Raw genomic sequence first — 134107 nt, 5'->3', positions numbered from 1 at the left:
CTCTGCTTGACTGAAACCTGGCTAAAACCAAATGATTATTTTGGTCTAAATGAGTCTACTCCACCAAACTACTGTTATAAGCATGAGCCCCGTCAGAATGGTCAACAATATATAGTGATATTCTCAATGTTACCCAGAAAACAGGATACAGGTTTAACTCTTTTGAAATACTTCTGCTAAATGTTACTCTGTCAGACATGCAAAAGAAATCTAATGTATCTCTTGCTCTGGCTACTGTGTATAGACCACCAGGGCCGTATACAGAATTCCTAAAAGAATTTGCAGATTTCCTCTCAGACCTTCTAGTTACAGTTGATAAGGCGCTAATCATGGGAGATTTTAATATTCACCTTGATAATTCAAGTGATGCATTAGGACTTGCGTTTACTGACCTAATAAACTCTTTTGGAGTCAAGCAAAATATCACCAGGCCCACTCATCGTTTTAATCATACACTAGATTTAATTATATCGCATGGAATAGATCTTACTGCTATAGATATCGTACCTCAAATAATGTAATGATGTTACAGACCATTTCCTTGTATCGTGCATGCTGCGTATAACTGATATTAACTATATGTCGCAGCGTTACCGTCCGGGCAGAACTATTGTTCCAGCCACCAAAGAAAGATTCGCAAATAACCTGCCTGATCTATCTCAACTGCTAATTGTACCCAAAAATACACATGAACTAGACGAAATGACTGACAACACGGGCACTATTTTCTCTAATACATTAGAAGCTGTTGCCCCAATCAAATTGAAAAAGGTTAGAGAAAAACGTACTGTGCCATGGTATAACAGTAATACTCACTCTCTCAAGAAAGTAACTCCTAGTCTTGAACGCAAATGGAGAAAAACTAACTTGGAAGTTTTTAGAATTGCATGGAAAAACAGTATGTCCAGATTGTAAATTAAATGGCACATTTTGAATACTTATTTTGACATTTAACTGTTTTTGTTATTTTGATGTGTATTGACATGCATTTAATATATATATATATATATATATATATATATATATATATATATATATATATATATATATTCTTATTCTGTATGGGGAAAAAAATACAAGACAGAATATTTTTAATGATAAGCATCATCAACTTTTTTGCAGACATCAGTGTAGTACAACACATTTCTGCCATGAAATAACAATAATAATAATAATAATAATAGTAATAATAATAAATTATATATAATAATATAATATATTTGTTATTGTTGCAAAAAAAAATAAAAAAATAAATGAAAGTCACAATGACCTAATTTGTTTATTCATTTATTTATTTTTTATCCTGTGGTGGAAAAAAAGCTGCTGTAAAACAGCAATTTATAAAATTATTTACTATTTGTAACTCGTAACTCATAACGTTTTAAAATTCCATCACTTATGTTGTGTGATTCTGAAAAACAAACAAACAAAAACGATGCAATGGTAATGATAATGACATAAAAAAAAAAATAAATAATAATAAATAAAAAAAAAAAAACAAGAGAGCTGGCTTCATTATCGTTCAAGAAGTTGATGTGAAAATGAACAAATGCACATCTCTAGTCCTGTGCTGTGAGAGAACATGGTGTTCACGGTTGAAAGGAAACTGAGTTTTGGGGGGAATGAAAGACCCTTCACTCATTCTCAGCCATCCTGAGCTCTTTATTCTCAAGGTGTGAGATGCTCTGAGGAAGCTGTTTGTGATTTTTCTGACTTTAGTAAGGAGGAAAACAACATGTCCGCAGGTTGTGTCCAAACATTGCCTGCTGTTATTGTGGTTTGCTCTGGAGTTTCTCTGTGCACCTCGATTTCAGCAGCTTGCCCGGACGGATTAAAGATTTTTAATCAAAGTGTGGTGATCCCTGCAAGACAAATTACTGCTGCAGGGGAGAAAGCGCCAAACCTCCAGACAGCAGCCAATCAGAGGCGCGAGCGAGAAGTCCCGAATCCTGGACCTAAAGGCCTGTGGTCTGGCCTGCACACTGTCCGCAGCCAAGCGAGACTTCATCCTAACCTTAAATAGGAGAGAACATCTGCCTCCAAGATGCAGGAGAGAAAACCCACGCAGGATGACAGTGTGTGTGAGTTAGAGCCTACATCAAACACTTCATATACTTCACAATAAAAGAATATTCATGAAAAATACACAGAAATGAGTCTGAATTATGGAACAATTACAACAATATTAACAATAATGATAATAGAAGTCACTTTTTTTCTTTATTACAAACTTTACAAATACCCCATTAATTCATATTAATGAAAAATGTGAAAATACGTCAGTGCTGCTTATAATGTTTAATGTATGTATGACACACACACACACACACACACACACCCACATGCATAGTTATGGCAAGAAACTCTAGATGGTGCAGTACGATAGGTCTAACCCAATGTGACCTAATGACATCATCATCACATGGCACAGCTGATTGGTTCTCTCCTGTATCAGTAGCCAATGAGCTCGCTGCGCAACATTCAAATATATGACTAGTGCTTGCTGTAGCAGTCACAGATTGCTTCAGAAACCCTCCACCTTCCCCAGCTCCACCTGTACAGATCTGCTATGTGGTGATTCATGTATGCTATATTAAGGTTATTAGAAAATAAATATTACAAATATCAGATAAATAATCTCTGTGGTTTTATATATCACTGTTAAAAGAGGAGGAACGTCGTCTTCATCTGCGCTGGTCATCTTGAGCTTTCAGGATCACACTTAAATAATTAAGAAATGAAGATTGAGAGTGATGTGAGCGTTTGCTTAAACACTGTGTATTTACGCAGCAAGGGACACTGGGAGAAAACGCCTGTTATTTAGGACTCAGATTCATCCAATCAGAATTAGCATTCAAATATTAATGAGCGCGTGTCGCTGTAGAATTAGTCGCTTTGTTTGTTTAAAGAAATCTGGCAACCAAATGTTTTCAGACAAACAATTTTATGACAATAACTGTGGCCCAGATAAGGTTACGCACTTGATTTGTCTGGTTTATTGTTGTACATTAATAATCATTTCTGTCCTTTTCTTTTTGCAGAGCAGTGAAAGGCCTGCCGTTTCCTAAAATGGTCAAATAATTAACAGAGCACTGATGAAGATCATTTGGAAAATTAAAAATCATCAACAACATTTTTTTTTTTTTTTTTTTTTTTGGAGCACACGTCTTTTGTGCATATTAATTAAGCATTATTGTGAATAATTAGGTGGCCTCCAGTAACGAATCTTCAGCAAACAGGAGAATAGAGTTGACACATTCAGACTGCGGTGATTACCTCTGCGTATTAAACGTTAATCATTTATTTACCGTAAATATTCTGCTTTGTTGTTAAGACAGAGAGCTTGTTTTGATTGACCTGACGAGCAGATGTGACCAAACCTGTCATGACACATTAACCCCAATAAACTATTATAACTTTTATAATTGAAAATATATTGTATGAACCAATATATTGTATTTTGCATATTATATATGTTTTTATAGAAAATTCATATTTATGTAATGTGAATAGTACTAGATGTATTGTTTAATTTATGCCACAAAAATTAGTGCATGAATAGATACAGAGATAAAAAAAGAAACTTACAGGAAAGAGAATCTAGAGAGATTATAAATGGATAAAAAAAAATGAAATGAAAAATAAATGTTTACTAAATGGTAAAATATTTACTATATACTGTATATATATATATATATATATATATATATATATATATATATATATATATATATATATATATATATATATATATATATATATATTATAATTATAACCATACTATGTAATTACATTTATTTTATTACAACAAATATTATTATATTGTATTTAAAAAAATCTATATGAATATAAATGTTTATTTAATGCTTATTTAAGCATAAAATAAATGACTGTATGATTTTATAGTGAGTAAAAAAAAAAAAAAAACAATAACAGGAAGGAGAATCTAAAGAGATTCTGAATAAATGAGAATTTATTTGAGTTCACAAAATAAAATGTACTGAAAAAACAAAACAAAATTTAAAGTAAAAAAAATAATACACTATGCCGAGGTAATCATTTTCCTTGGAAAATAATGGAGCAATTTAAAAAAAAAAAAAGTCCAATAAACTGATACTGAAACATATAATGCTTTCCATTTCTAATAATAATAAAAATATCTATATATACAATGAATAGAATAATACAAAATCAGATTTCACAATTTAAAAATTTGTTTTATTCTGCGGTGCATTTTCACGTAATTTCTCTCTCACAGTAAACACAGCTCTCTTTCTAAAAGCGTCTTTCTCTCTTTCTAAACGTCACGTACGACTGTAATGAGAAGACACAGCTTTCATTAAATATGTATCAATGTATGACATGTAGAAGAATATGCTGGACAAATGTTTGGTGATTAAGAGAGAGAGATATGGCTAAATAGTGCTGCTCAGCGCTCATAAATCTGAGGTAATTACAGCCGTGACAGCAGACGGCCCTCGATACACAAAACCTGCACGCGCCACAGGAGCCTCTTCGGGTCGAGAGGGAAAGGTCAAAGGTCAAACTGTTCAGTTAGAATGAGGAGGGAGCAGAGCAGGGCTGAGGTGACCTACATCAGAAGATGAGGAGTCACTGGAGAGAGAGAGAGAGAGAGACCAGGCTTCAGATGGAGGTGTTTTGATCTGTTGAAGGAGTCCACTCAGAAGTGTGCAGCCCTTTTGAACACAGACAGACAAAAAAAAAAAAAACACGGAAACCGAGCAAAAAAGGAGAAAAAGTCTGGTTTAGAAACAGCAGTGAAGGACACACCACTGACCCCAAGATAACAATTTACAAGAAAACTGCATTTGTTTACAAAAGTTAACTATATTTGCTATCACAAACTAACAATGAAAAATAATTTTCGTATTTTGTATTTGTTAATCTCAGTTAATTTTAATTTCAACATTTACTAATAATAATAACTAACAACAAACAGTTGTGTTTTTATTAATTAACTAACATCAAATAATACATAACGTAGAAAATATATGGCTTTTTATAAGTTGATGTTAGTTAATGCGTTAACTAATGAGAACTTATTGTAAAGTGCTATCATATTTAGTTATATATCACAAGGTCTATGTAGTGCATTGTATCGCTTCATAAATAATTTAATCTAAAGTTGGTTACAGTGTAATTATACATTTAAGTACTGGGTATTAATTAACTACATGTACTTACTACATGGTTAGGATTAGGGTTTAGGGTTAATTGCATGTAATTATGTAACTGATTGTTATTACTATAGTAAGTAAGTGTAGCAAAGACTTCGTAAAATTAAATGCTACCCCAAAGTTAAAATGCATTATAATGTTCGCAGATTCCTTGTTATATCTGAAATGGGCTGTTTATTGTGTTTTAATGCATACTACTTTTTAGAGGAGTAAAAGTGAGCAGGTAAATGTTATAACTGTGGTTACTCATGAGATCATTGTAGGGTGTAATTAATGCATTAAATCACTTTTATAATGCATGATACAGTAGATAAAGGCTTCCAAAAATATTAATTCCTCTAATATTGTCACAAACACATGTGCTGCTGGTCAGTTTTACGTGGTGTTGCATTTATGCGTTTGACATGCATGCATATACACTTTTTTATTATTTATTTTTTAATGTTAAAATAAATATCAGCATACAGGTTTGGAACAACATGAGATGGAGCAAATTATGGCAGAAGTTTGATTCGGAGTGAAATGCTGCTTTAATCAACCCTGTGTGGCTTGTCACAGGAAACAGTGGTGTTGTTTTCAGAAAGGCCTTAGCCGCAGTCGTGTGTGTGTGTGTGTGTGTGTGTGCAGATAAGAGCCGGGCCCTCAGATCGTCTCATTTGCGCGCCGGCGCTGGGGACCCTGCGTTTGTCTTTGGAAGTAAGAGAGTTTGTTGTTTCGGCGCCTTTGACTGAGGTCATATCAAATTAACAGTCGATCTGCAGCGTAAAAATAGCATACCATTAATTTCTTCTGCTCATAAATCTTAAAGGTTGACCTGATTTTTAATGTTAAACTCTGAAGGAATTAAAGAGAGCGGCGGAACATGTTCAATACGCAGACTGAACTAATTTTAGCTCAATCTCTGTCTGTACGGGACAATGACACGCCGTCTGCGTGAGTTTTAAAGTCACCCGTGACAGAGACCTCAACGAAACCAAACAAAACACTTCACGTGTTGTAAAAATAAAGCAATAAGTCACCCTGGTAAAATCAGTGTAATGCACGGCCTTGAGTAGCTTACTGCTTTTATGAAACTAATATGATAAAATACACCAACATCTAATACATTACATATGTAATTAACAATGCTTTCACCAGTTGATATACTTCATTAGTGTAACTAGATGTTGAGCATCAATATCACATGTTTGTGTTTTTCACAGCAGCTTCAAACGGCCAATCAGAATTTAGAGTGATAATCTATTTCATAATTAGATTTTTTAAATGTGTGCCATTATGCAAAGAACTTGCGTAACACTTCATAATAACTTTCATTAATACGCCATTAACAAATATTATGCAGCCTAATGCTTAACAGATCACTAGTCCATGCTGTTATGAATACATGTGAAATATATGAATCAAACTTTCTTGACATTTCTATCTATTTTTGATGTACATCGACTAACGATCTGTTAAACATTATATAACGCAGACGCATTTGTTAATGTCACTACTGGAAGTCGTCGGGAAGAGCTTGATGGAAACTTTTAGTTGATTTTCTTTCTCTCTATATTTTAATACCATACTATATTTTTGATTTATTGCCTTTTCTCTTTATTAATAGCGTTTTATTTCCCTTAAATGATATGTATGTCTGCACTATGGCTGTATCTTCTGTACTGGAAGCTTAGACGAAGTCCTTGTGTGTGTAAACAATAAGAATAAAGCTCTTTCTGATTTCTGAACTAGTGCAATCCCACAAATGATAATCAGTTTTCAGGTAATAACATTCCTGGTTAAGTTTAGCAGGCTTAAAGCCTTTAATTGCATCCGCGGTGGTTAACAAGCTTAGCCGCGTCTTAAGAATATGGTCAGCGTCGCATAGTTTAAAAAGATCCTAATTATTTCTTGTTAAAGGTTTTAGATTTGTTGGCTCTTGTGCAACACAATGATAAAGCTTCCAGTTTTCAAACACGACCATCACAAGTGCATTAGCTGAGCATTAGCGCTTGCTACTTTATTAGCACGTTCTCCCGCTTGCTCACAGACTGCCACCAGCAAAAGCAGATTATGCCTCCAAATCAAGCCCCAACTAATGATAAAGTCCCACAACAGAGTCAATTATAGCATTTTCATTAGGGTGTCTTTGTGTTGTGTGTTTGCTGTTTGTTATTCCAATATTACGGAAGGCTGGATTTACTGAGGGAGAGAAGAGTCATTCAGGACCTGATTGCTGGAAGTCACTCAAAAAGATGCTTTTAATAAAAATCATTATAGTTATATCCGGACCATTTCCGAAGAAGAGAGCAGAGGAGGTTTGAGTGTGTTTCGTGTTCACACACACAGGCTTCGCTCAGCATTTCAAGGCACTGTAGACACTTCTAAAGCAAAAGGTATGACTGGCTACATTTTTGCAAAATCATGCATTGTGTTGCATTCAACGCTATCTCACAACCAATTTGTACGTATTTTACGAGGTGGCTTATTCGTACGAATTTGTACGACCTTACTTATACTATTTTATAAGATTTGTCTAACAGTTAGGTTTAGGGGAGGGGTTAGGTGTAGGTCATTCGTACAAATTCATACGAATTGTGCAACTCGTAAAATACGTACGATTTGGCTATTTAAAATACAATACGATTTGAGTGTGGTCGTACGAATTCGTACGAATAAGCCACCTTGTAAATTATGTACGAATTGCCGTGAGATTGGGTTGGTTGCATTACATCATTGCATTAAGGGGGAACGGAATCCAAGAATGCACTACTAAAAGCTTAATATTTGATATATATATATAATTTTTTTTTTTTTTTTTTTTTTCTCAGGTGTAATGAGATGATATATTGTATTGTATAGTATTGATATAATGTTAGTATAACAATGTATGCTGATTATTTATTTATTTACTTATTTAGTTTTTTATTTGTATGCCATTGCAGTAAAGGCAACATTAGCTAATTATACGATTTAAAATAAATATATAATGGTATTTCAAAAGAACTGTTTACCATAATATAAATACAATATTATTTTAAATAAACCAAAAAATAAAAAAATAAATAATTATATATCATAATATACAAACGTTCAAATTAATATTTGATATTTAAAAATATATATAATACTTGTTTTTTGTTATGTCTATTAATTTTACATTCAAGGAAGACTCAAAAAAATCACAAAGACCATTATTCTCCTTATCTTTCAGTAAATATGCATGGGTAAGTCTCTACTTGAACTGCCAAAATCTGCTTTGTAATTTAAAACATACTGGTAACCATCATAATATTTATACAGATTGCAAAATTGAAAGCCACATCATGAATTAAAGTTCATGACCTGTCCATAAAACATGGCTAATACGCATATAGACAGGGTACAAGGTCATATAAACAAAGAAAAATCACTTGACACTAAATAATGCAATACATATTAAGAGAAAATACATAACTGGAAACAAAACTGCTGAAAATATTCCTCCACGCTGAGGAATAACCTCTGAAAATAAATCTGATGGTGGTTTAACCCAATTTAACTCTATACAAGGTTAAGGTCCACAAATATGCATCTCGCGGTGATAACTTCACAAACAGTGAGCAATGAGACCCAACTTTTCTGTGCTAGTAAAGTAATAAGTGTCTGTATTTAGCATTTAAATAGTTTCCCAATAACAAATAAATAAATAAATAAAAAATCTTGAGTTGGGATGATGTTGAGATAATGTTTAAGGGGCTTTCTCATCAAAAACTGATGTAGCTGAAGACAGACAATTTAAGAACAAACATTAGAGAATAAAACCGGGCCTGAATGCAACGATGAGTGCCGTTAAGATCACATCTTGTGGCTGAACATGAAGACTGAACCCATGAGCTCCAGAAGCGGGTGCGTCTCTTTAACGGCCCCCAGATCTCCCTCATCTCCAGAGCTTTCATGTGGTTCAGTCGTTGAGTCTGCACCAGCGATCCAATCACGTCAGCACACATCGTCCCATCCAGGAGTATCTGTGTTTCCTGCACTCTGAGTTTCAATCAAAACTCCAGAACAAAAGATCCTCCCGAACCAGTGCAGATGCCTGAGTTAAACCAGATGAACCCCCGCCTTCTTCAGCCCAGCGCTGCCAAGAATAGTTCCGGGGACATCCTGTATCCAGAGACGCTCGGAGAACCCCACATTTCACTCAGAAACAAAGACATTCCTTTCTTCTGGAGCCTTTGAAAATTATCCTGATTAGAGTTCTGTCTTTGGAAACTCCTGCGTTCAGGATAGAAACCCAGCACACATTTATCACAGACAACATACAAGAACGACTATCTAGTTAGCTAGCTAGCTATTTTGTGTAAATCAACAAATGGTTACTGTACAAACAAAACTGGCTTGAAATCAGAACCAGAATTTACAATTGTAACATCCGTTCATCCTACCACTGTAAACTGTAGATGAAGCACTGCAGATACTTTAGACACTGTTAAAGCATCATGAGAACACGAGAACTAATGTCAAATTTCAATCAAGTCTTTGTCAAACCAACATTAAAAATTTCTCTGCACGCTTTTGAGATTTGTGGTCAGGTTGATAGTAGGTACACACACAAACACACACACACGCACACACACACACACAGACGCACACACACACCTGGCACCGCTCAGCTCCAGTACACACTTTCAGATTGTTTTAATACGGTTAACACCTAAATCACACACAGATGTATTCAACACGCCACACTGAGATTATAATCAATACTTTGTGCATGCTTGACCTGATGCACAACACAACAATGAAGAAAATATCACAAAGAGCTGCTGACACATAAACACTGGTTATTAAACTCCAAAACAAACATCTGGACTAAAATCGTAAAAAAAAAAAAAGAGAGAGAATGCTTTATGTCTTGCCATGCCCTAGAAAAAAATTAAAAATAAAACAAAGCGTTACATGGCCTCTGGAGCAACTAGGGGTTAAGTGTCATGCTCAGGGACACATTGGTGTCTCACAGTGGATTCGAACCCGGGTCTCTCACACCAAAGGCATGTGTCTTATCCACTCTGTAGAGTTTTACTGGGAGTCAATGTTTCTGAAGCTGCTATAATCAGGATTTTAACTGCAGACATCAGAAATGATGGATGTGTGGTGTTTAATTCTAACCTCCATGAAGTCACTACTGCAGTGGGTCATTTCTAATTTAAAAGCAGAGCTTTACTAGTAGCTCTTTCATCCTTATTAAAGACATTTCAGGGCATACTGTAGCCAGAAGGTATGCTTTAAATAAATGCCATTTACTGGCTTTCAGAAGGGAAATCTGGGTTTGATTGAGGAAAGTTACAGTTATCGTGAGCACTACAATTCCAGCTAATTATAACATGTCTGGTGATTAATACACAGGTGTTTGACAAATAAAACATCAAAGTGTGTTTCAAATAAACACACTGTCCTATGAATTGCATTCTGACACATTTTAGAATCCAATGATGTACAAAATCAAGCTTGCATTGCCATACGCGTTAACATTCGATATGGCTTAACTTTGATGATTCTTCATGCAAACTCCATCTTGAATTGTCCGTTGATGTTCCTAAGTGTCTGGCTCACAGTAGCACTGTCAGTTTATCTGGTCTGCTGTAGGTTTGGGAACATGAAAACCAGCTGGAGACGCTGAGAAAAGCTTTTCCTGGTGCTCCTGTTCCCATCTTGAGAGCAGAGAACACACGGTTACTCAACTCAACATCGGCACACAGACACAGCAAATCAAACTTCACCAAAGATAAACAAAACAACTCATTTGCACACAAAAGCAGAGCACACGTCTACTGTAGAGCGGCTACTGTAAACAGACGTCACGTTGAGACGACACAGATGATTTCCACCAAAGCCAGATTGCAAATTTCATAAAAAAATTTTTTTAAAAGCTACAAGAGATTTTAAACATCCAAACTAGTGAACTAAAATTAGTCTAATGGACTTCTGCAACAGGTCTAGTGTACTGTATATTCAATTCTTCCCATGAAGAAACCTTACAGGGAAAGAGTGTCTCGCTCTCCAATCTTTTTCAGAGAAGCCATGAACCCTGTTCAGCTTTGACAGGTCTACTTAGTTTTTAACTTAATTGTTTACAAACCTGTTCAGCTGAGGTCTTCAGGAGAGTTTTCATTTAGATTAATGATATGGAGCTGCTTTCTAATGAGGGTGTTTGACAGTCGACACTTCCATTCGCTGTGCCTCTGGGAAGAGCCTTTGTACTTCAGGTAATTACACACAAACCCTTCACATACTCTAACCTTTCGAGCTTGAAACACACACACACACACACACACACACACACACACACACACACACACACACACACACACACACACACACACACAAACACACTGGTGTTAGTTAATGCTAAATGCACTCAAGCATTGGACAAAAAGGCTCTAGACAGACACGTGCAATTAGCTTTTGCTCTTTTTGTGTGTTGTAGGCAGCGAGGACATTGTTCCGTCTTTGGTTCTTTTGTGGGTTTAAACCCACAGGAAAGCAAAATCAGAAATGATATCTTATTAATTTTGCAGTTGTTTTTCCTAGACTGCAATGAAATGAAACGATGAATCGCTGAGATCTCAATATCAAATGTTTTTCCAAGAAATCAATTCCAATAATGTCACGTGTCTCAGAGTCTCAGAAAAGATCACTATGTTGTTTCAAAATATACTCTTATATGATGATATCAAATCTCAATATGAACTTAAACATTTCAAAATCTTGCTCTTGGCTGCATTTTCCTAAAAGCAACTATGGTTGCCAGTTTCGTCATTACCGATAGAGTCCAACTGAACTTGCGACCATATACAATAGTTAACGATGCTTTCGGGAAATTAACTCATGAGCTGCTTTTCACAAAACAATTCTGATATTTGGATGAAACTAAGATCTCTTGAGCCTTGGGCACTCTTTGAAATTATAATCTTTACATTACTCTTATCCAAAGCGACTTGCATTGCATTCAAGGTACACATTTTATTGTGTAATGCATTCCCTGGGAATCGAACCCATGACCTTGTGTTGCTAGTGCCACGCTACAGGACGACTCTGTTTCTTCTCTCGAATCACTGTATCTGGCTAATTTAAAGTAAAATACGGATGCACACACAGGACAAACGATCCAAGCATATCCCAGCTTTGTGTACACACAATATCTCCGTCTCAGTCCCGCAAGACTGTTCACTTTCTTCATTTCACTCGAATTCAGCTTGACACGTATTCTGCAGAGGAAGAGCTCGAGGGAAAATCTACGTTTAGTCCCAGTTGTTTGGTAAGGTTTTGTGCTGGAAAAGGCACGAGACAATAGAACGGGCCAGAGACGGGCCGCCGCAGCGCCTGCTATTGAGAGCAGAGAAAGTGCAGAACAAAGTGATCCGTGTGAAAGGCGAGTGGGAAGAAATAGACAGATTATCTTAATTATCATTCAGAGGCAGCTCGCAGCAGCACCTGTGCATGAATAATAACATTTATCAGCGCTCGGAGATGTGCGAACATTCTTTAAATCACCCTCATTACCGCAGCGCCGAGAGATCAGCCCTGAATTATCCGTGTCTACACACAGATGAACATACGGCACCTCCCTTTCTCTGAGGATGGGGCGTGCATCTGTAAAAGCCCTTACAGGACCCATACGGTGCCATGGTGGGCACAGGACACAAAGAACTCAGGGGGGAGATGGCATGGCTTCACCCTGCATTAGCTCACAGACCTCAGCGAGCTCCCAGCACTCGGCTCCAATATTGTCTTGATGTGAAAAGCATTTGATGGGATAAGGGCCATGTGAATGACTGAGACTCCTTCCTGTCACACATGATCACTTCTGTTTAGCTGAGAACCTCGTCACCAGACACACGTTCATATTTACGAATTACCACACGTTAATGGAATGCTATGCAGCCAGACACGGGAAAATTAAAACGGAGCCACAAAAACATTTTATAAATGACTCGGATAAACGGAAAAGAAAAGCTGTAATAAACGATTGCAAAACTTGCAACACGGCCAAAAGCGTTGAAGCGAGGAGTTTTGCAACATACGACACCAGCTGAAATTTGGCTTCGTGTTTTCTTGCTCTCTTTGAAACAGCTGTTATATTTTTATATGGAACGAATTAGTAGAATTTTTGAAGCATCTTCGTACAGTCAGGCTGCAGAAAAGCACCATCATTAGTCCATACATCATAGATGTTACACAAGTCTCTCAAAGTTATATAATTGCTGACAAACAGACCCAAATGTAATTACTTTTCACTCATTATTTTCCTGTCGTAAGTAGTCACGCTTTTAAAAGTGTTGCAGTGAGATACTGCAATGCTTTTTTGTTCTTTTTGTAGCTGGAGAGTAAACCGTTTCATGCAAAGGAGTTGCATGAAGATCTCTATAAATAACAATAAATAACTCCGGGAGAGTAATTGGGGACAGATTTTCATTTTTTTTTTTTTTTTTTTTTGAGCAAATTATTTCTTGAATAATGCTGAGAAGAGAGGCAATTTTTAATAAACATCCAAGGAGCTTGAAAGTGAGTGGGGTGCACCATTGAAAATCAGCTCAAAAACATCTCTGCTGTCTTTCCTAAAATATCCTACACTTGGATAATTTGATAGTCACTCGGAATTAAAATGCCTCTTCCGGAAAAAAGAAGAAGAACTAATTATGCGAGTGTTAATGTTCTTCATTTTCTAATAGTGTTTCAGTCCAGAGACCACAGATATTTAAATAAGAAACCATTTCCAAGTCCAGTGAGATTATCCACATCTACACAATTTGGAGTTGGTCAGTTTCTGGTGGCCAAAGACTTCTCGAATCACATCATGGTGAATTGCAATGATTCCCTGTATGCCCACGTCAGCAAACACGCTCTGTATGTTTGCAAACGATCCTGATTTCACTCAGGACTCCATCAGAGTTCAACACGGTGGTCACCTACATAAGTAGCCAGTCCAGAATGACACATGTCCCAAGCATCTAGATGATGCATAATGACACGACCCATCCCTGCTTTCCAAACCACACTGTGGGTGAAGAGGAGACCCTCATCCATCAAAAGCGCAAAGATGCTTCATTCATGAGGGGGACGGAGGTGAATAGTTTTAGAAGCATTGTAGGGCAAGGGTCTGGGGTTGAGGAGGGCACTCCATGGGAGGGCTTGAACAAAGACACAATTACAGAGGAACATCAGTCCAGCAAACACGCAGAAATGCAAGGAATTCACCCACTGCAATGCAGACACGTAAGCATCTGGAGAAGCGAAACAGAGCTGTCAAAAGTTCAGCACTATAAGAGTCGCCTTTGTCCAAGCCATCACTCCTGGAGAAGAATGGACTCCTTTATCTGAAACAGACACTTCTGGTGGACAATTTAGACATGTAATTTCCTCCTGACATCAGCCTAATTCTCTGAAGTTCAGATATCTGCATGGTGACTCAATCCACAATTAAAGGGTTGCTTGCAAACCAAAGTATCAGAAGTGATTCCCATGAGCACTAAACACAGGGGCTGAAACGTGAAGAAAAAACACAAATAGTGAAGATCCAAACTCTACATGCAAGCGAAGATGCCAAAAGGAAACTTCATATTTGATTCAACGGTGCAAATGGGTAAAGTGGTTGACTGGTAACCTTAAAGTAGACCCAAATCCCAGAAATAATTACCACAGCACTAAACCTCAGATTACGGTGTCTGACCCTGCAGTAAATTACATAATAATAAAAAGGACAAAAAATAAATCAATTATAAGTATGGAAATCTAAACTCTACATTCTGTTAATTCTGCGATAACATAAGCTCAGCTTCAACAATGCAAATGATTAAAGTGCATGGCTTGTAACTCAAAGGGTGTAGGTTCAAATCCCAGAGGTGCTTCTCATAAGCACTATTCCAAACTCTAAAAAATGTAAAAAAATAAAACCTACATGATATAGTGGTAAATTTCAGTTCGGCTTCAACAATGGAAATGAGTAACGGCTGGTAAACTAAAGGTTGCAGGTTCAAATCCATGATGTGATTCCCATGAGCACTAATCCACAGGATACAGGGTGTGAACCTGTTTTCAATTAATAAAATGTGTAGAGAAAACAGAAATAAAAAAAATGCATACTCTACATGCCATAGATGATACAAAAGTAAACTTCAGCTATGATTCAACAGTGTATGACTGGTAACCTAATGGTTGTTGTATCAAATCCCATAAGTGATTCCCATGAGCACTAAACATCATCTTACAGAGTATGATGCCTGTAGTAAATCATATAAGAATAAAAAGTAAAGACACACACACACACACACATAAGGTAATAACAATCCAAACTCTACATGATGTTAATAATGTGATAAACTTAATCAAGGCTTCAACAATGCAAATTAATAAAGTGTTTGTCTTTTAACTTAAAGGGTGTAGGTTCAAATCCCAGAATTTACTCCCATGAGCAGTAAACCGCAGGATACAGGGACTCAACCTGTATTTAATTATTTTGAAAATAAAATGTGAAGAGAAAACGTCAGCTTTGATTCAACTATGAAAATGGGTGGTTGACTGGTAACCTAAAGTTTGCAGGTTTAAATCTCAGATGCGATGGCCATGAGCACTAAATCTGCCTGCTGCACCACGATACTAATCTGTAGTGACTAACACGATTTTAACAGGTAGAATAAACAGGTTTTAATAATCCTGGAACAACATTTCTGTCATCCAATCAGATATTATGTTAGTTAATGCTTGGAATAAAATGATTGTTTTTTGTTTTTGTTGTTTTTGAAGGATGTTGATCCATTAACACACCCGACCTGACAATTTATTTTTGAATAAAAAGCAAAGAATAACCAAATAATCATGTGTTTAGCCTCAGCTAAAGTGCATTCAAACTCTACAGTACATTATACCAGTTTATCCATTCCTTAAGGATTAAACCTATGACCTTGGCATTGCCTAAACCATAATCTACTCCAGAAACACTCAAACGCCCAGAAAGTCTTCATGCCATAAATTATGAAACAGCCAAATTAACTCCAGATCTCGTATATAAAGTGGCTCTGATAACAACGAGACCTGAATAAAGATTATTTTATCATTCTCCACATCTTGTCAAATCACGTTTGATAAAACGAATCATTTTCTCCACAACGTACTGATGTGATTTTATCGCTCTGGTCTTTAAATATGTAGATGACTAAATCAGTCTATCCTCACCTCTATCAATGTGTGTGTGTCGGTATAATATAAGCACTCAAAGACCTTTATAAAGGTAAATGAGACAATTTTATTCAGCGGTGTGCTTGAATCATTTATGGATCTCTAATAGCTCTTGAAAGTTCGCCGTGTGTCAACCGCTGAATGTAGTTCATTGACCTTCAGACAGCAGATTAAAGAGCGGCAGCTCGGCACCCAGATCATTTCTTATGAATATTCGTAGGTCCTGCTAATATGTGAAATATTTGCTTTCACTCTCTCTCCTGTTTGATTTATATAAAATATTGCATCACGATAAATTATTCATATCAATTAGCTTTTCATCTACCCAGATACAAACTCATGTGATCCTTTTTAACAACTGTTTATTTCGGCGTATAACTGTGTTTCCGCAGCAGTGGGGCTGCCGTGAGCCTTGGGGCAGATTTCTTTAATAAAAGCATCAGATCTTTGCATACCTTTCATTTACATATTAAAGGCGTGAGTGGCTCTTTAAGTGGATTCGGGCACCACAGTTTGAACGCTCTGTACTCTGACTGGAATTCTGAAGTCCCCAGCGTCTTCCCATCGGAGACAAGAGAGAATTTACAAATTAACAACATCTTTTTAAAGTACGTTATTCTCAGGGCTATTGGAATGACTTACTCTCCTCTGATACTTCACCATACATCTCCATCACCCAAAAACACTGAACCAAACAGTCAAAGTTCTGTATTTCCGAGAGATCATGATGGTTGTAGTACTGAACTCATTATGAGAATTATATTCTACAGTGATTATCATGAACATTTTTTTTTTTTCAGAATGTTTTTGAATTCTGATTTGTCTTTCTTCTTCCATTGTATCTTTTTGCATAGCAACAATAACAGTAATAAATAAATTCAATGCACACAGACTGAAGTAGTTTAAGTCTTTGGTTCTTTTAGTTGTGATGATTTTGGCTCACATTTAACAAAATGAATTCATCTACTGAATAAATTCAGTGACCTCTGATAGAGAATATGGCTTATGGAATATGTTAACTTTTGTTCTTATTAGATTATACAATAGATTAATATGCATATCGTCACAGATGGGAAACAACCGAAGAACTCTCAGAAGTAATATTCCAAACAGTTTAAGATGGATCAAAGAAAATAAAAATGAAATGACATCTTAATCTGCTCTAAACACGTTCTGTATCCATATTCACGTCGCAGGACATTACATTTCCTCATCATCCTCAGCTGGCACGTGTCACGGGTCAGGCTTCACTTCGACAAGACAGGATGATCTTACACTGGCAGTTTGTGGGTTTACAAGGGTCTTACAGATGTCAGACAGGTCATGGACTGTAATCATGAGACATGTAACACGGATCAGACATGTCCATTGGTCAGGTGCAGCGAAACATCATGTCCGGTCATGTCAGGTTTGCTCTAGCAGCACATGAGCAGATGAACTTCATAAAGACCCATATGGATTCAAGACTAGATCTGCCCTCTGGCCACAAGTGACCTGCCACCCATAAAAACACTGTGACTTTGACTGGTTGTCCCTCTGGGCATGAACATTTGAGTCACCAATGACCATCTCAAGGAGAAAGACTGAATAATGTTGAGGTCAACAACAAATCATATTCGTTGTCATCAAATGTCCAGTCCGATCACATTTGACCTAACCCATTAAATCAGGTACAGAACATTCCACAAGAAAGTAGATATTGTTTGTGTGTCATTTACAGGTTCAGTGTTAATGCAACAAAATAAATAAATAAGGAAATAAAGGACATGTCAAGAACTTCAGCACTAGAATTGGTTAGCTGGGAACAAAAAAGTTCAGTCACTATAATTTACACTCACATGGTCATATAATCCATATACATGAATCACATTAGTCAAATGTAAAAAAAAATAAAAAAATAATGATAATAATAATAATAGTAAAAATCCATACAAATCAATGCTGCTTATATGGAACACTGGAAAACACAATTTAGTGTGCTTTCAACAAGACTACGAAATTAACACACTTTATGCATGAGTTTTAGAGAAATACCTGCATGTGTTTATGTCATCTGATCATTTGTCCTCATTCTCTGGATCATTTGTTGCAGATTGACATCTTCATCCTTTCTGTTTCCTAGTTGTTGTTCTTTGCTGCCAATCCATCAGCATAACAAGCAGATTTTCCCTGACAGAGACTTTATTTAAAATTGAATAATAGCTTATATACTGAATACTGTATACTACTTTCAATAAAATAAAATAAAATAAAATAAAATGGAGAAACAGCGGGCCAGCTTGTTTTAGAGAGCCGCAGGCTACAAACACAGTCACATGACCTCACTACATTTGTCACATGATCTCAAGTTGCATGCTTAATTCAGTGAGTATCATCAGTTATCATCTTGGAACTAAATCAGTTTTATAATTTTATAATCCACTTTGGATAAAATTATGTAAAAAAAAAAAAAAAAAAAAAATATATATATATATCAGTCTGATCAAATAAAGAGTGAGCAAGAGACTATAAAAAAATATGAGTTATTAATTAAATTTGTTGGTCAATTGAATTCGTCCATTTTGAATTCAAAGTAGTTTACAATACTTTACAATTTATACATATTTAAAACAAATGGGGTTAAATGTGTGAATTCTCCAACGCTATCCCATGGCCAATTTGTACGTATTTTACGAGGTGGCTTATTCGTACGAATTTGTACGACCTCACTCGTACGATTTTATACGATTTGTCTAAACCCCAGTGACAGTTAGGTTTAGGGGGTCGAGGTTAGGTCTAGGTCATTCGTACAAATTCATACGAATTGTGCAACTCGTAAAATTCATACGATTTGGCAACAATCGTATGAATTTGTACGAGTGTGTCGTCCGAATTCGTACGAATAAGCCACTTTGTCAAAAATGTATGAATTGCCGTGAGAGCGGGTTGGAATTCTCTCACCCACATCTCACATGATTCTCTCTACTAGTCTTGAGACGATTATAAAGGTGAAACACAAAGCTCTGAACCACCAATCGGAGTTTGTTCTCCAAGCTGAATAACCAATCAGCATCCTCACTGGGCAGCGATTCCTCACAGGATTCAGGTTTTGTCAGCTTGTAAAAGAACTCCAGGACGTGGTTGTATTTTTCCCGGTTGTTTTTCTTGTGGTAAGGGTTCGTTTCTGCAGCGTGAGAGTTCTCGTGGGCTCTAGACTCAGCTTTTAATGAAGTAAAAACAACTCCCACACAAGTTCGCAAGTGTTTCTGAGCAAATTCTGAGATGATTACAAGTGAGCGAGCCGAGGGTGGTCTCTGGCTCCAAAAGAAAAGCTGCTGTTTTTTTTCCTCCTCACTTTTGTCTTGTTTATCTTTATTTTTATTTTTATTTTTTTCACGCTGTTTTAATCACCCTGCCTTCTTTCATGATCGATATGCAGCTTCTCGCCAAATCGGCGTTTGCACTAAAATGAAATAATTAAACGAGTCGATGCCACACGAGAGCAAAAAACATTTCCAAAAGAAAACTGCCTGAAATGCGAAGGAAGTGAAACGACAGTCCTGGACTTAGTCCAGATCTGAAACATCACATTTCACAGGTCTTCAAAGACGGATGCCGTACAGGAGACGGTGAGTGAGGTCTGAAAGCGAGGCATTTGAAGTTGAGCTCACCAGGAGGCGAACGCAGAATCCGTCAGAGTCTTTTTAACATATCACAAATCTTTCAAAAGATTGCAGCAATTCCACAAAGAAAAAACAACATCAAAAAGATCATGGCATCCTGACCGCTTCCCCCCATGACACGACCGGTGGAGGCCGCATATTGACTGATGCGTGGCTCTTGGGGTCGTTAATGTATTTGCAGGGTAATTACCAGGGCGAAATTTCAGCCTCGCCCTCAAAAATGAAATGCAAATGAAGTACGCATAAAATTAGGCCGGTGAATAAGTGAGTAATTGAGCCTCCAAACCTTTTCTTTTGTGTGAGGACGTTTCACACTTTCTCAAAGCCTTTCTGCTGTTTCCTCTATAATGGACGGGTTTGAATCGGGTTCACTCTCGGCTCTTTGATCTGGTATTAAAGGATAAAGGAAAGTTGAATTTTTCTAGATTAAGGTTTCAAAGCAACAAAATGGCCAGGACCTTTTTCTCCCTCTTTTATTTCAATTGAGCGAGTCAAGAGTCTCTTTGCCTCTCAAGAGCCGAACTTCATAACCGATCTGTAAAAAAAAAAAAAAAAAAAAGGAAATCTCTCCAAAGAGCCTGGAGGATAATTATGAGAAGGCTAATGAACTCGAATAGACTTGTAGTTTCTGTTTCACACGAAAGACAGAGATGTGGAGGTTTGCTTGCATATGAGTCAAAGAGCAAACGCTGGGCGGATATCATTCATATCATATTTGTGTTTTACGTTAAGCAGACAAGACATGCATTTTACAGAAAGTCGTGTGGCATCTGCACGTTTCTTTGATCAAACACTGACTCTGATGTCATTCAATTATTCAGATATTTGAATATGAACATTCATGTTTACTTCAGCTATTGCGACGCTTTCCAAGTGAAACAATATTCCGTTGTGATTGTTCTGAAAAGACAAAAAGTGGTTACAAAATAAGAGGGATTGATGACGTCAGCTGAAAAAGAAAGTAATTTCAGAGGTTAGGCAGAAATAATATGCACTAACGAATCATTTACAAGAGTGGGAACGTGCAAAAAGATCCCACTCCCCTCTCCAACTACTTCTCCTCAAACTGTCCAATCCAAATTTAGGCCAAAATTATGATTAAAAAAAGAAAGCAACATTGTGTGTTTTTGGATATTTGAACAGATCGTCTTTGATGCTTTGAATGTCTGCTGAATCGAATTAAGAAACTTCATATCTAATTGTGGTTATGATATTATCCAACTCATTTTTTTCTTAAAATATACTCATGAACATAATTTTACATAAAAAATTACTGTGAATTGATTGTCTTTTCATGTTTAGAACTGTATCATTTTATTAATATTCAGTTGCACAGTGAAAGCTCAGTAAAGTATCTGTCTAAAAACTGTATAAACACTCTATTCAACAATTTTAAACAGAGTGATAAATGAAATTAATGTACTCACAAATTGTTTTCTCTCCCTATTTTCCTTTTATTTTTTTTCTTGGATCCTTTATTTTGTATGCAATATTAAGACATGTAATTAACATGCAGAGCATTAAAGGGGCTCTTAACTATAATTTGCAGTTCATGAACTGTTTTTAAAAATTACACTTTATTTAATTAACTTCTGTCATTAGGCATAATCCCCAACGGCTGTGTGTGAATGCTTGCCTTAAAAAAATTACATATAGAAGGAAAAATGAAAAAAGGCATAGGTTTCCATGTCTCTAAAACAGGTCTGATTGCGTTCAGCTTTGCATTTTGGGACTGGAACGTGCAATTATCCACCTGCGAGGGGCAACGGTGGTGAGTATTATAAACAGCCTGCTCATAACACACACTTGTTTATGCCAACCCTTCGAGTAAACTGGCAGCAGTCGGCCTATAAATGCTGAACAAGTTAAAGAATAAGTATGAGGATTTTATGTCTAAATTACTGACTGTTAAACTGCTGTATATTTATGCTGACAGACAGCTATGGACTCACATGACTGTATCAGCTATATTACCACACAGTGGTGCGGTGTCCATCAGGGTTCTGTCCTGGGCCCAAGTGAGTTTCACTGCTTTGACTGTTTGTCAGTGTATGTGAACACGTTATGAAGGGGGGATCTATGTCAGGATAACTGACCGCTAATCTAAACAGATATGATTATAACCCCTGCGACAGGCCACCACGCAAGCACAATTCCACTCCCCTGGAAATGCATAATGAAGGATGTTCCTGGTCCCCAGCTGAGACCCTGCAGTCAGAGCCCTGATCAGGCATCTAATCAGCACTCCGCTACACACACACACACACACACACACACACACACATACACAACCTGCTGCCAGCCGATCAAATCTGTGTTTCTGCATATCAAAGGCTCCATAAAATGTGCTGGCAAAACCTATAATTACCTTTCTCCTCTTTTAAATGAATAGTCCAGATAGGCTGTTATTGTAGGTATGTGTGTGTGTGTTCACGGCAAATGTAAATGTGTGCATGTGCACATTAGTGTGTTCGGCAATGAATAAAGGTTAAAAGGTAACTACTGATGTGGTCAAAGTTCATGGAAACATCTCAGTATCTTCTGAAATACAAATTATTAATCAAAAAATATAAAAAAAATATAAAATAATCCAATAAATAAATAATACAAATATTACATTGATTGACCTATATATATATATATATATATATATATATATATATATATATATATATATATATATATATATATATATATATATATATTTATGGATTAACCCACTGCTAGTCTTGAGTTTCTATGATTTGTGTTCTGTGCGTTTCTCTCTGAACAGAGCAGCTGTTGGCCTCTCTCTGCTCATCTGTCCGACTGACTGACTGTACGACATTGAACCGTCTCTCTGTGTGAGTGCCAGGCCCTACACACACACACACACACACACACAGGATTGTACAGGCAGCATATGGGAGACATGAATAATTAAGTTAGGTCAAAAGTCTGAGTCAAGCAAAACTTGAGGATAAATCAGAAATAATGTGTGTTAGAATTATTTTTTTTAGAACATTTTGTCTATGAATCTTGTTGAATTTGGTGTAGAATATATTTATTATTTAATAATTTTGCATAATGGTATACAATATTATATATAATAAAATATTTTATAATATAAAATTTGTAAAATATACAATATTTGTTTAATATAAGTCATGAAAACTATGAAAATAAACTATATAAAAGTGTATGTATTGTATATTTTATTTTCAGTTTAAATGTACTGTATATGATTCAAATATTATTCAATATAAAAGTTATTCTCTAAAATATTTGTGATTTTAGAACTCATGACCTAATTTGTTTATTAATAATTGAATTGGGTTAAATTCAGTATAGCTTCATTAACTGTAATAGGTTTTAATATATTGGCTTTTATGAGAATAATTATGAACTTATTCTTTACAGCAGTTATCAATCAAGATTAACAATTATACTTGTAAATACTTATACACATTTACTAATACTGTATAAAAAGTGTAAAAATCTACTTTGAACAAATGTTAACATTACCATTGAAATGAACATTAGCCTAGATTAATAAATGCTGTAAAAATGGTCTTTCATTGTTAGTTCATGATACCTAATGCATTCTGTTAACACATTTAACCTTGTCTTTAAAGCGCTTCCATACATGTTTTTTTAAGAAATCATTCATATTGACCGATAAGATGACAAGGTTATGCTGTCTAAATGTGTGTACAGTAAGGCTGTGCTGCGTCCAGTGTTCTCTCTCTCTCTCTCTCTCTGTGTGTGTTTGTGTGTGTGTGTGTGTGTGTGTTTGTGTGTGCTGTTATATCATCTGCGAGAATGACATTTGCTTTTGCATTGGAAGATTTAAGCTGTGCAGGAGAAAGATGTTTCAGAGCCAACAGCAATATGAGCTCATGAGAGAGAGAGAGAGAGAGAGAGAGAGAGAGAGAGAGAGAGAGAGAGAGAGAGAGAGAGAGAGAGAGAGAGAGAGCTGTCTGCCTCTCAGTGCTCCGTACAGTGTTGAAAGAGCAGCAGTGAATCATCATAGAGCAGAAACATACCAACACACTCGCCAAAACACACACACACGTACTGTAAGAACAGCAGAGCGGCCGTGTGTCTGCTCAGAGTCGTTTAAATGATTCACAGAATTACTAAGGCCTTTCATTTGATATATTTATTAACCCTGTAATCACCTTCTCATCAGACATTTTGAACTCATCTTGTCATTAGTGAGTAACAAAATACGTAAAGTCACATAAAAATATAGGTGAGGGTTGTCAGAGCTGCAAAAATGCCCAAATAAATGGTGGGTTAGTGTCAAAAGTCATCTGTCATGGTGGGTTGGATGTAACTTCACTCCCTGAATGATTATTAATTAACTTCTAATTAAGTTAAAGCCACTGAAGTGGACGTCATTGACACTGCTGCTCCGTCATCATCGATTCATTCTCCAAGAGACAATAAACACGTGAAAAATAACAGCAAAAACTGAAAACAACAGAAACACACATCCTTCCAAAAATAAATAAATAAAATACAAATAATAATAATAAAAATGTTAAGATTGGAAAGCTGGAAAGGAACTGGCTGACAGCACTGACTGCTGGGATAGGACTCTTTTTCTTTCTTTCTTTCTTTCTTTCTTAATTATAATGAACAAATGACAATTATATCTGAAACACACTATAGCTGCCAAACATGTCACAGTGAACTATAACCTAAGGCTCAACACTCTTTTTTATCCTAATTATGTTTGCTAGTACAAATATACTGTTAGGGGAAGACCAGGACTAACTGTCAATCTCTTTCACAACTTTGTACAGTTTGTATTATTATTATTTTAATCTTCTTTGTTTGGATGTTTTTTAGACATTTCAAACTCATCTCCAGTATTTTTTTATTTTTTGGGGTAGAACAGTGCAGTTTTTCCCCCATAAATGTCATACTTTCTTCAGGCAAATTGGTGCATATGTTGTAATTGTACACTTTTATTATTATATTTTTTTCCTCATTGCTGTTTCAATGAGAAACAATTCTGCAGCAGATTTATAAAGTTCTAAGTATTTTTATTATTTTTAACCACAGTTTAAATTCTGCTATAACTGTTCTCTCGAAGTTGAAACTGAAAAACTGAATAGATGAAAGCCGTTGTAATGTGGCATCTTCAGTAGACATTTTATTCCTCTATTTTTTTTTTTTTTTTTTTGGCATTTGCAAACTCAGTTGATCAGGTGAGCAGCGAGATGGTTGGGCATCTTCAGTGTGTGTGTGTGTGTGTGTGTGTGTGTGTGTGAGAGAGAGAGAGCGTTTGATCTGTGCTTTCATATGCATACGCTGTAGAAACTCAAGACACTTTAAGCTGTCTCTCTTTCTGTCTGTCTGTCTCGCTCTGGCTTTGTTCGACAGGTTCTCTGCTCTTTATTTGAAGAGTTCATTGAAAAACTGCTCGGCCTTCAATGGCTGTGAAGTGGCAGGAATATCTAATGACGGAGGCTGAGAATCACCTTTGAAAGGTGAGATTTCCAACGAGTCAAAGCCAGAACTGAAGCGGCGAGTGTCCTCTAAAACAAAAACACATGAATATACGGACGACGCATGATAATTCACTCCACATTCACACGCCTTCTGGAAGAGTTCTTTCATTTGGCTACTTTTATTTGAGCATGGTCATTTCCAAGAGAAATTACAAATTAAAAAGTCCATAATACTCTTACAAAGACATTTCAGGAAAGATCTGTGTGTTCTCAGTCAGGATATTATCATACATTGAATTTCAACTGTCCCTGTTCCACTTCAACAAAAGACATGAAAGTGGATCTCTTTTCAGTTTTTTTGTTCTTCTTTCAGTTGAAAATACAGTGTTTTCACAATATTGTATCAAAAGTTCCCAAATTTTGGAATTTCCAAGTAAATGGAAAGTAAAAGAACAAAAACGATGAACTGAAATCGAAACTTTGCATTTCACAATTAACGTCTGGAAACACAATAAATGCTCTCATCAGCTCCACGTTCCATTTTACTAAAATAGATCTATTTATTGAAGAACTATAATACTGTACTGTACAGTATGAAATAAATAAAATCAGGAGATACAAAATGGGCCACATAAATAAGATGTTATTTAAACCTACAAATAAAAGGATGCAATCCTGTCATTGCAAAACGGTTTGGTGTAATACTGAGAACAAAATTGCACAAACGTCGTTGTAAACTAAAGAGCTGTTGTGCTAACAGAGAGAACGTGCTGATCGGAGAGAGACAGCTCTATCCTCTTCTTCTGAACAGGGTTGGCACTTTAGAAACGCGCTGATTAACAGGTTTGCATATAAGGCAACAACCGTCCATGCGTCTGTCCCGGTCGAACGGTCGTTCTCTCTCCAAACAGTCTCTTTAAGACTCGAAATCGTCAACGCAAACGGAATACTGTTACGGTCCTTCACATGAATCCGGCCTAAAAGAGTGTGTGGCGAGGGCAGAAAAACACATTAAATACTGATCCCCTCTTTAACACTGTATAAATATACATCAGCAAATAATTTCATTATTCTCATACTGATTATAGAAGCAGAGTGCAATTTTTGTACAAGTTACTAGTTTGTGCTATAAATACTATGGAACACGTGATTTTAGGATGGTAGCACCACACATACTTTAGGCCTTAATACTGTACAATTTTTAAAACTTCATTTATTTTAGTTTCCTTTTTTTGTCCTTGTTTTTGCATAATGCAGCTACACCGCGTCCTCCGCGCCGTCCTCGTGATCCGATTTGGATTCGGTTTTGCCGTCCACGGAGCTGTCGTCCATCGAGTGCTCGCCGTTTTCCTCCTCGTCCCTCAGGGTGTCTCCGTCGGTGTCCATGCTTTTGTTTTCGCTCTCCTCCTCCTCCTCCTCGAACTCTTCGTCTCGCCGGCTCATCTTCCCGAAGGCTCCCTCCACCTCCTTGAGTCGCTCCCGAATGCTCCCGTTCAGGCCGTCCCTGAGGATAGGCTCCGGCGTACGCTCGGGGTATCCGGGCGGAGCGATGCCCTGCAGGTACGCCCGGTTCAACAGCAGCTCCGTGGGCTCCAGGTGACCCTTCTCTCGGGCTTCTCGCTCGGCCGCCTCGCGCTCCTCCGCCTCTCTCTTGCAGTACGAGTATCTGTGGTTCATGTGCTGCGAGTACGAGCCCGAGTGCGAGAAGCGCTTGCCACATTTGTCACACTGGTACGGCTTCTCTCCGGAGTGCAGTCGGCTGTGTTCAATCAGATGATGCTTGTGTTTAAACGCTTTCTTGCAGATCTGACACTGGTGCGGGCGTTTACCTGCGGAAACACACAACGACAGGACGCACACGCGGTGAGCGAGCGGATATGCACTTCTCACAAACACACAGCAGATCAAAATAAACACCAAATAAAAGGGTTCCGATGAAAACAGGCCAAAATAACCCAGTGTTATGAATGTTTGCCTTCTCTGGTTGCAGTTCTGCTTGACGCGCCGCCGTCTGGTTTGTGTATTTACTCTGTAACATTCCCTCACAGAAGTGAAGCGTGACGCGGTGAGGCAGCGCAGGGCCCAAGCGCTACAACACTGCAACATAAATAAACCAGCGCAACCCAAACAAACACACGGAGCGCAGGAGCAAACACACAGAGTGAAATGTGCTGGCGGATTCCTGCTGCGTAACTCTTTCTCTGTCTCTGTTTGTGTGCTGCATGACATGTCACCACCTGACGTCACGAGAAAAGACCCGGGGCGACAAGAGCTGAAAGAGAGCGATGGATGGCATGAATGAAAGAGTGAAGGAGCGAGGGGAGACACTGCGGTCAGGATCGAACAGGTGCTCGAGGCCAAAAAAAAGAGAAAAAAAGCCACTGAAAGTGACAGAAATGCCCCAGATATTTAATTGCTGGGGTTTTATGTAATATTTGATTTATTTCATCATGCTCTTTTCTAGGCCAGTCAAGCGTCTCTGCAGACGCTGTGGTGACCTGTAGCTGTCAGATATCTGTATTCACGCTCTCAGAGCTGACTGGTGTTCAATATGCACATAATACACCGTGCTTTTTCAAGATTCTGAGCTGTATAATTGAACAGGATGACCGTACTGTTATGCAAAATGTATTCTAGCTTAATGTTGATGTGCTACTTTTGCATTTTATGATTTTTTTATTTATTATTATTTTTAATTGATTCACAGTTGACATGGAACATGCTCTGCATTTATTTTTTTATTCATTTAATTTTTGCCCCTGAAAATCCAATAAAAAAATAAACCGTAGAGGATAAATATTGCCCTTAATAAAAACGTTAAATTCTATGCAGCACATTAACATTTAGATATGAATGTGCATGTTGTGAACTAGTTGTGGGAGATAAACTGAATATCTGTGATGATTTTGAAGGCAATATAAAATTACATAACACTGTGTTCATTCTAATGCACTTCATATTTGACGATTATCTTTCTTTAAACATATGAAACATGCATTATTTATCCGAAATGCACTTAATTTAAATGAACTGATTCAAAACAATCTTGTAGCATTTTTTTACATATTCAATAATTTATTTAAAAGACAATGCAAATAGTGCGTTGTATTACTACAGATTGTAATACAGTCGTATATAAATCAAAGTGAAAAAATTCAATTAAAACATTTTTCATAAAAATACTACTTGCATTAAACATTTAAAGTATAATTTTAGGTTAATACATTTTTTTTTTTTTGGATTGGAAAACAAAAAAAAAAACTTAAATATCAGAATGCATATTGAATATCATCAAAAGGTAGAAAAATATTGAGATATAATTGTTTATGTTGTATAGTATGAAATTACACTGATATGTTAAATTAGTCCTAATCTCAACTTTACATTTACTGACACATGTAACTGGCCAAGAGCTGACCGCGAACAGCACAGGAATGATCCGCCGTAATACACGATCACCCACTCGCAGAGAGAGAGAGAGAGAGAGAGAGAGAGAGAGAGACAGAGGGAAATGAAATAGATGTATTCACGTCAGTGGATTCATTCCCATGTCCTTTCAGACTGACTGTAAACGGTGATGCAATCAAGAGAAAGAAACTGTGTGTGTGTGTGTGTGTGTGTGTGTGTGTGCGTGAGTGCAGTTACTCTCCTCCTCTAATTCACTTTGATTTGACTCTTTTATTCGCACTGGCTGGTCTCTGGAAGAGAATCTGGCCTTAACTCCATGTCCACAGCACGCATGAGTTCAGATCACATCTGTCTAGAGTTGCTTTCACGGACTGATCAGTATTAAAGAACATATGACACATTATCGGTCAAATCTAGTGTAAACACTGTAAAGCTACATTCACACCGAAAGTGTCCAGTTCTGATTTAGGCAACACATTTAAAAGACTTTTTATCATATTTTATTTCAAAATGAAATATTTGCAATTTTCTTATTTGCAATTCTCTATTCTATCTTTATCGATCTATCTGTATTGTTCAAAGCTGTGATTCTGACAATTTTATATCTAATGTAAATCTCAATATAAGTATAAGTTTAAGCATATTGCTGCATCTCTGTGTAATAATTATCATAGTGAATACATTATATTAATTTCAAGGGTAAATCATGCATGCAGTTATGACAACTATTAAGTTACACTGACATAAAAAAAAAAAAAAAAAAAAAACATTTTTTACTTATGATTTACAACCTAAATATTTCAAATTGAAGTAATTTAGCAAAAATATTGCTCATTTATTTTTTCACATTTTAAATGTAATTTTCCCTGTTCATACAGTCATCCAAAATCAATCTGTAAATAAATACATAAATAAATGTGTGCTGTGGATGTAGCCTCTACTAACAGCGTAAATATCAAAGATTCACTCCCAGTCAATTCCAGAGACTATTCAGTCCAGCCTTTTTTTTTTTTTTTAACTGCTTAATTTTGTTTAAATATTTTCTTAATTTAGTGCAATGTCAGTGTCATATTTTTGCCATATTAATTATTTACAAATCCTCTCACTGACTGTCAACAGGAGAGAAACATGTTGGTTTTTACTTTAAAAAAGAAAAGAAAAATGCAAACATGATTACGGTAGTGGAAATAGACAGAGCGAAAGAAAAAAAGGAAGAAGCAGCGTGAATATTCTGGAGTTAGACAGACAGTTATTAAATGATGGTGTCTAGAACAGTATATATACCTGTGTGTTCATATTTGTGTCTGAGGAGGGAACTGCTCTTCTGGAATGTTTTGTCGCAAAGGTCACACGCGTACATACCACTTTCTGTTTTCTTAATCTTCTTCCTGGACAGACAGGCCTCGGGGTCGGCCATATCATCTAGACTGCTCAGATAATCTGCCGGCCCGTCGAGAAGCTCGCTCTGGAAAGAGACGCCGATCGTTAGCTCCTTCAGCTTAATACCATTTCTATTGTCATCACAGATAATGTCTCATTCTACTGTGCAACAGTAATAAAAAATAACAAATCACAAATCAATAAGCATTAGAATAAAACAAACATTAAATATATATACTGTATATGGTAGTGTCAGAATCAATTACTTACAATTGTAATAATTTACTATTTAAAATATAATATAATGTAAAAATAAAACATGATCTAATGATATAATGTATTAATATTGTAATGATTACTAAATCTGTTCATAATAAACTGTAATAAAAATTATACACCCAGATAAAATAATCAATATACTGTAAATGACAGAATAGATCCGAAGATAACTTGCTTGTTTAATCTATGTATTTCATGATTTTTTATTTGTATTTTTTATTTAAAGTGTAATATGTAAATGTGAATACGATATGCATTTCTAGCTAAATCTGGAGTAGCCTTAAGAATTAAATATTATAATGTTTGCGACCTGAAAAAGCATGTAAAGGCAGGATATTGCAAATGAGGCCTTTCTCTCTTCTTAATCACACCTTATTCCATATATTTGCATTCAAATTTGGTTTAATTTTGTACATGAAAGGGTGTTAGAACAGTATTTATCTGAGCAGAGATTACCCCGATAGGCTTAAACCTAAATTAATGGGGGAAAAAAATATTATTACATTAGAAGCTAATAACAATAGGAAGAGAGTCTTAGTGGGGAATATTGCCACAGTCCTCTAATTTCAAACGGTAATGATTAAATCAAGAGGGGCACAAAATGGCCAAAACTGCAGCGACGAAGCCCTCATTATGGACAGCCGGCTCTGAACTGACAATACTTCTGTGCACTCTCTTTTAAAAAGCTCTGTGCTATCGTTCCGCAATCAATTTGAGCTAAATGCCCTTAGCTGTATTTTTAAAATCTAATTTAATAACTTAGAATAGGAAACATTATTAATACTTTTTTATCAGAATGGTTTCCCCGATGTTAAACAGCCCTCAGCGCTGAGTTGTAATGAACATGGGGAGTGTGCATTATTAATCTTTATGCTCAAGCTCATTTCAGCTTTTCTCGCTGTAGAAATATAGGGGAAAAAAAGAGGCAAAATGAAAAAAAGGGGTAGAAATAAAGAGATATGTCTAAGGTTCACTGATTCTCTATGTGTCTGATTATTCTCACACCTGAGATGGTAAAAAGAGTAGCGGCGCCAAAAGGCGCATCTACACTAGATCGACGAACACTTCCCACTTTGATGTTTCCTGCTCTCTGTATCTTGGACGAGCCACTCAAGGGCTGGCAACATAACCTTCACCATTAAAAGAGTCGGCGTATGGCACTAGAGGCATTGACGTCTACCACCGGAACCGCGGTTCTCTTTCATCGCCTCATCAGCCGCTGGGCGTGAGGTGAGCTCCCCTCTCCCACTCTGAGTGGCTTTTAATTAGTGTCTGAATGAAGCCGAGCTCCACTCACCAGAGGGATAGAAAAAAAGAAACACAGGCCTGAGGGTTTTTGAAACAGCGAATCCGTTATTTACCTGGAACCCTGGCTTCCGTTGGTATTTTCTCCTCTGCTGCATCTCGGCGAAGCTGGCCGCCCCTGCTGCATACGTGTAGGCCATGTGCGGCAAGAAGCTTATCTGGTCGAGGCTCGGGTAGGGTCTCAGCCCCGGGAGGCTGGCTTGCACCGGAGGCATGAACGTAGGGGGAGGAAATGCACTTTGAGGCGGGAGGGAGTTGTACAGGGGTTTGGCAGTGAATGGATTCAGACCAAACATGGGGCTCAAGCTTTTGTCCAGATTGCTGTTTGCATTGGGGCTGCCAAACTCCTTCTTAGAGAGATAAGCCAAGTTGAGCGGCTCGTCTGCATGCTCGCGGGGTGTCATGGCGTGGTTATGGTCAGTAGGGTTGCTGTTTAGCTTGGGTCGGTTTTTCACAGTCAAGATGTGCTTTGGCTCCTTCATGAGCTTTGGCAATGAGAGGTCAAGAGGTTCAGCCTGCAGGTCCTCGGAGGTGAAGCTGTTGGGTGTGTAAGAGCTAGTGTGGGAGTTTTTGGAGGAGGCGGATGACAAGTTCAGAGGAGATGGCGTGTTGCTTCTGGAGTGGTCCAGCTTATCCCCCAGCTGCTTGTGGTTGGAGAACTGAGGAGTTTTGGAGAGCCTGAGTGGGGTGTCGCAGTTGTTAATATTGTTATGAAGCTCAGGGATGGAGGGGGATGTGATGTGGTCACTACCTTTGAACAGGGACATCGGAGACCGAATGCCTAAAGAGTCTTTAGTGGGTGTGTGAACGGATACTGGATGACCAGACTCCACGTGGTTCCTGTCTAAAGGAGGAGTCCTGGAATTAGCGTACTGAAATACTTTTCTTTGCTCAAACCACTCTTTAACAAACTCCTGTGGAAGGCCAACTGCTATGGAGATTTTCAGTAGTTCTTCCGAGTTGGGCTCCATGTTCATGGCGAAATAAGCTTTCAGCACTGACATGTGGTCCTTGTAGGGACTGATAGGGCCATTGACGCCCTTCTCAGGGATGAAGGAGGGGTGCAAGAGGCCGTGTTTCTCAGCAAACAAGCCGGTTTTATTGGTCGTGGCATTCTGAGTGGGCTGAAGCACAGCCTTGATTTCCTCATTCATCTTGCAAAGGTACCGCTCGTGCTGGTGCAGGGGAATGGGGCCAGGGAAGGTCTCTTTGCAATACTGGCAGGAGAAGGGTGTAAACATTAGATTATTATTCTCATGCGTTTTGTCCTCTATACCTATATCTAACATGTGATTTGCCTTCTCTTTCTTGATATTGCTAATTTGCCTTTTAGAGTCCGCAGTCAAGCTCTGAAGGCAGGCTTTGGCTTCGTTGACCTTCTCAAGTGTGTAGTCTATGATGCTCTTGGTGGCACCGTTGTGATTGATGAGTGGAAGTGTGTTCTGGGTTCCATTGGGAGAGGTGAGCCCTTGCTTCTGTTCCTCTATTTGGGAACCCAGCTCCTTCATGTAAGCCTTCAACTTTGAGATCTCCTCTGGCTTGCAGTCCATCTTTTGTCGACAAACTGTGTTGTCCACAATCTGCAGGACCCTCTGTACCTCGCTAAGGTTGTTTCCCAGTGATGGATATCCCAGAGTTTGCCCCTCCATAACCATGCCCAGGTGCTGAAGGGGACTGTGGGAGTTTTGAATGCCTAGTGGGCTGCCTCCCCTCACACCACCATTCAGGAAGGGGCTGCCTGTACCATAACCATGAGAGGCCATCATCAGCTTATAGTCGTTGAAGTCCAGTGGTTCAGATTTGATGTTGAGGTGGTTGGACTGGTCTTGCAAACCGAGAGGTTTGCCATTCTCCAGTTTGTGTCGTAGCTGTGAAAGGGCATTGTTCGTTGGGGAGGACGATGCAGAGGTCGGAGATGAACCCGTCTTCATGTTGTTCCTCACCCTGCCATTGATGGCGATCAGTCCGATGCATTTCTTACTGCTTATGTGTGAACTGTAGGACCCGGAGTGTGAGAATCTCTTCTTACAGTTTGGACACTCGTATGGCTTCTCGCCTACAGTAAAGACAGACAAAGAATTTGATCACAACATGAAGCGTGAGATGTTTTTATTGACACTGATTGCATTTGTTTTTATCTAATGAAACGTATTTGCTGAAACAAAGCAAACAAAGAAACCATTCATTCTGATGTCGAATTAGGAACATTCTTTACTAAAGCAATGAGTTATGAAAGAAAGAAAAGGACATACCACTGTGTATCCGCAGGTGCTCCTTTAGATGGTGTTTGTATTTGAAGGCCTTGCCACATTCTGTGCATTTGAACTTGCGGTTGCCAGAACCCTGGTTGAGAATCTGGTGCTGTGGATGAGAAAATATTCACATGAGCTTCTCTTGCACAAACACACAACAGGCAAGATTTCAGTGAATAATTTCATAACGGGCCAAATGGCTTTCGTTGTAAAGCAGCATCTTGCTTTGGTTGGGTGCATTTGAGCAGCGATAACAGAGCATCTCATACCTTTTCATTTCCTGACTCTAGAGCCAGAAATGCTGAATTGGCAGCAAAAAAAATAGAACAAAAATAATCCTATTTTTAAGATTTTCTTTCCTCATTAGGGAGGCAGAAATTATCCACTTCATCTAATTTGGCATAATTGTTCCAAACAAATCACGCATATTTAATCAACACATCCTTCAGATACCTGTGCAAAGAGTTCATTACGCAAAAAGGTGGGCTCGAATAAATGTTGCAATTTCATAATTGGATACAAATTTGTAGACTGTTTACAGGCTTCAAACGTCTCTTTAGTAATGCGTGAATGAAGCTCGTAGGCAGGCACTTCATTTGCTGTTCAAAGGTAGAACATGAGCGCTGCGCCCCTCGCATTTGCAATTCAAAGCAGAGCCCCGAAAATCAAAATATAATAACAATAACAACAACAACAATACGATCGTCAGTGCAGAGAAGCAGAGAGCGCACCAGGCGAGCACAATTAATTCAGAGTGGGAGGTGAGTATGTCGAACGGGCAGAGGAACACAAAAGGCTTGTGAGCACCGCCCATGATCGGTGCCGACAACTGGTGGGGAGAGAGAGAGGCCCGCATTCCACTGGAGACAGATGGCATAAAGCACAGGACACAGGGAGGATTGTTCAAACAGCGGCAACCTTCAAACATCAAGCGGGGAGCCGTGCGGCCCACGGCGGGGAGGGACCCCACCATTAGCTCATATGTTGCTGAGTCGCATAAACAAACAGCAACAGCTGCTTTACGCCCCCCACCATCCCTCTGAGGATGGAGGCAGGTTTTAGTCCCACCATCATCCTCGATGTGATACAGTCACTCCGTAGGCCTAATTGTGATTGGCAGCAGTGAGAAGAGATGGATTTTTCCACCCAGGTGAGACGCACTTGCTCTAAGTGTGTCAAGCATGATGTGGGTGTGGCATTTGATTGGGTATTTGCATATTATTGGGCTCAGCAATAAATAATCAGCCTTATCAGTAAACCAAAGTGACTTATACATGTAGAGCGCTCTACTACACATCATGGACTGATTTCAATAGCCATCGGATTTTCAGACAACTGCGAATTTTCAACAGGAAATTCTTTCAAGATGAAGCGCACAAACAAAGACCAACAAATAGGAAGTAATTTGTGGATTAGAGGGGTCACGGGTGCAGAATGGGCCATCTGTTCATGTTTTGAGCAGCCCGTGGCATCAGGTGAAGAAGTTGGCAGATCGTTGTGTGTCAAATCAATCTGTTCTAGTCAGAACGTCATGTCTGAGAGATAAAAGAGCTGCTGTACCATCAATCATCTTGGATGATTACAGGAGCGAGTCGGAATTCACACTGTGTTTGAGCTGTAAAGATAAGTTTTAAGTGGTTCAGTCACTGGAGAGATCCACATATCACTTTGCATTACATGGACCTGCTTTATTTGCCAGAAGAGATCCAGTGTATCTGCCTGTTTATACAGATGAATGTGTCTTATATTTGACCATGACAACCCATATAATCTGTGTAAATAATGCTCCAACAGATTGTTAAGAAATAAAACACTGAGTGCTCGGCTTATGCTTATCATTCACGCATGTGGAAATTATGATGTGTTACTCTGTCACCGCAGAGAAACTGATTTTTAAAGAACATAAAAAAGAAAACCTAAAGAGCGGATACAATTTCAAAATTGGAAATTAACATAGTCATTCGATCGTGAATATAAGACTGCAGAATCATATCAGAGCAGGCCATCAAAAAACCATTTAGACCTCAATTAAGGCTATAACCATTAAAAGATCTGCATCTTCAAAATGGCATGAAAAATTAATAATGATTGCCTATCAAAATGATATCTTTTCTCAGAGGGAATACAGCACATTAGGTATAGAGAGAGAGCGAGAGAGGAAGTGTGGCTCACCTGATCTCGTCCTGGCTTGTGTGTGGCCATATGTCTCTCCAGCTGAGTGCGGTAACCAAACGTGTAGCTGCACAGAGGGCAGGCGAAGTTCTCCTCGTTTTTCTCATGCCGGTACTTGATGTGTTCCTTTAGGGAAGTCAAGCGTTTGTAACCCCGGTCGCAGTAGGGGCAGGTCAACAGTTGGGCGAAAGCATCTGGAGTTCCAGGTGGCAGGTCTGCAGCAGAGAGAGAGGGGCAGTGGGCCAAAAGGTCAGCAAATCATTGGCAGCGAATGGGCGCTGTGCCCAGGGTGATACGAGGAGGTATCTGTACAATCTGCTCCACTGTGTGCCACCGTCAAAGTTGGCACTGCCACCCATACATGCACTAACGCCAAAGCATGAACACACACAGTGGGTACATTCAAATTCACACAATTTTTGTTCATGGGCTTTAGGTGAAGAAATATAACACATAAAATAATTTGAATGCATTAATTATTCCCTGTAACGCACCTCTTTATCTCATTAATAGTTAAAACCACATATTTATAATCTTTACCTATTTGTTTTAAGTATGATGCATTAGGACATCGTGTTGCACTGTAACAAGGAATCTGTAAATATTTTGGTTATTTCTGAAAAAATATATATACATTATAACGTACCTAATGAACACTTTCATAAATCATAAAGGCATCTAGTAAAGAGTTACCAAGCATTCTTCTATTAAAATAGTTTTTGTGTTGGTTCTATGCAGTTTATGGTAACATTATTGGTTTTGTATATGGGTCGCCACTTGGCGTTCAAAATTAAATCCGGGTCTTAAAACAGAAGCAGATGGGAGCCTCACAATTACCCTGGACTTCTTTGGATTATGTCGGAATAAACTGCTACTAACCCTAACTGGCTAAAAGCAGATTTAAAACCCATTTACTGATGCCATTTGGGGACCAGTTGTGTTCTCTGTGTTGTAATCACTTCTGGTGGCTTGAATGTATAATTTTTCACACGTTCTTCATAAGAAAGGTATGCGCCGTAACGCACCCCGGCTGCCCCCCTAGGGATGGGAAATTTTAGGTTTATGATTTCACCACTCAGACAGCTGCACCTCGCTCTAAAGGTAAACACTCCGGTATGCAGCCAATCAGACGGTGACAACAGCTGCCCTGCATTCTCACCGTTCTCCTCGTGTCCGTTGACTTCGGGCGTGGTGAGGCGGGAACGGGACAGTTCCTCCGGTGCCTCGGGGTAGATAATGGCTGTGTCTCCTCTCTGGAGGTATTCGGCAATGCTGACCACATGACTTTCACTGTTCACCAGTTTATGCTTCCCGAAGAAATCCTCAAACTCAGTAGCACAGTGTACACTCTTCACTAGAATCACAGAGGGAGAAAGAGAGAAAGTGTTTAAATTCAACCTGGATGCTTGCTTGCATGTGAAAAATATGGTGTACTGGAAGGTGACGGATAAAAGAACGCAGGAACATTAGAGGAACGTTCTGGGAGGGATACGTCTAAATTACTGCCTTATCTAGCCACCTAATGGCCACTAAACTAAGAAATATGACTTAATCTAACAGGAGAACCATTGGAATTGTGGAAAAGCTTTTAACGATAACCCTCCCCCTTTTTTTACTTTAAAATGTATTAGAGTCAGTCAAACAACGAGCAGAAACCTATGTCGTAATCCCAACATCACTTGCTAGCTCTCTCATCAAACTCTTTACTAGGTGGATTCTGACAATTACATTAAAAATTAGATGACATTTTGAAGTGAAGGCACAACAGGGCTGAGTCTATGTGTTATTTGTCCTTTTCCACTTAAAAAGCAAACATTTTAATCACCAAAATGCTATATATGTTTCTCCAAGACAGCAATGAGATTGAGTGCAAGGTTTTGCTTAAGTTTCCTGCTTTTAAGATGTTTCTCATGAGAAAAAGAGTCAAGTAATCTCTCGTGTCTCTTCTAAAGGTTCAGAGCTGCTCTTCACATTCATTTTATAGCTCTATAGTCCTACTGGATCACAACTAGTCACTCATTTGAGAATCTTAGGAGAAACATCTGAGAACAACATGAAATATAATAGAGAAGTGAGTTTTGAGCTGTGAAAAAAATGAGTGATAAAATTTGCTCATATGGAAAATAAGTGCATGTAGAAAATAGACACAAAGAGTGTCATAATTATTTCTCCACATCACTACAAGAGCATATACAGGAAAGCGAAGGTGTTTTACGTTATTATATAACAGAATATTATCTAACAGAGAATAAATAGCTCTCACCCATTCATCAGACAAGTTAAATATTAGAGTAGAGAGAGAGCGCATGTTTGGCTTAAGGTTTTATCAGCTACCTTTTAATTAGGACGAGCTTGTGTAAGGTATAAACTCTGCACTGAGGTTTGTCTGACGGTAAACATTTTATCGTCTCATTTGTGAAAAGGTCGAGCCACTGGGCTGTGTCGCTGTCAAAAATGTCTTGAAAATGTCAGAGCTGGCAGCCCTTTAACATTATTTAACAGAGCAAATGATTTCCCTCCTCTCTCATTACTAGACCTGCCTCGCTATCATTCACGTGAACACGCCGCGGCCCGACAAATGAACACGTTTAGCTCCTCGCTTCTGTGTGTTTTGCGGCTTACATGATCTAAACAAATCGAGTTTATGAACTAATTAGATTTTGGCCTGAAATGCGATTTGGGGAAGTTCAGTGCTCTAAAGTCAACGTCCTAATGTTTTCCTTCCACTCCTGAAGCTCGAGCCGAGAACATCCCTCCCTGCAGAGAAGGATTGTGGGCCGCGCAGCGGAGCTGTTTATCTCTGGAGTGTGTGTCTAACATTAGAAAGCTTTATTAAAACTACACATCCTTCCTCCTGAACTACATCAGCGATGACACAAGAGAGCTTTAGCTCCGCCCATTCCCTTCAAACACAGTGAACAAAGTAATCAAGTTTCCTTATGCTTTCAGAATACTTACATACTTGCATATATATGCGTATTTGGAAAGAACCCTTAAATATATCTTGATAAATGTAACAAACAACTCTAAATGAATTGTTTTACATTTTTCCACTGTTATAATTTGATTTGCAATGCTTCAAGGGATTTTCTTTCTTTTTTTTTTTTTCACTGAAACTGTTAAGTTTGCAGTCTTGTACCTTCCTATAAGGTGGCTCAGTGGTAGAGCATTGTGTAACCAGCACAAAAGGTCATGGGTTCAATTCCCAGGGAACACACATACTGGTAATAATAATAAAAATGTTTTTATTTGCCTTTTTGCTTCATACAAAAGCTTATAAAGCTAATGGCTTCTAACACTTTAACAAGTCTTTAAAAAAATCCCTATGGGAAAAATGAATGGAAGAAATTGCGAGCACTGCTGAACAGGTGGGTAGATCTAATGAACTCTATATAAATACAGCAGACCATCATGTTCACTTAACTCACCTGTACCGTTCCCAACCGGCTCTAAATCGGCATCAGGACCCATAGTGTCAAAGTCTCTCTTCAACTCATCTGTGAACGAGAGACAGACAGGAGGAGAGTCTATTAGCGCACTGATACACTGCATCTGGACAGAAACATCTTGTTCTGCATCTCGTGTAGGACTCAGAATGACCCACTTATTTACACTGACAACAATCACACGCACACACAGAGCAGAGCATGCTGGGAAACAAGCGAGAGCAAACTCAGAGATCAGCTCAAGAATGTTCCATCCACCTGAACAAGCAAACAGATTGAGAAAGAGAGATGGGGAGAGAGAGAGAGAGAGAGAGGATGAGTCTCCTGATTTCCAGTGCTGCTCCATGTCTCTGGCACACAAACCAAACACTGAGTCTCTAATGAAACCACTGACATCACGAGAAACACATCACTGCATCAACTCTCTGCTTTAAACATCTTCATTCTGAGGTCAGGCTTTTCACCTATATCGCTGCACTGGCTGTGAAAGATTACGTTACATAAATTAATCACCCAGCTGAATCATATATATATATATATATATATATATATATATATATATATATATATATATATATATATATATATATATATATATACAAGTTCTCTTGATCTTTCCAGACATCTTTTGTTTCATTCTGCCGCACAGAGCTTTTACTGGAATCCACCTTCTTCTCTCCTTCTTGTTTCTCTCAGTTTTACTATCAGTGTTTCGGGGGAACTAGGGACAAATAGGAGTAGGAGGTGAACTAGTCCTCCTCAGTTTGGGGGGCCGAGGGAGTTGTGCTCTCGTCTCAGGCTGATAAATCAGTTTTGAGGTGGTGGGTGAGTAAACAGGCGTCTGAAGGAGAACCGTGTTGAATCTATTCCTCCTGATGATTTCACTCCATCCATTCGGTTTACTCTCAAAACATTCATGTCTCTACGGGCTGTTAGCATGCTCTGTGAAAACACACGGCTCCCGTCTGAACCTCCTGACTCTCTGTGGTCCTTGGAAGGGTCCGAAATACAAGAAAAGAGGGAAAATGAAGGGTGGTGAGGAGGCAGGTGATTTATTTAAAGCCTCAGTCAGAGATAACAATGCCACACACTACTGAAAGGCATTATGGGAGATGAGAGCAAGTCAAGGACGACACCAACGCACCAATCTGACCGACCGGAGCAAACAGACAAGAGCGAGGGAGAGCGTGCTGGGCTTATCTCAGGACAGAGCTATGTGTTGAGGTACCAGTGCAGACACTCCGGCACCAAACGCGAGAAAAAAAAACACAGAGATGCAGACGGAAAGTGCCCACAAGTTTGGAAAGACCACAAAAAAGAGAAAAGGAGAGAAAAAGAGAAAAAGAGAGAGAGACTTTGGCTTCTTCCTCCAGAGCTAATGAACGTCACCCCAGCAGCACAGAAACATGGCCGTGGTTTTTATCACAACACACACACACACACACACATACACATACATCATGGAATTGCAACAGTGGAATCACAGACATTCCGGCTCCAAGAGGGTTTATCAAATTAAAGGAATGCACCGGGTTAAACATGAGTTAAGCTCTGTCAACAGCATTTGTAGCATGAGGTTGAAAATAATAACAACAAAGCTGTCAAAGTATATGTTAAAACTTTCAAAATAATTTAAAAATAAACAACAACTGTAAGTACAAATACTGGACTGGAGCTGATTTAGAGTGATGGGCAAGGTAATCATTGCTAACTAAAACCATTAAATAATAATAATAATAAAAAAATAAAAAAATGTTATTATCTTATATATACATACATATTCTCCAATGCATCGCGATTCTCTCTTCAAAGATTCGGAACATTTCAGAATCGATTCTGATTGCTTGCTGTTAAAGACGCGGATGTCTTCAATGCACAGAATTTGCACTGTGAGATACGTGCACATCGCTTGACAGTCTGTGCTACCCCTGCCATGTTTTACTTTAGATATGCTTTAATTTGTCATTTAAAATGCAGTACTGTTAGAGGCACAAAATTCCCAAACTGAGAGACTTTCACGTGCACTTTGTGTTTGTTGTCCTGAAGCTCAGTTTCTGCTGCGGTTAAATGCACTTGCATTTTCAAATACTTTTATATATGAAATTGATGTACACACAGTCAGTTATGTTTTCAGAGCAGGACAAAAAATCTGATAGCGAAATAGATCTGTACCTGTTAAAGCAGCCACTTTCTATGATCTCATCAGTAATAATCAAATGCAATAATGTTGAGGAAAAAAAAGAGAAAAAAATCTAAACTATAGTCTGTACACTTTCGGACACTTGAACACTTATTTAAAAAAAAACGTAATTATAGAAAAAAATAATAATAATAAAGTACATTTTGATTTTTTTTATATAAAATGTACAGTAATGTGCAGTAATATTAAAAACTGAGAATATGACGCATCGTGATATTGAGTTGATAATGATAATCATAATTGAATTGAATTGTGAAACCAGTGAAGATTCACACTCCTGTTTTTGATATGGCAGTACTGACATACAGAGATTCCAACTATAAACAAAATGCATATATCTGATGTAAAGCTGTAAAGATGTATTTGCAGAGCAGAAGTATTAATTGGGGAAAATATGTAGATCAAGAATTGTTTTGGAGTTGGATCGTGACTCCCAGAATCTGAATTGGATCGGATCATGAAGTGCCTGAATCTAATAAAATATTACAAATAAAATACAACAAAAACAAATAAAAGAATAAAAACAAAACTACTAAAACCATCAAGAAAATCTATATTTAAAACAAAATAATCAAATAAATAAATAAAATGAATATATACATATTTCCGTAATTACAACATTGTATTATTTTCATCTCATATATAACAATGATTGTTGGCTTATGAAAGTGGGTGGCCACGGTTCCCATTTTTGTGATATTCTATGTCATCTCAAACAGTTGGGGTCATGAAAGAGGCCTTTAGTTCAACGAAGTGTGAGAAATCCTGGTGTAAAGAAACGCTTGGATTTCTCAGAACCGCTGTAAATAATGTAGCGGGCTGCCTTCCTGAAGCAAAATCAGACTTCATAGTATTCCTAATGCCACTACCCCGGCTTTTTTTTGGGCTGTATTAAATTTTTAGACTACTGAACGCCCCCTCTTTCTCTCGGCTCTGTGCACAGCTAGTTCATTAGCAGAAATGAATAGCGAAGAAGTGCTCATTTAGATGGTCTGTCTTCCATGGGCTCTCACACTCCTATGTTTCTGTCATACGCTTCTTAGAATCATTGACTCTTATTACACATGTAAATGGCTATCATAAAAATAAAAATTTCATTTAAGATTCTTAATGACTTGAGCAGCAGCCTGGCCTCCCTTAATGATTACCTCTCTCCCTCATTAAGAGTATTTATCTCTCTGCGTCTCTGACTGCGCCTCCCGCACCAATGATGCTTGCAGGAGGAAACCGGGAGTCGCGTTTACACGGACACGCGACGCACTGCTATTACTGCAATTACCAATGATGCTCTGCAAACCAGGCTGACGATTACAGACAGAAACTGTTCTTATATGATAATTAAAGAGAAGTGTTCTGCTGTAGTTGCACTGGAAGTTGAGAGCAGGTTTCAACACAATAGCAATGACAACACACAGAGGAGAGAGGTGTGTCTAAGATAAGATGGGCGTGGTTATGAGATAATGGGTGTGTCTATGGAAGGAAGGGTGTGGTTATGATATGGGGGTGTCTAAGAGAAGATGCATGTGACTAAGAAAGGAGGAGGTTTGCCTAAGATATGAAGGGTGTGGTTATGAGATGAGGGGTGTGTCTATGGGATGAAGGGTGTGGTTATGAAATGGGGGTGTCTAAGAAAAGATGCACGTGACTAAGGGGCCGTTCACATATGGTGCCTAAAAACGCATGGAAAACGCTAGGCGCGCCGCTTTCTCCTACTTTCCAAAGCACTCGGGCAGAAGCGCTCCTGAGGCGTCTGCCTTTGCTAAGCAACCATGACGTGGGAAAGGATGAAGCTGATTGGTTAGTTCTTGTCACATGACCCGCGGGGCGCTTGCGGCATTCTGAAAAGTTGAGATGTTTTTAACTCAATGCGACCGCATGACGCGCGCCTACATTGGAAATAACGAACTTGTGCGCGCAAAAGACGCAGTATGTGAACAGCCCCTAATAAAGGAGGAGGTTTGTCTAAGATATGAGGGGCGTGGTTATGAGATGAGGGGTGTGTCTATGGGATTAAGGGTGTGGTTATGATGTGGGGGTGTCTAAGAGAAGATAGATGTGTCTTAGTGAAGATGGGCGTGTCTACAATAAGAGAGGGTGTGTCTTTGATGAAAGCTGCGTTTTTTTTTGGTAAAGGAAGTGGGCGGAACTCACCGGTTCCATCGACTGATCCACTGAGCAAGTCATTTTCATTCCAGATGTTTTCTATCCCACTGTCCTTCATATCATCGTCATCATCCACAGTCTTCCTCAGAAGTGTGTGACCCAGGGTCGGAGAGGGCGGAGCCACTGATTCATGATTGACAAGGCTGACTGGACTCCCCGCCCCATTGAGCAAGCCATCTTCCTCCGACACCAGAAGTCTGTCCTCTTCTTCTGTCTCTGATCCGGTTTCTACAACGTTCTCAAAGTCCAACACTGCCAAAAAAACACATACACACATATGATCAATATTACAGATTATTACACTGAGGAGCTTGTCCATGTATGTGATGCATAACTTAGAGCTCCATTAGGATTGCTAAGCTATGAAAGAGGGTTAAACTCCTCTGGGATGAGTTAATAAAGAAAGGCCTTATACTTATTTTTATCTGTGCATTCTTTAGTTTTGGTGAGCGAGAGTACGCCAGCACACACACACACACACACACACACACACACACAGAAATCACAGTCTATCTTAACATTCCCCTGTAGACAAAAAGATTACACTAGGCATATCTGTTCCTAACATGATCTTTGGCTAATCCACTGGTCTGCACTTGCCTCCCGAACAACTGCACAACAGGTGCAAATTAAAATGAAAACGGTGCATGTGTGTGCGTATGTGACCTGGGCTGAATACCAATTGACAGGGGAAACAAAACCTTTTCAAGAGGTGTGACCACAAGGGTTTAGGCAAGTTCAGACTGAGTAATGCTCTCTGTGAGAGAAAGAACCCAAGAAAAGAGACAGAGAAAGAGGGAGGGAGGAAATAAGAATAGAAAAGCCAAAAGAATAAGTGAGACGTTCAGACTTGATGTGTGGTCCAGATATACCTTCAACACATTTACATTTAAAACACCCTTCACACGCCCAGTGACCGGACGCAATATTTCTGGACAGGCTGACGGCGCTGGAAAACTTCCATGAGTTTGACCACAGAAAAGATGGTTGTGGAGTGAAAATATGGCCTTCGCATCGGCTCACAAATCAGTTTTTAAAACAACAATTGTTTGATAAAACTAAAATAATTTGATTGACTCTACTCGACCTACACTAAAATAATTCGCATTAAGTGAATTCATTGCTTTCTTTTTATACACTACCATAAACTTATGAGCAGCAGTGTTCATTTAAATAACTTCTGACTATCTCATCAAAGCAATTTGTGATGACACACAGACCCAGACATGTTTGCATGTTTATATAAGCTCTCAAAATGAGTAAGCATGTGTTCATGAACAGGTTAAGGGAAATTGTTAAGAGAGACAGAAGGAAAGAAAGAGAGAGCAACAAGAAAGAGAGAAAGAGAGAGAAAGAGAACGCTTCTACAAAGGAGAAATGACATCTTGAGAAGTTAAAAACAAAATCCATCAACTTTGTACTGCTGCTGGAAGACTTGAAAAGGCCGATGCATAATGATGGGTTGGGAGGAACTTCAGATGGAGTAAAAACTCTGGAGCGAGAGCATTGTTTGGCTGACAGACAGCCTATCACACGCCGGTATTGTGCTCTTCAACACAATAATTCCAACCTGCTAATGTCACGGCAGCCATTACAGTGATTCCTCACCTCATCTCTAATCAGTCTTTTGTGTTTCCAGAGCGCAGACACAAAGAAACGATAATGTTTACTTGCCGGCTAAGTTCTCCTCTGATGACACTCTCTATTCGTCGGCGTCTTCTGCGAGTGTCAAAGGGAACAAAGGCGATTACGGCTGCCATTCTCGCGCCGATGCTACCTGCTCCTCTGCTTTTGATTTCAAACAAATAAAAGGAACATTTCTCACTCCGATGCCACAGATAATTAAAATGACATTCCTAATTGCACCAGTCACCATTTAATGTTGGGCTTAACCTATACGCCTGTCATTTCTGCGGTTGATAATCGCAGGGCCGCGCGAGACGTTATTGATTCAGATCACCGCTTTCTCAACGCAAACACACACTTAGACGACTACAAACTCAAAGATGTTAAAAGTGTGGCAAAACCAGCTAAAGAACTATTTTCACTCTTAAAAAAGCACATTCTTTCTCTTCTGGCATACCTGCACAAAAATCATCCAATATCACCCAATATTTTGTTCAAAGAAATCCTCTGTAAAATGAATTCATGGTTTTTATTGTTAACTAAAACTAAAACCATAAAAAAAAAAAAAAAAAAAAAAAATATATATATATATATATATATATATATATATATATATATAATTTAAAATTTTCACTTAGTTTAACTACTAAAATAATTACAACTAAATAAACTAAAACAGATTAAAATGTATTCAATTTAAAGAATATAGTTTTGTAAAAGAAAAAGTGACAAGTTTTTTGATATTCCTCACCTCAACTGCTCTAGTCGTCATCCACTGTTTAAAATCCACCGGTGTTGAAAAAATAATAAAATTAATCATAATATCATGTCATAGTGTCCTGTTTTCTTTCCTCTGACTTTACATTCAGTGCAGTAATCCACGCGATTCTGAAGAGTTCTGTACCTCTGTGAATTCCCAAACAGCTCCAGGGTGGGTTTCTCTCTCGCTGCATCTCAAGCTCAACCTGAGGGGCTCACAGCACGGTCCTGCGCAGACACACGGCCGCTAGATGAGCCCAGAGACGAGCCTGTGGCCCTGACGCTGTGTGTGTGTGTGTGTGTGGAGGTGACAGACTCCCCGCAGGTAAACCTACACGCTGTGCTCGAGTCGTCAGGGCTAATGGGAGGAGACCTGAACCGTGCTGAAGATAACCGGCCCTCTGCAGATCACCTGAACACCTCCGGCGCGAGGCTTTGAGCTCCAACAATAGATTTAAACACTCAGATCTTCCTTTCACTTCAGGTTTAAGAACTTGATTGCAAAAGCCAATGATAATCTGACTGGGAAACTTCTGATAATAATAATCTGTCAAGGTTCAGTTTGTTAAAATTAGTCAAGTACAGTAGCCTAGTTAGCGTTAACTCCTAAAGCGTTTATTAAACATAGTTAATGTTAATTAGTTAGTTATAATTAAAAGTGTTGTCTATTTATATTATTTAAGCCAACAATAACTAATAATGAACAGTTTTATTATTATTATTATTATTATTATGTTAGTTAATGCATAGTAACGGGAGCCCAATTACCATAGTTATCCAGTTTTCTTCACTTTTTATTTGTTTCCTTATATATCCGTGGTTTTGGGGAAGCCATGAAATGCATCACAAAAAAAAAAAAAAAAAAAAAAAAGAGAAAGAGAAAGGGAGAGAAAGAGGAAAGGGGGTGGTGTGGTGAAGAGAAAGGGACAGAAGGGCAGCAGCCGAGAGCGAACAAAAGAGGAGTGAAAGAGTGAAGCAGCTTTGAGAGGCCAGTGAATGGAGAAACTCAGCGATGTGTAAAACAACTCCTGTGTCTGTGTGTGGATCCAGGACGGCCCGAGTGGGTGTGTTTCAGGAAGGGGGTGGATATGTTCAATAATTTCTGTCGTGAGGAGGCCACAGTAGCCGGATTCTAATTTAATTAAAATCTCATTTATTTTGCGAGGCCCGAGCAACAGGCTGGAAAGCCTGAAGGTTTAGCTGTTCGGCCTGGACCGGCCCGGCCCGCTCGCTTCCACCATCTGTCCTGCTCCGGGGTCGCCCCATCTCGATCCATGAACCAACCAAAAAAAAACACATGCACACAAAAGATCTCTCTGCTACTGCAGAATGAATGACGCAAGAAAATCTGTGTGCACAGGGCAACAATATGAGTGAGACTCGGCCGAACTGACTAAAGACGTATCTTAAAAATAGCACACACATGATTTATTGTATGTATAGAAGTCTTTTGAGAATTAAGTATTCAAGTGATTTTATTGGATGATATATATGTATTAATATTATTTTATTTTTTTGGGAAATTGCATAAGTAGCAATGTTTTATTTTGTTGCAAAATGTAACTATACTGTCAACCAGCTCATATATAAGCATTTCCAACTTTATACATACACTATACTTGCACAGGGGTGAAATATACTGAATATCAAATACTATATAGCAAATCTTCACAAAATGTAACTATATTACTGTCCAGCTCTAATCTGATAAATGCAACAAGGCATGAGGATATAAAGATATTATAAACATTATAAACATCATGATTTTCCATAAAGATGCTTTTAAGCAACGCATGTTGTAAAAAGCTATATATAAATAATAATAATAATTGTAAAGCATTTTCAAGTCAAGTCTGTATTATGAAGTATTTATCACATCAGAAATGTTTGTAAATGTATAAAATAAATGATTTTTTCTGTGTGAAACAATATGCATTGTAAAAACTGCTATATAAATACATCTGATTTTAAAAATATCAATCTTTTTCAAAATAAAGTATTAACTTAATTCAAAATAAAAGTAATATTTTACACCAACAAAATTCACATTAAATGTATTAAAAACGTGCATTCAATTATATATATTGATACATAAAAATACATTTCTGAAAGTATCTGTTTATCATATTTGAGGTGAGGGCAGTAGATGTTGGCAGGGCAAGTCAAACTCTGAACTTCAGCCCCCCCCCAAAAAAAAAAAAAGAAATTAAATCCTTCATGTAGCCCTGCTGCAGAGGGGAATTGAGAAGAGCGTCGCAAGGATGGGGGGCATCTGTGCAGGTGAGCGGGGTAACAGGGGTATCTCCGGCTCTCACATCCGTCAAGCAAAGGAAAGGTTAAAATTAGAAAATTTAATTTATTTGATAATTTCCCAGAATAATTAGAGTTAATATGGGTTAATTAATATGCAAATCTCTCAGCAGATGTTCGACAGTGAGTGTTGTGCACAGAGGCAGCCCGTTCTCTCTCCCGCATGCGTTTGGCTGTCAGTTAGTGACCGTAATTGCCGTAACTAACCAAATACACACAAAACCTTTAGCGGGATAAAACACTTTCTGCCCCAGTCCCGGCACACCGCCACTTCTCCCACACAAAGACGTACAATTTCTTATTTTCTCTTGTCTGAAAGGGCCTTTTATGCTGCGGTCGTTTCAGTGGTGAATGAGGCGAACGTTCAGCACGCTTCACTTTTCTCTCGCCGCTTTATATTTTCCATAAACGTGTATAAATATAAAAGAGGAACAGAACGACACCTGCTCTCGGGGTTGTTGCTGTCTTCCCACCTAAATATGTTCAGATGGGGCCGTTTACGTGCCGCTGCGGTGAATGAACAGGATGAGGGAACGTGGAAATGCTCCTCGACTCTTTTCAACCAGGTTGCTCATCAAATATTGATGCAACTCCAAAAAGTCCTCAGCTGTGATCGCTTTAGTGTGTATTTGACTGCAGCTGATCTCTGAGCGCTGTTAAAACATTCATTGAAGTACACACACAGACACAGGAGCCTTTCACTGGTGTTTACCTGAAAAACACACTTCCAGACTGACAAAGGCATCTCGAGTTATCAGTAGAGCTACATGAACCTGCAGCGACTCGTAATATAAAGTGGTTAAACCACAGTCAAACACCCCTTTAAAAGTAGTTCATTCAACTATACAGGGCTAACTAACGTGAAGCTATTTAAGTGATGCATATCTATTTCGTTAAATGAAACAGTTTAGAATAAATTTTTACATTCACAGCAGGAAACATTCTCATTTATAAAAGCATTTATAATAGCATTCAACAAATTATTTCCAAACTGCTAAAAAAAATTAATCATTGAATTCTTTATAAAAGTATTACTTTATATAAACTATCTAAACAAGCTAGGAAATCGCTTGATACAACTTAGCGGAACAATTAAAATAAAGTTATATATTTAAATATTTGCCTGCAGAATACCGCCATTGACCAATCACAATTGACTATCCCAGAGAGCTGTGTAATAAGGTGTGTTAATGCAGTTGATCTTCTCTCAGTGGACTTCATACTCAAGAGCCCCTTTCACACTGCAAGTCGGACACGGCATATTGCCGGAACATTGCCGGGTCATCTTCTGTGTGAAAGCAACCACATCACGGGATTGATTCCGGCATTGAACCCGGGTCGGGGACCTAGTAACATTTTCGGGTTTAAACCAGGACGAGCGCTTTGTGAACAAAAGCCAGATTTAATGCCGTGTCGAAGTGATGACGCGCGTTATCGCGCGACTCTTTTACCGGCTGTTTTGAAGGAAGATCAACGTTCGCGAAAAAAAATATGTGCAAACTGTAATGAAGCAGAGATCAGTTAGTTCCTCACTTTCCGCGCTGACGCCGAGATCGTTCGCTTGCTTCAGTGAAAGTATAGCGTACCTAATGTTTTCGACTCATACATTAAACGTCACGCCCTGATGTCACGTGCTGTTACGGGATCTTTACGGGTTGTGTGTGAAAGCACGCACATATCCCGGGTAATCACTGGCAGTGTGAAAGTGCAAAATCTAGCGACCCGGGAACAATTGCCAGAACACTTTACCCGTGTATTTGCCGGAATGGCAGTGTGAAAGGGGCTAATGTCTCTTCTAGGGGTAAACACCTCTCTGTCCTCACCAAACGATCTTCTGCAACAGACAGACACAAAGACACTGAAGTGGTGGATGCCCCCCCCCCCCCCCATCTGTCTGTCTGTCTGTCTGTCTCACACACACACACACACAGGCAGGTAGTGGAATGCGCTGACGGCGGCAGTATGTTGTGTTGTGGGGTTGTGAGGGTACGGCCGTCACAGAGCAGTGTTATCAGCCAGACAAACTATTTAATAAGGGTGAGGCATTTGATCTACTCTGCATCACACGCACACATTTACTTGGCATATGTTGTGTACTTTTACATGACAAAACATTTCAGTGGACGAAAAACCGGACAATGATCTGTGATCCTAACTAAGGAGAAGTACAGATTAATGACAAACATGAGAACCGATCACATTAACACTACAGCTCTTGAGAAAACAAACTACACACAGAGAGATTCACAGCAGAAACACGGCATGTATTGCAGATAAAGGCCTGGACGGCCTATTTTAATAAAACAGGAATCTATAAAAACTTGCAAATTCAGTTCATGGAAATTCAAACGTAAGCAATCATGTCAAAATTAATTTTGCCGCAGTTGATTAAAACATCAATACATCTATACAGAGTATTTTCCCAATCTGCTTTTGCATAGACATTTCACCTTGTCCAAGATTAATAGGAGAGCTACAGTAACATATAGCTCTGTCAGAGCAGATTACGGTGTGTTTGGAGTAATAATGGCTAAACACAGTCTGAGATGTAATTATACTCTGCAACGGGATCATTTGACTGTGATTTGCTTTGATATAAATAAAGAATGAGCATATGGCAGACAAAGGTAAGGTGTGTTTTCTTTTCTTTGGAATGATTTGCGCTGATGAATCATTCACAATAAGAGCAGGAACGTCTGTTAGGCAAAGAAAATAGAATGAGTCTTTACACGAGTCTCAACGGATAGTGAAAACAACAGAGTAGCACTGTCGTTTGGTACATATAATATATATGTTCCTTCTTATTCTGCAGTGTTAAACTATCAGCCGGACCCTGAGATAAGTACAAGCTGAGAACAGCGTTTTTGAGCCACTCAAGGTTGCACCACATTCCTGGCTCACAGTCCAGTGCAGAATAACCTTTGGAAAGAAAACTTTTATCTCTGTCCGACAGAGTCCCACCTGAAGATCAGCATGACTTTCTACAGATTAAACATGTTGAAATAAAACAGTTGTGTTTACACACCATGCCATTCCTTAAGAACTTCTTTACACTTTGGTTCACCACAGGAAAACAGTCACAAATTAGATCTCAAGCATTTCTTCAAGACAGCAGTGAGAACAAATATAGAGCAAATGAAGATAAGTCTCTTGAGAAAACATCTCATCTGTCTCAAACTGTGCTCAGATTTGCCAAAACCGAAGTCTGCAATCAAGATCTCGCTATAAACTCTCATTAAATGATCCTATGATCAAATGATCTGAACTGCAATCCTTATTCATTTGGGCAACCAAATTTATATTAAAACATATCTCACGAGCAAAGAAAGAGCAGCAGAGGCTTTTTGTTTTCACTGGGTCTGTCAGAAGTGAAGAAAAGGAAAGGCCATTCATCAACCTGATGCTGTACAATACGGAGGCCATTCTGTCCATATGAATAGAAAATTAATAAAATAATAAAGCGTGTAGGGCGGGGGGTGAAAACAGCCTCTTGGACGTCTTCCAGGCCTCAACGAGGGGGTCATGATGGGGTCACATTCATTGTGGGGGTGAATTTTCCTGATGCGTGTCAGGCACAATAACAGGGTGAAATCCGTGTGAGGGCAGGTTTTGGGAAAAGCATCTGTGCTCAGGTCGATTACTGTCATAAAACTCTGCCAGCGCCCAGCTGGGGGTCAGATGGAGAAAGAAAACGGGCGGGGGGCAGAGGTCCTCAGATGGTATAAAGATCAGAGCAGGACTATCCAGGTGAGAGGTAGAACCCCCTGGCTAGCCCAATCTGAGCTGTTCATTCAGATGCTAATGAGAGGGTAGAACACATCTGTTCCCCCCTACTGCTTGGGGTCTTTGTCACCTGAAAAGCTCCCCACCAGGTATCAAACAAGCTGCAGGAAACAGCTCCTTTTCATCCTGTTACCGCCATTCCCCAATCAGCAAATGAGGCCCTGGTGACAACAGGGGCCACCGATGCCCCACACGCACCTGACACAGTTACAGAGCCCAATTAACCCTTGCTCGCTGACGAACACCAGCAGCAAGCTGTTTAACTCAACCAGTTGGTTTACACAAATTTACCAACATGATATTCCATCATCGATTAGCTCTGGAAACGAGTTCGACTTGGTAAACGTCCCTGTGCATTACTAATGCATGGCATAAACACACGGAAAGACATTATAATTCTTTCACCTGCCTTTTCACTGCCATCCTGAGAAACACACCAACGTGTTTAATTAGAGCTGGATGCTGCGATCACCCCATGCTCTGTCACACAAGACCCGCGCGCAGCTCAACCCAAATAACGACCTGAGACAGACAGCCCCGCGGCATGCTGACAGACCCCCTGCCAAGCTTTCTTATGCTAAATGCGCCTCTCTTAAGCCTAATCTTCAGCTGGGCCGCTTAGACACAACAGCACACTGCACCTTTATTGCAGAACGGAGGCCGTTAGCATGACAAAGGTGCTCATATTCATATGCTGAATGTTGAAACAATGACCTACACAGCATAATAGACCATATCTGCATTTATAACTGAAAAAAAAAATAGATCAAAAGTTATAGATCAATAAGATCAATTTATCAGTGGAACGTTTTTTGTTTGTTTTTATTTATCTATTTATTTATTTTGTCCTTGTAATGTTAAATCAAAATGTTGTAACCAGAACTTCACAGACTTCTCTCTGGTGATGCATGCAGAACTTCTCCATCCGTTTACTCCATTTAAACTCCACCCCTGCAAACCCATATGCCATGTTCATCTGCCTCCACTTTTGATTGCAATGCAACATCTCAATATTCAGCCAACAAATGATGAAACCAAGTGGTGCCAGTGGTGCACCACGATGCATGTTTGTTTCTTACATAACTGAGCATTCCCTGTTTTCTTTAGGTATACAGAGGGGCCGCAGAGAGTTGTACAGCACAGTTCAGTGGGTAAAACTGGAAGTTTTGATGTCCTGTCCACCTCTCTGGCTCAGTTCTCCGAGCATTTCCCTCTGAGCCATTCTCTTTTGATCACAGGCATGAAAGCCATTTTTTGTTGTGAGAGTGCAGGTACCTGGGGTACAGCTAGGTGCTAATTAGCTCAGCAGGATAATTGATGTGAAGATTACACCGTGAACAAATGCCTCGACTTGTTTGTTCTTCTCACTTTTCCTCCCCCCATACCTCTGCCCTAATGAACAGTACCTGCCTAGTTAAAACCACACTAATGCGCAGTGGAAAGCGCGGGGAAGGCTTTCCCCAGGTGGAAATACCTTTCAGAGAGAGCGTGCACAAATGCGCTCTCACATGCACGCTCCTGACCTGCAGAAATGCCTCCACTGAGCACAGGGATTTATGCAGGCAGCTCAAAGAATTTAAAAAGGAAACAATTTCTAAATGAAAGGCCATGCCATTAGAGTACCAATGGAGTTCTATTGTTACGCCCCTGTAATGCCATTTCCTTCATCTTTTGTCTCAGAGAGGCTATTATTAGCGGCCTCTCACAGCTGCATATCCGTTCAATAGGGTTTGAATTTGGTCATTAACAAGTGAATATCAGCAAACACATTTGTGGAGCCCCTGCCATTGCTAATAAACTAACAATGAGTACAAGCCTAATTGGGAAATGCAATGAAGAAATGGTGGCAAGGTGCCTGAGGTAAGGCAAGACAGTGGAAGAGTAGACAGGTCATTATGACGACGGATGTGGAGAGAAAAAGGTGAACAGTTGAATTGTCGCCTCCTCGCAGTTCCCACGGACAGTTATAATCCGTCTCTCGCTAGTTTACACGTTAAACACGTTATTGTGATTATGAACTCCCGCTTTCTCAGCGCTTCTACACACACGGAAGCGCACACACTGGGGCCTTGTCTATGCCTGCGAGCCATCCATGTGTTCTCCCAGACAGTTGACAGGTCTCCGGGTCAGAGGTTTCCCTCTCCATGGCCGTTATATGCACTTCCTGTCTGAACTGAATCCCCTATGGCTGCTCTCAAATCTTTATTCAGACCGTAAGTCGTTGTTAAGCACTGTCTTCATTATTTGCCCTGTATAAACTCACAAAAACGTGCTATCAGATAAGAAGGTTTAGCCTGAAAAAGAACATGTGGGGGATTCACCAACATTGAACTGATGGTGTCATTTACTTTCTTTAATAATCCTTGTTCACATAGAATGAAGGTATATTTGTGCTGACGACAAATTTAAAACAGTTTTTATGTAATTATTTATTTATTTATTTATTTATTTATTTATTTTTAATCTAAAGTGACTTGCATTAAACTTCACCCCACAGAGTTTTGAGATGGAAGTCCAGCTAAAAGCCAAACTGCTACGTTTTTGCTTTTCTCTTCAACTTAAGCCAACAGGGATATAATCCTCCAACAAACTTCATAAACACACTCCTCCTGCTTTAAGAAAGTGCAAGGAACCATTATATATATATATATATATATATATATATATATATATATATATATATATATATATATATATATATATATATATATATGTGCTTAGACCACACCATAATCATCTTATACACACTTTTCTTTGTTTGGGGATTTTCACGTTTCTCCTTCCAGAGAGATAAGCTACACAATAATGAAAGCTTTAATTACCCCACCCCTCTGGCCGCTGAAGGATGCTAGACTGTGTCATCATGGAGGGGGGCAGATTGTGCCATAGCTAAGAAAAACTGTATTTGGACCTCTAGCTTAAAAAAAAAAAAATGGTAGTCAGGCAAACTGGCACTTTCCGTCACCAACCTGATCATTCTCCCTCCATCCCTCACCCTGGAGGTCTTTTGTTTTCCCCTCCTGCTTCCTGTCACCATCTCGGCACAGAATCAAACGACGGCAGGGTTTACTTTTCTGTCTCAAAGAAAAATAGAGAGAGAAAGGAAGATGGGAGTGATTTGGTTCGGGCTTGGGGTTTCACTGGGTCACAGGAAACCTGGACTATGCAGATGTTTAACAAAAGCCTTTCATCTTTTCCTGCTTTCCTGAGACTTCCAAGTGCCGGACAATTTTAAGCACAGAGCTGATAATGAAACCTCTTCTCTTTCAGCAGTAGATATGAAGCCTTTTCATCCAAACTGTACACTCCTCCTATCATCATTAACAAATGCAAAACAGGTAATTAGACCTAAAGAAACACATAATGGTGTTTCCTACACTGTATTTCAGGAGTGAAGTTGCTCCACTGCCAAATCTGCAGCAAAATTATATATCTGTATCTATTAGGTAAATTCTATCTATCTATCTATCTATCTATCTATCTATCTATCTATCTATCTATCTATCTATCTATCTATCTATCTATCTATCTATCTTTTTATTACATAAATAGAGTATATAACCTGAAAAAGAAAGTGTACACCATTTGTTGGACTTGTTATTTTTAGATGGACAGTATTCTGTCAGTATCCCAGGCATCTCACCAGCTCATCTTTATTAAAGAGCTTCTACTGACACTCATAATAACCCAGAGCCCCATCAATCGGCTAAAGGACGGAGAGGGATATCCACCTGGGGACCTGGAGAAAAGCAGGATAAAGCCGTGAGGTGAGAGGACACACAGAAAGGGCCGCTGCTACTGAAAGCTTTTATTTGTGATGGGCTTGTTTCTTTTTTGGTTTATGTGTGTGTGTGAGCCTGTTTGTTACCGCGGCTCTTATCTGTGCTGTGTATGTGTAAGGTGTGAGAGGATGAAAGCCGTGTGGGTGACAGGAACTCAGCTGCGGCACGGCAGAAAGGAACTAATCAGCCTTTTACAGCTTGAACCGAGGCGGTTAGGTAGCCTCGCGTTAACCGCACACGCGCTAGCTCTGTCACCACTACAAATTGGCTTCTTACAGAACTCAAGGTGCCAACGGACCATTAGATGCACAAAAGCAAGAGTTGTCCTAGCGTCTCATGTAAAAAAAAAATAAAACACCGGCACCTCCCTGCCGAGTAAACCACAGACTGTCAGCTCCTGATCAGGGATGTTTGGAACTTCCTCTGTTCTGCCGGAGCTAAGATGTTTTTTCACAATATATAACGTTCAAAAAATGCCTCTCTCCTTTCAGTAAAGTCAATAGAATCAACAACATCTATTTACACATCTTTACCATTCCTGGATATAAGAGTAAATAAGAAGGCAGCCCCTTTTAGCACTACACAAGCGTGGCTTTATTCTCTAATGGCTTGAAAATAAATCAGACGTGGCGCACACGCACCTGCACACGGGGTAAACTGGTTGACAGAGAGGAAGCTGTCACCAATTAGCGGCAATGCTAATCTGGTTGTGCCGAGAGGATTATACTCTGTCCTGGTGGGACGGGGGAAAAATTTCATTTCCTGTGCAGCGTTTGCAGACTCTACCTGAGTCAGCGGAGCTGCGCACGTCAAATCCGTGCTGAGATAACAGTTAATCATCTCTCGCCCTGAGAAACTGTTTCCCTCCACTGGGCCGAGCACCCAGCGCTTCATTCCTTCTGAAAACACACGCGAAAATGTGACCTAACCTCTCACCAACGCCAACACAGGAAACACACACGAGGAGACGCCGCCTCCCAGAATTCCTTGAGATGTTCCACTCTGTTATTACATCTGCCATTTTAACTACTTTACAAGATTCATGCTGCCTTCATGTTCTCCTGTGGAGAAAAAATATTTTGGCATGAATAAACTGAGAGTGTTGGGCATCTAGCTAACCATTTTAAAATATTTTCCAATAAGTAGTATTATTAATACTACTTAGAAATAAATGTAGTGTACGAACTTAATTTTACAGTTCATTTCACAATAACAATTTAAAGCCAAAAGTCAAACCACTTTTTGATTTCCAAATCAATAATGTAGGCAGAAGCTTAGGAGGAACTGATGACTAAATAGGAAAGTTGTTTTAGACATTGAGCACATTATGAAAGCTAAATATATAGAATGATTTTGAATAATACATCCTAATTATTGTATGAGAATAGATTTACTGCATCCCAATAAAAGCTAACACATTATCTGGGCTTCGTACCATTTAGCATTTTGAGGATTTTTAAGTGTTAAGTCAAGTCAAGTCACCTTTATTGATATATCGATTTTATTTATATTTATATATATCGCGATTATTTATAATTGCTTTTATCGCTTTTTAATACAGATGGTGTCAAAGCAACTTCACAGTATTAAATAGAAAAATTGTGTGTCAATTATGCAAAATGACAATAGTAAATGCTCATTTTTCAGTTAAAATGCATGCAATCCATGCATGCTTTTTGGGCTTATATTATCAACAAAAAAATGAACCATATTTTAATGGAAGATTATTAAGACAAACATTTAGACTACTCTGAACTACCACTATCAGCAAAAAAAAAAAAAAAAAAGTGTTTTTAAAAACTAATTTAATAATCTACTTCATGAGAATCTAGACATGTTAAGATTGTGAGTTACAGTATTAGTGGTTAACCTGAGTCAAACCTAAAAACACGAGAGAGAGAGAGAGAGGGGGTAGGGGCTGCTGGGTTTATTGTATTAGGCATTGAGCTGTAGGTGAGAGATAAGAAAGAGACAGGGACTGTGAGGGCAGAGAGGTTCGAGGTACAAGCATCTTATCATGTTGTTTTGTTCCTAGGAAAATCAGGTGGAGTTATGCATTCAGCCGTCATGAACAAACATCCAAATACGACACTTCACAACCACTGAGTGTGTGTGTTTGCAGTGCAGTTTATCTGTGTCAAGTCATGTTTTACAGATTCAGTACACTGAATTCTGACAGCACTTCCTCACATTAGATCTTCACTTTCGGTTTTTGTCTTTATTTCGTTATTTTGCACTGAAAACACACACATTTCTGAAGCAGGAGAGAAAGTGTCCATCTGTCTGAAATTTAAGCAGCCTACACTGACACAAATTCCCAGAGAGAGGAGTGATTTCCTCAGGTTTAACTAAATAATTTATGCTCACCTCACTTTAGCATGATGAAGCAATTTTAGCTTGTACTGCTACACACACTCACACACACACACACACACACACTAAAGAGGGTGAAAGATAGAGAACGAGAGCAAGGCTTCCTGAATATCTGAATAATTCAAATTTCTAGATGAGATGAACAGAGAAATGTTAGGAAATTCACAAGTGACCCTGAACTGGACAGTTGCAGAGATCACGAAACTGTTCTGTCTATTAATGCGCAAACTGACTGTGTTCAGAATACAATACTATACTATACTATACAATACTAATACAATACTAAAGCTTTTTTAATGTATACTGCATAAAGCACTGCATCACTTCCTCAAGCTTGAACTGTGTGCTCGATTTTCTCACAATGTCTATACACTAATCAGAAGCTGCAGTGGATAGTGGGAAGTTCATAGAAACTTTTGTGTAACAAAGTATTTAATAAAGTCAAATTAGTAGTGTTATTCGATTATCACTATTATAGCATTTAATAAATATTTTGCATTTTTTAATATTTTCTGTTTTCATTTTAATTTTAGTTTTAGTGTTTTTTTTTTATTTAAGTATTTGTGTCTATTTTTATTAACTTTATTTCAGTTTTAAATCTTATTTTACTTCAACTAAATTAAAATTGTATATTATATATATATATATATATATATATATATATATATATATATATATATATATATATATATATATATATATATATATATATATATGTTGCTGTACATGATTAATGATCATTGATAACACTAGCTGAAATGATAAACTTTAAGAAATTATATTTCAGTTTAAATTCTACTTTAGTTTAAATTTTACTTAAGTTAACTATAATAACCCTCTAAAAAAACAATAATAATAATTAAAAAAAATCCTGCTTTTAAATTCAGATACTGCATACTGCAGAAAAAGTAAGACAGAAATGTGAGTATGCTTTTCCAAACTTCTTTCATTACATTTTGTACTGTGTCCATCCTAAATGTGTGCGATTAGAATTAGTGCAGCACAATTTCAGATAGTATTGAGAATTTTTTAAGGGCATCCATGCATGCTTTTTGGCTAATATCATCCTCAACAACGTGGTATTTGGTATCAAGATGCTCTGTAGTACCATGCAAACTGGGTCACTATATCTGTTACAACAGCATCTGTAATCACAAGTAACTAAGACTGGCCCAGAGATGTGATCAGACTCATTGAGGAACAGATTCGATTAGCTGAATGGACCCGTGTGGCCCGTTAAGAGAACAAGAGATGTGCGGCAGACAGAAGTCAAGACATTTGAGGTGTTGTAATATTAGAAGGTCAGATTAGTTTTCCTCCGAGCTCCGTTCGGCAGGGATTTGTGAGTCAACAGCCCCTCCGGCTTCCTGTCAGCGCTCTGAACCAAACCACGAGGGAACGCCGGCTCTCGAACCCGACACGACCCGCTCACAGCAGAACAAAACACAAACCTGCTTTCATCAAAGTGTGGCAAAATGCAACGGAAGTGAAGACAGCGACGTGCTGCAGTTTTACTGCTCGTGATGTCAAGATTGTGGGTTAGATTCCCAGAGAACAGACATACACTCTTGAAAATGAACGTTTTTTACTGGTATTCATAGATCCACACTCTTAACAATAAAAGTTGATAAATGGGGTTTTCGCAGTGATGCCATGGAAGAATCATTTTTGGTTCCCAAAAGAAGCTTTCAGTGAACAATAAAAGAACAAGTGAAGCGTTAGTAAAAGAACAGTTTTTAAAGAACATTTTAATAATCTAAAGAACCATTTTCCACTATAAAGAACCTTTAGTGCAATTGAAAGATTCCATGGATGTTTTTTTTTTTTTTTTTTCATCAATGCCAATGCTTTTTAATAACCTTTAACCTCCATGGAATCTTTTGTAGTGTAAAAATAAAATCAAATAAAGTCTTTCACAGCAATGCCATAGAAGATGATTTTTGGTTCAAATAAATAAATAAATAAAATAAAAAATGTTCTTAGTGTAAAGAACATTTTAACAATCTAAAGATTCCACTGGATGCTAAAGGTTCTTCATTTTTAACAATGTGTTCATTGGAAGGTGGTTCTTCTAACTGGTTCTCCTATACATCGCTGCAAAAACCCCTTTTGGAACCTATATTCCAAATCATCTTGAATCTACTGTACATCTGCCAGATGCAAAACATTCAAACACAGTGAGACAGAACATAACAGGTGCGGCTCTGAGTTGACCTTCCTGTAGGATTCACTGGATTCTGAGCAGAAGAAGGTCTCTGTGTGTGTTGCACGGTGTTTGGCAGGAACATCCAAACACGCTCATTCCCAAATCACAGAACAACTGCAAAACGCTCGTAGAGAAAATACTAGCAGGGTAGAAACGGCAGCGAAAATAAGTTGAGTAGAGATGAACAGAGTGAGGGGGAGGAAGAGACATAGAAGATTGAGTCGAATGTGTGTTAACTTTCATCGTGAAGGTTAGTGCTGGATATTTACAGGCCACGTTGGCTAAACAAAGACTGATATGCTGAGAGACCATCATAAAAATCAATACATCAGTAAACCCCCACCTGCATCGGCCCTCTCGCTGTGTGTGTGTGTGTGTGTGTGTGAGCATAGATCACGTTTCTAAGGCTTCTGCCTACGCCATGATCAGAACAAGAGAGCAAAACCTTCTGGGATTCTGCAGAGGACCAGCCCACACACACACACACACACACACACGTTTACATGTGGCCTGTTGCCTTCAGAAACGGCTCTTCATGAAATAAGGTTATAAGAACTCATTATTATGAGATGCATGTATATAAACGTCTGTTTTATGGTTTATAGAGTACAGTTAGTTTGTGTTTATTTGGCCCAGGAGTGCTGTATCCTGTTCAGTACTACGAGACGCTCACAGTGACATGATATTGTGGATATAGTCACAGATAAAGAGTGTTTTTAGATACGACACACGGCAGAGTGACTATATGCACGATATAACACAACGTCTCTGCCAGAAAATGAGTTTGTGAATTAAACATAGGACTAATGAACACCGGACAGACTTTAGATTCTCTTACAGGCACAGACAAGAAACACACACACACACACACATCAAATCTTTGAGTGTGTGTGTGTGTGTGAGATGTGGGGTGAGGGTCTGTTTTTGGCCCCGAGGGCTTGTGGGATACATCTTGAGAGAGATTTGGTCAAACTGTGTGGCAGATATGAGTGCAGTGCTCATAAATACAGTCGGCATCATTAATATTTGAGCGTAATGCTTCAGTTCTCTAATTAAACTTGTGGCTGATAGATGCCATTGTCCCATCATTACCTTCATCAGCCACAGCCGCAGAGATTTCATTAGCACTAATGACGAATTACCAGCACTAGTCCAACCGCTATTACAACAACTACGCCTTACATTATTATTGTTATTATTAAATACTAGAAATGATTCTTGGGATCTTTGGAATGTATGACATATTCATATTTTTGCATAAAATAATAATTATTATTATTATCAAACACTACTAATACTACTACTTCTACTAATAATAATAATAATACTTTTTAAATATTACAAAAAATATATTAATATTACATTTATAAATTAAATATGAAAAACATCATTAATACATCTTTCCATGTAATATATTAAGCAAAATTGATGAATGAAGATATCATATTATAAAACTATTATTATATTATAAAACTCCGACACATGTCGCTGATTTGTTTTTGTTGCTTAATTTCCTGCTGGATTTTGGCAGTTCAGTTGACAAGGTGTAGCCCTGATAAACAACACACACACACACACACACACACACACACTGTAGCGTTAAGTGGCTGCAAAGCTCTCGAGTTAGAGCACATCCACAGCTTCTTCTCTCCATAAAACGGGTCAGAGGTCAGAGGTCAGAGGTCGCTGTGGACGTCATATTGGTCCTGATGTTTTCAGATCTCTGCTCTTGACTGACATCACTGACAGCTCATTAAAGAGCAGATTATTCCAGAATAAAAGAAGGAACTGACTGTGGTACACAATGCATTAGTTTTCGTATCCTTCATTTATTTTAACAGCTAGCATATTTCAGCAGCGGAGAGTCGCTGTATTTCTGGTTTTGCAGAAGGAGAGACATCACACACGAGTTTCAACTCTGTGTTTCTCAGAATACACTAATTTACCACTAAGTTCACAAGTTCAACACACACACACACACACACACACACATGCAAGCAGTAAGCCCTGTTTACTAGAGCCCGCAGAAAAAAAGCTGCACCAGAAAGAAAAGACGTGCCATGAGCATTCGTGCCGCGAGAGAAGCGGGCGATGTGGAGCGCGGGGGAAAAGGTATCAGCTCTTGTCAATTTCAGGTATTTACACTTTGGTGATTCTGGCTGTTTTGTCCTAAGGTGGCACCTTTAGTGCGGCAGATGTGTGAGAGAGTGGCATCCCGAGTCGCGCCCCAGGGCATGCTGGGTAATTCGGTGATGTCAGGGAAGGGTTGAGGAGAGCCGAGCTGACAGACTCTAAGACCAGAGGGCACAACTTCCACTCAGCTGGATCAGAGGCCTGCAAATCACTTATGAATACTCATTAGAGTTTCATTACCTTCTCCTCCCTCTCTCTCTCTCTCTCTCTCTCTCTCTCTCTCTCTCTCCCTCTATCTCTCTCTCTCTCTCTCTCCACACCAAACGTATTTTGTCATCGTCACAAGGTGCAGCATTTAATTGCCAATTGATTTCTTTCTTTCGCCACTCTCCAATATGACAACATGTCACACGGTTAAACAGCGGCGGCGTTCTCGAGGGGAGCGGATCGAGTCCTGAACACAGAGCATTCACACGCTGCAAAAGCTTGGGCTTCTTCAAATCACTTCTAGAATTAATACCAAAGAAAATCACAACCTGTAATATGAGCTAATGCTCGTAATCCAGCAGTCAGCTACGCTTTACAAAGAAAATCATGCATCACGCAATCAAACCTGACCTCGTTTGCTTTTATATACTGTATTGTGTTCTTATTTTATTTTATTTTTATTATTGTATAACAACAAATTACATACACTGGTGCTATATATGACTGATTGTGGATTAAATGCATTTAAAAAAAGAAAAGAAAAAGAAAGAATATTTTGTGTTTTGTTATCAGCATTTATTCTGAACAAATTGCAATTTCTATACTATATATATATATATATATATATATATATATATTGTATTTTGTAATCTGTTTTAGTATTTTTGTTGTTTTTATTGTTATTTTGTGAAATATTGTAAAATATTTCACTATAGTTATTAATTTGCATTTCAGTTTTAGTTTTAGTAATTTTACTATATCATCATCAAACTACAATACAATGATAAATGTTGCTTTCTCTGATTGCTGAAATAAAATAATGAATGATTTGATGTATTTTATATTATATTTACTTTCAATCATTTAGCAGATGCTTTTATCCAAAGTGACTTTCAAATGAGGACAATTGATGAAATCATTTATTTCAAATATTTGATTTTTTTTTTTTTTTTACTTTGTATTTTCATTTTAATGTTGATATTTTTACTGTGTTTTTAGTAGTTTTTTTTTTTACATTAAAAAAAAAAACATTTCTATTTATTTCTTGATTTTTACTTCAGTTTTAGATGTTTTAGTTGGCTACATTAGGCTAAGTTAATCTCAATAAAATGAGAAAGGCTGCTTTGAAAACTAGATGAAGTAAAATCAGGTTAAGATCATTCATCTGCATTTTACTTCTTTATTTAAATGGTTTAAGGTAAGGTTTAATTGTAGTTAACTGTGATGACACTGCTGGTGATCCTACAGGCCATGCTCTGTGCTCTCATACATTTAAAGCATCAGACAGGCCAGTTTTGCGGACTCAGTATGTGTGAGTGTCACGCGGGACTCCCAGCATCCTCCAGTGCAGTCATCAGAGCCCGAGCCCCGCTGACGCACGAGCCGACGCCCTCCAGACCCCCGCGTCGAGCGCTCCTGCACCTCTCTGCTCCGCGTCTGACACGCGTCACGTTCAACTCCAGCAAGCAGGCCACAAAAAAGAAAAAACAGGAACAAAGACAAGTGGAAAGAGAAAATGCGAGCTGTGTGTCATCATGTTCTTGGTTGTATCTTGTTTCCGTTCGCTGGTTTTATACCTCTTTTCTCTCTCTCTCTCTCTCTCTACAATTATTTCAGTCTGCGATGAATGCCGGTGTGTTTCTCATTGTGTCGACACACATCTGAACGCTCGCGATTATCAGCCAGGTGCACGCGCTCTCCGGTGTCAGACCCGCTTAATAAAACACGACCCGTCCTGTATTTACCATAGACAGGAATAAAGGTATTTACTAACGCATTTCTCCGGTCGCTGCGGATCGTGGGAGCGCGCATTGTTGCTGGGAGACGTGAAGCGGCGGCGCTCTTTGGCGCGAAGCGCGGCTTGATTACTGACTCACGCCTTTAATACGCCGCATAATGAGCAAATCTCCGACATGCAGGAGCGCCATTCCAGCCCAACAATGTGAGCCGGTAATGTGTGTGTGTGTGTGTGTGTGTAATAATGCGAGTTGTGCTGGGTAATGTTCACTCTATTGTAGCAGAGCAAACACAGCGCGCGTTTAACTGCTCAGACGTGCTCTCTCTCTCTCTCTCTCTCTCTCTCTCTCTCTCTCTCTCGTGATTGGCAGCTCTAGAGGTTGCCAGCTCTGTTTCTTCAAACCTTGTTCAGTGTAGCAGGTGCTCTGTCCTGGTTAACAGGCGATAATTACAGCTTCTCCGGCGCGCAGACACAGATCAGGTCACTGGCACAATTACAGGCCTTGTTTTAGAACGGAGACGCGTTTCTGTCTCTGTCTGAGACGCTCAGCGCTTTAAATGCGATAACATGTAGAATACAGACTGATGAAACTGTTACAGGATATTATGTTGAAATATATATTTTGAAGATTGCTGGTAATCAAACAGTTGGTGGTTGACAGTGACTTTCATAGTATTTTATTTTATTTACCTACCATGAAAGTCACTGTCAACCACCAACTGTTTGATTACCAGCAATCTTCAAAATATATATTTCAACATTATAAAGCAACTCATACAACTTTGGATGAAAGAATTTTCATTTTTGGGTGAACTATCCCTTTAATACTTTTATTCATCAAGGATGCATCAAATTAATCAAAAGTGTCAGTAAAGACATTTATAATGCTTCAAAAGATTTATATTTTAAATAAATGCTGCTCTTTTGAACATTCTATTCATCTGTGAATCCTGAAAAAAAATAAATGCATCACAGTTTCCACATAAATATTGTGCAGCTCGACTGTGTTCAACATTGATAATAATCAGAAATGTTTCTTGAGCAGTAAATCATCATATTATCATGATTTCTGAAGATCATGTGACACTGAAGACTGGAGGAATGATGCTGAAAATACAGCGGAGCATCACAGAAATACATTACACTTTAACACAGATTCACACAGAAAACAGTTATTTTAAATTGAAATAATATTTCACAATTTTATTGTTTTTTTTTTCTGTGTTTTGATCAAATGAATGCAGTCTTATTGAGCAAAAGATGAGAAAAAAAATGTATATATATATATATATATATATATATTGTACCGATGCCAAACTTTTTACGGGTAGTGTAAACGTTATCAAAGCAAAAAGCATGAAATAAAGCCACAAAACTGTAATTCTGTAATTTTGCTCTTATTAATGTGCTATTCTCACACTCATCTGTGAATTTCTCTGTTCTGGAGCGAGTCAGACTCAATCACACACACACTGCATCTCTCCATCACGTGAGGTTTAAACTCTCCCTGTGCTCGATGCACTTTGTTTAAGTATCTCTGCTCATTTCTGCGGCTAATCTCTTCAGCACAGTTTTTTACGAGCTGTTAATATTGATTGGTGGGTAAGACGGCGCAGGATGCAATCACAATAACAGGTTTCATTAGTGTGTGTGTGTGTGTGTGTGTGTGTGTGACACACATTGATCAGTGTAATGCTGAGACGCACCTTGAAGAATAATGAGCACTTATTTTAATGACCATCACAATTATCAAGGTCACTGTACGTAGAGACAGAGACAGCTTTGCGTTTACAGTCTCGACTCATCCTCTTCTCTGGTTTTATTTCATGTGTTTTCTGAAGCGTGCGGCTCTCTGTCACTCATTCAGAGCGTCTTGTAACCCGTCGTCCGCTGCGTCTCAAACTCTCGCTCAGAAAGATGCATGCTTCAGAGAGCGTGTCTTTATTAGCACACGTATACCTCTTCTTGAGTCCTTCAATCTGAGCTCAACTATCTAAAAAATACAGCCTCTCACTCACTTGACATTAGACTGACGGCTTCTAAAGCATGGTGAACATTTACTGTGGTGAAAAAAATATAAAAAAAAAAATCATAAATTATAGTCTGAGATGTCTCAATATAAACTCCTGACTGCTCTCCACATTCATTTTACAAATTTATACTCTTGGATGAACTAAAAAAAATTACAATAATTCCCAGTACACAAATCCAAGCAATTAAAACACATTGAAAAAAAAAAGGCTCTATGGCTCTTTCCATTAAGAAAGAGCAACATCTGAGCACGCGCACAACTGAATGTTGATGCATGTGTGCAAAGATGAGTCTGATTCATTTACACCAGATGGACACACACACACACACACACACACACACAATGTAAGAAAGGTAGACAAACACTCTGCATGCATATGTGACACACTGCAGTGCACTGCTGTTGTCAGTCGGACTTAAATTAGATATGAGTTTCTCTAATTGTTTGAATGTCATCTGGGCCCGACCCCCAGCAAATCCCCATCCGTCTAACCCACATTCCCAGCGGTCCAGAGTAATTCCCGGCGACACACAGGGACAGGCCGCTGCTCTCCTGATCATAACACAATGTGTCAGCGCAGTCCGCTTCTTTAAAAGAATCAATTAAGTTTAAAAAGGTGTTCCAGAGCCTCTCCATATTACTATAACAGAGAGTGAGACACAGACTCCTCCAGAGACGAGAGACTGAGTGTGTCTACACTTGCACCGCAGCCTTAAAGAGACAGTACCCTAAAAATGCAATCGCTCACTCATACTCTTGTTGTTGCAAACCCATAAATCTAAAGGAAATGTTTATCAGAATGTTAAACAGAAACTTTTGGTGCTTTTTTTTTGCCATTTTATAGTGTTAAAGTATCTGTTCACGTTTATGCCCACTGTATATAAATTTGTGAAATTTTTACTGTAAAATTGAGTAATGTTTACTGTAGAAAAATATTGTAGCAATTTTACAAACTGAACTTATTTGATATACCAGATTACTAAAATCAGATTTTTACTTATACTGACAACCACATTAAACAGCTGATGAATAGAATCAAAATTCATCAAGTAGCATTTCTGTAAAACGAGGCGAATACTAATATATAGTGTAGAAGGTGCACGCACACTGCCTCACAAATTAAATAATAATAATAATAATAATAAAACACCATCGTGGTAACATACAGTACATGACACTAAACTAATGCAAAAAAATGCTGATTTAACTACATGAAATCTCAAATAAATCCAATAAGAAAAACAAGGAAGAAGTTTATTTTAAATAAAAAAAAAAAACATCAAATGTCAGAAGATTTCGGAATCATAAATTATTATTATTATTATCATTTATTTTATTACAGTAAGTTTTGAGACTTAATTTTCACTTCCAAACACATTTTTTCTTCTTCTTCAAATTAGGATGATTTCTATATGGAAAAGAGCAGTGTGAACATTCTGCTAAGCATCTTCTTTAGTCTTCCACAGAAGAAACGACATGAGGATGAGTAAAGGATATCAGAAGTTTTGTTTTTCACGAACAGTTTCTTTAACCTGTCATCTAGTTACAACCCATCTCTGGTTTCACCTTCCTGCTCGCGTGTGTGTGTGTGTGTGTGTGGCCAGAAGCGCTGCTCTGTTTCGCCGTGGGCTAGAGATGAACCCGAGGCTGTTGCCCTTGCCCTGTCAGAGCCCCTTTAGCGTGAGCGATCTCTTTTCAAAGGCCGGTCTGACGCGCCGCAGAGACGTGCGAGACTCAAACAGAGTGAAGTGGAAACTAATCGTCTGTTTCTCTCCCACCTCAACAGATGAGAGACGGAGCGCAGCAGCTGCTAGATTTCAATCAGGTGAGACATCGCAGGAAAAACTGCATCTCTTTGAAGAGCTCTAGAGAGCAATAAGTGCATAAAAGCTCGTATGTGTGTGCTTTAGTAAAGCTCAGCGGAGGTTTGACATGAAAGCCTGACAGGGAAAATATCCACCTGCATTAGCACTGTAACATTTATATCGCAGGGAACAACTTGATATCTAATACTTTTGAGTCTTCTGGTGATGTTAAATATATATCTTGACACATAAGTGAAACTATTACTTAATCATTTTCATTTGTATACACCAATATAATGATACTAAATAATGCATGTATTATTTATGCACATATTTTAATTTTGAATGTATTTATTTTTAAGATGAAAATGACTCATGGAGACTCCTGTGAACAGGTTTGCATGCTGGAAACGATTCACACTGTATGTTTTTTTATGCTAAACACTATTGAAGCATCTGTATTTCCACTCTCTTTATATAATTAGTTATAACTAATTATTTATGGACATATATTTCAAAGAAATGTAAAGAATATATGAAAGTGCCACGTGGAGACTGATGTGAACCTTCCTGTGAATGAAGCAAACGAATCAGTGAATCAGTGTTTTGAATCAGTTCACTCAGAAGCCTGGTCCGAACCGATTCAAACTGAATTCAAATGAATCTAATGGCATTTTTGCAACTGTAGTTCAAATGCAAAACACTATAAATCTGTATTTTGCTCTTGTTCTTATATATATACACAGTGTTGCTTAAATTTATATCGGCAGCATATTAAATAACAACTACAGTATGTTGTAAATATTCACTATGTCGTCCAGCACTAGTGCATGTCTCTGTCTATTTCAAGTATACAGCTACACATAAACCCAAGAGGAGGTCATAACTCTTGTTTATGTCGTTCAGTTTGCCCACACAACTCCACAATTCATTTTCGTGATCAATTACAAAGGCTTCAGGCTTCAGGAATCCATTCTCCGTGACACACAGCAGATCTCCGCACGCATCCGTTCTGCTCGACTCCACCGGGAATATCTACACTCATTTGTATACGTCTTTTCTTTTCTTTTCGGGGTGTTTGTTTGTTTGTTGGGATGTGAGATTGAGTTGCAGGTGCATCTCCTATTAAGTGGCTTTTTAAAAGCCAAAAGAAAGAGAAAATCAGACGAGCGTGATATGCATTTGTTCAAACAGAATCAGTTTTTTTTGACACCGCAGTTGTCTGGAGCGATTGTGGGGTGAATAAATAAATAAAATAAAAAACTGATGCTGTTTCGAAGGAAAGCGCTAGATATTCAGCTTTATGGATATTCAAATAGCAGACGATTTCAGCGCATGTATATTTGGATTTTTCCGCACCCTTTCTCCCATAATGCAGTTTTTTTTGCAATCATTAAACCGCTTTGAAGGGAGAGACGGCGGACTGAGCTCTTCTTTGCTCATGGACACGAAAATTCATTTCAATATATTTACCTCTATGAATATTTTTTTGGTCTTTCAGTGGGAAATAATAAAGAGTAAAGTCGGCCTGCCCAATGGTGGGAGCTCCACAGACGCATTAGAAAGGGAAATCGCACTCAGCAGGATGAAAAATCATTGTGTTACCCCAGGTGAAAAATATTGTTGCTTTGCTTAAAAGGGCATGCAAGGCAAGCCGCGTTATTAGAATGTTTAAATATTAATTCTTCCAGCGGGTAGTAAAGATGATCGAGACACTGTGTCAACTACTTTATTTTTCTTGCAGGGGCCACAGGAACGCTCTCCTTCTCTCTCTTTCTCTCAGGTTTGCTCTCTCGGCAAACAAACAAACAACGGTTTCATTACAGCAGATTTGGGCCGTGCTTTAGACCTTAAGAGTAAAAGCTTCTGGGATCCGCAGATTTCATCAGTTTATGGCTGTTTGCGTGCAGATGAAAAGGAATAATTTAAAGACTCCGGTTTGTTGAGGTAGATTTAAGTGATGCTAAGAGCCAGGATGTTTCAGATCATATCATCACCGCTTCATCTTCTCTGTGTGTGTGTGTGTGTGTGTGTTCAAGAATCCTCGAGCCACATCTGAAGAGACGCTAAAGCAAATTACAATTGATCCCACATGTCAGTCCGTACAGGTAACAGTCAATAATCTGGGATCGCGAGCGCAGCGACAATCTGTGTCGAGTAATTAAAACGAACTGTCTCAGGGGTTCAGATGTGCCTCTCCAGGGCTCTTCACCCCTCGTCACTACAAAGGGAGCACTAACTGAGCAGGATTCTCAAACAAAGACGCCTTGTTTCTGAGGATCTCTTCTGGCTTTCAGGTAAAGTTGGTTGCGTTCCCTTCACCACAGAGCTTGAAAAGAGTCTCTCTCTCCTGTCAGGATTCAGCACCTGACACGGATTCACTCGGTTCGCTCATGCGCTCCGCAGACGGAGTGTAAAGGCACTTTAAAAGCTCATCAGGCGAGGGCTGTACTTGTAGGAAATACCTTATTCATGACAGAACAGCCGAGTCGAGGTAATGACTCAAATCAAGGTGGCCTCGCAAATGTTTAAATCTACAAGGACGAGGAGAGCATGAATAATGCAGAATCATTTGCATCTAAATGTTTTAAGTGTTCTTTATTCAAAAACTAAAATGCGGCTTCGATTAAACTTTGATGAGTGGAAGCTGAGACGCAGGAGCCCGGATCCCTCTTATTTGTGGAAATTATTTAGAGGAGCGATAAAAACAGGATGAGCGGGACTTCAATAAATAGTAATTAAGTGTGAGGTATTCGACACGGCCGGATACAGATAAAAACACAACCTGTGTGTGTGATCACTGTCATGCATTAGCCAGAAGCTTTTATCCACAGTGTGTTCAGAGTTACAGGACAAACTCGTGAAGGACGCTGATGAATATTAAAATCATCTTACCTGCTGTCGATTTGAAGAGGACAGATCCACGGCCGATCGATCCGCAGTGCCAGAGAGAGACAGAGAGAGAGAGAGAGAGGGTATTGATTAATTTGGTGTCTTGTGTTATCTATATCCTTTGTAAATGCTCACAGAGAGATCTCACAGCCAGATGACATTTAAGACGTGAAATAAACACTGACGGACAATAAAACTCTGATCCAGAGAGAGAAAAGTCTGTTTCTAAAACTCAACAAAAACTCAATACCATGACTCGAGTGCTACAGTAAGTGATGTTCGCACTAGTGATGAGTGAATGAGCACCAGTAATAATGATCTGGAAACAGCAATGAGCAAATGACATGCAAATAAAGGTGGTTTTACCTAAAGCAGTGTTTAGTTGTGGAGTGAGGGAGAGAGAGAGAGAGAGAGAGAGAGAGAGAGAGAGAGAGAGAGAGAGCGTCTCGCTGCAGGCTCTTTTGCTCGACTGACCCCTGGACACTCCACCATAATTATCACTGTCTGATTCTCATTCAATCTACATTTAACCCACATCTGAGGTCAACAGCATCTCCACCCTGAGACACAATTACAACACACACACACACACACACACACACACACACACACACACACACACTATAATCTGGGTTATTCTACACAGCGCATGTGATGTGATGATGTTTACAGTTTGCCACTGGGTTATTATTGTTAACTACAATTAAACTAAAACTATAACAAAACATTTAACTACTTGAAATAAAGTACAAAAAAATAAAATAAAATAATAAATAAATAAATATATAAAACAAATAAATAAATAAATATAATTTCAGCTAGTTACCAGTGCAATATTTCTACTTTTACTTTAGTTTGACTTGAATTACTACTAAACTAAACTAAATAAGCTACATGAAATTAAATTTAAATAAGATAAAATACATTTTAATATGTCAGCGTTGGCAAAGCAACATTTCTCATTTAAGTTTAGTACCAAAACAAATAAAACTAAATAAACTAAAACAAAAACTTAATAAAAACTATAGACAAAAAAAGAAAAATAATATATATATACAAAAACTTTAACTAAAAACTTTAATAAAATTTACAAATTCAAAAATTGTACAAACTTCCATTGGTTTGCACTCATTCAGCAATTACACAACTATCAGAATTGCCACTCAACAAAAATAAGAGTTCAGTTCCTTAAAGTGTTTTTTTGTTTGTTTGTTTTTTGCCTTTATCTGCACACACACTCGTGGATTTGCTCATCGTGACGCAAGGAGGAGACACACCAGTGTGTGAGAGACATGCATCTATTGAAACCAATGCGTGTCAAAAACAGACGAGAGGGAGGGGAAGACACTTCATCCTGGTCCATGAGAAAAACAAAGTGTTTCATTTGTACAACGTGTTACTGACGACTCGCAAGAGTACAGTAGAACACAGACCAGCCTACACACACACACACACACACACACACACTTCACCATCCGCCCCAGAGGTGCATGCTATCGCCCAGAGGTTTCCCTTTGATGCTGTAAGTTATGCTTCATATAAGCATCAAGGTTTTTAAGAGACTTAAAAATAGACACAAATGAGTCGCTAGTTGTCAGACTGTAACAGAGCTTTAAAATAAACCTGGATACATTGTAGAAATGCTTTTGCTTTTTATTGATTTTTCGTTTTTGTTTTATTGGAGTGAGTTGTACAAGAACATTTTAGTCATTTCACATTTATGTTACTTGCCATTTCTTTGTAATTCTTGGTGAAATTTCATAGCAATTTCTGAGAGAAGTTTCAAAAGTTTCTAAGTAAATCCTACACCAATTCTTTTCCAGTTGCCGCAGGTTAAATATCTGATCAAAGAAGTTTGAGTTAAAATTGAGATTTCAGACTTAAATCACACACATTTGAGCACAAACTGAGTCAGTTTTGAATCATTACAACAGATTATTCTGAAGAAAAACTTCTGAGGAGAACTCATACGCTGTTAATAATATCTGCAAAGATGAAAATAAAACAAAGATTACTGGAATACATTTGACAAGAAATGCAATTTTAGTCTTACACATTTAATGTGGTACTTTTAGTTCCTTTATAATTACTTGTGCAACTTGCAAATGATTCTGAGTTTCAAAAGTAAATCCTATTTTTACTGTTGCACCTCGGATTTAATTGTTTCATACTGAGATTTCTGACTTGGATCATGCAAATCTGAGCATCTGATATAACAGGAGACTTCTTTTGTCAAGAAAGCCACTTAACGTCTGAGATATTACAACAATTTCACGTGCAATGCTTGTTTTCTACAGGCCGTGGACTCTTGACAAACTTCCAAGCCTGGAAGAGTCCGGTCTCTCAGCGTGTGATGTGTTCATTTCTAGAGAATAATCCACGATAAGGTCTTTGTGCTGTATGAAAGAGCAGAACGCAGCGACTGATGTCTATCTGAGAACAGACAGAGAGATAGACAGCAAACAATCCAACACAAAACACCACCCAAATCAGCCGGATCTGATCTCCAGCCATATCAGGATCCGACTCTTTGTGTGTTTCGATGCCGCGGATCAGAAGCGTTTCAGTCCTCAGATATCTGCTCTCGTTATCGCATGTTTGGAGGTGTGCTGACAGAAAGCGAGCGAGCGAGCGGAGTGACCGCTGAAGGCGTGAGAAAGAGTGAGACACCGTCCGACAATGTTCTGGAAATGAGAAGACATGATGCTAACACATGTAATTAATTCAGCAGCTCCATACATATACATGCATGCGTGTGCGTAAACGTGATCTGGTCGAGCAGGCATCCGTTCTGCGGGCGAGGGGCGGATAATCGGGCGTTCCTCGCACACATCTGCCAAACATTGATAGCAGATGTCAGTCAGTGAACGAGCAAGAGAACGCAGAATTAAATATGCAAGCATCACCAACTTCTGCTTGTTTACTTGCTGGAAAATGAACTAGTAGAGTAGAATAGTGCTCGACAAATGCCAGCAAACCAGGCCGAGTAATTGCATGCCTCCCTCTTTACCACCTGCTCTTCTTCTTCAGGTTTTAGGATCCTGCTTTCTCCTGCTCTGTTTTAATTCGACAGCACAAAAGCAGCACCGCAGCGAACGTTGCATTTCTGTCGGTTTGCATCAGTTTTCGCTTGCATAATTCATTTAAATTAGAGCAGAAGCTTGGCTGAGTAATAAAACCGAGTTGGGCTGCGCGACGGTGTAAATGAAATGTGAATATTTTACTGATGAAAATGCAGAAATGCTCTTACTCCACTTTCCTGCATTATGAATGGATGGCTTGACGAGCGAGCAATGCTTTATTGTCTTTTCTCGACGCACTAAAAGGCTCCGGCGTATAGAGATCGTTCTCACGGCCGATGCATCAAACATCTCTTCTGCAGACGGTCACACTGGACAGAACGAGCCGCTCACGTCTGCAATAAAACACCCAGATCAAGAGAAACAGCCACCCTGGACCTGTCGAATAATGGGAAATAAGACAGGGCTCTGTTAAAACTCATCTGCCCTGAAGATGTAATAAAATTGACATATTGATTCCTTTGAATTTACGAATGCCTGTTTCATAAACTCCATTTCCAAAGCTTAGAGCTCCGTCATTTTCCCCCCAAATGGATCAATTATGTGCCCACGTAATCCAGTTACCTGTGAAATCCACCAAAACTCGCCCGTACCCGCCTCCCTCTCTCTCTACAGACACACACTTCATGCCGTGTGTGTGTGTGTGTCACACACTGAGCAGGAGCTCACGCAGGATTAGGATGAATAATTTTCACCTACATCTACTGCGTTTGAAAAATGTCCAGAAAATGAACTCAACACTAGTTGTTTTACAGCGTCGCATCCTCAGTGCGATTCTACTCTTTGCTTTGGCTCTGTAGTGTGTGTTTGAATCTGGGCATCTGGAAAACAAATTAAAATTAAAATCCTACAATTCAGAAAGTTCTACACAGACTCTTGCCAGAAATCTGTTGAACACACATGATAAAGCCTCATAACGCATGCACAGCCATTCAAAAGATTGGGGTCTATACAATTTTGGTTTGAATGCTTCTTCTGCTCACCAAGAATATATATATATATATATATATATGTTCAGAATTACAGTAAAATTTTGAAATATTATTCTAGTGTAAATCATCTGTTTTCTGTGTGAATCTGTATTAAAGTGTAATTTATTTCTGTGATGCTCCGCTGTATTTTCAGCATCATTCCTCCAGTCTTCAGTGTCACATGATCTTCAGAAATCAGAATAATATGATGATTTACTGCTCAAGAAACATTTCTGATTATTATCAATGCTGAACACAGTCGAGCTGCATGATATTTTTGTGGAAACTGTGATACATTTGATTTTTCAGGATTCACAGATGAACAGAAATTTCAAAAGAACAGCATTTATTTGACATTGGGAATGTTTTTTTATTTATTTATTTATTTTTTTTATTGTCACTTTTGATCAATTGAATACAACTTTGCTGAAAAAAAGCTCATATTTTCTATTATCAAGGCAAAAACTAAGAATTAATGAAAAAAAAAAAATATGCAAGAACTTATGCATGTGCGAACATGTGAAATTGGTATCACATGTAATTGGCATGTTATGGAATTTAACTATGGCAATATATTAACAATGCAATCTATAAGTTTTCATCGGCAGCCATAATAATAACACCTAGTAAACATAAAAAAAAATATATATATATATATATATATATAATACATATATTTAGAATCTGTGCCGTATTAAACAAAAATAAATAAATAAATAAATAATAAAATAAATATTTCAGGTAATCCTTCACATGCACAACACAAGGCTCCTATGCTACAGCAAATCAACTCATGACTTAAGAGAAAGACATTCATTTAGCTCGGTTACACAAAACCCATGCGTGTGTGTGTGTGTGTGTGTGTGTGTGTGTGTGTGTGTGTCAGCTGCAGTATGTTGGGCTCGTAAAGGGTCACTACGCTCTGGAATACCTGTCAGATCACACACAACCCAAGCAGTCGAGTGACTCCAAGAGGAATAGAATGAAATCCTTATAAAGGGAAATTCAGGGAAGCATGTGTGTGTGTGTGTGTGTGCTGTGTTTGGGGTCTTTGGAGATATGGAGCAGTGTGTGGGCTACATTTGACATGCTGAACAGAAGCAGCACCTTGACTCTCAGAACACAGCAAACACACAGCACTACAAACACACCCTGACACCCCAAGAGAAGCGCAGACAATTCGTCACACGGCTGCAAATGTGAGCGCTTCTGTGGCCAAGAAACACGGAGTAATCTGAGCAGTGTGTGTGTGTGTGTGTGTGTGTGTGTGTGACTGTCTGAGCAAGAAATGAAAGAATAAAAAGTGTGTCAGTGTGTGTTTTCTTTCTGCTCACACATTTTGTATGACCAATGCATAACAAAATACGTATCTATCTTTCATAAACGTACAAGCCTTAAATACAGTGATTTACAGCGACTCCAAAAGTATTCAGTCTCTTCATGTCATTTTATTAGATGCACTTAAAACAAAAAGATAATTACTGAAGTATACTTTACAAGAAAATACTCTTTTAGCCTTTCTACTTCAACATTTCACATTTATCTGAATGCGTTATAATTAATTGTCAAATTTATAACCACATTTAGAGTTAAGTACACTGTAAAACAAATTTAGGAAGATTATTTGAGTAAGTTTTACAAGAAAATACTACTTCAGACTTTATGCTTTAAAAATTGTACATTTAATTCAATGTTAATTGGCATTTTCTTTGTGCAGTTAACAAGTTCTGAGTGAAAATGGTTTCAAAATAAAACCTACAGCACATTTTTTATTTTTTTTTCAGTGTAGAAAAGCAAGCATCATTTACTGTAAAGAGAGTCATGAAAACATCAGTTTTTAATTAAGAATGCACGACACGTTTTCATGTTTTGTGATCTAATACAATGACATTTGGACATATTAAGTGTCTGAATACTTTCAGCTCGACAAGATCAGACTCAGCAGCTCAAGTAAGAACTGGACGAAGCTCTCAGAGAAGAGATATGAATCTCTCTGTAATCAGTATTTCCATCTGACGAGATCTTGAGTAATTAGAGGCGAGAGAAAGTCTATCTGTGTGTCCGTCTGCTCCCAGACCGGCCAGAATCCACCGCTGCTGGATCTAGAGGTCTTAGAAAGCACGGTGGCTTTATTACGGTCTCCTCGCTGAAGACGGCAGATAAACATGGTCTTGATTGTGTGTTTGAAGCCATCAGTCGCCGTAACTGTGCAGCTCTCTGCCTTAAAACACTTCAAATATTTAGCAAACACATTCACAGTGCATGCTGGGAAAGGCGCGGATGAGTCTCGTCTGAGCCGCCGTTATAAATCACCTCATCAGAGAATGAAATTAACACCGATTCTTGCAGGCAATTTCTCAATTTCCAATGCTAATTATGCTTTTCTCTTTACTTTTAAATTCCGTACCACCTGTTTGGGGAAAGACATCTTAGTCGGCAGAGATGGATTTAATCACAATTTTAATTAACCGCCGTGTACACGAGGAAAAGCGGCAATTATATTGCAGATGAATGATGATTTTTCCACATTAAATTGTTTTGTTTCTTGGTTATGTTGATTGCATAAATACCGTCAGAGAACAGTTTTTATGTACTGTAATTTACTAATTGTTTTGCATTGCAAAAAAATAAAAAATAAAAAATCTTAGACTGACTGACTGACTTTAATGTAAATTGTTTAATTGGGTTAACTCTGTGTGTGCCAGACCTTCTGTCTGAAAACACCACCAGCTCTGCAGGAGATCCTGACAGTGTTTTTATTAATGTCCCTGTCTGAGAAACACAGACACGCTCTGGATCTGAGGTTAGTGTTAAACTGGTTAATGTTCAGGTGAGCTGAAACACACTGCTCTCGGTCTGTGCACGTGAGAGAGATTAATACAAGTGTAATAAAGCCACACACGAAGGCGTTTCTCTCTCCTCTTTACTCCTCTTGGAGGATTTGAAGCATTTTCACGATGAACTTGCCGAGTATTTGGGCTTTGTAGTGTGCCAGAGACAGAACTGGAGCAGATATTCACTAAAACTTTCAACACTTCAGGACTTATCTGTGCTCTCTAAAGCTGCACAATATTCCAGAAAATAATTGTGCAATATTTCCATGTCAAACACAAACCTTTTCATCCTTTATTGGGCCAAAGCGACCTAACAGAAGCTCACTGCTGTAATGCCTTTCTCAAAGGTGTGTGTATGTGTGTGTGCGTGTGTGTGTGTGTGTGTGTGTGTGTGTGTGTGTGGAACTGATGCAGCTTTTGATCTGAAATAGTATTGTGACTGCAGAAAAATGTTTTGTCAAGACTTATGAAATAGAAATAAAATAGTCAATAAAATATTCGGTCCCACTTTATATTAGGTGGCCTTAACTACTATGTACTTACATAATGTGTTCATATTGTATTGTAAAACACTTTTGCTGCTATTGAGGTGGGATGGGGTAAGGTTAGGGAGAGGGTTGGAGGTATGGGTAAGTTTAAGGGTGGGTTAAGGTGTAAAGTATGGGTCAACAGTGTAATTATAAATGTAGTTACAGAAATTAAATACAGATGTAATCACATGTAGGTTTTTTTTTTAAATATAAGTACAATGTAAAAACATGTATGTACACAATAAGTACATTGTACTAAATTATTAGTTAAAATGTAAGTACATAGTAGTTAAGGCCACTTAATATAAAGTGGGTCCAAATATTCACACAAAAAAAGTATCTTCTGTTTCATCAAGGCTGCATTCATTTGATAAAAAATACAGTAATATTATGAAATATTATTCTAATGTAAAATAACTGTTTTCTGTGTGAATCTGTGTTAAAGTGTAATGTATTTCTGTGATGCTCCGCTGTATTTTCAGCATCATTCCTCCAGTCTTCAGTGTCACATGATCTTTTTTTTTTTTTTGTGGAAACTGTGATACATTTCATTTTTCAGGATTCACAGATGAACAGAAAGTTCAAAAGAACAGCAGAAATCTTCTGCAACATAAACACTTCCCTGTCACTTTTGATCAGTTTCACGTTAAAAATCAAAATGAATAAAATAAAAATGATTTAGTAATTCTCATTGGGCCATATCCAGGTCAGGTTTGTAACCCTCATACAGTCAAACACACACAACTGAATTCTGATGAACTCTGATGACGGTCAGTGAAGTGTGTGAAATACAAGGAAACCTCGAAACAACAAACTGTGCTTGTTCTTGAATTTACAGCCATAGCTCAGCGACCTGACGTGTGTGCAGCTCTCACACCTCTGAACACACGCTGACCCCAAACACACACACACACACACACACTCTCTCTCTCTCTGCTGTCAGCTTCTCGTAGCTTGACTGAGTTGATTTGATGCAAATACCTCCAGGGCCGAGTCCTGCGACTGATGAACACTTACGTCAAGTCGATTTGGCACCGTCGGGAAAAGGTAACCTCTGCGTCGGACAGGGAACACACACACACACACACACAAGGTTAAAAAGACTGTGTATGTGTGTTTGTGCTAATTGCAAACGAGACTGTCTGCTATTGTAACAGAACTGCCCACTCCTCTCAGAAAAGGCAGAGATGAATATTTCATGACTTTAATTACTGAGAGAAACGCTTTCACCGGCCGTCCCTTCACTAATTATGAGCACTGATAACGTTTGTGAAGTGTGACTGCTCCGAGCAGAGCTAAAGACACTCAGAAACAACTTACACAAACCATCAAATCTCAGCGTCAGCGAGCGTCTCATTCACACAGGAAAGAGAAAGCACCAATAAAACTCCTAATAAAAGACGGTCCTCCTGTCACAAAGCGTTCTCACATTTTCCCAAACCACAAAGTCCACAAAAGCAAGAGATCTTAACATGAACTCTTCAAATAGCAGATTAACTGTTAGCCATATTCATCTTATAGCTGTACGCTCTTACTGCACGACAGATATTGACCAGAGCACGATCTCCTGAGAAACTAAAGCTGAATCTGAAGCCATGAAATGAATGTTTCTCTGGGATTGGAGTGAAACACACAGGTGTGAGCTGTAAAGCATTAACAGCGCAGGTTAACTTCTGTGATGCACACACACACACACACACACACAGGCGCAGGGGCTCGTCCTGTGGAAAGGCTGAGGACACGCTGTCCGTATGATTAGCCCAGCTCTACCTGAAGAGGTGTTTGTTTGACGTGTGTGTGTGACGTGTGTGTTTGACGTGTGTGTGTGACAGCGGCGAGACATGGCTCTGACGGCCGCTGAAGAACGAGGCTTTATCTGCAGTCAGAGTCCATTAACCACAACACACACACACAGCCTTCTGGACGAGGGAAACCAGTGTGTGTGTGTGTGTGTGTGTGTGTCTCCTTGGCACACTTTTACCTAAGGTTAAAGCAACAACCCAGCACAGCAATTTCAACAATTTCCTGAGCCGAGCTGATGGTGAGATGATTAAAACACTAAATACAGAACCGACGTCAAAACCTCACACATCAAACATCTCACACACACGGACTTCTGCTTTTCTGAAGACTCACAAACACATGAGGGCTGATATGATGGTTTAATCATCTTCATCTCCCCTGTAGAAGTGTGTGTGTGTGTGTGTTGGGTTCCTGATGTCATGATCTGATATCTACACATCTCTTATTGATTGCTTGACCTTGCCAGAAGAAAACCGACAATCATCAAAGAGAGAACAGCTTCTCTCTCTCTCTCTCTCTCTTTCTCTCTTTCTCTCTCTGTGATGTCTTTATTGTATTTTTTAAAAGAAAGAGTTTATATTAGGAATATATAGTATATTTAATGATATTAACTATCTAAGATATCTGTCTGTCTGTCTATACTACAAACAAATAAATATATAACAAACAAACAAATAAAGTATTTAATTAATTAATTGTATATGTTTGTATTATTTTAATTGTCATGTACTATTATTTTGTTTGTATGATTGCAAATAAATAAAGTACAACATATCATATTCATGTTTTCTCGTATAGAGTGCATGTATCTATGTATTTATGACGATGTCTTTAAATATCTCAGACATCAGACTTTCGAAAACATCTTTAGATTAAACATGGAGCTCATATTCTGCTAATTTACACACGGTAGCGTGTCCAGATGACGACACGTGTGTTTCACACCAGCACTTCTCGTGCGAATGAGCATGTTGACACCTGAGATGTTGTTGTCGTTGTTTTGTTTCTTCATGCAGAATCTTGCACACATTATTATGATGCACGAACAGAGACAATGGGAAATGAATCGTGTCTGAGATCTGAAATGAGCCGTGATATTTCTCTGGTCTGATGCATGAGGAGCGCCTCGGTGTACGAGAGAACGAGAAGCGCACGCAATCACACGGCCGACCGGACCAATGCTTTAATACATACGGACGGCCTGCGGGCTTCATATGACGTTTGTGTGTTTGGGTACAGTGTTGTCCCAGGTCCAAAACTAACACCCACTTGATAATTGCAAGTAAAACTTGCTTTGGTGAGTAAATTAAACACCAGTTAGTTGCTAGTGGCTTGTAAGTTTATTAGAAACTGTAAACTGCAGATGCAATACTCTGATCCTGATGTGATTCAAGACAAAGACATCTCATTTAATGCAAGTTTTAGTTTTCTCCTAAATATGTGGCATGATGTGCAATCTTCCTCACATTAGAGCAGCAAAACTAAATAATAAGCGCATGACTATGAAGTCACGTCACTTCGACACACACTGGACAGTACACAAACACCTCATGATCAGAAGAAACTTCATCCAGCAGCAGATCTGAGCTTTCCTGCTCACAGAAAAGTGTGTTATAGAGGCCAAACGTGACGAGGAACACGGGTTATACGCCTAAAGAGCGAATCTAAACAGATCGACTACCCAACAACTTCAGAATGAGTATCTGACTACAATGAAAGAAAACATCACCAATGACATCTGTTTAATATCCTTTAGACAACAAAGAGATAAAAATAAATACAAATCGTATGTTTTTTCTCCCGAGGAAAGGCCTCGATGATGTCTCAAGGTTTGTCAAGACATTGCTCTCGATAAAAACTCAAACATTTCTAAACAAATTCTCAAAAAAACAAGAGATCCGATCCACTATCAACAATCGTTTTACAGCTGTATCCTCTTTTCTTTTCAGGGATAAATCCAACTTTACTGTCCATTTAGAAGACAACGATTAGAGAAACACCCATTCTGAATCTGTCCTGTTAAATCTGTAAAAGCATCTAAAACCACATAAAAATAACAAAATATAAAAACAAATACAAAAAAACCGAGATCTAAAACTAAATGTAATTATAAATGTAATTTGCATATATCAATAACATATCATTTAATTATAATTAATAACATCTCTTATGTTAATTTTTATATTTTGTTATTTATTAAAAGCCATTTATTAAAGAAATGTCCCATGCTCAATAAATGCACCGCGTGCGTGAATCTAGCTGTCGAAACAAACCACACATGCCTTGACAAATGGACTTACAGTCTGATTTGTGCACGCTCGCTAAGATACTGATCTTGCCGAAAACGATATTCCTCAAATAAAAAAAAAGGTAAATACAAATGCATTAAATCATCTAAACACACACACACCTGTTCCAAACTATTCTTACGTCTCAAAGCAGCTGTGTCTCACACAGATGATCTTCTCTTGAGTGTGAAAGTGTGCAGCCATGAATAGAGCAAACACACCGCTGCGTAACACTATCTCTATGTGTGTGTGTGTGTGTGTGTGTGTGTGGGTCTATATAAGGGTCGTAACCAGGGGAGGCCCAACAAACATTCACAAACACCTCAGTTATTTTGCTCTCGACACCCACCCTCTTCTGCCTTTATTCTCTGTTTTTTTCTCTTCTGTCGCTCTTCTCCCTTTTCATGCGCCTTTCTGAAGCTGAATGCAAATGCAAGAGAGAGAGAGAGAGAGAGAGAGAGAGAGAGGGCTGGGTTGTGATTAAGGAGAAAGGGCCGTGTTCTTTGTTCGGCCCTCGGGGGATGTTTACCGGTGGAGACGCGGTGGATGTGATATGAAAGGCAGTCGGGTCAGCGCTGATGTGAGTGAAAGTGAAGTCACACCTAAGGCATTTCCACAGAGCTCCCCTCGCTCCGACAGGCCAAAATATCTTCAGAGATGCGATCGCAGAAGAAACACAACCATAAAATACTACTGAAATCCTGCATTTGTCACCTCAAAGAGCTGGAAAGACCCTTAAAAATGACTTTCAAAGACATATCTTAGTGTAGTCGCATTAAACAATTACTCTGACGGAGCATTTAGATTCATTCGGTGGACTTCTCACATTTTCTTGTGAAAGAATAAGTTTCCACAAGAGTTCTGTTGAAAGGATTTATAATGTGTTAAATGGAGCAGAGGGATCGTATTGGTGGAATACAGCATTATCCAATTAGATCAAATATTCATTAAACAAACACAGGGGGCGGAGCATGTGTGTGATTGACAGGTGCTTCAGCTGTGTGGAAATCTGCAGGCGCATATTAGTGATGCATTTTTAAGGGGGAAAAAAGAAGAGCTAAGAAAACTGGCAAAAAAAATGCATTCGTGTTTTACTAATAGTTATTAAAATTATTTCAATATATTATTTCTATGTGTTAATCGATTTACTGATTAAATATTGTGAACTGTTTTAAAAACAACTCTTTGTGTGTTGTACAGAATGTTTAGCAGGAGATTATTCCATGCATGCACACACTGGATCTACGAGACCAGTTCAGTGCTGAAATAATCCTGAAATGATAGAGACAGACTAATGCACCGCTACTAACTAAAAATAATTCAAAGCAAAAACTGGTGGTTTTTACCCGGACAACCCCTCAATGACTGTGAGTCTCTCACACAACATATAATATATAATCAAGCACAAATCACACACACAAGAGTCCAAAAACGAGCTCAGAAATGCCGTGTGAACTAGAAGGAGATCAGAGAACGTGAAGGAGATGAAGAGCAACGCCATCCTCCTCTTCCTCTAAACTCTCTCTCAGCTCGTCACAGTGGAGTCTGAGAAACTAAAGGTGCGCGCTCACGCTCGGTTCACCTGAAGCACATGTGAATGACACGCATTAGAGCTGACAATCAGCTGTGAGCGGCTCCCAAACACAGGAGGCAGAGGAGGGGCCGTGCGGCATAATGTGGGCGCAGAAACAGTTTAGACGGGGCGGAATCTGCCATTGTTGGGGATGAAAGAGCCTGAGCGAAAGAATCGTCCCCCTCCTAATTCAGCAACGACGGCTCAGCTGCCATAATCAAACACAGAGGCTTCTCCTCGCCACGCAGGAGCTTTTCCAAACCTGAAATGATGTAATCAATCTGGCTGAATGCACCACGAGGAGCACGTCTTTGTGCTGCAGGAAACATGTGAAAATATGCATCTTCGGACACACCACGACCGTCAACTGCTCCGGAGGAAAAGGGCTCCTCCTGTGATTTCAGAGCAGTGAATTTGTGAAAGACTTCCCGTGCATGCACGACAAACAGAAAAGACTTTCCGCATGACCTCTGACATCATGAAATCTGCTCCTCACACAGTACACAAAATAAACCGTCACAAGCAGACTGACTGCACTGAGCATTCACAGAAAGCGTCGCAGCTGGACTGAAGTTTAACACGAGGAGAACGAGCTCTAGACGACAGCATCCAGCGACTAAACTCTTCACACATCAGATTTGTACGCTACGGTTAGGGCTTTACCTCAGCAGAGATCTGAAGCAAGATGTTTGCAATTAATCCGACTGAACTAAAACTTTCCTTTCCCACAGAAAATACAGCACGCTCAAACACACAGCAACATGCAAAACCAGACACCAATATGCACTGCTTGATTATTTTTTTAAGCAAGATGCAAACATTTCTAGAAAGTGCATGCAAATATATACGCTCATATTAATTTTGGAAGCATGTACCTGTGGTAAATGTCTTAGCACACCTGAGTTCACCTGGACACACTGAATCCAGCAGGTGTGTGAGAAACACACGCTACACCCTTCATATTTCTCTGAGCTCAAATCCACAGTCTTCCAGCATCACTGAATATTTCATCTGTGTCCTCATTTTAAAACGACCGTCACTTCATATCAAGTTTCATGTCAAATTTATTTTTCCAGTGGTGCATTTTTATTTCTACATAAACTGTTAATTTAGTATGATCATGATCAAATAATAAACACAAAACTGGACATTGCATATGAATACTTCAGTACTGTTATTTTTATGCAAATCACTCACGTTGTTTTAAAAACACAAACTTATATGCATGGACTGTAAGATGGTAGCTATTCCATAAAATTTATGAAATGCATTATTAGTCATACGCAAAAATAGGCTATGCATTTAAAAATTGGTAGGACAGAATTGCGCTTTTTTAAACTACAGTAGCATACTTGAAGACACACTCGCGAGGGCGAAAAGACTCGTACTCGTATTGATTTTTAGCGGGTCAATATGAAACATTTCATAAAGGAGAGTTGGAGATGGATCTGAACTGCTGAAGAATTAAAAACTAACGTGCAGCGCGGCTTTCGAGCCTGCAAACCCAACACTCGCACAATTGCAAATGCAACCTTCACTATCGGCTAGTGTGTTTATTTTATATAAAACAATATAGTGTTCATGCATGTGCAAAACGCCCAAAGAGCTACTGTACCCTCAAAATACAACACACTGATCTGAAACATCCCTGAAAGCAGCACAAGTTTTTAAGATAAACTCATCTCTTCTTCACAGTCAGCATGCGTCCTGCATTAATGTGTAACTGTGTTTGTGTGTCACTGTCTGCGACTAACGGAGCTCCACACAAAAACACATCGAGCACGAGCACCTCTTATTCATGCATCTGAGAATGAATGAAAATAATGCACTGGGACGGTCCAGTCGGTGTCTCTGAGCGGTCAGCAGCGTCTTAAACAAACGAATCCACGGGAAACTAACGTGTTCACAGCGCTCCTGAGAATTACGCACAAACTTTCATTTCCAAACTTGCGCGAAAATACAGAGAGGAAAAGGCTCCGTTACATGGCCTTTATTTACATCACGGCTGTTCAGTCCGATTTCTACTTGTGCTCTTCTAAACGTGCTCCCATCTGGACTCTGATCTGTCCGGTCTCCTCTCTCTGCGTCTCGCGTCACGCCGCCGTTTACGCACCGCGCCAGAACACTTTCCCAAGCCGCTCTTACCGTTTTTCCTCCGCGGGTTGGCTTGTTTTCGCCTCTTACACCGGGGGCCATCCGCCATGATCAGCTCCCGCATTGATAAACGTGGATCAGATGGCAGTTTGCATGGACTCAGACCCGAGCAAACACAGCAGCAGGGTGAACCGCTCCCTCTGGCATCCCATCAGCCCGAGCACACAACAGAGAGACACAGAAAAACACGGGCACGTTAGTGAATGAGACCGCTGATGCATCTGATCACCGGACACTGGAAGACGCATGCATTATGACTTATGGAGATCTAAATAAGCAGTTCAGAGATGCATGTGTGCCCTCTGATTTAAATACAAAAACCGAAATAATAGTTGGTCTCAAAGGTCAGATGCTGGATTTATATTAGACATGTTTCATGTCTAAAAAGACACTTTTACTGCTGGCTGTTTGTATTTGATTTATTTATTAAGGGTGATTTATTAACTATATGAGATACATTTTCTGTGGTTTGTTTTTAAGCATAAACGTGAAATGTAATAAAATGAGGACACGTTATTTAATGCATTAGGCAATATGTAAAGTTGCATTTAAATCATATATATCTGTGATAAATCCCACGTGCATCAGGGATCTATTGCTCTTTTTCAATTTTTATTCTTGACTTTCTGAGTGTTTGAGCTCTTGCTTTAAATATAGTGAAGACGCAGTATTTGATCATCTCTCTTTGTAATGATAATGTTTGTATGCTTGAATAAATATGCAGTGTTGATAATGTAATTTCGGGTAAAATAAAACGCGTGCGGATATCATAATTATTAAAACTGCATAAATACCTTTACTTTGCATTCATATTATTTTAACATAACAAACATATTTTTGTTGTGACTGCATGTTAAAATTGTGTTTGTTAACAAAAAAATAAAAATAAAAAAATCGGTGCATTTACAGCTGAATTTGTAGCGATGATGGCATGATTTTCTCTATCACTGATCTCGCGCATTGCAACATTTCATAAATATATATTTAGTAAGCATTAAAAAAAAAATAGTAATAAAAAATAAAAATGGTTAGTGGTTAATGGTTTCTTTCCTAGAATAAAAGGTCAGTTTCAAATAAGTTTAGTCTGGTCGCTCAGCGCACCTGCACAGGTGAACGCCAAGGTAAGAGGAACATCCACACACCTTTGTGTTCGCCTTAACGAAGAGCATCCCGGAGCCAGCAGCATTACAGCGGATTTAGCTCGCGTTAGGACTGTTTTAAAGATACCGAGAAGGTAAAAGAGTGTGTCTTACCTTGTGGTCTCGGCTGCAGGAGTGTGTGTTGTGTGTGTTATAGTGTCTGGGTCCAGAATAAAGCCTGAGAAACAGAGGCGCGTTATTCCTGACTGATCCTCTCACACACTCCAGGACTCAAACCTGCGCTCGGACTGACGCGCTCACACGCCTCGAATGACACTGTTTTCCTCCTTTCTTTTCGAGAGAGAGAGAAACACACGCCACCTATCAGCACAGGGAGGGATAATAGAGTCAAACGTGTGTGTTTTATGAGCGCGCGCACACACACGGAGCATCAGGCACCTTTATAGCGAAGACTCGAATAACGTTTGAAGAAAGTTCGCGCACGTTTACGCGCGCTCTCTTCAGCGCCGACCACAAACAAGGCTGTAGGAGAAACAAAGGAGGATGAAAAAAAAAGAAATAAAAAAAAGAAGACGAATCTGAAGAGGAGAACCGCTGGATTTGAGGAGGGAAAGTGTTCTGACAGAGGAGACGCGGGGAGGGAGCGCGCGCGCGCACCTGCGACAGGTGAGTACAGGTGCACAGGTAAGAACGCTTTTCAAACACCTAGCGCAGTCAGTGCAGCGTAATGAGGATTTTAGTGCATTTTAAGCCATTTTCATATAATTCTCATTCCAGAGTGAAAGAATGCAATGCTTCGAGACGAGATTTCAGAGGGATTCCGACACATTTCAGGGCGTGAACGAGCTTCCTCTCTCCCTCTCTCCCTCTCTCTTTCTCTCTCTATTCTTTCACCGTTATTGTTGTTTGTCTTCTACTGTGTTTCACGCTTTAGCTCTGAAGTCTTCCGAGGGCGACTCTGCTTTATGAAGAGAGTTTGAGTATTTGTGAGGATAATGAAGACATCAGTCTCCTGGCATCAGCATCACAGGCGCTCTACAGGCGCTCAGGTATGCGTCGTTTCTTAAAAAAAATCAATTATCAATAAAAATTATACAATAAAAAAAAAAAAAAATATATATATATATATATATATATATATATATATATAAATACAATAAAAATACAATAATAATAATAATAATAATAATAATAATAATAATTATTATTATTATTATTATTATTATTAATAATAATATTTGCAGACAAAACTTCATCAATCTGTTAGTATGTGGTTTCGACTTGATTTGATTTCCACTGATATAGTCAGCTTGATTTAGTCATATTAATCTATCTATCTATCTATCTATCTATCTATCTATCTATCTATCTATCTATCTATCTATCTATCTATCTATCTATCTATCTATCTATCTATCTATCTGTCTATCATCTGTTTATGTGCAGGTATTTGACATGTTGTTTAGTGTTGTGTGAGACAGTGACCCTCTGGGTTCATGAATGTGTTCATTTAGTGGAGGAGACAGACGCCCCCTCTCTGCGCTCGCTCCTGTTACACCCTCTCCTTCAGTTCTGCCCTGTCACACGTTCAGCTCCGAAACATTGTGCATCTAAAGGATTGTTGGAGGGGCTTTTCTCTGAACATTCATTGCCAGCAGTGCTTTATAACTTACAATTTTAATGTATGTAAAATTGTGAATTGAAAATGCATAATGCAAGCAAATCCATGTAAAAATGAGTAATGATAATGATATATATAAAGCAAACAAAATATGCATTAAAAAAGGTCTAAAATTAATTGCATCTTTATTTTTTCGTAGCATGAATTGATTTGAAGTTAAATGTGTAAGAAAAAAACAAAAAAAAAAAACAATGCACTGTAAAAAAGTAAAAAAAAAAAAAAATTTTGCACTATAAAAAAAGAACTAATTTTTGCATCAGGTTTTTACAAGAAAATACTATTTCGGTCTTTCTATTTTAAAATCTCACTTTTAATGTGATGCATTGTTTGCCATTTCTCATTTGTGAAATTTACTTGCAAGTTCTGAGTGAAAATTGTTTCTACATCATTTATTTATTCATTTATATATATATTTTCCTTCTTCAGTATACCTGTCATTTTCCTGTATGAACTGCTGGGGTCCCTGTCCTGTGTTACTGGTTAATTTTGGTAGTCATTATAAAGCACACTTCGCCACACACAACAGTGTATTTCATTATCAGAATTATCACATCTTCATGTGTGTGTGTGCATCGCCAGCCAAAAAGCCCGTCCGACTCCTCACAGATCCACCTCTGTGCAAATACAGCATGCACATGCATTACATGCGGTGGTGATTTCTCATCTGTACTTATTAATTATGCATTTACCCAACAAACCTGTTCCATTCACAGATGCATTTTAATGTGAGTGACAGCTGTACAGGCCGAGCGTATCTCACACGCACAGACAAAAGAAAAGAAAAGGAGAAGCACGGCAGATTGATGGACAGTTACAGTGCAGAGTTAGCAGAGAGAGTGATCTCAAAGTCTCTCAAACAGATGAACTGAGCTGTTGTCTACTGTATACAGGAGCACGCTGGGCTACCAACTGCGCAGATACAGATGCCGTATGCATCAAATAGCTATTGATTTCCACACGTAGCACTTGTTCTGTGCAGAGGAAGGACTCTGAACACTAGTGATCTGATTATTAGCAGACTCTCTTCATTTGCACACATCGAACGAGAGACGCTCGGCGAAGAGAGAGATGATTCTGAGCATCTCTCGGTAAAGAGGTCAGGTCTCCAGTGAGGATGGAGTAGCAGTGCCACATTTGCCACATTTTTTACTATTTTGATGCTCTGGCTTTCTAAAGGCGGAGAAGAAAACGGAAAGCATTCTCAATTAATTCTGACAGAGTTCACAGAGAGAGAGAGAGAGGTAAAGGTCTGTTAAAATAGGAAACTCTGCCTCCAGAAACACAGCTTATTGTTTCTGTGGAATTAATAATTGACGGTTGTTAAATGAATAATTTATCACGAACCGGAATAATTGTTGTATCTCTAATCTTGACACACATTTGCATATGAATCTTGTAAATCTGCTGCTATGTGCTGTATAAACTTTGCAGGGGTGTGAAATTTAATTTATCCTCTCAAATAAAACGTGACTTTCTCCTGCAGGATTCGGCCCTCTTGTGGAAGTGTGTGTGTGTGTGTGTGTGTGTGTGTGTGTGATTCTTCACATTTTCCTGTTTCTATTTTAAAATCCGCTTTGAGGAAGAGCAAACTGTTTCATATTACATAAGACAAATTATTCACTATCAAACGCAATGTCATAATATGTGATAAATATACAACTTAAAAGTGCATTATAAAACAGGTCCTTCCGCTCCTGGATGCTGATTGGTCAATTACTCATTCAAAAATACACAATAAAACAACATGGAACTGACTGGATGCCACTTCACATATTTGCATAAACATTAAATAAATTTGAATCTGAATAAATATCCCTGTCCTTAATATTTTCATTAAGTACTAACGGCTGTCAATTCAATAAAACAGTCGAGTGTTGAATTGCGAATATTCGTGAATAATCTTTCTTTTCCGTCAGGTTCAGATCCTCGACAGCGTTCAGATCGCAGCCGAGACGCAAAAAGAGCAAATCAACAAATATTTATATTTAAAAGTGTTGTGCGAATAAATGCAGTCATCACTGTGACAATGAACCCGACTCTTTCTCTCTTTCTCTCTCTCTCTCTCTCTCTCTCTCCCTCTCTCTCTCTTAACCAGGCGGGAGAGTTGATTGTGTTTGATCTGGGCTTGTGTTGAAGTAAAAGAGCATCTTATACAATTGACTACAATTAGCTGCCGATCAGAGCAGCGGAGGACAACACTTACTCTCGTATTTACATGTAAGTTTGCTGAATAAAAAAAGGAGCAAAAAGCCGTAGGATTTTCCCTTTCTGTGTTTGCTGTATAATGTGTGCAGATTTGAGAAAGAGGAGGAACGCAGAGATGCTCATTAACATGTGAAAAGAGGCAATCAGAGGCCACTGCTGAGACTATTGTCCACACTCAACCAGAGAGAGAGAGAGAGAGAGAGAGAGAGAGAGAGGGAGAGGGAGAGAGCAAGAGAGAGGGAGAGGGAGAGAGAGAGAGAGAGAGAGAGAGAGAGAGAGAGAGCGAGAGGGAGAGGGAGAGAGCAAGAGAGAGAGAGAGAGAGAGAGAGAGAGAGAGAGAGGGAGAGAGCAAGAGAGAGGGAGAGGGAGAGAGAGAGGGAGAGAGAGAGAGAGAGAGAGCGAGAGGGAGAGGGAGAGAGCAAGAGAGAGAGAGAATGATGAGTTATTATTCTATAGTCCTATGACTCTCTATTTCACACACACACACACACACACACACACACACACACACACACACATCCCATAGGTGTATTGGTTTTTATTCTGTACAAACTGTATATTCTATGGCCCTTCACCAACCCTACACCTAACCCTAACCCTCACAGGAAACTTTGTGCAGTTTTACTTTCTCAAAAAAACTCATTCTGTATGATTTATAAGTGTTTTGAAAAATGGGGACATGGGTTATGTCCTCATAAGTCACTCTCTCCTTGTAATACCTGTGTCATACCCATGTCATTATACAGAGTTATACAACAAATGTACTTAACTAAAATACTAAAAAAAAGCTCATTTTAAATATGCAATAAAAAGTTAAGCTATATCTAAATAATATTACAGTAACACCGAGATTTTTTTTTTATTTATTTATTTTTTATTTTTTTTGTTTGTTGGTTGGTTTTCTACAAAGTTTTTTTTTTAACAAAACTACAAAGGTAAATAAACATTTCTCCTCTGGCATCAGGCTGCCAAACTATAATTCTTTCTCAGATAATTAGTAGTTGAAATATTTATTTGAATATAATAATAATTATAAATAAATTAATAAATAATATTTGAATGTATCAGTTCATGTTGGGCACGAGACTCAGAAGACAGAGGCCTTTCTAGCGTTTGCTGAAATATCTTTGGAGGGTGAAGAAGTGGAGAGCGGCAGAAGTTAATACTCTTTCATTTCACACCTGCATCGTGGGAATATCTGTGTGTTTCCGCACATGATTATTAAAGAGGAAAAAAGTGACCATTAGTCCCTGGCTGTCATACAGAGCAGCATGTGTGTGTGTGTGTGTGTGTGTGTGTGTGTGTTTACTGCTCAGTGGAGTTCAACTAAACCCTTGAGCTAGTTTAACCTCTCTCTCTTCCTCTTCCCCTCTTCCTCTCTCTCTCTGTAATTGGTCAGCATGTCACAGTGTGTTTGGGTTTGATCCATCTCCACCACTATTGAAGGATCCTCGCTATTTCCATTTAGCATTAAAATAGAAGTAAATTAAATTAAGATTGAAAAAAAACAAAAACAAAAAAAAAAACAACATTTCTTTGAAATTTACAAAACAGGATGATTTTTTAGAACAATTATGCAATTATGACAAGTTTCCTTGTTATTATTATTTTTTTTCTTTAGGTGTTTGGTTTGGTTTAGGTTGTAATCTGCTTGATTAACTTTGTATGAAACCAATATAAGTCTATGATACATCACTATGTGAGTAGATGTGAGACACAGACACAGGGTCGAGAGATTTGGCAGTGAATGAGGAACAGATACAGACAGGAGTGAGCGGGAACAGATGCAGGATCTCTAAGACCGTGTTTTCATTGGTTTGTTGTGAGCTGAACATCACATGGTTCGCCCCCCCGCCGGCCCTGAGTGCTGATTTATTCATTATTCCACAGAGCTGAGATGTGATTGGCTAAATTCCTGTATTTTATTTGATTTTTTATCTCATAATTTAATCAAAATGTCATAACTGGATCATCTGGTGAAATTATTTCTCTCTAGTGACATAAAAGGCTACTATAATAATTTGAATCCTCTCAAACCCCACCCCTTTCTTACAACCCACTGCATTTAGCCCCGCCTCCACTGGAAGTGTCACGCCCACATCTCAGCATCCAATCAAGCAATCAGCATTATGTTTCAATAATTCATAACACTCAAATGTGCATTACAATACAGAAATAATAATAATAATAATAATAATAATAATAATAATAATAATAATAATAATAATAATAATTCATGGTGGGATGTTCAGAAAATCTGAATGTTCATTTAGCCCGGAAACATTTTCTTTGTCTAAGGGAAAGATCATTTTAAGATTGGAAAACTTTACCCCGATGCTCTTTCTAAAAATGTTCTAATTTAGTTCGCACCAGAATAAGCAGATGGGAAGCAAATGAGACCGTCATTCTGTCTGCTGGGATGCTTTTAAGAAATACATTTCCCAAGAATTTTAAACAGAGAAAAATGTCTAAAGCACAACTCACTTTTAAATATACTACAAAATTTATCAATGAGTTTTTCAAACACAGGTGACTTTGTTTCCGATGTGTTCTCCTGTCCTCATGTTGACAGAAATGGCCTTTTACAGTTGCCAGAAATATAACTTTTGTGTATTTTGGTCATTAAAAAAATAAATACAATTTAAATGTAAATAAACAAGCCCAGCCCAGATGACAACACATAATATAAGAGTAACTTTCATTACAGAGTAAGAGTTACTTACTACATTACTTCCATAAAAATAAACGAAGTAACTCAATTAGATACTTTTTTTATGGAGTAACGCAGTATTGTAACACAACAGTATCTTTCGATCATAACTGTGTATAAATGTCTATAACTACTGGAGAGAGAGAGAGAGAGAGAGAGAGAGAGAGAGAGAGAGAGAGAGAGAGAGAGATCCGGATGTTCGGAAAAATGAATGTAATGTTGAAACATGAACTTCGGCACCTGTTGTGCTCAGTGCATGTGTGTGTGTGTGTGTGTGTGTGTGTGTGTGTGATTGTTTATACCTGTGAACCTGTTCCTTTCTGTCATTTGACAAAATTTTGCCAAGCAAGGCATTTGGTTTAATACTTTACATCCTGTGTGAGACACACACACACACACACACACACACACACAGATTCTCTTTTGGCAGCAGGTGAGGCGAGAGGAGGATGTCTCATTATCTCCTCACGCTCCTCTAAACACACACACACACACACACACACACACACACACACTGACTCCAGCTCTCCAGGCTGAAGAGATCAGAGTCTCAGTTCACTGGTTAAAACAAACCTGTAAGTGATTCAACAGAAGCGACCCTTATACTGTCTCACCATGACCTCTGACCCTTACGATTAGCCTGCCAGAGGAGCACAGTTTAACGAACACTACTTCACCCTCGGCTGTCAGATTCAACTAAAGTCGACATTATTAAAGACCCGTGCACTCGTGAGAAACACACTTTAAGTAACGCGCATTAGAGCCGCTGTGTCTGTGGAGAGATCACATTAACATGAAACCCCGATCCACAGACTGTGATTGGTCATTATTTAACTCGTGAGCTTGATTTGATGTGTGGTCAGAGTATATTCACACTGTGTGAATGCAATGATGTCAAGTACTGAACCAAAAGAGATTTTATTTTCAGGATAGACTGCAGTGAATTAAAACTAATAAGAAAAAAAGGTCTTTATTTTGTGATAACAACACACATGTCATGGAACTATCATATGGAGTAACCTGGAGTTGCACCATTCACTCATACATTTGACCAAAAATACAGTTAAAATAGTAAAATTGTGAAATATTATTACAATTTCAAATAACTGTTTTCTGTGTGAATCTGTGTTAAAGTGTAATTTATTTCTGTGATGCTCCGCTGTATTTTCAGCATCATTCCTCCAGTCTTCAGTGTCACATGATCTTCAGAAATCAGAATAATATGATGATTTACTGCTCGAGAAACATTTCTGATTATTATCAATGTTGAACACAGTTGTGCTGATCAATATTTTTGTGGAAATTGTAATACTTTTTAGTTTTTAGGATTCACAAATGAAAAGAAAGTTCAAAAGAACAGCTTTTATACAGTAAATGTCTATACTGTCACTCTTGATTAATGTAATGCATCCTTGATGAATAAAAGTTCTGACCCCAAACTTTGAATAAAATTACAAAAAAATAAAATAAATAATAATTATAAATAGATATTTGTATATAAAAAAGTTTCCTGCAGGAAGTACAGACTTACTACAGTATTAAAACGACAAAGCACAAAGTTAATCCCTGATTTAGTGATTTAGTGAAGGTTAACGAGTGTGTGTGTTTAATAAGGTCGTCGCTGTCTGACAGCAGAAGCAGACAGGAGTTGTGTGCTGTTGACAGGCCTGTGGGGAAGAAGGACGTTTGTCCCCAGCGCTTCTTCAGGGTCCACGAGGAGATCTGAGCGCTCAGCTTTCTGTGGAGTTCCTGTTTGGACACCAGCTGAAGGACACAGATAAACTCACTGCCTTCAAACTCCAGCAAAGAAATGAACTTCACTCCCAAAACACAGCACAAGACACGACTGGGAACACACTCATTAGACTCAAACTTTGACTTTCTATAACACACACACACACACACACACACACCTCTCTGCTTTCCTTTGTTTATGCACTGTTACAGACCGACACACAAACTATTGAAACTAAACTGCAAAAACATTTTATAGAGCATGAAATGAGTTTACAAAATGGCACAGACATTTAATTTAAATAAAAGTAAAATTAAATTAAATAAATTAAAGTTGAATTTTTAAGTTGTAATATTTTAGCTTTTTTGTTTCATTTTAATTTTAGTAAAAGTTTTAGTAATTTTATTATGTTTTGTGTAATTTTATTGTTTTAAATATGTCAATAGAGTTTGTATTAATTCTATTTCATCTTTAGTTTTAGTTATTTTAGTATACTTAGTTAAACTAAATGAAAATGCTGCTTTTTTTTTTTTTGAAGTAACTTTTGTTGTTGTTTTTTAGTTAACCACTGCAATTTATTATCATTATTATTTATTATTTTTCTGAGGTTGCAAATAAAACAAAATAAAAATAAATAATCATTGTGAATTGATTGTGAAATCCACTAGCAATTTCTGAATGGAAAGTGTTTCTAGACCACATTCTTTGGTTTCTGTAAGCGTTTTTATGAAGCACTGTGGTTCAGACTTCACGATTGAGTTTGATGTTAACTGAAACTTTTACAGTGCAAAACGCTTTTCAAGTCCATACAGACCATTTACTGAAACTAAAGTGCAAAAATCATCTAATAGAGCATGACAGTGGCAGACATTATTTATTGTCTCCATAGGCATTAAGAAGAAAAAAAAAAAAAAAAAAAAAAAAAACATTTGCAGCATGTCCTTCCACAATGAACAATGTGAACTATATTTACATTTAGCAGAGGCTTTTATCTAAAAGCGACTTACAGTGCAGACTATACATTATTTCTTTTTCTCCCAGTCTGTGTGTTCTCTGGGAAATGAACACACAACCTTTTGCGCTGCTTACACAGTGCTCTACCACTGAACCTCCCCTAATATATCCCACTAAAATATGCCTGGATTTGTCTGAAGAACTATAAAGAGTGTGTGATAGAAGAGTGGAAAAGTGTGTAAACGTGTGTGTCTGCCGGTGGTCGTGTGTTTGTCTGCTGTGACCTCCTGCCTCATAAACTATAATTTCTCACATCACCTCTGAATTACTGCCTGCTGAAACCTCTGAAAGGCCTGTGCTTATTTTAGGCATGAGGGGCTCGTCTGTAATTAGAAACATCAGTGCAGAACATTTACAGACGGCAGTAAAGAGAAATCCCCAGAGCAGAATCACTCCTGAACGCATACATCACCTGCCCTCCCGCGGTTAAACAACCAGCACAAACTCTACAAGTTGGGTTCATTCAAAGGAGTCAAATGAGGAGGAATCGAATCTTTTCAGATCAGCGTTCACTGGACGATGTTAACACATTGTAACTTTCAGAACTTCCTTTACAGTCCACGAGGAGCATTAGTTGCAAAAACAACTTTTCTGACATCAAACAGATGAACATCAACACATTTACATGTAAATAACATTTCTAAACAAGTCTCTTCTGTTCACTAATGCTGCATTTGTTTGATCCAAAATACAATAAAGAGAGTAATATTGTGAAGTATTATTACGATTTCCAAAAACTGTTGTATTTAGTTATTATTTTGTTAAAATGTAATGCATTATTGATTTTCAGCATCATTCCTCCAGTGTTCAGTGTCACATATATATATATATATATATATATATATATATATATATATATATATATATATATATATATATATATATTTTTTTTTTTTTTTTTTGGAGTTTAAAAATAACAACATTTATTTGAAATCAACATCTTTTGTAACATTACGAATGTCTTTACTGGTGGTTTTGGTTAATTTACCTATTAAATGTCAGTTTTCCAGAGACAGAAAACAATGTACATCCATTAGTAGAAGCTGAAAAGGTCAAAACCTGTGAGGTGACCTTCTGACCTTTGAGTGTTTCTGGACATAGACTGACCCTCAAACTGGAGGTTTGTCAGGTTTTCCACAGTGTGATCATCCACTAAGATTCCTATCAGGTTTAAACTAGCTCTTCCCAGCACTACAGGTGCAGACGGATCCGTGTTCATCCAGAATAAACCCTCGTCACACACAGAAGGATCACAGCAAATCTGTGTGTGTGGCAAGTTCAGTCAGAATAAAACACTGCTTCTTCTCCACCTAGAAACGTGTCTTTTAAGCGATTGCATAATGTCAGAGGAGGGCTTTTATAAATATCTGCGGAGCATCAGTGTGGAGCGCTGTGAAAGCGTGCCAGAGTTAAGCGGCTCTCGTGTTCCTGCGCTCCGAGCGTCTTTGAAATGCAGATTAGGAGTCTATCATCTGTCACCTGTGTGGAGCGGAGAGAGACAGGTTAGATCGCTATCCTCGCTCTGCCAAATTACTCCTGATGTCTGTATTGCTCTGGAACACCGGTTTGATCTCTTTATCCCGGCTCTGAATCAGACATTTGAGGGAAGAACGTTAAACTCCACCTCACCACCAAAGAATCAATTTCCAGGAGAAAACATCACTCTGTGATTCAGTTTTTACCCAAATATCACATTTCCTGGGCAGCATGAGAAGACACAGTTATTCTCTCTGTTCTCTGAGATTAACACTGTTTTAGCAGCATCGTCTGCGTTAGCATTTCCTGTATTATTCAACACCTCGTTTCATGTGCGTTCCAGGAGTTCTGCTCTTAAATATTACCCATTTTTAGCAGTGAATAAAACATTAAAAGTCACATCAATCAGAGCTCTTGCAGATCAGTGTTGGGGAAAGTTACTTACAATAATGCATTGCTTCCTAAAAAAGTAACTTATTGGATTACTTAATAACTTTTTATTGAAAGTAAAGTGTTATGTTACTGTTGCATTACTTTTTCTCATCTTGGCTGGGCTTGTTTGTTTTTACTATAAATAAGTTATATTTCAGATAAATGTAAAACACTGAAAGTGAAATGAGTAAAAGCTGCGGCTGTCATTCTGAAGTGAAGGAAGAATAGGACACAGGAGAAAAAAGTTCAGCACTCTTATCAGGGTTCAGTTCAGCCAATGAGGAAACAAAGTAACAAGCCACACTTATTTGAAAAAGTAACTCCAATATTTTCTTGTAAATAAAAAGCTTTACAAATTACTTGGAAAAAAGTCATCTGATTAATGCATGTAATGTATCACCCCAACACCTGCATGAACCCATTAACAGCTGATATCCACAAATGACTCGATTAATCCCATAATAAGTGCAGTGCAATGCATACAGGTGTAAACGAACGGGACCCGATGTGTCCTTCCCCTTAACAAAATCCCATCTAAAGTCATCACTACAGATGCATTTCAAAGGCATGTTAATACTTCATGTACTTCCTCTCTGTAATGTGCCTTGGGAACACGTACAACTGTCTTCATTATTAGTTTTCCTCCTCCAGACGGGTGAAGGGCCAGACTGATCTGCTGTCTTTATTAAAGCGGTTTTGTGTCGTCTCAGCCCCGTGTGGCTCACCTGGAGAGCGTTCAGTGTCTGTCTGATGCATAAAGTCTGTGAAAATCACACAAGCTGCTAAAATCAGTCTTTCAGATTGTATTGGAATTCTGATTTCTGGAATCAGTTTGCTCACGATTTTTTTTTTTTTTTTTTTTTTTTAGTGTAGACAATTATTAACAAACACAAGATTATTTCAAGATTGACCATGTTTACAGGTATTACCTTTACCTATGCAAAACTTTACCATGATACCATTCTGTCTGCCAAAATACTAAGTAAAAGTCTCTTCCTGTCAAAGTAAGCCAATTTGGGGCTGAATAATGAAGCATTAAGGTGTGAAAGTGGCTGTGTTTCAGTCCCTGGACCAGCTCAACTGAAGAAAGACCCGATTTGGATTATTCAGGCTCTTCAGCACTGTCAATTCAAACAAGCCTGTGTGAAACACTACCTGCCTAACCACACACACACACACACACACACACACACACACAGAGAGAGAGAGAGAGAGAGCTACCTGCTTGTCTGGGACTGAGTCCAGAACTCTTTTCCCAGAATTCTCTCCCTCGCTCTGGCACAAGGATCGTAAAGCTGTCAGTGCTCTTGTAGGCCCAGTCACCTCTGGTATTGTTACAGGGAGGAACACGCTGCTACACACACACACACACACACACACACACGTATGCTCACCCTGCAGGTCTTTGGAAGCTGAGGTGGATGATTGGATCAGCTTGTGGAATCTGCTCTAATAAGATCCAGTTGATAATAAGAGCTCGACAGATCACAGCACACAAACACTGCTCTACAGCTGGAGATCTCCACTAACTGTACTGCTGGTCATGGAAGGCGTTTCTACCACTGGATATGGATTACCAGCAAAATCACAAGTTTGTAGTAAAAATAAGATGCTGTTTACAACTTGATAAGGAATCAGTTTTCTTTAAATTCAAAGATTACAGTTTTTTTCAGTCGCTAACAAGCATTTGTCCAAGCAGTTGTCACATTTTCAAAACTCTAAACACAATTAGCACAGCATCTATCTATTGTGGCCATACCATTCACACATTTCATGTCGTTTTCACACAATATGGAGTCATTGAACACATTTCCACAATGCTTACATTTTCTGAACAGACAAGCTATACCTCCCAACAAAATTATGGATCGTTTTTGTAGTATTTACAAATGTTAACACACAACATCACACAATAGCAAAAACAATGTTCCAAACCTTAGATACAGTATAAAAACCTCTGCTTCTGCAATGATATCAGTTCAAAAACAATATATCTTAGCTGATTTATGTTGTGTAAATTGGGCCAACCACAACTGATTCCAATCTGGCTTAGACTCAATGGCAGGGCTTATTTTTCAGACAATAAACTTATACAATAAAAGGAGGACTTTGAAGAGTGATGTTTTTGGAAACAGAAACAGAAAAAGAGAAACACTGTAATGTATGGACGAGGAAGAGTAAGAGCAAGGGGCCCAGGGAGAAGAACAGGAGCAGTGAGAGGAGCAGGAGCAGTGAGATATGCAGTGAGAAGAGCAGGAAAAGTGAGAGGAGCAGGAGCAGTGAGAGATGCAGTGAGAAGAGCAGGAAAAGTGAGAGGAGCAGAAGCAGTGATAGATGCAGTGAGAGGAGCAGAAGCAGTGAGAGATGCAGGAGCAGTGAGAAATGCAGTGAGAGGAGCAGGAGCAGTGATAGATGCAGTGAGAGGAGCAGGAGCAGTGAGAGGAGCAGGAGCAGTGAGAGGAGCAGGAGCAGTGAGAGATGCAGGAGCAGTGAGAGATACAGTGAGAGGAGCAGGAGCAGTGATAGATGCAGTGAGAGGAGCAGGAGCAGTGAGAGGAGCAGGAGCAGTGAGAGGAGCAGGAGCAGTGAGAGATTGAGGAGCAGTGAGAGGAGCAGTGAGAGATGCAGGAGCAGTGAGAGGAGCAGTGAGAGGAGCAGGAGCAGTGAGAGGAGCAGTGAGAGGAGCAGTGAGAGGAGCAGTGAGAGGAGCAGGAGCAGTGAGAGGAGCAGTGAGAGGAGCAGGAGCAGTGATAGATGCAGTGAGAGGAGCAGGAGCAGTGAGAGGAGCAGGAGCAGTGAGAGATGCAGGAGCAGTGAGAGATGCAGGAGCAGTGAGAGGAGCAGGAGCAGTGAGAGGAGCAGTGAGAGGAGCAGGAGCAGTGATAGATGCAGTGAGAGGAGCAGGAGCAGTGAGAGGAGCAGGAGCAGTGAGAGATGCAGGAGCAGTGAGAGGAGCAGTGAGAGATGCAGGAGCAGTGAGAGGAGCAGTGAGAGGAGCAGGAGCAGTGAGAGGAGCAGTGAGAGGAGCAGTGAGAGATGCAGGAGCAGTGAGAGGAGCAGTGAGAGGAGCAGTGAGAGGAGCAGGAGCAGTGATAGATGCAGTGAGAGGAGCAGAAGCAGTGAGAGATGCAGGAGCAGTGAGAGATGCAGGAGCAGTGAGAGATGCAGTGAGAGGAGCAGGAGCAGTGATAGATGCAGTGAGAGGAGCAGGAGCAGTGAGAGATGCAGTGAGAGGAGCAGGAGCAGTGATAGATGCAGTGAGAGGAGCAGGAGCAGTGAGAGGAGCAGGAGCAGTGAGAGATGCAGGAGCAGTGAGAGATGCAGAAGCAGTGAGAGGAGCAGTGAGAGGAGAGGAGCAGTGAGAGATGCAGGAGCAGTGAGAGATGCAGGAGCAGTGAGAGGAGCAGTGAGAGATGCAGGAGCAGTGAGAGGAGCAGTGAGAGGAGCAGGAGCAGTGAGAGATGCAGGAGCAGTGAGAGGAGCAGTGAGAGGAGCAGTGAGAGGAGCAGGAGAAGTGAGAGGAGCAGTGAGAGGAGCAGGAGCAGTGAGAGGAGCAGTAAAGGGAACAGGAGCAGTGAGAGATGCAGGAGCAGTGAGAGATGCAGGAGCAGTGAGAGGAGCAGGAGCAGTGAGAGGAGCAGGAGCAGTGAGAGGAGCAGTGAGAGGAGCAGGAGCAGTGAGAGGAGCAGGAGCAGTGAGAGGAGCAGGAGCAGTGAGAAGAGCATGAGCAGTGAGAGGAGCAGGAGCAGTGAGAGGAGCAGTGAGAGGAGCAGGAGAAGTGAGAGGAGCAGTGAGAGGAGCAGGAGCAGTGAGAGATGCAGGAGCAGTGAGAGGAGCAGTGAGAGGAGCAGGAGCAGTGAGAGGAGCAGTGAGGGGAGCAGGAGCAGTTGTTTTTATTTTAACCCCCCCCCCCCCTTTTTTTATCTGGGCTTTTTGATGTTGTTGTTTTATGTTCAGAATGCTCTTGTGTGTTTCATGGATATTTTGTTCACTGTAGGCAATACTGTCGAGCCTGTTCTGTTCTATCATACCGTGTTTCTACTGTACTGCCTCCTGCAGTAAACAGTAAAGGGAAAAATAGCTTTTTACTGGAATGCTTTTGAATGTGAACATTACTGTACATTTGGAAATACAGTTCCAAACCAATAAATTTAGTGTAAAACAGTGAATTGCATGTTTTGCATGCAAATACCTGTAAAACTGAAGCATAAAAGTCTATGCAGTTTTAGTAATGTCAACAATAGCCAGTATTTTGAATCCTGGTGTAATTTGATTGACTGCATGTACCTTGTGAGGTGAAAACAAGTGTTATTCTTTGACAGGATAATTTAATTTTGAGTCAGATTTCCAGTGTTTTGGTAAAGTTGGTGTGTGCAGAGAAAGATGTGTTCTATTTTGAAATGAAGATTTAGTATATATTTAACAAAATGTGTTTTTGAGAAGAAAATTATCAATTTGGCCAATTGTGTTTTGTAGGTGTGAGTCTGTGTTAAGAGTTTAGAAAAAGTATCTGAAGTATGGTTAAGTGCTTGTTAGCGAACTCAATTACTCAATTACTTTCATTCTGGGACAGATTTTGCAGCTCCAGTATCTCACAGAAGGTGAATCGCATCAGTTTTATCAATACTTTTCCATAAAGTACAACTTTTCTCCACTTATATATATATATATATATATATTCTGCAGTGCTGTTTAAGGCATTTAGTATCAAAAACACAAGGTTGTGTCAAGATTGACAAGTTAACAGGTATTAGATTTACCTATGCAAAACTTAGTACCATTGTTTCTGCCAAAATACTATAGTTACTAGAGTAAAATCACATCACATAAATATGGGATGTCCTACAAACTGTATAAGATGCCACCATATGATACCACAGATTTACTATAGTAACAGTGGTGCTGTACGAGTAGCTTACACTTTTCTTAATATAACATAGATTGCATCCATTCAATCCATTCAAAGGACTTTCAGTGTTCGATCATCCTTCACAAAAACAGAAAATCACGCTTGTCAACACAACTAAATGTTTATAACACACACACACACACACACACACTTCTTCCATTTTATTGGTGTGTTATTCTAATACTGGCAGTACTATGGTAATGAGGTGATTTCTTGGACTCCAGTGCAGGTGCTAATGCACACTAGAGGCTTATATTATGAAATATTATTATGTTCTATTTAAACATCCTGTAGATGTTGTATTTCTCTCCTGATTCGTGTGCGCTCAGCTTTATGAGTCAGTGTCAGCGGAGCGTGTCTTACAGTGTTATTCAAGACTCTGCTCGGAGACTGTGATATAACACCACACGATACTCCCTCTGCTCTCAATCTCAGATCAGACCAAACACACAGATCCATTACTGACAGCGCTCGCCGTCGAGTGTAACATGTGGAAATCTTTCCAAAATGAATGAGCTGAAGGTACTGGGTCGGAATGTTTGGTCCTGGTTTCACAAAATCAAACTTTACGGAATGAAGTTTGGTCCACTCAATTCAGAACAGAATTAGGAAAACTGAATTGCTTTTGTTGCTCTTTTGTAATTCTGTTTGGATAAAATCATTTGCTAAATGCATAAATGTAAAAGTTAAATTATTGCATGCACTCTGCATCAGACAGCCAGTAAATGTACTGAGGAGGAGACTACCATATTTTCCAGAAAATAAATCACACCTGGTCAAAAAGGCATTGTTGAGAGAAATCATATTGGTGTATATTTTAAAAAGACCAGTAAATGTTCTTCTCACTCCACAACAAACCTTTTGGGTATACTTGTTTGTAAACCCAAAAGGTCAATTTTGGTACATTAAAGGTACATATTAGTACTTAAAGTGTACATATTAGAATCTAATAGGAACCAAAGTGTACCTTTTGAAAATGTACCTCCCACAGCTTTTTACCTTTATTTCTGAGAGTGTGCTATTAAACAATTATAATAGACGCAATGCAGCAGCAGATTTATTTAAAGTAAAACAGTAACTAGCTGCATTTGTGAAATGTTAACTGCATTATATAAGAGACTTTGGAATTTAAGTCACAGAATACTTCAGATAATAAAAAATGTGACTTATATTAAGGAAAATATGGTAGCTTGGTTTAACCTGGTTCAGTTAGAGATGGAAAGTCGCTGTTGTGTTTTGTGTCCGATGGTGTATCTTTCAGCTTGAGGTCAGAAATATCAGGAGCAGGAACGCAGACCAATAACAAACCAAACAAGGTGGAGAAAAAGAGCTGTGACAGCTTTTACAGGCCACACAAAAAGACATCATTTGCCATGATAACAAACACCCGGAACATCAAGCCCAGAGTTCACCAACTCATCCAGTCATTTAAATCACCAGTTCTGCAGTTTTACAATAAGAAGCAATTCGGCACAAAAGGAAAAACGCTCGATTGCTTTCAGCTGCTGTCATAATTCCTGCATTGTTAACGGCTGCTGACGGTGATATTCACAGCGTAACCGAGGGACAGGCCGTATATTGTTACTCAAATACAAGAATGAGGTGAAATGTGTTCTATTCTCATGGCAAATAATATGTTATTTATTCGTGGTTTTCACTGGCAGCCGTGCCGTCTAACGCCTGGGATAAAATACAGCCGAGAGACAGTCTCCTGCGGAGCGTCTGGGGATGAGACTCGCCTCTTTCTCTCTCTGCTCGCTGACAGCTCACCTAAATCTCACTCTGAGGGGTATTACTAAAGCAAAGTCTGCAAACACACCGATGGAGATTTTCTGCTGTTGTCAGGTTCTCCAAGCATTCTGTAATTTCTGTTTAATTCCAGGAGTTGTGATGGATCTGTCTCTGGAGCTGCCAGCGCTAACAGGCCTCGGCGCACAGTGTGACTTCACCGATCTCCAGGAGAGATGCTTCAATCTCTGGCAAACTCAGCTACGCTGCACATTTATGTCTTATAAGACTCTTATAACCACTCTCCTTGAGCCTGAGCCTCTTCATTGAAGAGACACAGAACAACAGAATAACAATAACACAAATAACGGTAGCTTTTTGCATAAAATAAGACATTTCACTATTATATGTTTGTTTCGTAAGGAATTACTTCTTCTTTTGAGGGCAGAAAATTATTCCCCACAGTAACAGCAAAACCAACTCATACACGCAATTCTAAATGTTCCTATTTACCAATGTAATGCTTCCACAACAGAGGAGGTCTGCAAGCAAATAAAATACATAGTGCCAAAGCCAGATTCAGCATCAGCAACTTTAATTACCTAAATTAAGCAAACACTTTAAGTCAGAGTCATAATGAGGCTTATGGGAGGCGAGGGGCAACGGTCTGTGTTTGTGGAACAGGTTTGTTTCTGATGACAGAATGAAACGCAGCACAGCTCAAACAATCCACCTGTTGGTAATTACCAAGTACTAATTCTCTGAGGTACAAAGAGGAACACACACACACACACACACACTGGAGCTGTTAGAAATAACAGAATGTTGCACAGCAGCACCAGCCCTTCTAACAAGCCCCCATTCACCTGAGAAACAGACAACTAAAGCAAAAAATACACCTGGCACCTGTTAGAGCCGTGTAGACGTGCACGTGGGTGAGAAAGAGAGAGAGATGCTATGCTTTCCATCCCCACCACAGACAATTACCAGTCAACCAACCAAACTAAACACCTCTGCACACAATACCCCGATTAAACCATTTAACACCCAATTACTATCCCATAAGTGGTCCAACACCCATCTAAACCCATATTCTGTCCCACTGAAATATTAACACAGTCCCGTGACAGTGTATGGATTCTCAGATTGGAAACACCCAGTTAAATCCCTCTGCCAAACCTTGCTTCCATTCATACCCCAAACCAAAACCCTTTATCAATTAATCACCCAACCAAGACCTTCTACCAATGACAATGACACACTTTAATTAGTCAAACCCCTCTATACATACACCCAAAAATGAATGTCAATAAAACACCAAACCAAATCCATCTACACATAATACTTTCTATAAAAACCCAAAATACCCAGAAAACCCCCCAGAAATGGTCTAACGCCAAACTAAACCTTATACCACAGAACCTGAAACCTTTGAAGTAACCAAACACCCAACAAAACCGTCCTACAAATCAAACCCCTTCTAATCACAATACCAGACATCCCACCTCTCCCGTGAGATCTGCAAGTCTCCCGCTCATATTGATAGTGGCTCCCTAATGCCCGCAAATTATATACAATATCCTGGAAATCAGTCGAGAGAGAGAAGCCCTACTTCCAAAGGATTAATGTGAACTTTCAGTGATTCAATCACAAGCTGTCAGCCGAGGTTCTTTTACTGTTAGTGCATTTTTAATGTGTCAGATTTGGAGCACCAAGTGCGGCAAACATTATTGAGTGAACCAACCCAGGTAACAAGCTAAAAAAAAAATTAAGGGAAAGAAGGCAAATTAAAAGGATAACCGAGGACAGCAGTGATTTATTTATTTATTTAGATTTTTGGTGCTAAGGTTCTTTAAATGTAATATCTACTGTAATCATCTAATGAAGTGGCCAAACTCGCATTTAGTTTGTGTGTGTGTGTGTGTGTGTATGTGTGGTGTAGCGGGGGTTGGGGGTTGTACCATCCTTAAATGAGTTTTTCCAGGGTGGGATGTCTGAAACACTCCCAAGCCCTAATTTCCCAATTAAAACCATATAAGCCCAAACCACTCTTCCAAACCTCCCAGCAAACTAAAACCATCTATCATTTACATTGCTGGGGGACAATTTTGTCACTTCTTATGGTTGGGGGGTACTTGTCCCCCTCAGAGTCTATGGTGGTTATGGCCCTAAACCAAACCATTTACCAATGAAACGTGAACACTAAATAGTCCAACACCCAACTTCTACCAATCAGACCCCGAAAATGAATCTGTCAATTCAACGCCGAACCAAAACCCCCTCTACTCAACAAGCTAAACAGAGACCAGACAATCACCCAACCATAATCTACTACACCCACTGAGACACCCCCTCCAACCAGTGACAGAAGAGCATTACAATCTGCCAAGAAAAGCATAGAGCATCATCTGAACAGACCCTGATTACCCACCGGTACAACCCCTCGGTCACACATGGCACACTGTTTACACCGGCCCATCCGAGTGGCCTTTGTCTCCTAATGCGGACACACGGTCATCGTCTGGGGCAGAGCTCCTCTCAGTGTCTCTTCTCTGCCCTCCCCGGCTTTCTTCTCTGCTCCTCCCCTCCTTGTTCACTCTTTCTTTTAAAGAAGCCAGTCATTAGCAGTGGAGACCATGATACCCTTGGCGGGACCTGCTCCTTTTTAAGAACGCTGCTTGCCTTTTGTTTTTGTGTCTTGTCAAAAACACTCACCTAATTAAGGATGAGATCTCAGGCCCAGAGAAAATTCCCATTAATGACTTTAGAAGAGTTAAGAATTTACTTAATGAGTTTAGATACCCATTGTGGGATGAAGCTTCTGGAAGACGGCTCTGAAAAAGGGGGATGGTGGAAAAGAAAAGAAGGGGGGGGGGGTAATGTGAGGAAAACGGGGGGACTGGGACTTGATGAGTTTATGACAGAAGACCAAAGAGAAAAGGTGTAGAGCAAGACGAAAGATGAATCAAAACAGGTCATTACTACCCAACCAAAGCACAGCGAAAGAGAGAGAAGGAATATTTCACCTTGATCACTGGCTGTCATTGATGCATTTCCTTTAGCAAACTCCGCCAGTCTTGTTTTGGGCCTCAGCTGTGTTTCTTCTCATCCTTCCTCCTTGTAGTTTGTGTGTGGAGTCTTCCTCAGCGCAGCCAGTGGAGGAACAAGGCTTGTTATCATGAGCATTGGAACTGACCGCAGACACGAGACTCAACCTGGTGTAATTGTCATTGCTGCAGTCCTGAGAGACACATATCAAACGCCCCTCTCATCTCATCTCTTCTCTTTTCACCCTTGTTTTTTTTTTTTTAATCCCAGAAAAAAATCTTGTAAATTAGTCATAGTGTAGGACCAAGACTTGCTTGCTTTCCTCTCCCCGTCTTCAGTTCTGTTACTTCACAATCTTTTTTTTTTGTCCCAGATCTTTGTATCAAATGTCTGTGGTTGGAGAGCAGAAAAAAAAAAAAAAAAAAAAAAAAAACCTAAAACAATGTCTGGAGTAAACACTTGGAAGCAAGTTCGGCTGCATTTCAGCTCAAAACCTGGGTCTTGTTCCAGTGTAACTTGGTAACAAGGTGGTGAAACTAAATTTGTTTAAAATAAATGTTTTCTACTGATTGTGATAATGAAAATCAAATGATGCAAGCATTATGACCGGGCATAGACATGCCGTGCAGTCAAGCACACGCTGCATTTTAAAAAGCTGATTCAGATGTCTGGATGGGGAAATGAACAATGCAAATTGCATTCGGGGTGTTTGAAAGTGTTTGAGAGTTACCAGATTTGCATAATTTCTTAAGTGAATCGGGCGCTAATACAATGCAAACAGAATAAGCAATAAACTATTCATTATTTGAGAATTCCTTATTGACAGAAAAATAAATAAAAATAAAGTCAACTGAGGTCATGCATTACTGTGATTTTACCACAAGTATCAAAAGTGGTAAAAATCAATGTGATGCATGACTTCTCACAAGGCATATCGGTTTCATAAAATGGCAGGAACAGCAAAATTATTTAAGTTGGTGCATTAATATTGAATGAGTTAATCAGCATATTTTTTTAGATATCATACAATCAAAGTTTTAATAAGTTTAATAAAATGAATCTTACTTCTAATTTGGCATCACTTAGCAATTTGCCACGACACCATACAAGAACAAAATAACTGGGTAACAGGTTTTTTCTTCAAAATTGTATAACACAAACTTTATTGCAGAAGGAAATATGTTTTGATTAGATTCTCTGGAATTAACTGGAAATGATCTATCATGTGTTGTAGCTGATGTTGGATCTCGGCCGTGTTTGACAGTATGAGGTATACGCGCAGATATCTGTACATTCGCTAGCGTCGCTGGATTGATGGATGGTATAATAGAGCGCTGCTCTGTACAGAAGGACATTAACTTGTGAATGATGTGTAGCTGACACATATTTAATATTTCATAACTCCGTAGTGAACAGTATGTCAACATCTGTCTGACCCTGGCCCAGAACACAGGGCTCATATCAGAAAGCTGATTACTGACCTTACCACAGTAATGGACATGTTATCGATGAAAAAATCCTTCCCAGCGGAACACGGCGCTCCGCTTAAGGCTACAGAAAACTACAACACTTCTCTAACAACATCTCAACACAACCACAGGAGTGTTTTATTGCTCAGAGGTTACTCGTTTCTTCCTCATGAGACGTAATGTTCTCAGCTGTGATTCATTAAAGCATCAACTTTGTTGATTTTGTTGAATATTCAGATACAGTTTAGGAAAGAAGAAAGAGGGTTTAGGATAACATGGGTAATCAAAGAAAGAACTGGGATAGCAATTCCCTGACTGATCCCCTTCATATTTGGGTGACACTTGGTACATTTGTGGGCAAAAGAAAAAAAAAATAATAATAATAATAATAATAATATATATATATATATATTTTTTTTGAGAACATTTTATAGGACCAACTAATATTTATGCAATACTTATAATATTTTTTTTTCTCCCCTTAAAAAACTTGTTTCATACTCTTCCAATGAAGACATGATTTCAAAAAAAAATGTAAATCTCCATTTTTTTATAATTAATTTTATTTTCTAAGGATTCAACGGACATGGAAAACAGCCACAGATAGAAGAGATAAAGGGTAGGAGGACCTCAGATTTACGTCTGTCCGTCCTGGTCTCTGTTAAAGCCGTTAGATGCCGTTACATCAGCCCTTGCGTTGTTTTATGTGCTTGCAGCGATTCAATTATTTGTTTGTGTGAGTCAGCTGTGGAGCGAGTGATGATTCACATAAATTCAGCCGTGAATCCCTGAGGAACTCCGAGTGTTTCTCTCTGAGTGATGTTCTTCTTGGGAATGATGGTGTCACAGAGTGTTGTGGAAATGTTTTGATGAATGTGATGTGATAAAAGCGTCGGCTGCCAAAATGCCAAAGCAGGAAAATTTCATTCATCAAATTAAACCCTGATTGTTTCTCTCTTTGGAAAACTTTATCTCTTTATTTTTGCATTTATGTCAAAACAATAGTCATTCCTACTAGTCTTAATTCATTGATTTGTATGGCTGTTCATTATTTTTGACATGTCCGGTTGCTGCATTAACCTGAATATTTACTAAAAATTCTCTAGTCAAAAAAGTTTGAAACTAACCATGTTTTTCATGAGAATACTGTTTTATCTGATTATCCATTTTGTTTTAATTATTTTATTCCCCTGTGTCCTCACCATATCTTTCTGTGTACACTCAGGGTACTCAAGGTACAAAAGCTTGGGAAGTACCTTTTCAAAAGGTAAACTTTTGTACCTTTTCAGGTACTAATATGAATGTTTAGGTACAAAGGTGTGCCTTTTCAAAAGGTACTGCCTCAGTGACAGATTCTTGACCATTTTTTTCTGAGTGTACAATTAGTGTTCTGCGAAACCTAGCAAAATACTTTTCAAAATCTTATCAGGAAGTGACATCATTTTGGAGGGAAAATAGCATTATTACTGTGATTTGTTTTGTGGTTCGTGTTTGTGGTTTCAATGTTACAAGTTTTGTTTAAATTAGCAAAAGCATTGTGCATATAAAGCCTCAGTTCTTACTTGACATTATTATCATTACGTTTTAAATGATGTCACGCTTATATGTTACCCTTGGGAGATATCATCAGGAAACATGGTGTTAGCTTTCACTGTTATGCTGTTGATACTCAGCTCTATATTTCTTCGCGGCCCGGTGAAACACACCAATTTGAAAAAAAACGAATAGAATGCATAGTCGATATAAAAAACTGGATGACGAGTAATTTCTTACTGCTAAATTCTGAAAAAACAGAAGTGTTAATTATAGGACCTGAAAAACTCTGCATGTAATAACCTAGAACACTGTCTAAGACTTGATGGTTGCTCTGTCAATTCTTCGTCATCTGTTAGGAACCTAGATGTGCTACTTGATCGCAATCTTTCCTTAGAAAGCCATGTTTTTGTAAAACTGCATTTTTCCATCTCAAAAATATATCTAAATTACGGCCTATGCTCTCAATGTCAAATCCAGAAATGTTAATCCATGCATTTATGACTTCAAGGTTAGATTATTGTAATGCTTTATTGGGTGGTTGTTCTGCACGCTTGGTAAACAAACTACAGCTAGTCCAAAATGCAGCAGCAAGAGTTCTTACTAGAACCAGGAAGTATGACCATATTAGCCCGGTCCTGTCCACACTGCACTGGCTCCCTGTCAAACATCATATAGATTTTAAAATATTGCTTATTACTTATAAAGCCCTGAATGGTTTAGCACCTCAGTATTTGAATGAGCTCCTTTTACATTATAATCCTCTACGTCTGCTACGTTCTCAAAACTCAGGCAATTTGATAATAACTAGAATATCACTCTTGCAGTTTAAATCTAGATTAAAGACCCATCTCTTTAACCTGGCATACACATAACATACTAATATGCTTTTAATATCCAAATCCGTTAAAGGATTTTTAGGCTGCATTAATTAGGTAAACCGGAACCGGAAACACTTCACATAACACCCGATGTACTTGCTACATCATTAGAAGAATGGCATCTACGCTAATATTAGTCTGTTTCTCTCTTATTCTGAGGTCACCGTAGCCACCAGATCCAGTCTGTGTCCAGATCAGAGGGTCACTGCAGTCGCCCGGATCCAGTACGTATTTCGTCTGGTCAGAGGAGAACTGGCCCCCAACTGAGCCTGGTTTCTCCCAAGGTTTTTTTCTCCATTCTGTCACCGATGGAGTTTCGGTTCCTTGCCGGTGTCGCCTCTGGCTTGCTTAGTTGGGGTCACTTCATCTACAGAGATATCATTGATTTGTTTGCAAATAAATGCACAGACACTATTTAAACTGAACAGAGATGACATCACTGAATTCAATGATGAACTGCCTTTAACTATCATTTTGCATTATTGACACACTGTTTTCCAAATGAATGTTGTTCAGTGCTTTGACGCAATGTATTTTGTTTAAAGCGCTATATAAATAAAGGGTACTTGACTTGATGTGATATATATGAAAAGTTTGTTATATCAATTTATTATTATTATTATTATTATTATTATTATTGTTGTTATTATTATTATTATTATTATTATTATTATTATTTTATTTTTATTTTTTGGCTAGAATGATATAAAGCTGGTAAGAACCAAAACTGGTGAAGGTGCACTGAATGCTCTCGAAGGAATCTGTAAAAAAGTATGTTGTTAATATTAATAATAATAAAAAACTAGACCAAAAAGCTGTAAACAATTAGTGAAAGGCTCACACAATGAATGCCATAACTTTTTTTTTTTTTCAATGAAATTTAATTGGCTTTGAGCAAAAGTATATATATGTGTGTGTGTGTGTGTGTAGCATTAACATTTCTTACACTAGTAAACACTCCATTTTTAATTGATATTTAATGCATTTAAGCCTCTTTTTTTGATTGTTGTCATCCACTACCCTTACGAAAGGAAAATATATTTACCAATATATTTCTTAAAATATATTGTGATATATTGTAATATATTATTTTCCCTTTTTATTTCTAATATTTTATATATTTGAATACATTTAATAATATATTGATGACACATATATTATATAATATATTGCAAAATATACAAATGATTGCCGCTTTCAATATATTGCAATATATTGGAAAAAAATAAATATATATAATAATATATGCCTAATATATTACATGATATTTTCCAATATACTGCAATATATTTTTGTTTCATAAGGGTATCTCATAGAAAATGACAACACATAAACCTTTTGTGGTTAAAGTGCAAGCTTATTTTCATTCAAAGCAGACTGTTCTCTCTCTCTCTCTCTCTCGCTCTTTCTCTCTCTGCAGCTTGAACATTTGTTTGTCGTTTTGTCTCACCAGAGCACAGAATCATGGGATGCATTCTAGACAAGAAAAGAGACACGTCCGGGAGAAGCTGCATTGAGGTCAGAGGTCAGCAGATTTCATCATCGCCAACACAAACACCTGTGGAAGTTCAGGTTGGTTATTAATCAACGAGATTCTCAACATAACACACACACATCATGTCAGCAGATCACCGGCAGATGTGTCCGGAGTATTTCTGTCAGTTTTCACTAGGTAAGCAGATGTCAGATGAAACTTTTTTTTGTTGGTCTAGTTTCCATATGACTTTTTTATGGATTCTGTTTTATGAATACATTAAATTTTAATAAAAAAAAAAAAAAACATGTCCAATTAATTGAAATCATGGAACATACAATTTAGCAAACATTTATTAAAAGTTTTACAAAAAAGTATTTCAGTTTATTAATTAATTAATTAATTAAATTATTTTTCTATTTAAATAATTGTATTACTTATGACTTATTTATAATTGATTTAATAATAATTGTTATTGATTTATTAATCTGATTGAATGATTAATAGATTTTTTTATTATTTCTGCTTTATTCCCTTCAGATTCCATTATTCAACATTTTTTCATTTTATTTTATATATACGTGTAGAGAGAGAGAGAGAGAGATAGAGATAGAGAGATTCCTTTTTTATGGTTAAACTAAACTTTAGTAAAAGTTTAACCAAATTTAGTAAGTAAGCATTCATGATTTTGGCTCAATAGGCCTAGTTGATAAATTTTGGGGCAATATGTAACACAGGTTATTTCCATGACATTCACTCACACAAGTAGAAGATTGACAAAGCCTTTAGGGTTTTAGTTACACATAAAGCTGCGTCTCTCACAGGACAGGTGATCTGCACACACTGACCAGCTCACCTTTGTCACCTGTCCGCTGATATTTCCACGGCACGATTGAGGTAAATCATTCTCATTTTGCACAATTGAACCTTCTCTCTCTCTCTCTCTCTCTCTCTCTCTCTCTCTCTCTCTCTCTCTCTCTCTCTCGCTCAGGATCTGTTTATTTTTACACAGTCTTTTGTCAAGTAGATACACAATTGAGAAGACACCATGAATGATTGTGTGTTTTCCCGCAGCACATTTGTACCCTTACCTTGATTTACCGCAGGTAGCGAATCAGACAAACATCCAATTTACCCCCCACACACACATCTGGCATTACATCAGAGGCAGCGGGATCCCAGGACGCAGCAAAGGTATTGGAATGTAAATCAAGTGTTTTCCATCTGAATAGCAGCGCTACCTGAGCGTTCGGGTGTGTTTGGGTAACAGACAGCAGGCGTCTGGGGTTCAGCGACTCTTACACACTCGCTTCATTTCATAGGGCTTGTAAACACGTTGCTGAATTGATGTTATCAATTGTGATGTTGGCAAATAGCGCAGACGCTTCCACCTCTGTGTTTATCTCCTCTCGCACACAGCCACCTGCTAAGAGGTGTCACACTTTAATGAAATTGTTTGAATATCCCTGGCGCGTTGCTAAGAAACAGCGCCGCTGCCGTAATGCGCGCAGATTTCTGTCATCAAATAATGATTAGGGACGAGCAGAGGTGCACGGGCTCTGCGGGATCTGTCGAGACACACGCTCCCGACGCTTTCACGTGTCGTTCTGGCATCGCTTCTGTAGCATGTTAACAGTCGCTGTGGGAGCTCGGGCCTGCGCTCTGATGGTTTTATAATATCTAACAGGATTGGGAACAGAGTGCGCTGTTTTTGTGAAGCTAGAACTCATGGATTTCTCAGGTTAAAGGATTATGACGAGTCAAGCACGAGGAAAAGAAACACCTTTTGCTGTGCTTCAACTTCTTTGAGCGCTCTGGCCACATTGAAGTCAAGATAAATGTTTGACTCTCATTTCAGGCTTGATTTCTTCTGTCTTTTATCCGACGTGTCACCTTTGAGGAGGCCCGGAGACTGGCACATGCCACAAGCGGAGCAGGTACCTCCGTGGCGGCGCAATTATCACATGGTAGGACTCCTTTGCTCCTTTCGGGTCTCTTTGTAGCGGATTGTGAATCGAAGCACAGCCCGTCTTTTTGTATTTGCATGAGTTTTTTTTGGTGCAAAAGGACAGTGTCTTCATGGTGAGTTTCTGCGGAGTGGCTGGTGTGATTTCGATAACAGGTCGGAGCATCAGAGCGGTTCTGTACAGAGACCGCTGCCATCACAGACCTTTCCCCCAGCGGGGATCCAATCAGAATGCCGTGGGACGCCCAACGCCACTCGGGTGCAAACAGGCAGTCCGTTGGGGGCGTCCACATGGATTCTTCCAGAGACAATATTATTGAGCTTTTCTCTACAGGTTTAGATCAATCTGCCCCTTTTAACAGCACACGCAGCAGAGCTGTGCTCACAAAACACACACCTGCAGAGGAAATGTGCAATGCTCAGACATACCGGAGTTCTGGAGTTGTGTTTCATTGAAGAATCAAAGATGTTTCCCTTGTAAAAACACAAATAGTTGGCATACAGTAAGAACAACTGGGAGTTAATATCGAGATTTCTGACCTTTGACTTTTTTGTCTTTATTGTTGTGTGTTGAGTTAAGAGTGACACAAAAGCATCTGAGCATCTGTAAAAGTCTGTTTGGAGTCACATTTCAAACCATCTGATTGATTTATTTAGATTTATTCAGACTTTTAGAAACCCATGGGGTTAATATGAATAGGCAAAAATCAAATTTTTGCTCAGTCTGAACAAGGCCAAATTTTCTAAACTTTAGAGGAGTCTAAAACTTAAATACTAAGGATAAACTACAGAAAAATAGCTTAATAAGAAAGTGTTAATTTCCTTTTTATTTAATATTGCTGTCTAGGAGAAACAACCAAGGTCTCATAGAACCAGAAAGAAGCAATTTAGCAGTCCCTCATCCTGAAGTCAATGGGTCATGATGATCAAAACTAAATCATAAACTTCTGTTGGCCACAGAGCTTAATTCTGCGATAATGCCAAAAGCCAACTAGGTTTGTGTTGGGGGAACAAGGGTAATGTGAACTCCAGGTTGGCCTACAAAAATACATGGTTACTACTGCACCTACAGTATTTGCACATTTTCTTTGTTTTTACAGTGTGCTTTAAGAAATACAGACATCATGAGCCTTTTACCTTGAATTTTTTTCCAGTCATTCCCCCTCACATACACACACACACAGTCTGCGTAATATTAGAATTATCATTGGCTGTGGAGGAGAGTGACAGATGTAGCTAGAGAAACAAAGCTCATGAAGGGTAGACTGAAGCTCTGACTCAACAGAGAGTAGAACAGGAAGAGCCTGACTAGCTCACAACACACAGAATTATGAGATACAAAAAAAAAAAAAAAACAGACAAACATGAGATGTACACTTAAAATTGTGAGAAAAACTGTCTGACAAAAAGTGATTACATTTGTTCTTCCATGGCAGGATAAGCTTCCAAAGAGTACCGAGATGTTCTCAGGGCAGAGAGTCATTAGTGTGCTGTATCAGCAAACTTTAGGGGATCAGAGCAATTTAAGCTGTGACACACAACCAGGGGCCTGCAGGCAGGTTGGGGGCGCAGACCTCGTCAAAGCATTAATTGCTATCAGATCACCATCATTAGCAGCGTCGTTCTCGGCCAGGCTCAGGCTCAGGCTCTCTCTCTGTGTTAATTAACCTCAAACCTGAGGCCTTTCAGCCGGAGCTGCTCGACCCCCACTGACCGCATACTCAGATCACCTCCGCTGCAGGAAGACGAGGTCAGGCCTTCATTTAGCCCCGGAAACGGAGAACGCACCGCTGTCTACCTGCTGATGGAGGTGAGACTGCAAACCTGATCCTCCCTCAGGTGTCTAAATGTAGGTGGCTCTCTGAGAGAAGAAACTGCCGAATCCCCCATGCTGTTTACCGAGAGATCGGCATGAATAAACCAAATTCATCTTCTGATGCCACACAAGTTACCTGCTCTCGCAGGAACACTCGCTCTCACCCCGCAAATAACCTTTAATATTTCATAGCTGGCTGTGATCTGCGAGGAGAGCTTTTCTCAGGCAGCGTTTCTCAAAGCAGAGGGCACCGGGAGAGACACGGAGACAGGATTATTTTTGTACCTGTTCAAACACAGAGCGCTAAATTATTCAGCATGTTGGTCTGCTTTTACCTCGCCACTGAAAATGCACCTACAACCTCTGACAAAAAGGAGACACAGTGAGGAAAGGAATCTGGCCTCGGGGAAGAGAAAACACAGAGCGTACGAAGAGAAAACAAGTGCGGCACTTCTCACAACCTGTGCAGGCCGCCAGAGTTGCCATCATCTATAATTCATGAGCTATGCTCTCACAAAATGGATCATGATACACTTGTACGAGTATCCCGGGCAGACATAACCTGATATGACAAGGCTCTGACCCTCTTCTTCGTAAAGTCTGGTATTTTTAGCGGGGATTAAAAAATGCACAAGCTTCCCTGATGTCAGGCGAGTGCAGAGAGATGCTGTGATTCGCCTCACCTGCTCCTGGAAATCTGGCAGAACGCGAGCCGCTTCATGAGCCACGCTGATGTTGCACAGGAGTTAAAAGGTCAGCAGATGGATGTATCAGATTATATATATATATATATATATATATATATATATACATATTTATTTTATTTTTTTTAAGGTAAAGACAGAAATTTAACAAGCAAGAATGTCAGTAATCAATGCCCATGTTCAGTATTTGGAATGCATTTCAATTGTGACATGTCAAATACTACAGAGTGTAATTTTAATTTATGTCAATACACTTGCTTGACTTTTTCATTTGTCCATTAATAATGCCCAATAGTGGATGTGCACTCTTGTCTCTGGGCCTGTACCATATGGTACAAAAGTTTAAAGGTAAATTGTTGGACCTTATTTACCCCAAAATTTAACATATTGGTATGTCTGGTGTACTTCTCTTTTGAAATGGTACTGTTCAATACAGAAGCCTGTTTCTGCCAAAAAAATTAATGTCTTACAGTTATCACATTTTATAGCACGTGTGATTTTATATCTCACAATTCTGTGTATTTCTTGCAATTGAGGTCATATCTCATATATGAGATTATAAGTAGAGTTGTTCCGATTCCGATACTAGTATCGGAAATATCTCCGATACCACAACAAATTCTGGCATCGGCATCGGCGAGTACATGAACCCATATACCGATCCGATACCATTTTCTTAAAAAATACCTAGTTATGACCGCAAGCTTTGCCTAACTGCTGCACGGTTCTTCTTCGCTGCTCAAAATGCATTGAAAACACAGGAAGTTGTGCTGTGTTGCCACAAGCAACCCCTGTTTAGAGCAGCGAAGAAGAAATGAAAACGCGTTAGCAGCCCTTATCTATATATGACTGGATCACTCATCACATTCTAAACTGCCAAAAGACAGTGAAGCCGCTACTATATTATAGATCAGTGGTTAGCAGTATGTCTCTGTAGTACCGGTAGTTACAGACTCTCGAGTATATTCAGTACCGGCAACTGCGTTCAGTCGCTTCCGTGTAAGTCAAAACGCAGGGCTCCAGACAGTAGCCGAATATATACTAGTGTCTGTGAATATTAAACTGCAAAATACTATTTAAATATTACTCCCGCAAAATCTACATCTCTGTGGGTGACTGGCACAGATGCGCGAGAGCTCGCTGTTTTGTAGTCTCTGCTGTGTGTCATGAGGACACGAACGCATAAACCGTCACTTCATGAGAATTTACCGTTTCATTTGAGAATACTGTCATATCATAAACACAGACACTCAAAGATCTTCATGGCAGCCCATTAAAATAAATGTTTGGTTTACATGAGTAAATTGACAATATATAAAGCTACTGTTGTAGCCTACAGTAATAATAATACATCTCTATAATAATAATAATTATGCCTAGATGGTTGCTTGTTTTTTACTTGTTTTTTACTTGTTAGAGATTATCTGATTAATAGATCTTTTTTTATATTCCTAGACTTATTTGTTGCAGTTTTTTTATACAGTTATATTGTAAAACTTAAATACCTTTTTTAGTTTGCGGTGTTAGATTTTTGGCTGCATTTGAAGTTCTTTTTTGCATAAGAAAATAAATAATACTGTCAAATTCATGTTAGATAATAAAAATACTGTAATAAAAACAGTAGTTCACCATGTATTTGTTCATGTTTTATTGAGGGATCTGTCTGAAGCACACCATAAAAAAATTCTAGCAATTTACACAGGGCTAGTAGTATATACAGCTGTATATACAGATATACACCCAGGTATCGGATCAGTACTCGGTATCGGCCGATACCCTGAGCCCAGGTATCGGAATCGGTATCGGGAAGAGAAAAAGGGTATCGGAACATCTCTAATTATAAGTAGGAATCGCAAGAACAAAACCTTTTATTTATGTATTTCTTTAATTCATATTCATTTTTATGTTCCAGCTTGCCTTCCAGAGTTTTCTAGTTTGTTTCTAGATCTTTCAGGGTGCCATGGAGGGATGAGGATTCTAAGTCACAACTTCTTGTTACTGGGGTTCCTCAAGGCTCAGTGCTTGGACCAATTATTTTCTCCATCTACATGTCATCTTTAGGATCCGTCATTCAGAAGCATGGCTTTTCTTATCACTGCTATGCTGATGATACTCATCTCTACTTCTTAATCCAACCAGATGATCCGACGTTAGCTACTCACATTGCAGCCTGTCTGAGTGACATTTAAATCCTTGTTCTATCCAGACTGGACTATGGTAATGCTCTCCTGGCAGGTCTTCTGGCATATACTATCAAGACTCTGCAGCTCACTCAGAATGCAGAAGCAAGAGTGGTCTTAACGAGGTGAAGAAAGCTCACGTCACACCCCTCTTCATCAGTTTACACTGGCTACCAGTAGCTGCTCGCATCAAATTGAAGGTACTACTGATGTCTGCCTACAAGACAAAAACTGGCACTACACCGATATAAATACAATTCGCTAGTTCAAACTTATGTGCCCTCCAAAAGTTTGCATTCTTCAAGTGAATGATGCATTGTGGTGCCATCCTAAAGAGGCATAAAATCACAATCCCTGACCTTTTCCTGGACTTTGCGCAGCTGGTGGAATGACCTCCGTATCTCAATTCGAACAATTGAGTCTTTTAGACATTTAAAAAAAACACAAAGTTTCTTTGTAGTGAAAGAAGCTTCTTCATATTTTAAAAAGGTAAGAAAGAGATGGTTCTCTTTTGTCTAATTGGTTCTTTGTGGAACCAAATACGGTTCTTCTATGACATCGCAGCAAAGAACCTTTTGAAGCACCTTTATTTTTTAAAGAGTGTACCTATAATTTTTTTATTACATTCTTTAAAAAAAAAAAAAAACTGTACTGTGCTAGACTAACAGAGATTTGTTACCGCACTTGCGTACTGTTGCTCTCTTGTTTGTCTGATTGCTTGCATTGTTTTCATTTGTAAGTCGTTTTGGATAAAAGCATCTGCTAAATGATTAAATGATAATGTAAATATTGTTGATGTGTTATGAAGGCCAGATGTTGATGAATGCATAGATTAGTTATGGATTTTTTTTTTTTCTGACACTCATTTACAGTTGCATTAAATACACTTTACTGTCAAATCATTTTTACACCATTTGCATCCTGTCAGTGAGTCTAAAATCCCAAAGAAGCTTGAAACAAACTGCATTTATAAAATTAAATATTTTGGCCAATATACTTCCATTATAACGACACGTGATTTATGCTTTGTTTGATATGTTAACGGTAAACTTATTTTCTGTGATAATCAACAGCTTGTGTCAGATGCTGTACATCCAGAAGGTAAGTCTAAGATTGATTAGATTGTTCCCTCTCTTTCTCCTCCGTCCCACCGCAGGGACAAAAGTGACGCTGATGGCTGTAGTGGAGGCTCTTCATTTGGCTGTAATCAGGAGAGAGTGTGTGGAGATGAAAGATCATCAGGGAGAACACACATTTACAAATGAACACCATTACTCTCTTCACATTCAATAATCTCACAGCTTACCACCTAATTATGCTTATGAAGAGCTGAACTTTCCATGTTTCCGCTACAAAGTTCATCATGCTAATGAGAGGCGTTTCATCTCTGTAATGCATGATGTCGCAGATGACCGGCGGATCGAGAGCTGTTCACCGTCAGAAACCATCGGACACATGATTCACAGATTCTCTAATCTGAATTAAAGTCATTGACTGGCGAGGGGATAATAATTAAGCTGCTACTACAATGTTACTTGTACACAATGTAAAACAATGAATGCAATTTAGTAATCTTTAAAAATCCTGTTTAAAATTTATGTTTGTGCATATTTAAAAGTGCTGTTTAACAAAACAACAATTGACACACACACACACACACACACACACACACACACACACACACACACACACACACACACACACACACACAAACACACTAATTAGCATGTATCTTTATAATTTTAGTTATACCAATTAAGTATATTTAGTTGTTTTTTAGCATTTTTATGTTTTTTTTTTTCATTTTGTACTGTTATATATATATATATATATATATATATATATATATATATATATATATATATATATATATATATATATATATATATATATATATATTCTATTTAATTTAAATTTATTGTTATTATTATTATTATTATTATTATTATTATTATTATTATTATTATTATTATTATTATTATTATTATTATTTATTATTATTATTTATCTTTTGTCACTTTAATACTTGCACTATTATTTCAGTTAGTTGGTAAGGCAAAATTTTTAATTGTCATTTAATTTTTCCATGTAATATTAATTTTATTTCAGCTTTATTTTAATTTCCTCACATTATTTTCAATAGTTTTAGACACTGGTGGATAGAAACATTTTCAGTGAACATTGACTTCAGGAGACATTATCAAGTCATATGGATTTCTGTTATAATATTTTTATGACACTCTGTTTGTTTGTTTTTTTGTTTTTTTGTTTTGTTTTTTAAAGCTCTGCAGCATCTGTCCCCATTTACAAAAAAATAAAATAAAATAAAAATAAGAAGGAAGGTTTGGAATAACGGAGGGTGAGTAAATAATGACAATTTTAATTTAGAAAATCTCATTAATACTGTAATAAAAAATAAACCTGCCTACTTTACTTTTGTACCAGCTCAAGTGATTTGTAAGGGTCAGATCAGATAGAAACTGATCCATAGTTCAATTCTGAATGGAATCAATGCATTTTCCATCGTTTTAGACACTAATAAAGCTATACGTCCTGTTATAACAGTAAATAATTTTGTGAAATAATGATCCTACTAACAAGAATAAGTTTGAGAAGAGCCAAGGCTCTGTTCTGGTTTAAGTGGGCCACAGAATGGCTCCTGCCCTGTTTGCCTCCGAGAGCTGTTCCTCTGGTTCTTCTGCATCAGACTGCATGAGCGTCTCTCAGACTAATTAAATTAGCCCGGGATCAGAGGTACTGAAGAGCTTTGTACTGGACACAGTGTTGAGCCTCGTGCCTCAGAGCTCAGGGACGAGTTTCTGCCATTAAACCTCTGCACGCCCTAAAGCACGCCAGCGGACGCCCAACACTCGCAGACACAATTTGCCTGAGTGAGAGAAAATTATGAACTGATAATAAGAGAGAGAGGAAGAGAGAGAGACGGCCAGGGGCAACCGAGAGAGAAAGCGAGGTTAGACACAAAGCACCTGAAGCGAATGCAATTTTTATTAATTCCTGTCTAAAAAAGGCATTCAGGAGTAAAATTACAGCGCAAATGACAAGAACAATTACTCAAGTGATTCTTCTCCTCTGGAAATGTGTGTGATCTTTGTTTTCCAGCCGTAACTGGATAACGCTACTAACAAGTGTGCTGCAGTTTCCTGCTTTATGAAGCACATCCATCCAGGCTCTCTTTGACCTTCTGCTTAAACAAGGCGATCGCAAACGTATGCAAAGCATGCATGTACAGTTTTGTGCATCTGGGAAATGAACTGATATCACAGAAAAATGGCTACTGCTTACACTGCTAAGAGATTTTAGTTTTTTTTATATATTTTCATTTAAATTTGAGTTTACTATTGAGTTTTATACATTTTTTTTGTCATTTTTATTTTTTTAAGTATTTCTATATAGTTATATTTCTATGTTTTATTTTAGTTTGTCATTTCAGTACTTTAAAATTTCATTAGTTCCCAATGCAACATTTCTACTTTTCAGATTTATTTAATTAAACTTCTTATATTGTATTATATTTATAATTCATTGAGTTCATGGGTGTTTTTTGAAGAATGGGTGATTTTATTCATAAAATATGAGTCAGAGGAGCTTAATGTTGTTTGGACCGCAACATTCTTCAAAATATCTGTATATCAAATATCTCTCAATTCAGTAAATGATGACAGAATGATCATTTTTGTGTGAACAGTCTCCGGTGAGCTGTAACCAGGAGCAGATGAACAGACGTGTGACGCTGAGCCAGCGGTGAAAGTGACAAAACGTGAGGAAATGCTGAACTCTCCGTGAAAGAGACGGGAGGTGAAAACGGTGACGTTTGTCATAAATGTTTCTGCTGGATTCAGTGTTTTACAGGGCTGTGTGCCATACGAGGTTATTATAGTTGACTAAGAGTGAGTTTAAATGACAAAACATTCCCTGTTCACACGGATTTACGAAAAACGTCTAAAAAAACGCTGCATTAATCATGCCACACCAGTAGATGGCGATGTCACTTTGTGAAGAAACACTACGCACCTGCGCACACATAGACTGAACATGTATAATGTGTGCATAACTAAATTAGCACTTTTGTATAACGATTATAACAGTTTCATTTTCAAAAAACTTGTTGAAAACGCGTCCTTTAGTTTTTAAAAGTTTGTCTTCACGCCGTTTTTGGTTGAAAGCTGTTTAGTGTAAACGGCCCCAAAACTAAAGTGTTACTCAACATAAAATCAGTTAGAACAGAAACGAGATAAACTCAATAAACATTTTATTTCAGCTAGAAGCTAAGACAAAATTTCTCGCGATTTTCATTTAAGTACTAAAATAGATAAAAAGAGTGTAATTTATTTTTCTAAATTGTAAACCAAACAAAGTTACTGGAGTTTGTTTTACTATTTAAAGTATCTCCATTTGAATATGTCACATTTAATTAAATGTCTTGCCATTTCTTTATAAATATATGTGAAATTTCTGAATGAAAACTGCTTCTACACCAGGTATTTTTTTTTCAGTGTAAAACAAAAATTTACAAAAACCCTATAAAATTATATATATATATATATATATATATATATATATATATATATATATATATATATATATATATATATATAAAAATTTGAATTTGAAATTAACTAATAAATAAAATAGTAAAAATGAACTAGTTTATCGTACAAAAATAACACTGGCACCATTCAGAATCTGCATTAATAAATTACTATTTAATTCAATACATCATATTTAATAAGTTAACTCTCATGGATCAGAGTGAAATAACATATAATTTCCGAAAATGCTTAACCTGTGTTGAATTTATTTGAATTGCAATTCTGTAAAAGCATCTTCCTGTCATTAAAGTTTACCTTTCAATTTAAATTCATCCTGATGAACTGAAAAGAAGCCAAAAGTGAATAAAGCACAGCCCTGGTGTTTAAATCCCAATGTTACATTGAGATTCAGATGTGCATATATTGTACAGTCACTATTTGTAATAATAAAAGTGCATTGAATCGACACTTTTGGACCATAATGTAGACAGCCACACTCTGTAATAACTCTGTATTGAGTGGATCTCCTAAATTACTGGATATTACTGAACTCCACTCATGTGCCATGAAACACACACACACACACACACACACACACACACACACACACACTCAGAGTGTGTCCTGTTGTAAACTGAGATGACGGGACTCATCCACCCACTCGACTCCATCAGCACCCTGGAAACCTCCCAGAGATCCATTTCCTGCTACTGAAGCAGGGCTGTGATTGGCCGGCTGGAGGATCGTTGTCATGGTGCTGTCTCCAGGTTCCGAGCTGTGATATGAGATTGGTCCTCAAATGAATCAGAGGATGCGAGTGCGAGCGCACATGAGCACGCTGATTACGACGATGCAGACGCGTCCAAACACACTGTCAGAGCGAGAGACGGGCAGAGGCTCCAATCAGCTGAGAGGATGATGAGCTCTTCAGGTCAGGCTTAAGAGTTACTCAAAATAAATACATAATTAGAAAGGAAAATGTTAATCGCTAAGTGGTAGCTATCCTTTAATTTTACAGACAATGAAGTGCAAAACACATAATACAGGTAAAAGTAGTACTGCACATTGTACCTATTTTATGCATTTTTTTGTTTTTAATTATGACAAAAAAGAAACCATAATTTATGCATTTATGTTTAACATGAACTAACAACTAAACATACTTATAAATCATTTTTCATAAACCTTAATTTATCTTAAAATATCTTAATTTCAGTTTAAATTCACTCTTAATTTCAACATCCTTTATGTTAATCCATTGTAAACATTAACAAAATGTTACCTCATCCTCAATACCATAATGCAAAAGAGTGTGCGGTTGGGGTCAAAGTAAATTAAATGAATCATAAATTTAAATAAATGTTTTTTTTTTTTTTTTTTTTTTTTTTCTGTAGGGTTAGGGGTTAGGGTTAACATTTATTCCCATGAAAAAAAAATGCTTGCTACATCTCTGTAATTTGGTGCAATTAATAATCAAGCAATGCATCAATACAGTATGCATTTTGTAATACAAATATACAGTAGATACACTATATCAAAGATAAATATAGCCTTATTTTAAAGGTAACTGACTGAATATTTTTGGATGCCATCATGGGAATATCCTGGAAACATATTAATAACAATGTCTGTGTAAATGGTGGAAATCCATGACACTAGATGAAATGTAAGTATTTTTTTCCCCTCAATAAAGCTCTAAAGTCTCATTCAAACGTGTCCAGATTCAGAAATAATGTTATGACATCGCTGACAGAATTGCACCAGTTTGAATACGCCAAATGTTGCAAGGAACTAAGCTGCATTCCTCATAAATACAGCAGATATCAAACGAGTAAATGACGACGGAAATGTCACGATGGTTGACCTATTGCTCTTCGTGTTCTTGATGCAGCTGTTTTCTTTGGTTTCTGCGGTGAAGAGAGATTCCTTCTCCTCCTCTTTCCCGTTTCCTCAGTCTGTTCTTCCCACGTCTTCAACCCCCCCCCCCCCCCCCCCGCGTTACAACACACAGACCTCCATCCCTCTCGTACTGTACTCTAATCACTCCACAAGCCCTCCGTCACGGGTGGATGCTGGCAGACGCTCAGACAACACAGAGGAACTGAGAGAGAGAGAGAGAGAGAGAGAAGTGAGAGGGAGGAGAAAGAAAAATGAAGGGGAGAGAAGTTACATGGGAACCGTGTTAAGGTTGAATATTTATTAGAATGAGCCATCTGGCATCAGACTGTCTGTACATGAGTCCCAGAATAGACCCCATCTCTCTCTCTCTCTCTCTCTCTCTCTCTGCTGTATGATTGTAATATAATTATATCATTACAGGTGAAACGTACTGAAGTAGAGAGCGACTGATTCATGTCAGACTTCACAGAGGAGTGATTGTCGCTCTCGTCAAGCACTTGAGAATCTCTTTATCGTTACCTGCCAGGAAACCTCCAGGTCAGCGTGACGTCTCCAGCGCTTCGGTTCATTAAAACAGACAGTTTGATTCCTGGAGCAGCAGCGGGCCTTGACTCTTTATAATGAGTAATCCTGCCACTGACTTTTACCTTGTTAAACGTGACACTCATTCATCACTGACGCCGCGGAGATAAGACAAAGACACTAAGCACAATTTCACAATGTTGATTCAGGAATAAGTAAACCGCGCGTGTGTGTGTGTGTGCATACGTGTGTGTGTGTTTTGTAGGGAACAGCTGAATCACACTGTAATCTCTGTGGAATGTCATGTATTCCCATTGGGAAAAAAAAGATTTCAGCAAGATATCCGCCTCTGAGATTCCAATGAGGAGAGCAACACTTGCATTCCTCTGCACACACACACACACACACACACACACAAATAAATAGTGTATTTATTTCCCAGGAAGCTGTATGTATAACTTGGCTGTATGTCACGTCACATTTATTAATTGAAAGTTTATCAAAAGCGACAGTAAAGAAATTGTTACAAAATATTTATTTTTCAGATAAATGTTGTTCTTTTGAACTTTCTATTAATCTGTGAATCCTGAAAAATCACAATTTCATCATTGATAAAAATGTTTCTTGAGCAGTGAAAAATGATTTCTGAAGATCATGTGACACTGAAGACTGGAGGAATGATGCTGAAAATACAGCGGAGCATCACAGAAATACATTACACTTTAACACAGATTCACACAGAAAACAGATGATTTATTTTTTTTAATTATGACGCAATTTTACTGTTTTTTTTTAATCAAATAAATACAGCCTTGATGAGCAGAAGAGACTTATTTAAAAAATATCTATCTATCTATCTATCTATCTATCTATCTATCTATCTATCTATCTATCTATCTATCTATCTATCTATCTATCTATCTATCTATCTATCTATCTGTCTGCTGGATAGATGTGTTCTCACTCAGAGCAGAGGTGTGTGTGTGTGTGTGTGTGTGTGTGTGTGTGTGTGTGTGTGGTGTGATGTGATGTACAGAGGGACAAACTGCTTGAGGTAATTAGATCAACAAATCACGCACAAGGTGTTCACAGAGTCAGTCCGCTGGTTATTTCTGGAGTTTGTTAGGTTACACTGACTTATAATCATCCTCTCTCTCTCTCTCTCTCTCTCTCTCTCTCTCACACACACACACACACACACACACACTGGCACTACTTTGATTTGAACTTACAGCAGGTTTTAGATGTTTGTGAGACAAACCTGGCAATTAGTCCACCATTACGACACGCTGTTAAACACACACACACACACACACACACACACACACACACACACACACACACACACACATATATTATATGTGTTAACAGCGCTGTGTTGATTTTCTTCAAATATTCTGCTCAGGTTTTCTTGTCAAACCTCTAACTCTTAATTATTACCCTTACGAAAAATAAGTTTATTCAAGTGTGCTATTAGTATACTTCTTTTAAACAAAAATAGGAAAGTATGCTTTTAGTTTACTTTGTATGTGCTTCTCAGAAATATGCTTCAAATTACATTTAAGAATTCTTGACTTATAAAAGTTCTAAGTGTATTTGAGCTATACTCCTTTCAATCTGTGTTTTCATTGTTATACAGTAGAGGGCGCTAGTACACATCTTCTCCACAGAATTTCCCAAAAAATAGTGAAGAAGAAAAAAGAAACACTAGATAGTAACACGTGTAACACGATCATCTGACATGAAACAGCATCAAAACTGTAATGTTATGGAATAAAATGTTGACCGATGAAGAGGTAATAATTACAGTCAAGCTTTGGGTGTTGATCGACTCCATCTATGTTTTGATTATAATTCAAAACTTGATTTTTTTTTAGCTTTTTGTTCAAAATTCTATTTTTTTATTTTTTATGAAACGCATTAAAATGTTTAAAAAATAATGCATGAAGCTAGAAATCTTTTTTATTTATTTATTTTTTTTATTTTTTTTTACAAGCAGATTATCTGCTCTTTCTTTCAATGTTTTGCATGTTCAGATAATTATATAACAAATATATATACAAATTAAAACCTAAACGTTGACATAGTAGTATACTTAAAGTATGATGCAAAGTTGAAGTATACTACTTTTTGGTAAGGGTAGCTGAACATTTGTAGAAAACATCACTCTTAAATGTGCATCTTTTGTATTGTTTTGTTAGCTTTATATGCTTAAAAAAGATTAAACGAAATGTCATTTTTTCGAACTGACTGGTGGATCTATCTGCATACAGAATTGTGTTTGTTCTTTTCTTTCTTGGATCCTTTTCAACATCTTTTACGCTGTAAAGTCTGTGTTGCATTACATTTTGATACAGTGTTAAAGACTAAAACCTGAATTCAGCTCAAACCTGAACACTTCTGCTGCACACAGACATTGGAGACATTAAATGAGCACAAATCCTTTAATACAGGCAAAGAAACAAGGCTTCGTTTCAATGTACATCTTCTGTTGCCCCGATCTGTGATGAAGACCAGCATCGACCCTCGTCTTCCTCTCAGCAGCTGCATCTGTATAAAGCTCCGCTGTGAATTTAATTTCTTTAAAAACCCTTAAACTCCCATTAAATCACTAATTACCGAAATGAACACGGGAAAAACACATTAGTAGGTTATGTTTATAAAAAGCATATTTTCATTCTCTTCCACAACATGCATTTCAATGACAAGAAGATGAAAGAAAATTAAATTTTCATCTCTGCTCAGCAGCAAAATGTGTGTTTTTATGAAGAGGAAGAGAACAGAGGTTAGCTTCGTGAAAACAACACCAATTACACTCCGAATCGCTTGTTTTCTCATAACGTTATATTAAAATTGAATAATTGCTTCATATTAAGTTTAATAACACAGAAGGAAGGTGCTTTAGGGGAGGAGTTTCTGCGCTGTTTAAATAATGGATCTTTTTATTTTCTTCCTGGCAAAAGCCATTGGGACGTTTTAAAGTGTGCAGAGAACACAAAGATCTGTGAAGAAACTTTGCAGGAAGTTGCAGATGATTGGTTCTTGGAGCGTGTGGTTTTGTGGAGCGCTGGGAGGCGCTGGAACATGCAGATGTGGTTATTTGTGATTGAACGCCAGCAGCGAGGACTGTTCTCTCACAGATTACACTGCTGCTCTTTATATCAACCATTAATAAGACTTCAGAACATTCCCTAATCATTTCTAATCCGGAGACTACCGTGAAAATGATTTACAAACTCAGCAAAGAAATTAAAACTATAATTTTCTTTTCTTTTCTTTTTTTCTGGGCTGTTGGATTTGGCACTTTACACACTCATCTGTGTGTGTGTGTGTGTGTGTGTGTGTGTGTGTGACTGCTAGCCATAGTTTGGGAACAAAATTGTCTCGAGAAGTGAGTTAAATCTGACAGACCCCTCTCTTTGAAGACATGAAAAATTATTAATAGCCTAATGTTTTCTTGAAGTTTTCGAGTCTGATGAGCCGAACGTTAGTTTGTGGTCATTAGTAATAGAAATAATTAGTCTATGGAAGTCTATAGAATTTATTTAGATAATTATTGTGTACTGTGAAGATGTATAATTTTGGTGACAACTGTAAATAAATAATAAAGTAAATCATGAATCATTGTTGTTTATGTATGTACAATACCTTTTTTATTTTTTTTTTCAAGTAAAGGAACTGGATTAGAATATAATCCAGAATATAATAAATATATGTGTGTGTGTGTGTGTGTGTGTGTGTTTTGGTTGGTTATGACCAGTGCTATTTTGTTATATTTAGTATTATTTATATTCTTTACAATTTAAAAAATATTTTGTTTTTAGATTAGGTTTTACATTTTTTATTTCAGTTTAAAAAAAAAATAATATTTTTTTTTTTTTTTTTTTTTTTTTTTTATAAAAAATGTCTATACTGTTTTTTATGCATTAGTTTTATTGAATTTTACGTTATTTAAGTACTTTAAAAAAAGTATATATATATAAGTACTTAAATAACCTAAAATTAAATAAAACTAATGCATAAAAAAACAGTATAGACATTTTTATAAAAAATAAAAGTAAAAAAAAAAATACATTCAATTTTATAATATAAATATATATATATATATATATATATATATATATATATATATATATATATATATATATATATATATATATATATATATATATATATAAATAAACAAATAAAACGAGGTACTATATTTTTCTTTTTATTTCATTTCAGTCACTGTTGATTTTGGTTCAAGGTATTCTTTTTTTTTGTTTTTTTTTGTTTTTTTTTTTAGTTAATGACATTTTTGTTCAGACCAAAAAAAAAAAAAAAAAAACATAGAAAATCAATGCCAAATGCAAATAATTAAATGCAAGTACTCATATTTAAAAGGATGGAGAAAATGCTTTTCATGTGTTTCTGTTGATGTCAAAGGTCAAGTGTCCTTTCCTTTCAATATTTCAGCATGTTTCATCTCTCAATGCAAAAACAATATGTGGCATATCATTGGGCCTGAGCAGTTCAAGGTGATATTAATACATTTCAAGTTTGATTTACAAGACATTTTGTTACTTTTGTCTGATGTCCAATGTAAAATCAGTTCAGAGAAGCACTGTGTGTGTGTGTGTGTGTGTGAGGAGACGTCCATGATCTGAGTCAGTTGTTGTGTATAAAGCCTGTGTTGGGTGTTTGATCAGGTCAGAGTCTGACGTCTGGAGGACTCACATCTCTCATCAGCTTCACTGTAAACACGTTTAACCATCACACACAATCTACAGCATTATCTGTCAGTGCACAGATGCAACTAATGACACACAGACAGTGTGAGCTGATGAGGAGGGTTTTCCTCGCTCTCCTCTAACGATGTGTGTGTGACTGCATCGCTGAGAAACATGAGAGTTTTCCTGCTGTAAATAATTCATCAGAAGAACGCCAGCCAGGGATCCACACACACAGCGCTTCAGCTGCCTTCATCTGCTCTGACGGACACAAACAGCTTCTGAACTCAACACAGAACAGAACCAGAGAGGGAAAGAAACTAACTTTGCTCAGACTCTCACGTGGCATTGGATTATGTTCTGGTGAAAGAATTACTAGTGCTATAAGTACACATTTCTAGCACTAAATATTAAATTACAGAGTGTAACAAAATAAGAATTACTCATTAAAAATGTTCTGCATTACTTGAATAGTATATTTATGATTTCTTACATTTGAAATACAAATACATTGATTTTCTTTTATTTCATTTGTTTAGAAATTCGGTATGATCTGCTTAATGATCCTAAAATAAAGCCTGTTTTAGGATCATTGAGATTTTTGTATTGTGACTTTATTTTCTTGATAATTAAGAATAATTAATCACAAACTCTCTTTACTCTTATAAGAAAGCAGAACATCGGGTGCACTACAGTAATGAAGATATAGGGTTAAATGTTTTAATTGGTTCTAAAAATGAAAAAAAGGTTTCTTTATTATTATTTTTTTCAATGAAAAAGAAAGGTATTTGTGTATTTATTATTTATTTATTTAATTTTATTTATTTTTTTTTTTTTTTTTATGTATTTATTTATTTATTTATTTATTTATTTTTTATTTTTATTTTTTTTACATGACCTGGACATGATGTTTGTTGGATATCACCTCCTAATTAGACTGGAACAGTTTTATTGTTGTTGTTGTTTGTTTTTTTAATTCTTTGAAATCTCTTTCTGATTTATTCAGACCCACAGAGAAATCATGAGCTTGGAGTGACTTTTAAAATACAATTAAAGTGGCAAAGTACTTTTAAATGTTATTATTACTTCTGATATTGACAGAATTGTTCCTGAGGTCTAATTAAAGATTTAGGTTCACCAGAAAAGAGGGAAAGAGACCGAGAGGCAGTGAAAGAGGTGTGTGGTAAATTTAGCCTGAATTTATGAGACTTTAATGAGAAAGGGATGTACAGCACACGTCACTCGCTCACCGATGTGAAGGATGGAGAGAGTTTCTCATGTGAAAGAGAGAAGAAAAAGAGAGAGAGAGAGAGAGAGGGGTTTCCCATCGCTCAGCTCTTAAAGGAGCAGCTCAGATTTCTGACGGATGTCAACATTCTCCA

At 38.3% G+C, this 134107-nt stretch overlaps 1 protein-coding gene across 5 annotated transcripts; it reads right to left on the bottom strand.

Moving 5' to 3' along the window:
- Window positions 1–25646: 25646 nt before the first annotated feature.
- Window positions 25647–88402, bottom strand: LOC128015275 (zinc finger E-box-binding homeobox 2-like). 5 transcript variants are annotated; one of them, XM_052598980.1, is made up of 10 exons: window positions 88235–88402; window positions 86974–87121; window positions 44091–44358; window positions 39722–39790; window positions 37453–37647; window positions 36294–36508; window positions 34122–34230; window positions 31926–33925; window positions 30268–30370; window positions 25647–27326 (listed from the first exon to the last, which is right to left on the bottom strand). In XM_052598980.1, exons 2-10 carry the CDS (start codon window positions 87043–87045, stop codon window positions 26755–26757), a joined length of 3603 nt encoding a protein of 1200 aa, XP_052454940.1. In that variant the 5' UTR covers window positions 87046–87121; window positions 88235–88402; the 3' UTR covers window positions 25647–26754. The 5 variants fall into 5 exon arrangements, with proteins under 5 accessions (XP_052454940.1, XP_052454939.1, XP_052454938.1 ...); XM_052598979.1 differs by having other exon boundaries at window positions 30190–30370; window positions 44091–44354; window positions 86973–87121; window positions 88235–88401; XM_052598978.1 differs by having other exon boundaries at window positions 30190–30370; window positions 88235–88401.
- Window positions 88403–134107: the final 45705 nt, after the last annotated feature.

This window comes from Carassius gibelio, chromosome A6 (assembly GCF_023724105.1).
Source record: "Carassius gibelio isolate Cgi1373 ecotype wild population from Czech Republic chromosome A6, carGib1.2-hapl.c, whole genome shotgun sequence".
In the NCBI taxonomy this organism is placed as follows: domain Eukaryota; kingdom Metazoa; phylum Chordata; class Actinopteri; order Cypriniformes; family Cyprinidae; genus Carassius; species Carassius gibelio.
This window is presented reverse-complemented; position numbering and strand designations above follow the sequence as displayed.

Coding starts and splice junctions, on each gene's coding strand:
- LOC128015275 (XM_052598978.1), bottom strand. CDS start 87,045: ATGCGGGAGCTGATCATGGCGGATGGCCCCCGGTGTAAGAGGCGAAAA. Junction 30,371..31,925: donor AACGGAAGCCAGGGTTCCAG/GTAAATAACGGA, acceptor GTCTCTTTCCAG/AGCGAGCTTCTCGACGGGCC. Junction 27,327..30,189: donor ACACAAATATGAACACACAG/GTATATATACTG, acceptor GTGTTTCCGCAG/GTAAACGCCCGCACCAGTGT.